Below are 144179 nucleotides of genomic sequence, written 5' to 3' on the forward strand. Positions count from 1 at the left end.
ACAGACCTAGACTCAGATTAGCATGAGTATAGGTTATTGCCTATATAAGGGCAAAAGGAGGGTCTGTGGTACTGAAAATTCTGGACCCCGCTATTGTGTGGTACCGAAGCTCTGCATCCGTGTCATAAATATCATCGTACCATGACGATTTTGGTATCGGCAGACCGGTAATGATTGGGATACTATACATCAACATTTGCGTCATGATCGAGTGACGCAATCACCCTGAAATCGTAGTTTTTGTCTTTGAACCCTCGGGTTCCATTTTGTGAGCGGCATCCATTTTGTGATTGCCCTTACATAGTCAAAACGACCAAAGGCCGAATTCGATCTAAAAGGACACGTACAACGTACACCTTTGCTGACTCCTCTGTGACCTGGGCGAGTTGACTCCACTGCCTCATGCCAAACCTGTTCGGGCAGTTCCTTTCCCAATGGCCGAACAAGATTAGTATCAAGGCATAACATGTCATAAACCGTTCATCGCATACAAGCTATGTTTTATCTCACACACACCTGTCCCTGTTTCTTCTTTATGACCTGTTTTACAAGGAGGAGGTGCCCGATTTTATTAGGGGTCTGTCGATATCTGATGAAAGTTCTGGGCCTTGCCGGGTAATCTATCACAAACTGGACAGACTGAAATGTGGGCTTGTCATCGTGACTCTGCTTTTTCTTTGTAGTGAAAATATGTATATGGTCAAACTGTAAAACAAGGAATTCTTGCCTGAAGCTCAATATTTTGTATAAAAAGAGAAGGCTGGTTCTGTAAAAACAAGCAGTCTCCTGAGAACATACATGCGCTTCATGTTATTGTACTTCTAGGATACCTGTTACTGGTTGCAGCCAATAAATACGATCTTTGCCATCACCTAGAAGACTCTGTGTTTCTGTGGTCCAAAACAGGAGGGACTCGAGGTCTTTGGGTGTTTCCCCCGGCACCGCCGGGTCCATAAAAACCCGGTACCTCACCAGAGGGAATATTTGGCGTTACCCATTACGGTAGAGGAAGTGACTGACGTGATCAAATCACTTCCGAACGGGAAGGCACCTGGCCCAGACGAGTACACAAATGAATTTTATAAACAATACGTAGATGTGCTTGCGCCTTATATGGTAGAAATGTACGGTGCAGCTTTTGACCGGGCAGAATTACCCCCTACACTTCGGAAGCTGTGATAATCGCCCTTTTAAAACCCTCCAAAGACCCGGAATTGTGCAACTCTTACAGACCGCTATCGCTTATCAATACTGATTCCAAAATACTCGCGAAATTACTGCGGTTCGGCTGACTCCACTGATGACGAAATTGGTCCTCCCGGACCAGGCAGGGTTTATCCCTACGCGGGCAACATCCCATAACACTAGGACACTGTTTGCCCTCTCGCACTATCTTCAGCCTTCCACGAAGGCAGTGGCAGTCATGCTCAATGCCGCCAAGGCTTTCGATTCTATTGAATGGAGCTATCTGATTGCTATTCTGCAGAGAATGGGCTTCCCCAAACGTTTCGTACAATGGGTATCGTTGATATACACCAATCTGTGCGCCCGAGTTCGAGTGAATGGTTACGTCTCTGACATCTTTAATATAGAGCGAGGTACCAGGCAAGGGTGCCCGCTTTTACCCTTGCTCTTCACGCTAGCACTGGAGCCATTGGCCTGCCTGATCAGACAGAAATCCAAATCGTCGGCCCTGCAGTTCTCTTCCAGACCACTTCATATCTCGCTGTACGCAGACGATATGTTGTTATACGTTCCCGATCCCAACACACATTTAAATCGGCTGCTGCGAGAGTATATCAAATTCGGGGTACACTCGGGATTGGCCATAAACTGGTCCAAATCCTCCATTATCCCTCTAACGGATACGATGACTCCCTTTGACACTGAATATCCGCTAGAATGGCAGAAAGATCCCATACGGTATCTGGGTGTGATGTATCATAGAGACCCTGAGGTGATTATCAGGTCGAACTATGGGTCAGCGATCTCCAAATTGGAAGACAAGGTACAGCGTTGGATACAATTGCCACTATCTTTGGCGGATCACATAGCGATCGTGAAAATGAATGTGTTACCTAAACTATTATACCTTTTTAATAACATCCCTATCACACCCCCTGGAGAGGTTTTCCGCCGCATAAAATCACTCGTACTAAAGCTCATATGGGCAGGCAAACAGGCTTGCGTGGATCTAACTCTTCCATATATCCGGGGAGGTTTCGGGGTGCCGGACTTTCTATTGTATTATTTATGTGCCCAGGCCCAATATGCTGCTTATTGGTACCACGAGTTACCGTACATCGCTCATACTGCCATTGAGGAAGGGGACGGGGAACCAATCCCATTGACAGCAATCCTGTCTCATGTCAGACAACCCCTTCATGCTCAAGACATCAACACTATCGACACCACAGTCAAAGCCTGGCAGAAACTGGGGCAAATGGCGCATAAGACCCCGCTATATGCACCTGCAATGCCATTACATCACCATCAGGCGTTGTCGGTCACAGGTGAAAAAGTGGGCATGTCACTATTACAACAAGTGGGCATAGAAAGAATGGGTGACCTGTTTCATGAGGGCACATTTCTTGACATTGAGGACCTAACATATATTCAAAACAAGTCGCCCATGTTCCACTTCACGCACCTCAGATTGAAATGCGCACTGAAAGAACTTTATCCTACATTCCCCAACGAACCAGATAGTTTAGACACACTACAGCTGCTCATTGAAACCCAAGACTTATCGCACCTAGTATCAAGACTATACTCCACAGCACAGGCTGAGATACCACACACCACTGAGAAGGCTAAAGCACGATGGGACACGGTATTAGAGGATTCAGTGACAGACCAAGAATGGCAGCAAACTTGCGCATTAACACAAATCCTCACTCCTAATGGCAACCTCAGAATTATCCATTAAAAGTTTGTACATCAGGCGTACTACACGCCTGCGCGTATGTGTAAATTTGGCCTACAAGTAGAAGACAGGTGTAAGAGATGTGGGGTGGAGGGCGCAGATTTCGCACACTTGGCTTGGTCATGCCTAAAGGTCCAAGACTACTGGGCGGAGGTAACCACAACACTCTCTACTATGATAGGGGTAGAGGTAGAATGCACAATACGGTCCTGCCTGCTAGGAATCGTACCACATCTTAAAGCCGCCAAACGCAAATTTTGTGTGATTTCCCTACTGTTGGCCAAAAGACAGATTGCACAATGCTGGCACAGTAGGAAAGTGCCAAAAGCATCCAGATGGCTACACGACATGTCCAGCTGTAGAGATAAGCTGTTAACATACGAGGAAGAGCTACCGGTGAAATCTAGGCCCAAGAACTTTTGGGACTACTTCACGGATTATATGGGTACACTGGATGTGGACGCGCGTGAGTGATCCATATACACGAGTTACAATGTAAGGGTCGATGTTGTGATGGTTGTGTGCCGTACTGTCCCGTCGGATTGTACATGTCATGAATCATACAGATTACACTGTTGTGACAGCTGGATTGTAATGGTCTCATTTTCAGGTTTCTAAGTAATTGTTTTCTGTTTGTCGTTGGACATCTACAAAAGAACCATAAAACTGTAAGACTTCATGTAATGCATTAAGCCGCCGGACCTAGCGTTATCGGCTGAAGGGCTGTGTAACTCCTTCATTGGCTTGTCCTATTTCTTACCTCGCAGCCGGCCCCAGGGTTGTAGGCTCCTGGCTGTGTACGATTATCAAATGACAATAAAGGTCTTGCAAAAAAAAAAAGAATACAGTTTCTACCTTATCTGATAAATACCATCATGTCTGCAAAGGGCTCACCTACCATTATATATCACTCTCCTCCCCTACATTGTAAAGAGCATCAGGAAAGAAATTACTGGTGGGCGTGGCCAAGCAGCCTAAAATGGTGGCCGCGTTTTAAGCAAGCTGGTGTCAGCTCTGAGAATCCTGCTGAATCTGACCCTTAGGCGACCTTTTTCGGTCGCAAGCACACAAACAATGGTCCTTATTTTCACCCCCTTTGACTCACCTGAGCCCATCCAGGGAGTCTGTGATGAGAGAGATAATTTCGGTGATCGACAACATGGGTGTGCATATGACCTGCCGGAAGACTGCCTGCCGGTGGCAAATACCACCTGGAGCTGTGAACCCACAGTGGCGAACACCCCTTTGCATCAACTCCTGGATGAGCGAGGGAGAGAAGACAGCTGATTAGCCGGGGTGTGGGACAAAGCTGTTTTCACTTCCAAGTGGTAGCCCGTAATACCGGAACGGGTACATTAGAGTGGAGGAGATGGGCTGCCTGGACGAGCCGACTATCGGGCAACCTTTTCTCTGATACAAAAATCCATAAGGTGGCCCGAACCCTTGTCCCCTTTGGCTTACCCAAGTCCATGCTGGGAGCCGGGGACAAGAGAAACGCATTAGTCCATACAACGCCCTGCCGTGAGACTGGCATGCCGGCAATGGACACAACCTGGAGCTGCAATCGCACAGTAGAGACCCACCTTTACCTCAGCATTGACTGTTGGGGCACAGCGAGGCTGAGGAGTCAGTCTCAAGAAGAAGAGAGATAAGGAGCCCCTTTCACCTTTAGGCAACCACAAGAGTTTGTGACAGCCCAGCTGAACTGATGGACAAGGGTAGATGAGACAGACTGAGCAGCATGAGACTCCAGGACTACGATTGCAGCCTGGGTGGGTGGAAACCCACACAAGACATCTCGCCCCAAAGCCAGAAGACCTGCACACAGCTTCCCCCTCAGGAGGTGACCATCCCAGGAGCCCAAAGGGCCTGGGACACTACTACAGAAAACACTGGGCTTTGACGGTCACACAAGTACAGCAATACTCCATCTCCCCATGGTGTCTCAGGAGGATAGAGGGGGTGTCCCCTGTCCTGGACCCTCAAGACATGGCATCTCAGAGACAAGCGTAACCAGATGTTCCCTGTATCTGGTGTTAGGGGGGGGACCCTCCTGTGCCCTTATGGCTGATGGGCCTGCCAGAGGACACGTAAGACCATCACCTGGAGAAATTCCTCATGGAATAGTACAGACCCTGGATCCTGGATTGTGAGTATTCCCCCTACTTTGTTGTGCAAAGGGCACACAGGGTGCTTGCCCTAAGGCCTCCACCAGGGGGGACCTCCTAGAGCCATTGTCATCAGGGTACTGAATTTGTGAACTGATAATCTATCCTGTGGCAGGTACACCAACATCTAGACATCCATTGTATCAACTCCAGGGTTATGCTCTTCTCCGATTACACAACTAAAGTGCAGCTGCTTTGTAAATTATTCCTAGAGGTTAAGTAGAAAGTCAGGGCTGTGGACATTCACTATATACTGATGCAACCTGCCAAACTGAAATGAATGTCTCAGTGGAGAACCATTTTCTTTGAGAGCCCGGAAGAGGCATGGGACTGAGCAGCGGAGAGGAAATAACTGCCCATATAAACATAGGAGCCAATGACATCTCGGGAGACCGTAGGGGGTCAACCATCCCACCCTAGAAGGAAATGCAGCAGACTGATAGGAGGGCAACTCTGGTCACAACCAGAGGACAGACATAGGGCATCCTCTTCATAGAGCTCGGGTGATCACCGGGAAGGGGACCCTACTAGTAGATGATGAGAAGTTATTCAGCGTTATAGAGGGGAAGTTTGGTCCCCTTCCTACCTTTCCTCCATGTATAGCTACAGATTTCTTCTCATTCACTGATGGAGAAGAGACACATTGCCTCCTGAGAGAGGGGCTTGCATGCGGTGAAGCTATACAAGACTATGGTGATTACTTTCTGCCGACTTCCCCCCTCCCACCCCGTCCCACCCCACCGCTGTTACCTGTGCCAGCGAACCCTGAAGTTGGGTACTTTAGGGCTGATTTCAGTTGCAACACTATGCCTCACGCAAGACACATTACACGGCCACGGGCCCTAGTCAAACAAGCTCAACGACTCGCCTTTACCTCTGACAACAACACCATTACAATGGGCTTTGCACAATGCATTTCCGTGGCGGCAATGCCACCACGGAAAGGCATGCGGAGACTCCCTGCGGGGGCCCCTTGCGGGCCCCCTCGGAGTCCGTGGCTTGGGGGTGCACATGGGGGGAACCATGTGTGCAACATGGCAGGCACCGTGCGGTGCCTGTCATGTTGCGCTTTGCAAAGTACAACGTGCACTTTTACCATTGCGGTGGGCGGAGATTCCTGCTCCGCCCGCCGCAATGGTAAACATACAGGATGCGCCCGCCTGTGTGGCGGGCGCATCCTAATGCCATTGTTGGGACCCCCGCACTGTGAGCGGGCGGTCCACTTCTCCGTTAGGGTGGCGGGCGGCCAAAGCCCGCCCGCCATCCTAATGGACCCCTAAAGGTTTTCTCCATGTACAACAAGAATAAATCCCATATATAGGGGGATCTATTATCTATTATAAGTTATCTATTACAAGGTCTAGTCTTTTAGCAATCTAATGCTGGGCAAGGTCGTATTACAACCATCATATTACAGCGAGTTCATATGGGGACCTAGGGCAACATCCTTTTGCGGATTAACACTGTTTGTGAACAGACCATAGGTTTTGTATATTGTACAGTTCTCTGTAAAAAAAAAACGTAGCACTATCATATTGTTCTACAATTTGCACACAATCAAATCTCCTTAGGCCTTAAAGACGGGTGCCCCAAGAGGCAGTTATAGGCCTTTAGTGAGGCACTATACTCTATAACATGAGTTTTCATATATCAAGTAAAGACGAAGTAACAAGGTGCATCATGAGGATAGAAATCCCTCCCGAGCGTGCTGTATTAAGCCTGCCATAAAAAGCACCAAACCCTCATTCTGCTCATCAGATCCCATCCCTCCCAATTTTATAAACAACAAGAAAATTCTCTATAAGTGTTGGACTTGGCCCTTTTTGCAGGGTCATCCCTAAACTTTTTGCCTTCCTCCTCTATTTTTTCTGACCTGTTGTTGGTTGTTTTTTGACTCTGGGCACTTTACCACTGCTTATCAGTGCTAAAGTGCATATGCTCTCCCTATTGTAAATTGATGTATGGATTAGTGATTCCATGATTGGCTGATTTGGTTTACTTATCAGACCCTAGTACAGTGCACTGAGTGTGCCCAGGGCTTGTAAACCAAATGCTGTTAATGGGTTTGCAGCACTGGTTGTGCCACCCACAGAAGCAGCCTGTAAAAGTGTGTCTCAGGTCTGCCATTGCAGAGCCTGTGTGCAGTCTGCTACTGCCATGTTGACTGGGCAAGTGCACCCACTTGCCAGTCCCTAAACCTTCCCTTTTCTTCATATCAGACACCCTTATGGTAGGCCCCAGGGCAGGGTGCATTGTAAGTATAAGTTAGGACAAGCCCTGTTGTGTGTGGCATGTCCTAATAGTGAATTACAGCAATTTTCGTTTTTCACTATTGCAAGGATACCTGTTCTCCATGTGCCAGAATGGGCAGTTAGATTAAACCTCTTATAATTCTAACTGACTCAGAGGACATGGTAGAAATTCAAGTTTAGTACGCCTGAACTCAGAATGATAAAATACATATTTTAGCGAAGTTGGTTTTAACATTCTGTGTTTGAAAATACCACTTTTAGAAAGTAGGTATTTTCTTGTCTAACTACCCAAGCCTGCCTCTACTAGTTTGTGTATTCCTTGTCTGGAGTTTGAGTGACAGGGCTGGGGGATTCCAGGAGACAGGATGAGTCAGCCCAGTGGTGAATATAGAGATCTGCATCTAGATGGGTGGGAGGAGTTGCACTTGGGACCTGAATAGGGCTGTGCCTGCCTTCCACAATGCCGGCTCCACCCCCTGTGGTGCGTCTGATGTCTCTACCCTGCACTGTGAAAAGAGAGAAGGAGTCATGCCAACAGATGCTCCAGGGCTGTGCCTTTCCTCCACAATGCTGGCTCCAACTCCTGTGGGGCGTCTGATGTTTCTGCCCTGCACTGTGAAAGGAGAGAAGGAATCATGTCAACAGAGTGCTCCAGGGCTGTTCCTTTCCTCCGCAATGCTGGCTCCACCTCCTGTGGGGCTTCTGATGTTTCTGCCCTGCACTGTGAAAGGAAAGAAGGAGTCATGTAAATAGAATGCTCCAGAACTGGTTTGGACTAGGCAAAACCCCCTCTGCCCTCAGAGGACAAATAATTTTGGGGTATAAATATTGGGACCCTCATCCCAAGAAATTAGATCACTTTTGGACAACAAGAAAAAACCTTTGCTGAGGAGAGGAACCTGACGAAACTGAGGAAAGACTATCCCTAAGCTGAAGTGCTGCTTGGGGGACTGGCCTACAGTGGTTGCCTGACTGCCAAAGAAAGGTGAGAGGAACTTTGTGTGTACTTTCATCAACTTGTGTAAGGCTCTCCAAGGGCTTGCAACAGAGCTTGCCTCCTGCTGAAGTCTCAGGGACGGCAATTGCAAAAACAACAAGTGATGGACCGAATGTGGATCAATGTCACACATTCACCCCAGTCAAAAGATCTGGGCCCAAATCCATCGTTTTTTTGCACTCCACACCACCCTGCGTTAGACAATGGCGATATGCAAATCAGCTCTGACCCTGTTGCCCCATGGGAACAGTCCAGTCCGAACTACAAAAGCCATGTCCTTCCCAGAACGGAATCAAGCATCCGAGGAACGGACCGGTTTCGAGGTAACACCTCTCATCAGCCCGGCTAGCTTGACTCCAAGTGGTGTGGAGTGCCTGGGACCCACGTCTGGGCATCCCCAGCGCACTTAGGGCGGCAATTGCAAAAACAACAAGTGATGGACCGAATGTGGATCAATGTCACACATTCACCCCAGTCAAAAGATCTGGGCCCAAATCCATCGTTTTTTTGCACTCCACACCACCCTGGGTTAGACAATGGCGATATGCAAATCAGCTCTGACCCTGTTGCCCCATGGGAACAGTCCAGTCCGAACTACAAAAGCCATGTCCTTCCCAGAACGGAATCAAGCATCCGAGGACCGGACCGGTTTCGAGGTAACACCTCTCATCAGCCCGGCTAGCTTGACTCCAAGTGGTGTGGAGTGCCTGGGACCCACGTCTGGGCATCCCCAGCGCACTTAGGGCGGCAATTGCAAAAACAACAAGTGATGGTCCGAATGTGGATCAATGTCACACATTCACCCCAGTCAAAAGATCTGGGCCCAAATCCATCGTTTTTTTGCACTCCACACCACCCTGGGTTAGACAATGGTGATATGCAAATCAGCTCTGACCCTGTTGCCCCATGGGAACAGTCCAGTCCGAACTACAAAAGCCATGTCCTTCCCAGAACGGAATCAAGCATCCGAGGACTGTACCGGTTTTGAGGTAACACCTCTCATCAGCCCGGCTAGCTTGACTCCAAGTGGTGTGGAGTGCCTGGGACCCACGTCTGGGCATCCCCAGCGCACTTAGGGCGGCAATTGCAAAAACAACAAGTGATGGACCGAATGTGGATCAATGTCACACATTCACCCCAGTCAAAAGATCTGGGCCCAAATCCATCGTTTTTTTGCACTCCACACCACAGCAGACTTCACCCACTGGCTCCTCAAGAGTTCTCCTGAAGTGCCTGCAGTTGTGTTGGACTTTTTAGGGACTTGCGCGTCGCAAGGAGCTGGTAGCACGACTCAAGATCGAGAAGTGTGTCGCAGAGCTGCCTCTTCACAACATGAGGTGCCTCGGATCGCCAGAGGAGAGTATCGATGTTGCAGCAGACGCCGCCGCCTCACCGGGAAGCGTGTCGTAGGAGTAGAGGATCGACGTTGTATCAGTCGCCGCCGCATCTCCGAGTAGCATGTCGCAGGGCCTGTCGCCGCTCATCGCCGGAGAAGAGGATCGACATTGCAGCAGATGCCGCCGCATTACCGGGAAGCGCGTCGCATCAAGGAGAAAGCACCATGTTTATTTCTTTGCACCGGATCTTAGCTGCATTTCCATCGTTGCAACACTTTCGTTGCCCTTCGTGTCGCATCTTAAGGTACATAGACTCAAAGTGTTGCATTTTAAGAACTAAAGAGAACTAAGCTAAAACGACCATCTTAATTTTAGGATTGTGAATTTTTGTTGGTAGTGGTCTTGTGATAAGCCTATATAAAGAATACTTATTTTTTATATAAAACCTGTGTGGTATCCATGTGTAGTGTTGTCACTTGATTACTGTATGTGTTCACAAATGCTTTACACACTGCCTCTGAGATAAACCTGTCTGCTCGTGCCAAGCTACCAATAGGGTGAGCAGGGGTTATTTTAGGAGTATACCCCCTTACCCAGACTAGAGGCAAGGGGCCCTATTTGTCACAAGTACCTACCTGGGCCAACTACAGACCCCCAAATCTAACAATAAGAAAGGACATTTTGAGACACACAGCTACGGGGTTTGTTTACTGATTACCTTGTCTCTTACTTATGCCAGAGAAGCCATATGATCCTCAGTTACATCTCTTCCTTCTTAGAATGAGTCAGGAGTCGAAAAAATCATTTGGGGTAAAAAGCGAAAAATCTCCTGCGAGTTAGGGGCTTAGATACTCTTTCACTTTTTTTTTACTTTGTTATTTATTTCCTCAAGAAAGATGTATGTGCCCATTACCCTGCTCAAGGACACTACATAATAATTGAAACAGTGAGATTATTTTTGTCCATTGAAACATCCCAAATAACGAAGATGGTTGAAAATAGTTGAAGAAGATTCATAAATGTGATCAGCATGGATTTCGTTTTTTATGGTAATTTGTGTAAATGCGTTTACATAAACAAGGGACAAATTAGTAGGCTTGAGTGACAAAAAATTCCACAGCGCTCCATGGAGGTCCAGAAGCAGCAGAGTGAGATAAGTCATGCTGCTGATTTTTACCACAAGAAGTAAAACAGCGTGAACAGCACCACAAGCAGAGCAAGAGGAGCAAGCTTCTTTCTGCCAATTGAAAACATGTTTAACTTGAGTGGCAGCTTCCTCAATGCAAGTGGCCGGTTTTTCAACATGAGCAGTAACGATCTGCTGTGACCACCCATGTTGAGGATTCTCGCCAGGAGATAGTCAAGCCTTGGTGAGCCAGGAGAGAGGAAATACTCCACTCCATGCCACTTTGCAGAGTTTTTCAGATCTCCGTGCTCTGTGCGGGGCACAGAGTGGGAACTACTCTGCAAACTCCGGAAGTGCAGCAGAGTTTACTGCCCAGCTAATAAACAGAATTCTTTTCTTCATGTTGCTTCTCTTGCACATGTCTGAACCAAGCAAATTCATAGACAAAGACCAGTGTGTCCCTGTGTTTCAAATTTGGGAATGTGATTTAAGAAACATGTTCCACCCAAATCTTAAATTCTGCATTAAAAAACCTTGCTGAGTGTGCCTTTTCAAGAGTGTTGCATTGTGTTGCAATATGCCCCACACCTACTTAGTTTTAAAACTCTATCTTGAAGGATTATGCCAGTCATGTAGCCAAGAATATATGATAGCTCTCATTAAAGGCAAGAGTATGGATTTTCTTTATTTAATTTATTATGTTCCAAGGTCACCTTAAAATGCATAACAAACAAAAAATGGACAATGTTTACCTTCAGTTAAGTGTGGGTAAGAACATTCACATTACACATATTTTTTGTCTTGAAAATTTGTATTGAGTTTTATAATATAATACAAGTTAATAATAAGGCATCAATAAGTGGTTAATAAATACAATACTAAAAAAAGATATCAATGGAGGTATAACATTTGCTGTTGAATAAAACAAATAAATATGGAATACATAAATAGGTATATAATAAATGTAAAGAAAGGAAATGGTGAGGGATCCTCCATAAATGTGATCAGTGATATCAGTCACAGTGGTCAGAATCGAAAGATGGCATTTCGGCTGGAACCTGAAAGTTGAAAGGTACAAGGTCAGATTAGTAAAGTAGGCAATTGCCCATCCTCACAGTCTAGCAAGCAACGTGGAGGCACCATGAGCTCATAAAATATCTTTTGCCTTGCTTTAAATGTTGGCTTGCAAAGAATTTAAATAACTTTAAGCAAGGTAAAGGGGGAGTTAGCTGGGAAGAGATTATGCCTCTTTAAACACTACAAGAGGTAAGACAGTTCATAAAAATGTGCTTCCATACAATATTGTACTCCAGTAGCGGCCTCATCTCTTCTCCAGTGTCACAACCTCTCCCACGCAGGAGCTACTCCACAGAATTCTAGTACTCTTTGAAGTCTCTAAACAGCCAGTATGTGTTTTGTACTCATTCAGATTATTTATAACAATCTGACCGCGACCTGATAAACACCAGTCTTGGACTCTAGGGGGCAGATAATGTTACTTACCCATCCGGGCCCCCCTTGCATCTGAACTAGATTTGCTGAATTATTTTGCTCTTCTGTGGCAATCCCAAAGCATCCATATAGGGATGACAGCCAAGCTCTTGGGGGCTTTATTCTCACATGATGCACGTAATGAATTCATATAAACAAAGTCTTTCTCTTTTAAAAGGTTTTGCACCCAATCTTAATCAGCATAAAATTGTTTCTTTGATGATGAGGACTGCTTTGAATGACCCTACCCCAGAAACGCTCCTTCTACAGCACCATTGGGATGTGAGCCTCAGTCTCTCCATGTAGTATGTTGATTAAACTTTTTCCCAAGACTCTTGAAAACCTATGCATTTACTTCTTTTTCTACACACCCAACTGTAATGTAATTTAAAACATTAATCAAATGTCTTCCATCAGAAGTGGTTCTGGAATTCTAAGACTATGAAGAGCCGATTGTATTCTGGAATATCTAGGACAAGAATTTTGTGGCACAGTAAAACAGTGGACAAAATATAGAGGGACAAAATATCGAATGGTAAATGCACAGAGGGATGTATACATTTGCCATTATTAACGCCACATAAATGAAGATATATGTGTATGTGTTTTTTGGTACACAGATGTGGAATTAGGTACAGAAAATCTATACAAATACCTTTTGACATTTTGTCTCTCGACTTTTTGTCAATGATATTAGTGCCTCACAATATTCATGTTCAGAGACACATTTGAAAGGTCAAATTATGGAACACAGTGAAAATGATGCAACATAATGTAGTGCATTCTGTGATAATATTATTTTGCTGTTTCATCAGATATTAATGCTGTTCTCACAAGACGTTCTGCCTCTCTAGTACCAATATAACACTTGGGTGAAACAATCAGGTGAGTAGTTAACGTTTGCCACCGCGCAGCACCATGTGTTATATTTGATCCTTCTAAACCAGCCAAACATTTATTTGTGGAAAACTGCAAAGTGTGTATCATAGGATGGATTATTTTGCAAGTAAAGCAAACCCATAATTGGATGGAAGAAGCCCCTGGATACTCTCATGGGTGACAAGCACTGCTATACAAATCCACCTTACATTTACATTACATTCCAGAGACCACATTGATTAGTAACGGTTAGTTGTGTGATTCTTTCAATTGGATAGTACTCACACTCTCTCTCACATTGACAGAAAAAAGCATCAAAATCTTACCTCGCCCTCTGTAGATAGTATGAACTCGCACAACCTGAGAGTGCTGTTCATCATTTTGATCATGTTCTCAAGCTGATACATAGAGAGAATGGAAACAAGAAGGCTATTTAGACTTGTAAAACTGTTGATATATTTCTCTCTAAAATGGCAAAACTGGTTGATCCTATACGATAGGATAGTATTTATAAAGCGCACTTATACCAGCTGGTGTCAAGGCGCTAAGTGAACAGGGAGAAGTGACAGCAACAACCTGCTAGGAGGCAAATAACCAGGGGCCAGATGTACGACCGGGGCATTTAGCGACTTGCAAATTACGCTCAATTGCGAGTCGCAATTTGCGAGTCGCTAAATGCCATGTACAACAGTGTCAGAGACACTGTTTGCGATTCCCAATGGGGTTGCACAATACATGCCTCATCAGTATTCATGAGGCACTCGCAGTTTGCGACCCCAGTAAGAATGGCTGGCCTTCAAGGTATGGCGACTTGCTCGACTTAGCAGACCTCCATGTCTGGGACTGCTTTTCAATAAAGCAGTTTTTTTTTCTAAATCCAGCCCCTTTTCCTTAAAGGAAAACTGGATGTGTTTACAAATTAACGTTTTTGTTTTCCCCTGCATTTGCAAAGTGGAAGGGGTCCCCTGGGGACACCTTCTCATTTGAGAGTGCATTATCACCCTCTTGAAGAGGGCGGTAAACTGTGAGTGTTTTGTGACTGCAATTGCAATCGCGAAACATCCTTACATAGGGTAGCAAATCGCAATTAGGAAGGGACACCCTCGGAATGCCCCATCCTAATTGTGATTTGCAAATCCTATTTATCGAATTGCAAATAAATTGCTACTTGCTAAATAGGGTTTGTACATGGCCCTATTAGTTTTTGCATGTGCAAATGGGTCGCTAACCTGTTTGTGCATGCAAAAATGGGTCATGCATCTGGTCCCAAGTCTTCAAGAGCTTCCTAAAGACCGGAAGGGAGTCTGCCTTGGATATCAGAAGGGGCAAAGATTTCCAGAGTTTTACGGCTGCCACAGAAATGGAGCGGCCACCCCACTTGCACCTGCGAAATCTGGGAGTGACCAATTTTTTAAGAGAAGATTTTTTTATTCTTTGCTCAAAGCCAATGCCAGCTGTATCCTTTGTCTAGTTTAGAAGTGAGGCAAAATTTGATCCTAGAGTGAAATGGAATTTTTGAGCCCATAAGTTCTTGCTTGTCCACAAGTAGGATCAACCCAGTGTATTTTTTTCTCATCTCTCACAGAAGAGGTTAGTCTAGTAATGTAATGTGGGATTCTTGTAAAGCGCACTGTTACTCTACCCGAGTGTCCTGGCGCTGTAGACCGCTGGGGAACCCGTCCTGGTTTTCCCTGTGAGATGGTCCCTTTGTGGGTATCTCCAGGGTGAAACCAGGCATCCCCGGCGTCTATAGGGGGCCGTTGTAGAGATGAGGCAAGCTTAATGCCCAGAGTTACCGAGTGTGTTCTCTGATTAGAGTAGGCACTGAGGCGAGAATTATCGAGTCCGTTGACCCCTGGTCCACGACCCTGCCGCGTCGGGAATTGAACCCTGGTCCCGGGCCGTTCTCTGCTTACAGGTCTGCCGCCTCTAACCAGTGATTTACAAAAAGGGGGTGGTGAGCCACACCACTCCACTACAGGTCTGCCGCCTCAGTAGTCAGGACAATTGTTTTAATTAATCCCTGTTACCAGCAGGAGATAGATTCCACCTCTGTCTGTTTATTCTATGCACTAAAACCGTCTTTGAAATTAAGAAATCAGCTCTAGCTTTCTAAGGGTACCAGTGGATGAGAGACTGATTGAGTTGCTACACCATTCACTCCTTGCTAGTATCATGGGAATGGAGTGCATTTTCCACAGGCAGTTATTCCTGTGATATCTTGCAGATTTACTTTGATTTGTGAAGATGGAATGGAAGAAACAGAGTCCGAGAGAGGAGGCACATAAACATGATGTTATGGTATTTTAAAGAAGACTCACATGTTTCTCAGCTGCTAAGGTGGGGATGTTGAAGGCATCCCTGTGTTCCGGTGGTGTTACTTCTTCAAGTAGTTTATATGGATACTGAAAATATAATAAAAAAGATCAGCATTACCAAGACCATTGTCAACAAATGTGGACTGTTATGAGTTTCCAGAGATGGAAGTCATGAAACGCTGCACACCTCAAACAACTAAAAATGGAGAAAAAAAATTGTACAAGTAACTGCATACTATGCTTGCTTCCTATTTTGGCATTTCACATCCATAGCACCTTGTGTTCATCACCTTTTAAAGTAGAAGATATGTGTGAGTGAAATATTTCTATTTGTGAGTAATAGATCAAAGATGCAGAAATAGTGAATAATGGTGAGCTGGCAGTGTACAAGTGTACTGCTACTAGAAGTGCTCACTTTGCTCTTTACTCAAGAAATCTTGTATGACTCCTAAACAATACATTTTCTACCTTATTGATGAATACCATCCTGGCTCCAAAGGGATCATCTACCATTGACATATCACTCTCCTCCACTACATTGTAAAGAGCATCAGGGAAGAAATTACTGGGGGGCGTGGCCAAGCACCCTAGGATTGTGGCCACATTTTTAGCAAACTGGTGTCTGCTCTGAGAATCGTGCTGAATCCGACCCTTAGGCGACCTTTTTCCGGTTGCAAGCACCTGAACAATGGCCCTCATATTCACCCCCTTTGGCCCATCCAGAGAGCCCGGGATGAGAGAGATAATTTTGGTGATCGACAACATGGGTGTGCGTATGGCCTGCCGAGAGATGGCCTGCCGGTGGAAAACTCCACCTGGAGCTGTGAACCCACCGTGGCAAACCCCCCTTTGCATCGATTCCTGGGATGAGCGAGGGAGAGAAGACAGCTGATTAGCCGGGGTGTGGGACAAAGCTGTTTTCACTTCCAAGCGGTCGCTCGTAATAGCGGAACGGGTACCTTAGAGTGGAGGAGATGGGCTGGGCGCTATAAGTAGCCAGGACTGCAACTGCATCCTGGAAGAGCTGACTATGGGGCAACCTTTTCTCTGATGCAAAAATCCATGAGGCGGCCTCCGCGCTTTTCCCCTTCAGCTTACCCAAGCTGGGGACAAGAGAAACGCATTAGGCAAACAACGCCCTGCCGTGAGACTGGCATGACGCTAACGGACACAACCTGGAGCTGCAATCCCACAGCAGCGACCCACGTTTACCTCAGCATTCACTCTTGGGGCACAGCGAGTCAGAGGAAACAGTCACATGGAGAAGAGAGGTAGGGACCCCCTGTAGTATCGGGTTCCCAAGGCCTACATGCTCTGAAGATAACCCACTTACATTCAAGAACTGTTGGCACGGAAACTGAAAAATTCAAAGAACAAGTTTATTAAGACCCCATGGGGTGGTGGTACATTCCTACAGCACCCTTCGGTAATGCAAGAAGTATCACACCGAACATCGGTGTGACCCGTTCTTTTATACAGTTTGGAGGTAATAAAAAGATAGGCGGCTCAAAGTTACAAAGCGTTATGTACATATAAGGTCATCTTTTGGAACACAGCCAGCTCATTGGAGGGTTACAACCCCGCTGGTCAGTTTGGCGGCACATTCCTGAGGGGTGACTGGTCAGTGGGGACTGCGCATGTACGAGTTGACCAGTACTAAAAATAGCCTGTTGCTGGGCAAACTCGAGTGGTCAGTGGCACGGACAACGAACAAAAGGGCATGCTAGCCACGAGGCCGCTTATGATCTAAGATGGCCGTGGTAACATACAAAATGGCGTTTTCAAGTATAGCCAATTTAAGCGGGAAAACGTGTAGCACAGCTAAGCGCTAACTCGGCCATTGTCAAATTACGACAGACGACCCTTTTAGCGTTTGGCTGAAGCTACCTCATAGTGGACATAATCAGGGTGCTCATCTTCTATATCAATTAGCATTATTTGGGCTACTTCTTTATGAAGCATCATTTTGTCATGAGCAAGAGCTCGTCTTGATGGTATACAAGCTGATAAGCACATAGAACATAAAGCTGGGCCACATTGAATACATAAGCATTCAGAGAACAGTATCCCTACAATAATACATAGAATCGTTAACAGTTTCCAACCCCAAGCAGTAAGCATTGACCAAAACCACCCTGAAAGAGTCCACGTTCCATTGTCCGGGTGTATTTCAGCAGCTATCTTATGCAATTTAGAGATAGCATCATAAACGGATGGTGAATTGTCAGGTACGTAAACACAGCAGCTACTTCCGATAATTCTACATGCCCCCCCCCACGGTCAGCTAGAACTACATCTAACACCATTCTATTTTGGAGTGTAACAATTCTAGAAATCTGGAGTTCTTCCGTAATGTTCCCAAGTTCAATGGCAGTGTCATTAGCTACAGCTTCAACAACACGGGTCAATCGTCGTATTTTCCGACTATTCAGTGCGGCCCCCACAAAGGAAAACAGTCCCAAATTAAAGTCCACATATTGCTGTAAGGCAGTATCGGTCTGGTCGATGTCGTCCAGAACAACAGTCCGTTTGACACGATTCAAAACAAAGTCATGGTACAAGATATAATCATTATGTTACATTGGTGGGGCGATGAATACTGGGGGTAGCACAAAAGATACATAACAAGTGCCTAACCATCCCAACGGAAACTGATGATAACCTTTCGTTCCACAAATAAAATAAGTATTGCGAGATGCTACAAATGAGATGCCATTCGGACTATCAAAGGTAAGTGTGGTGTTGCATTCACTTTTCCCCACCGGAATTGACCCTTTATTTCGTATACACAAATCAGCTTTGGTAGCAATGACATTAATAACATGTGAGCTGGATACATTGATATTCCGTTGATTGCTGTACACACGCGGGGCAGACACATTATCGGGGCGGTACTCCTCCCATTCAAATCGAGTACCCTCAGCCCGTGGAAACCCATCCCTGTCGTGATAACAAATTTTATTCAAACGGAAAAGCACCCCCCCTTTTGTTGGCCATCTCAGAGTGAAGAGGAGAGTGTACCAGGCGTTACAGGATCCATTATGTGAAAACGGGAGAGGAATAAGTGGAGTGCCCCCTTTCTTCTGGTGCCCAGGCAACATCCCACACACCCAGCAATTAGACGTATTTGTCATGTTATGCGTATGATGCAGTATCTGAATAAAGCTATTGTTCAAATAAGTCTGTCAGTGCCGTTCTTCATGATAGGGCAATGTAAAGTGAAAATATTCAGATGGAGCCGGGGTAGTCGGCAGTAAATGTTCACGTACAGGCATCACAAGTTCAACTACCCAGGCTATCACAGCTATTACCACAATTGTCAAAACGAAAAGGATGGCACCAAGTATTCTTTTATCTCTTGCTGCAGAAGACGCCATTGTTCGAGAAGTTCTCAATGTCTCAAATAGTTCAAATTGTTCACAAAGTCTCAAATATACATATGTATATACCTAAAAAAGAAAAATACGGTGCTGAGCTCCGAGGTAGCCGTTGTTTTCTTCTCCGGGGTCAAGACGGGTGTCGCTACACTTGGCAGAACTGATCCCCCCCCCTTGAGATTCCCGGTTTCCGTTTCACAAACCCCAGAGCGGTAACCAACCAGTCTCGAAAAAACCAAAAATGTTCTTCCTTATCGTGGCCGCAGATTATAGCGCTCTCGTCCAGAAACAGTGTGGTCCGGGAAGGCTCCCTCAACTTCGGCCGATGTCACAGCTGGGCTCTTTTCTTTCTCCAAAATTTCCTTGTAGTCTGTTAGCACAGCAGGATTCACCAGATCAGGAGAGACACGACGGCAGTGAGTTGAGTGCACCCACCGCTTCCTATTGGTCACTCGTACTGCTGTCCGGGTTGCCAGAAGGACCTGCTCAGGGCCCCGCCACCTCGGTTCCAAGCTGCTCGCCCTCTCAAACGATCTGATCATAACATGATCACCAGGGCGAAGATCATGGCCCTCTCCAGTAGAGTTGTCAGGGAGCGCTTCTCGAACCTGTTGATGAATAGAAAGCAAATCATTTGTTAATTGTGCCAAATAATCGTTCATCATTATACAAGGCACATCATGTATTAATCGTGGCTTGGGCACCCCCCAAATATTCATAGGCCTTCCAAACACCACCTCATACGGTGTGAGGCCCGTTCGCGAGTGGGGCACTGATCTGAGAGAGAGTAATGCTAACGGCAAAGCATCCGGCCAATTCAACGATGTGGATGCCACAATCTTAGCCAGTTTAAGTTTCAACGTGGCATTGTACCGCTCAACAAGACCCGCCGACTGGGGGTGGAACACAGCGTGAAACTTCTGCTGAATCCCTAGCCCCTTCAGCACATACTCCACAATTTTCCCAACAAAATGAGGCCCATTATCGCTCCACAAAAATTTGCAAACTCCGAATCGAGGGAAAAACTCCTTAAGCAACACCTTAACTGTTGTCAGAGCTGTATTGTCTTTCGTGGGGAAAGCCTCTACCCATTTGCTAAAAGCACATACCACCACTAAGACATACTTCAGATTGTTGCAACGCTCAAGCTGGATATAATCCATTTGGAGTACCTCGAATGGTGCAGAAGGTGGAACGAACCCTCCTTTCGGAGTATGGGTCCCCTTTGCAGGATTGTGCTGCAAACAAACCAGGCAGGTCTGCACTACTCTCTTGGCGGTATTAGCAATCTCGGGATGTTCCCAAACTCGTGTTAACAGTCGAGTTATTGCAAGAGCTCCCACATGCGCCAACCCATGTGTCATCTGGACCATTGCTTGCAAGTAAGCCGCAGGCAGCTTCCATTTCTCCATGTCCTTGCTTCTCCAACACCCTTCATCATCTAGCACCCCACCTGCTGCCCATGCCGCAAGTTCTGATTCAGTAGCCGATTTCTGAATATCTAAGATCTCTGCTCTAGCATCGCTCCATCGCTCAGCCTGTGATTGCGTCACGTACATGGGGGAGTCAGTTCGGGACATAGCCGTTTGTCTCGCTATGCTGTCCGCAAAGGCATTTCCCTGACCCACTTTATCAGTGATCTTTTTATGGGCACTACATTTTATTATCGCTACTTTCTTTGGACAAAGCAACGCATTTAGGAGGTCACGCACTAGTTCTCTGTGCATAATGTGTACTCCATGTGAAGTCAAAAACCCGCGTTCTCTCCAGAGTAGCCCGAAGTCATGTGCTACTCCGAAGGCGTACCGGCTGTCTGTGTATATGTTCACACATAGGCCAGCACTCAATTCGCAGGCTCTTGTCAAGGCTATCAGCTCCGCTGCTTGAGCCGATTTTTGTGGTATTCTAGCTGTTTCCACCAATGTCTTAAGTGTCGTGATCGCATAGGCTGCGGAAGTCGTACCATCTGGCAGCCTCAAACACGATCCATCAACCCACAGTTCCCCATCCACATCTGGAAGTGGCATATCCTGTAAGTCGACACGACCCTTTGTCTGTTCCTCGGTCAGAAAAACACAGTCGTGTTGTTTGTCTTCCTGACCCTCCTCAACCGGATAGGGCAATAAAGTGGCAGGGTTCAGGGTAGCGCATCTTTTTAGCGTGATATGTGGCGCCAAAAGTGTAAGCTCATATCCTGTTAACCGTGCACTCGTAAGGTACTGAGTCTTTGTTTGATTTAGCAGGGCGTCTACTGCATGGGGAACTAGCACCAACAATTTGTGCGATAACACTATTCCCTCACTATGCCTTATAGCTACTGCTGTTGCTGCCACCGCTCGAAAACACCCAGGCAACCCTCGTGCTACAGGATCAAGAAGGGCAGAGAAATACGCACATGGCCTCTGCTTATCCCCGTGTGCTTGCACTAACACTGACAACGCGCACCCATCTTTCTCGTGCACGTACAATGTGAAAATCTTCGTGTAATCTGGTGTGCCTAATACAGGGGCAGCGCAAAGGACCTGTCTCAATGGTGTGTCTAAAATCGCCTGAATTCAGTCTGATGTTAATGCACGCCCCTCCTTAGACAAAAGATGACCGAGGTAGGTCACCTTGGGTCTACAGTATTGAAGCTTTTTCTTAGAAACCTTGTGATTGTTCTGTGCCAGAAAAGAAAGCAAAGCAATCGTACTCTCCTCACATTGTGCATAAGAGTCTGCAGCAAGCAGAAGGTCATCCACGTATTGGATAAGGACAACCCCGGACTGTAACTCAAAGGAATCAAGCTGTCTTTTCAGAGCCTGGCTGTAGATACTCGGGCTCTCAGTGTAACCTTGAGGAACATGACAAAATCTATACGATTTATTATTTAACGTGAAGCCAAACAAATATCTGCTATCAGGATGGACAGGGATGGAAAAGAATGCGTTTTTCAAGTCAATTACACTAAAGGTCGTGGCCGTTGGTGGCACCAATGTAAGCAAGGTCGTAATGTCGGACACCACCGGGTATTGGGGAATGACAATTTTGTTAATCTCTCTCAAGTCAATAATAAACCGATAGACTTTGTCGTCAGTATCTCTCTTAAGGATCGGAAGAATAGGGCTGTTACAAACATTATAAGGAACCTCCTCCACCACTCCTGCCGTTATCAAATCTTGGACAATATGTGTCAGGGCAATTTCACCTTCCCTCGAAATCTTATACTGTGGTACCCGTGGCAGAGAGGCCCCCTCCTTAACAGTAATGTGAATAGGTGGAATACGCATCTCTCCGACATCCGTGTCTGAGGTCGCCCACAACGTATGCGGGAGAGAGGCCAAAGCTGGAATGTCTAATATAGTGCAAAACCTGTCTGCGTCAGGATAATTGTCATTCAGGATGACCCGCACTCCCTCAGGAGCGCACCGTATCGTTGCTCGAAAATATTTAAGCAAATCAATGCCCAGGATATTATCTGGTGTATGGGGCGATAGCAAAAATTGACCAAAACTAAAAAATTTGTCAATACAAAGTGCAAGGGGTTTTGACAATGGGCTAGGGGAGGGTGTGCCATCGAACCCTACACATGTTATCATTTCGCCAGACAGGGGAGCCCTCGGAACCAAGTTTTTTGACAAAGCGCTACGAGTAGCTCCTGTGTCGACTAGAAATTGATCAGTAGACCCCAAAATGCCCGCTGTTACATATGGACCCTTCTGATCTACCGGCACTTCAATTGATTCCGCACCCCATCCTACGCAGTCCTATGCATGCACATAATCCTGGTGCTCCACATTCTCTCCCTCCGATATCTGGTATTGGTTTCGTCTATCAAAAGCATTTCGTTCATCCTGGCCACGGCCCCTCTCCTCAGCCTTTCCACGATCACCTCCGCCACCTCTTGCTCCTGTATAACTTCCTCTCGACCTACCACCTCCACGACCACGCTGACTACGTTGTTCACGAAGTACAGGACAATCGTCAGCCCAATGCCCAAACTCTTTACAGTACGCACATTGATCCTCCGCTATATCCGTACGACCATACGACGTAGTGCCTCCACCTCGTCTACCTCTATCATACCCTCTACCCTGTGTTCCACGAACCTGTGCCAACATCACCTTCGTTTTCAATTCTTTCGCTTTTTTATCAATACTTTCTTTAGCCTCCAACTCCTGCCGCTCATAATACTGAGCCATAGTTAACAAAGACGCAGGGGTAGCCGTGGCCCAGGAACTTTCACTTGATTTCAATCGCTTCGCAATCTCCGGTAGGAGATTAGCTACATACTTATCAACAAACAAATGCCTACCCGTATCCTCTGTTAAAGATTGACCACTGTAATCATGAAACGCCTCTTCGAAGCGCGTAAAGAAATCTGAAACCGTTTCATCTGGCTTTTGTTTGCACGAAGCTAACATAGTCCAATCGATCTTTTTAGAAGGCACGAGCGTTTTTAATTTATTCAAAATAGCCACCGGGAGGTCCAAAATCAACTGGCAAGGCTTACATGCCGGTTCCCTGTCTAAATCGGCTGCCGTTATTTCTTTCCAAGTTCCCCCAAGTATCGTTTCATCATTATTTTTACGAATCTGTCTCCACATATCAGGCGGAAGAATTAACCCAAAAAACAGGTCTATGTCAACAAGAGTCATCACACAAGACGAAATAGCCCCTTCCACCCCTTCATAGAATGCCGCTGGATTTTTACGAAGATCAGGTAAAGAATTTTTCAACGCCATAACATCTGCTCTGTTCCAAGGCGTGTACACCCAGTTATATACAAAATATCCCTTGGCATCCTTTGATAATTTATCATCATCTGTACCTTCCCCTTTAGGTGGAACATACAAGGGTGCGGCTTCACGCATAGGCATAACATGCAATGCAGAACTCTTATCTGAACCCCGGAGAGAACACTCCTTAGACTGCCCATTAGACTCCGGCCCGGACTCCTTATTCTTTTTCCGCTCGTCCCGCAATCTGGTAGTCTCATCTCGCAGCTGGATCAGTTGCTTGTAAAGGGCATCAACATCTGCAAGATCAAATAAACCTTTATCCAGATTCTCACGGTGAACTGACACAGCTTTAGATTCTAACGTATCTGAAAATTGACGATATGCGGTAACAACTTCATCTGCCAAATTAGCCTGAAAATACAATAATTCTTGATTTGTCCAATTACCCCTTTCCGCAACAACTTCAGATTGAGAAACAAAATTCGTATTCACTTTACGAGCCCAACTACGTAAATGTGCGGATCTCTCCGCAGAAAACCTGAGACCAGATACACCCTTCTTTCCCGGCTTATCCTGTCCTTCATCCTCCGAATCTGCAGCTGGAGCCGTAGGCGAAACGTACGGAGGCGGCGACCGATCTAGCAATGAAAAATCATCAATTTCATTATTAAGGACAGGATAAAGCGGTCGACGAATAGGGAATTGACCAGTCGTTTGCAATTTACGTTCCCGTTCCTCCCTCTCTTTCTTCTCCTGAGCCTCCTTTTCCTCAAGCTGTAAAGCCTTATCTCGAGCAGCCTTGCGCTGCTCTTTGTCCGCCAAGGCAACTTCACGTTTCATTCGCTCACGCACCGCTTTCTCCCACATTCGTACACAATCAAACATATTTTGTCTAGACCTTCGTTGAAACAAACATTGCTCTACAAACTGTACTTTACGCAAATCGAACGACCCATGTAGAGGCCATTGCAATTCAGGATCCGATTTAGTATACTTATTCCATAATTTGCTGTACATTATAGGGGGAAGGCCAAATTTGACATACATTTCCCGATTTGGTGTACCTTCTGGGGGAGCCGGCTGTGCTTCCGCTAACCTAATTGTGGTACCATTTCCAAGACAGCACATCCCTCGGAGTGTGCTTAAAACAGGCATGTTCAAAAAGTATCACGAAAGCGCGATACCGTATAAAATGGCACTTACAGTACTTCACACAAACGTGCCGCTCAAAGGAAAAAAACAAAATTAGAGAAACATCTCTACATGCCTGCCTATGTGAAGTGCACTACACATATAATTCAAAGTTCACAAATTCACAAATGTTAGCTAACTCAAATCAAAGTCATAGGTCATAGAACTTCGGCAAGCGTCCGAGGACTACCTTACCGATCACAAATCACAGAACTTCAGTAAGCGTCCGTAGACTACCTTACCGATCACAAATCTTACCCAAAATCTCAAAGGTCCAGATTCCAACTGCCAAGGTCTTTTAATCGAATCAGCCAAACGGCACTTTATCCAGCAACGCAGACGATCAAGATCTCAGTCCGAGACCGGCGCCACCTGGAAGGTCAGATCAGAAGGAAAGGAAGAAACACCGCGGGTGCCAAGACTCGGGTCACTCAGTGGCAGCGTACGCGTCCATGGCGAGTTTCCAAACCTTCGTCACGACCTCTCCTTCGGGCATCCGAGTCGCCGATGAGTCCCTTCGTGGTCGCCAATTTGTAGTATCGGGTTCCCAAGGCCTACATGCTCCGAAGATAACCCACTTACATTCAAGAACTGTTGGCACGGAAACTGAAAAATTCAAAGAACAAGTTTATTAAGACCCCATGGGGTGGTGGTACATTCCTACAGCACCCTTCGGTAATGCAAGAAGTATCACACCGAACATCGGTGTGACCCGTTCTTTTATACAGTTTGTAGGTAATAAAAAGATAGGCGGCTCAAAGTTACAAAGCGTTATGTACATATAAGGTCATCTTTTGGAACACAGCCAGCTCATTGGAGGGTTACAACCCCGCTGGTCAGTTTGGCGGCACATTCCTGAGGGGTGACTGGTCAGTGGGGACTGCGCATGTACGAGTTGACCAGTACTAAAAATAGCCTGTTGCTGGGCAAACTCGAGCGGTCAGTGGCACGGACAATGGACAAAAGGGCATGCTAGCCACGAGGCCGCTTATGATCTAAGATGGCCGCCGTAACATACAAAATGGCGTTTTCAAGTATAGCCAATTTAAGCGGGAAAACGTGTAGCACAGCTAAGCGCTAACTCGGCCATTGTCAAATTACGACACCCCTTTCACCTTTAGGCAGCCACATGGGCTTGTGACAGCCCAGCCAAATTGGCGGACAAGGGTAGATGAGACAGACTGAGCAACATGAGAATCCAGGACTACGATTGCAGCCTGGGTGGAAACCCACACATGACGTCTCACCCCAAAGGTAGGAGATGGGCACACAGCTTCCCCCTCAGGAGGTGAACCCCCAGGAGCCCAGAGATCCTGGGAAACTACTACAGCAAACACTGGGCTTGGACGGTCAAACAAGTACAGCAATACTCCACCTCACTGTGGTGTCTCAAGAGGATAGAGGGCGTGGCCCCTGTTCTGGACCAGCGTAGGCAGATGTTCCCTGTATCAGGTGTAGGGGGTGACTCTCCTCTGCCCTTATGGCTTGTGGGCCTCCCAGAGGGCATGTAAAACCAGCACCCAGAGAAATTCCTCATGGAATACTTCAGACCCTGGATCCTGGATTGTGAGTTTTCCCCCTACTTTGTTCTGGAAAGGGCACACAGGGTGGTTGCCCTAAGGCGTCTGCCGGGGGGGACCCACTAGAGCCATTGTCATCAGGGTACTGAACTTTGTGAACTGATAATATATCCTGTGGCAGGTACGCCAACATCTAGACATCCATTGCACCAATTCCAGGGTTATACTCTTCCCGATTACACAACTAAAGTGCAGCTCCTTTGTAAATCTTTCTTAGAGATTAAGTAGAAAGTCAGGGCTGTGGACATTCAATATATGCTGATATAACCTGCCAAATTGAAATTAATGTCACAGTGGAGAACCATTTTCTTTGAGAGCCCGGAAGAGGCCTGGGACTGAGCAGTGGAGAGGAAATAACTGCTCATATAAACAAAGGAGCCAATGACATCTTATGAGACTGTAGGGGGTCAACCATCCCACCCTAAGGAGAAGTGTAGCAGACTGATAGGAGGGCAACTCTGGTCACAACCAGAGGACAGACGTAGAGCATCCTCCTCAGACAGGAGAATTTTGGTACCCTTCCTTCCTTTCCTCCATGTATAGCTACAAATGTTGTCTCATTCACTTATGGAGAAGAGACACATTGCCTCCATATAGAGGGGCTTGCTTGGAGCGAAGCTACACAAAACTATGGTGATTACTTTCTGCCGACTTCATCCCTCCCACCCCTTAACACCCCACCGCTGTTACCTGTGCCAGCCGCGCCTGAAGTTGCGTACTATAGGGCTGATTTCGGTTGCAACACTATGCCTCACGCAAGACACATTACACGGCCACGGACCCTAGTCAAACGGGCTCAACGACTCGCCAAGACCTCTGACAACAAAACCATCCACTAAAAGCTGTTGTCTTGCAATGTCAGTGGGTTGCTGGATAAAATAAAATGCACAACAATTCTCAATAGGTCCACAAGCTGACCCTGGTGGTTCTATTGTTGCAAGAGACATATTTGCTTGGGAGTAGGGGTTCCTTTTTGGTACAGCATGGCTTTAACTGCGTATATCATGCAGGGTTTACTAGGTGCTCAACAAAAGTTACCTTTCCCCTGATGGTCATGCATGCTATCTGAGACACCATGGATAGATATGTGGTGGTTACTCAATTCCTGAATGGCATCCTATGGATGGTAGTGTCTGTGTATATTTCACCGAACCTGCAGGCGACCACGATGAAAGATCTGATGACAGTTATCACCACAGTCTCGCAGTGGGACCTTATTGTAGCGGGCCACTTCAATAATGTCATGCACTTGATGTGAAAAGAGAGGCTCAACCCTGGTGCCATGGGTGGAGTCCCTGATGCTTTGCAATCAATGGAAAGCAAAGAACTAGTCTGTATTTATTATTTTCACTGCTGGACTCCGATTTCTCAGAAGGGTACCATTGGACCACTGACCGATTTAACTAATTGGGGATGCCTAGGTCTAATACGCACTGAAGCCTTCAGGTTGGGTGACTGAAGTAGGTTAGATTTTTGGAACACATGAAGGAAAAGATATAACTCTTCCTCAGAACAAACTCCACAACAGATGTCTCCCCAATCACATTGTGGGAGGAAAGGAAAGCAGTTCTTCAGGGGAACACAATAGCAGACCCTGCATGGGCAGCATTGTCCGATTCTCCAAAACAGCGAGAATATGGGAACATTGCTACACAGGTATGCAACCAACTCTGGTAGACTGGTTTGTCCCATAGACACGGGGCCCGACAGTGAGGTGACACACGATGCTGAGGCAATCGGCAATGACTGCACACATTAATATGAGAAACTTTACCAATCAAACACGTCGGCAAGTGGAGCAACAACACCCCATAGCTGCGGACCTGATCATGCTGCAGGACTTGGATGCACCTCTGTCGAAGGAGGAATTATTTGCAGCCTTGCAGGAGATGCATTCTGGGAAGGTGCCCGGTTCAAGTGTATTACCTATGCAATTCTTAAAAAAGGTTACACCAACACTACTCTCTCACTTCTTTACAATGGTCGAAGCTGCAGGTACAGCTATGATACTTCCCTATCATATCTAGGGGGCCTCAGTTGTAGTTTTCTCCAAACCATATAGGCCACCTACAGACTGTGCATTTTACAGCCTGATTCCCCTAAGTAAAATTTAAGCCAAAATATTTGCAAAGGCCGTAGCACCAGGGTACTGAAACAGGTGAGATTCCTAGTGATGCAACTGGACTTAGAGAAGGCCTTCGACTCAATTGAATGACCTTTCCTCCACGCCATCCTTGAAAAGATTAATTTTGGCCCTAAAGTCCTTCAGTCTGTAAAGATGTTATACACAGTGCCATGTGATAGGGTCAGAGTGAACACCATTTACTCACAACAGTTCCAGCTAGGCAGAGGCCACTGGCAGGGCCACCTGCTGTCTACTCTCCTCTTCGCTCTTGTGATTGAAACACTGGCCAAATAGATCGGGGGATGCGCAGGGGTGGGGCTTGAGGTGGGGTGTAGAATTAGGGTACTGCATCTCTTTGTATGTGGTATGATGTCCTCCTTTATATTCAGCACCTAAACCAACTGATCCTACAGCTGATTTGCATTCTAGAAATCTACAAAGAAGAAACAGGCCTGAGGGTGAACTGGGGGAAATCAGTCATAATCCCTGTGGTGGCCATTCCTCCAGAGTTACTTCCAGGTGATCTGGAGCATTTAAATAGTTGGTGTTTGACCTGTCAGCCCGAGGGTGGTCTTCCCCAATCTTTTTGCCTCCACATTTGGCAGAATCTATTGTTGGTCCTAAGACTCTGAGCGCTTTACCACTCTGAATCAGTGCTAAAGAGCATGTGCTTCTTCCTTAAACATGTGTATAATTGGTGTATACTTAATTGACCTGTTTATTTAACTTGTAAGTCCCTTGTAAGGTGGTATATCATATGCCCAGGGCCTGTAAATGTAGTGCTACTAGTGGGCTGCAGCTCTGATCGTGCCACCAACAGAAGAAGCCTTTCAAACCTCTCTCAGGCCTGCAACTGCAGTGCCTGTGTTTGCAGTTTAATGCTACTTTGATTTGGCATTTAGAACTACTTACTAAGCCTTAAACTCCCCCTTTATTACTTATAAGTCACCCCTAAGGTAGGCCCTATGTAGCCCTAAGGGCACAGTGTATGCAAGTAAAACGTAGGACATGTACTTTTCTGTTTTGCGTGTCCTGATAGTGACAAACAGCATATTTCACTTTTCACTACAATGAGGCTTTTTCGTGTTTCGTATGTTTGGAATGGTAGTGATAAATCCTACTTACTGGTGAAGTTGAATTTAACATTGCTATTTTAGAAATGCCACTATAAGAAAGTACGCAAAAGAAACAATTGCTGGACAGAATGCTGGACAATGCAAACATTCACCCCCGGTCACAAGGATCTGGGTTTAATCTATCATTCTTTTGCTTACCACACCACCCCAGTTTGGACCCAGCCATATGCAAATCAGTCTTGACCCTGTTCCTTATGGGAGCAGTCCAGCCTGAACTGCCAAGCCAGGTTCAAGACTGATTTGCATGTAGCTGGGTCTGAACTGAAGTGGCCAAGTGAGCTAAAGAATGATGATGCATTCACCCCAATCTGTGACAGGGGGTGAGTGTCTGAAAAGTGTCAGCGCTCCGTACATCATTTCCTTGTGTTTGCTTTGTTCACTATAAGAAAGTAGACATTTATCTGCACATACTGCGTTGTGTGCCTGACAGCCCATCTCCAATAATTGGAGTAAGTGACAGCTACACTTTTTGCATTCCCTCTTGACAGCCACAACCCTGAAAAGATAGGTGTGTCTGAGTAGCCATCAACATGCATTTGTATTCTGATGGCCTTACCTGGGCAGAGTGCAACAGAGGGTCTAACACTTTACTTGAATATGCAGTGGCCTGTCCCCACACAAAGGACTGATTATCCCCTATAGATAGCCTGGAAGACAGGACTGGGCTGAAAGGAGAAGCTGTGCACTTCAGAGAGCTGCTTTGAATTCACCAACCAGCATCAAAGGCACTTTTGGCTATAAGTACTGGGTCTCTGGCCAACACGCCCCACTCAAAATCAGGCACTTCTGGATCTTGAACTGAATCTATGTCAGAAGGACTGCTGTTCTGCATAAATTACTTATCTTTGGCTTGCAGGCTTGGAAGGCCTGCTTTTCTCTGGTGTTTCTCTGCTGTCTGCTTTTCCCTGACTGCCCTAAAGGAGAGCTGGGCTCTGCCTTTCCTCCAAGTGATCTCATAGGGCTTGTTGGCTGGCCTCCTATTGCTTGAGACTGAGGGACATCAAAGTCTCTATCCCTGCTCCAGTACCTGAACTCACAGGAAGTGGCCCAGACACTTGCAGCATGAAATTTGATGAATGTTATGTCTGTGTTTAACAGAACTGGCGCATCAACCAGTTGCAGGAGTAAAATGGGCACAGCGCATCAGAACTAGCGCTTTGCCCTCAGAGATCGATACATTAGACTGCGTATCGCCTCGGCGGCAGCTTGGTAAAGTCGATGCATCGCCTCAACTGTGCCGCAGAATCCAATGTGGCACATCACTCAACACATCTACCACCCGTTTTCAGAACTGACGTATCGCCTTAACTACGTGGAGCAGATCAACACATCTCACTGTTTGAGACCAGGAAAGGTACTTTTTTCACTTCTTCCTGCCGGTGTTCTGAAGCTGGCCTGTGCTTCCACACGTTTGGCCTGAACTTTGACCCGATACAGCGCAACCTGAAGTAACCTTTTTAGAGCTGCTTGCTTCTAGGTGCTTTAATGCATTTATTCATTTAAAAATGTTACATATCTCAACTTCTATACATTGGATTTTTGTCATTTTAGGCTTGTTTTGGTTATAATATAATTGTCTATTATTTTCTAAACCTGTCTAGAGTCTTGTTGTGGTATATTCATTGTGTTACTGTGCATGTGTGTGTGTTGCACACATACTTTGCACATTGTCTCTTTGGATACCCCTGACGGTTCTGTGCCAAGCTGAGCACAGGTTATCTTTTAGTGTGTATCTTGCTTATCCTGACCAGGATTATGGCTTCTGCTTGGACAGGGTGTGTACTTGTGCCAACCAGAAAGCCAATTTCAAACACTAGGGCATGCTCTTATCAAGAGACCCAGAGGAACGCTGGGGCAGGAATATAACCCCTTTGACATGCAAAATTAAGGGACATATGGCAAGATGGAACTCTCTCCCTCTGATCATGATAGGGTCTATAGCCCTCTTCAAAATTGTGGCCTGGTCACAGCTGTTGTATGTTTTGCAACACTACCCCCACAAAATCCCTAGCCTTTTGTTTACAACCCTAGAGGCCAACTTCAATAGCTACAAGTAGCGAGGATCGTTGCTGTGAATCTCCCATAAGAACTGCATACAATCCCCTTATGATGGTAGTAGACATCAGACTGTATTACTTTGTTGGGCTGTCCAGCTGGTTGTGGTTATTGATTGGATCTTTGGTGCACGGGGACCCACTACGAGACACACATGGACTTTACCAGGCAAGCACCAGGGTTTTGGCTGTATGGGGAGTCCCTCCTACCCACTCCCCCGGCCATTCCAGCCATTCCAGTGATTAGCTGGAAAGAGGCATTGCAATGGATATGAAAGTGGAGGGTGCCCACCAGGAAGAAGCCATTGTGGAAGGGTACATGGCTATGGAGAACAGTAGGGCTCAAGTACACTGAAATAAGTTGGGGATCTCTAAATTGGGAGACGTCTGGCAGACACACCATATGATGTTCTCTGACCATCTCAAAGCTGAATGCCATTTACACAGAACTTATTCCTGGGTTGGGACAGGTAAGGGGACAAAAACTGATGGTTGGGATCAGTTGTTTTTTGGCTAAACATCACATAGCGGGCCATTGAGGATCCGGGGGGCCCTCCCAATCTCAAAGTGGCTAAGAGGGATGGATTTCTTCTTTTCAGCTGAGGAAGCAGTGAATAGGTCCAGAGGGGGACCACAAAAGTATGATAACATCTGGGGACAGTAAAAAGCGCATCACAAAATACCCAGAGCAGCCCACCCATAGGAAGTTGTTGGGGGAAAAGCACACAGTTGACTGGGGCACAGACCCATCTATAGTGCACCGGACTGGTTGCAGTGGACTTGACTGTGGTCTACTTCATGGTATTTTGGAACTAAATGGGATATTAAGAAAGGGGAGAATCAGGTGGATGGCGAAGCAGTGTCACAGTATTGTGATCTTAAAATTGTTGAAAACTAAGTAAAATAATTTTTTTAAAGAAATAAATTACTATCCAGCTACAGGAAATACAACAAGAATTATCTCTTGTGCAATAGCTACTCTCAAATCAGGGTGAAATGCAGCAATGAATCTCCACCAATCTGTTCACATCACAGTCAAAGCTGACCCTGCTGATGTGCCATCTGAATTTCTTCACAACTTTTGGTATTATTGACCCAAGTCCTACAAACTAGCATGGGAATTTCAGAGGGAAGAAATCCCTCAATATGGTTGGCTGTATGTCTGCCAGGTCAGTAGAGTACATGCCACCACTGTCCTGTCCAAACGGAGTACACTATTTGATGGTCTGGCCCATCCATCAACACTACAATATTTATGAAGTTCAGATTATAGAAATATCTATGCATACATACATGCAATATCAGTGTAGAGTGTTAGGTTACCTAGGAAGAGGTGGAACTGTTGTTGTGACTGATGTATTCTAAGAGAATCAAAATACATGTTTCTAGATTGACAACTATTGGTTAAAGTAGGCACCTCACTTCAGCCTTTGTAGGTGCTGTTGCATTTCTCTAAACTCTTCATCTAGTCTGAGCCTTTCATTGTCTTGCTTTATTAGCCACTGATAATCTACATTATCCCTTTCATAACCCTCAGCCAATGCACAGAGACCTTCACAGTTATTGGATTGCATAATTTAACAAGCATTTGCAATACATTAGGACTCAGATTTTTGATATTTAGAGCAATTGACGTACATGACAATGCCTTTTACCTATATATTTTGGTTTGGAGTGAAGTGGATGTATGTGGTGTAGAGTGGAAATATGTGGGTTGTATTGGACATTGTTAGTTTTGAAATTGTGTTGTGTATTTGTGAAAGGGAATGTTGTGGCATAGTGAATAGATAGGGATGAGAGCTGCACAGAATAGATAGAAAAGAAGATCGAGAGGAATAGGTAGTTTGTGCAGGAAGTGATGATTGATATTGAGATAGGGTAGCAAAAAGAAGGGGACAGCAGGCCACAGATGCATACAGTGGGGCCACATGTGTAAGCAGAAGACACCCAAAGAAGAGGAGGAGAGGATGGGTTTGAGGGATTGAAATTTTGAAAAGGCACGAGAAAGAAACTGTGCTTCAAGACCTGAAGAGAACCATATGAGAGAGGCGGTAAGAGTGTGTGAGGGAGCGAGAGAGAGGGGTGAGAGAGAATACAAGTGAGAGAGAGAGAGAGAAAAAGGCATGAGTGGAAGGGGCACCCATGGGGGAGAAGCGGACCAGTGCAGAGCGTGAGGAGGTACAGGAAGGTAGCGTGTGTGAGCAGGCAGTATAGAGAGGAGACAGTGTATGTGAGGGAGGGATGAGAGGGCAGTGGTATTGCAAGATGAGAGCGGGTACTGTGAGTGTGAGGGAGAGATGAGAGGGGCTGTGGGTATGTGGAAGAGAGATGACAGGTTTGGTGGTAGTGCAAGTGTTGGATTGAAATTGTTTGTTGTGGAATTGTGTGGCGTAGTGTGAAGTTGTGTAGTGGAAATATGTGGCATGGTGTGCTGTGGAATTATGCGGATAGAATTTAAGAGTGACAAAGGTTTCAGCAAATGGGAAGCCCATGGGCAGGCTGAAGCCTATGTAGTAGATGCAGTATATCTTGGTTTGAGACAGCTCATGTGTGCTGTCTAGAGCCAAGACCTAAAAACATGACTTAATCTAACTGTGTAATTTACCATCAGAGAGATACCTGAATAGCGGTGCAAGGCTTTGCCTGTACCAATGCATATATGTTTTCTTCGCATTCTCAGAGTGAGGCATAGAGCAAGATAGACTGACCAAGCAGACACTGTGGTTTATGAGTAAGTGGGAGCAGTATGCCTGACAACAAAAATGGCTGCGTGTGTTTTGGCCACGGTATAGGGGAAGTGGACAAATTTGTAGATGCAGACATAAATGTGCAATATGGCATCCTGTCCTTGGGGGTATGCACACAAAGTAGCACACATGTGTACAAATGTAATCCTAGGAAAATCACATGTACATGCAAATATGGTGTAATCCAATATAATAAAAGAAACATATGTAACAGGTTTCTTCAAATTAGATGAGTGTAAAATGACTCCGATGGTTCTCAAAATGTTCATAGTGTAGTACTTTACAATCTGCCACTCTTTTCGATCACATACCAACCTTTCGACCCACAGTTACGTTCTGAGAAAAGTAGGCGTTGTTCCTATTTTATTGAAGAGGTGGCACACGGATTGAGAGGTTGCTTCAGTGCGGCCCACACTGCAGTGAAAGGCCCCTCCTGCAGAGAGCCCAGGTAGGCAGTGGCAAGGGACACATAAGCTTTTGCATTTTCAAATCCACTGGAGTGTGAGAGGGTACCTAGCCCCAGGAGTTAGAAAGAGAGAGCAATAATAAGGGCACGTTATACAAATGAAAAAGCCCAATAGGGACCCATCTCAGCACCTGTTTTTTAGTACTGCTGGTGCACCGTCAAGACCCAGCCCACTTAAAGCCCTGGGACTACGTGATATTTATTTGTGCCTACCCACCGGATGCCAGTGCACTCATTCCCCTGAGCTGCATACTCCTCAGCATACGCTCCCTGCACAGACATGCAGTAGAAATCTGGGACTTACTCAGCGGAACCTAGGCACCGCTACTACACCTACAACCAGCAATGCCAACCAGCCTACCATCACCGCATGGACCCCTGTCACCACAGAAGACACAGCTAAAACCATGAGAAGCATACACTCAGGAGCCCCCACTGACCCCAGCCCGACGTACATCTACCACAGAGCCACCTCCCCTATAGCACCCTCAAAACAGGCATGTTTCCCGGTGATTGGAAACACACTGATGTCAAGATCCTCCTCAAGAAGCCCTCCGCAGAGCTGACAACCTCCAGAACTATAGATCCATCGTTCTCATCCCCTTTGCAGCCAAAGTCACCGAGAAGATCGTCAACAACCAGCTCACAAACTTATAGAATCCAACTCAATCCTCTACACTTCCCAATTTGTATTACGTATTAACCTAAGCACTGAGACTGCCCTTATAGCCACCACGGGCAACATCCGCACCCTCCTCGACCAGGGACACATGACTGCCCTCATCCTATTAGATCTATCAGCAGCCTTCGACACCGTCTCCCACTGTGCATTAACCGCCAGTCTCTGCGACGCCGGAATTCAGGGGAATGGATCCGTTCCTTTCTCACCTCTCTCCTCCCCTTCACAGCCAAAGTCAAACAGAAGATCGTCGACAACCAGCTTATGAACTTTATTGAATCCAACTCGATCCTCTACACTTCCTAATCTGTATTCCGTAGCAACCTCCGCATGAGACTACCCAACTAGCCGCCACGGGCGACATCCTCACCCTCCTTGACCAAGGACACATGGCTGCCCTCATCCCACTAGACCTATCAGCAGCCTTCGACACCGTCTCCCACCGTGCACTAACCGCCAGACTCTGCGACGCCGGCATTCAGGGGAATGGATCCATTCCTTTCTCACCGGCCGAACTCAAATAATCAGACTCCCGCCCTTCCTCTCTGAACCAACAGAGATTAGCTGCGGAGTACCCCAAGGATCCTCTATCAGCCCCACGCTCCTCAACATCTGCATGGTCCTTCTTGCCACCATTGTCAGAAAACATAGACTCAGGATAGTATTCCACGCTTCCGACACCCAGCTCATTTTCTCATTCACGAACCAGGTACACGAACTGCAAATCCTATGCCTAACGATAACGCTATCCTCATCAATTGCCCATTACTCTTATGCAATGTAACCCAAACACAAAACCCCTAACACTAGCAGCATAATTTACACCTACATTCCATAAACCTAAACCTAGTTCAATCCTGCAAAGTATCCTTAACCTTAAGAAAATCATTTACCAATACCCTGTATCAAACCCATACTTCATCTCTAGCCATAAAGGTATCCCTAAGACTAACATTAAACAAAAACTGTTCCATAATTGCCACAATATACACAACCTGGAGTCTATCACTGCACCTAACTTTAATGTGTCCCATTACTCCTACTGTAGCTCTTATTCACACACACACACACACTCTCTGGTATTAACACTACAGTCAACACTAAGGGGAGCGCCCTAAGTGTTGACTGTAGTGTTTACACTACAGTCAACACTGAGGTAAGCACAAATTGTACCATGATACAGAGGAGCAAACTTATCTGGGTCATGATGCAGTGTCTGGCCATACCCTTTTCCCTGCCAGACTGTTTTAAATGGCCTCCTCTACAATTTATCACATGTTCCTAATGTTCCTTTTTGTAAATTTTGCATTCCAGCCCATTTATTACACTTCATTCGGCCTGAGCTTGAAAGAACGACTCAAAATGGAGAGTAATGCCACAGCTGGAGAGTACGGCCCCAGCCGGAGAGTAAGGCCTGGGTGTGTAGAGTTTGGCACAGAGGCGAAGATTCCGGCCCGACTGCAAACGTATAGATACGACTCATAAATGACCTCTTTGAATACCAAAAGTCATAAATAACTTCTGTGAATACCAAAAGTTGTAAAGTTAGACTTTTGTCTCAGATTGCCTTTGCTATTCGGCCCCAGGATGTCCTGAATGTAGCACAACACACCAGGGCCAGTGAAGGTTGCCTCCTGGCTTAAGCCAGTCACTATTTCAACTGGAGTTATGAACAGAGCCCTTCCCCTTTCCTCAATGTAACTGTATTGTGTATCCTGTGGATACAGAGCCCAGCCTTTAGCCAGGCCTGGTGTTTGATCCTGAGTACTCCGCCACCTCGGAGTGCAGGGACCGGTCTTAGACCCTGTCTTGTATTGATTCCTAAATGCGAGTCGCCTTGGAGGGCAGCCTTTCCCTCTGTGCTCTATCACTTCTGAAGTCATGAGTAATGCAAAGGAGGAAGTAAAGGTTGAATGTTCTTGTTGTTTATAGTGAATTTAAGACATTGTTGCATTCGGTATCATAAGCCCATTCAAAATAAATATTTAAATTTCTTTTGTTTTCGGTATTGTAGACCACCTACGCCTTTAGACATATTTTTGCTTTTCTTTCTTGTAAACTGTTATCTAATTGCAAATTACACTTTTATAGATGTGAATCGCCACTGCTGAGGAAAGTTGGAAATATGAGACAAAAAGAGATGCATGGTTCTTACCAGGTCAATAGCAAAAAGATAGCCTTTGTACTCTTCAATCACCCGACGGCTTTCGAATGGATGAGTCTTGGCACATGTTTGAAATCCAATTATTATATCCTGCAAAGAGTGAAAGACAACTCACAGCATTAGGGAAACATTAACCAAACACAGGCATTTAGGAATAGAGATTCCATATTCGAAAGAAATTATAATGATACGGTTCTTGATTGGACCTTCAGTGTTTACAACTGGCAATTACAAATGGTTCTCCACTAGTAAAGCAAATATATTCAGTTTCCAGAAAGCATGATTTAAGGATACCCCCTATACAACTATGCTGGAGTGTCCTTACCATGCTACTGAAGAAACATCTATGGACAATAAGATGAGAGTTCAGTCACTATTTGTGTTCTGTAACTTGGTTCTTTCTGGTTTTCACCTAAAGAAACTGCAAGGACTTTTTAGTACACAAGCATTTGGGAAGAAGGAGTGCACTTTCTTTAGAAGGAATGCTTATCCTCTCTTCCTCAAGGGTACTGTGCAGGGATTATACCAGATTCTGCTCTGTCCTTCATTCTTTGAGAAATCGCCCCCCTCTGACAACAGGTAGAAAAAGACAGCTCTGTTATCTATTTGGGCCTTTCTGAAAGCTTCACAAAGCTTTAGATCGTCATCCCATTTATCTGCTACATAGATTAAGCTTGATTTATATAAATAATTCACTTGTGTCCATCAAGACGGATCACCTAAAGAGGCAAAAATAATCCCTGATGAAATGCAGCAGTAGTAACCCGAACAAAGGCACTACACTTCTAGTTTCAGCTAGCTTAGTCTTCACCCACTCTGCGGAGGGTTTCCACTCTGATATGATTTGGCTATCCATGGGGTAGATATCACACTTTTGGGTGACAGGATGTGCTAAGTGAGGAAGGTGTTTCCTGTTATCATTAATTTACCATCAAGCTCCTTTAATGAAGTTACAATCCAGAACAATATAACCCAGATGTTCTTCAGTTCCTTAAGACTCCATGTGCTTGTTCTGGTCATACAGGGTCAAATTTTACCTAAGGGGAATAGAAATACACTTGATACTTACTGCATGGTGAGGAGTTGTAATAAACTTAGTAGAATTGAACATCTTTCGAAGGTAACGTAAGATCAGCTCAGTATCATCGCATGCGGCGAGGCACTTCCCGAGGCACCGGAAAATAAAACCCTAATATGGGAGTAAATTAAAGACAGTCTGAGTTAAGAATGAAAAGAAACTCCTGCCCACTCTATGAGAGTAATTCTTATAGAGGAGTATTCATCTTTGATTCACTCTACACATGTCTTCAACTCACACTATGAAACAACTCTTAATGAGTTGAGCGAAATGTTTGTTATGTTATGTCATGTTATATCTTCTGGACATTGTAGAGATTTGGATATGGCCATGAATATGACTCAAAACAATGAAGAGGGAGGACTGGGAGCCAGTAAAGGTCCAGTACCTAAGTGGAGAAGCGTGGCTCAGTGGTTAGAGGCGGCAGACCCGGAAGCTGGGATTGGCCGTGGACCAGGGTTCGATTCCCCGCCTCGGTGGGTCTTGGGCTCAAAAACTCCACGGAGTCGACAATTCTCGCTCCGGTGCCTACTCGACTCACGGGGTCACACTCTGCCACTCTGGGCAATAGCTTGCTTAATCTCCACTACAGCCCCTCGCGGCGGGATGCCTGGCTTTCACCATGTGGATACCCGGCCGAGATATCTCACAGGGGAATACCAGGACGGGTTCCCTAAGCAAGCGCCTTGGGACCCCTGGGTTAAAGTGCGCTATATAAATCGAAACACATTTACATTTACCTATGCTCCGAAACTGCTAATCCAAAAAGCAGTTGAGGTACTGTTCCTTTCAGGAAGCAAAGAAGAAAGAAAGGCTGACAAAGAAGGGAGAATCCCTTTGATTATATCTTGGTGCCATCACACATCCATGAAGATGTACTATATCATCATAGGATGTGCTCCTCATAGGGCTGGTGCTGCAGTGCCCCACGAAGGGTCGCTTTAGCAAAGACCTTTTTAGGTTTGCTATCTGATGACATGTGCCAGTGTGATGGCATTTTGAATGTGTGGGGTGGAGTGAATGGGTATAGTGAAATGAAGGGAGACTAAAACAGTCTAAGAGATACCACGCAGGACTTTAATGTGATGGTTCCCTCTGCAAGATTGAAAAACGTAATTTGGTAGGGGCTACTACAGGGACGTGATGTATCCAAGTAGCCTAAATCTGTAAGTGTGGTCAGGTCAACATGTTTTGCGCATGATGGTCCAAAAAGGATCCAAAGTGCTTCTTCAGAACCTAAATGGGGGGGTAACCCTACCCCACACCTAAGATGTAATATGCAGTGTAGGTATTGTCCTAGAAAAAAACTTCTTGTTCAAAAATTTTAAAATTGATCATCCAACCTAGAAACTAAATTAGAAAATAAAGAAGACACACTGTAAACAAATTTGTTTCATGTATGGCAAGTAACTCATGTAGTCCTGTTAAACTTTTCAGAAGGGAGCAATGGTGTATTTTCTGCCTCTCCATGAACAGCAAAGGTCTGAATGATGAAATCCCTTGGTGCAAGGTGTAATTCCCATGTCAGTCTCCTGCTAAATCAGATACTCCCTTACAATGGATTTATTGACATGCCGTCATACAGGGGATCTGATCTACCATTTCACCATTGAGACCATGTAACATACCTGCTTTAGAGTCTCATATACCACAAAAAGCAGTGCTTATGATAAGCCTTTTGCGACTTGCCATGGGTATCTTCTTCATTACTACAAATGTTTCTGTGGAAACAATGAGGTGGTACCCTTCATAAGAAAACATTTAACTGTGTTAGTCTACTGTTTTAGACGCCGTTTTACTAATATAATTGATGACTTAGGGCCAGCCCACATTTAACCGCACCACAGACTCCAGGATGGCCACCACTGAAGGATGATACTTCTGTTACACCAGCACATGAGGGTCTCACTCCTATGACTTCTAGCACACCCCTACTCTTCTCTCTTATCCTCATTAGCCATTTGCCCAACAGTGCTCTCCAAGCATGCAAATTCATTGGCAGCAGACCACTTAGCCGCCCTTGTTACTTATTAAATGTGACCGCCCATATTTACAACATGAACATAGACACCAATATGCCTAGAATAATCCATGAGGGATGGCAAGCACTTATGTGCACCTGACTTGCTTCCCGTCACTATATATGCGTGAGCACTTAGGTGCCCCATACATTTCTCTTACCATCACCTTCCATTAAGAAAACCTTCAACTGTCTTAGTTTACTGCTTAGATGCCACCTTTCAAAAACCATGGTTGACTTTGGGTCGGCCAGCATTTCAGCACTACACAGTCTGAGATGGCCGCCAATGAGGGATGATACCTCTGTTACACCAGCACGTGAGGGGCTTGCTCCTACTGGCTCAAGGTTACCCCTCCTCTCCTCATTGGCCATTTGGTCATCACTTCTTCCCGCAAATGCACACACCACACCTGTAAAAATCACTCCAATTACCTGCACCTTAAAGCAGAGGAGAATAGACTCTTGTGCTTTTGAACTATGGGGCATAATACATTGTATCAAAGTGTAAGACCCTGCACTCACACCTGAAGACAACCAATCACTCATGAAGCGATGTGTAACACCACCAGAGATTGGTTTTATGTTGTCTGTTCCACGTATGTCCACTTGCTTTATCTGTTATATTGTAAGTACAAGTGTGTTTTTCACATTTTTCACATTGTGGTGACTGATCAGCACCAATATTAGCATGAACATTTGTACCTTTGGAGACAATGTGATACAGTGAGCTGGAAAAGCGATTCCAGTGAATCATTGGACCATATATACAAAACATTTGCTTACTGTGTGTTTTTTTTATATTCTAATTTATTTTCTAGATTGGATGATCAATTTTTAACTTGTTGAACCGGGTATTTTCTTTTGAGGGAATACCTATACTGGATGTCACGCCTTAGGTGTGGGAAAGGGTTATCCACCCGTTTTTTTAGGTACTGAAGAAGCATTGTGGATCCTTTTTAGGCCATTGGGCGTGAAACATAGCGACCTGCCCACACTTTAGGCTACTTGGGTACATCACCCTACTAAATTATGTTTTTTAATCCTTGCAAGGGACCCATCACATTAAGGTCCAGTTTGGTATCTCTTAGATAGTTTTAGTCTCCCTTCCCTTCACTTTAGACTTTCACTCCACCCCTCACATTCAAAATGCCCTCACACAGACACTTTTCATCAGACAGCAAAAATAAAAAGATCCCCGCTAAAGCGACTCTTTGTGGGGCCCATAGAGCATTACAGTGATGGCCTTACAAGGAGCACGCCCACTATGAAGCATGACATCCTCATTGATGTGTGAGGGCACCAAGAAATAATCCTTAGGGTTCCGCCTTCTTGTCTGCCTTTCTTTCATCCTTGCTTTTCAATAGGAACAATAGCTCCACTGATTTTTGCATGAATATGACCTTACATCCACTGAATGGGGAGTGGCTCTAATGAAGAATACCTATTGGCTAAAGAAGATCCATTAGGGCAAGGAGTATAGCCCTGGTATGTGGTGTCTCCTAACGAGCCAGGTGGAGAGGAATTACCTCATGGTGTTTATCTCCATCTGACTCTAAGAAGGTTGGCTTTTCCAGGGAGTTGGAGAACCATACCTGATTTTCCCGACTGACTAATTCCAGTGCTGTGCACCCATAGTATACAAGTGTAGTTTACCAATCACAGTGCGATTGGAATACAAAGTTATATCCTTCTCTGACTTTGTATTAAACTGCCTTTCCAAATGACCCTTGAGAGCACTAACCTCCTCATTCTCATGATTGGCAAAACTGTCAATTTGTGCGGTGAGTTCTTCCATAAAAAAGGCATGCCATTTTCTGTATGGTGCTTGCTTCAGGATAGTCCCCAGGAACTAAAAAGAAAACAGTGAGAGACTTTAATGCAGTAATATAAACATTAATGCATTATCCACAGCTGATGTTTGCAGTGACTTTGAGAAGATATGGGAAAACAAACTTCAGCTGACAACAACCTCAGTAATGATGAAATAATGTGTGGACAGAAGAACCAGAGAACACATAGAGCAGCACGTAAATAGTGTGGTGTGAAATCAGTGGTCAGAAGAAATAGGATGCCTTTACAGTGGCAGTGATTTACACAGAAACATGCACACCAAAAGCATGCTGCCTGCAAATTATTGTGAAAAGAGTTACAGTGCAGCCATCCAGACAGAAAACACATGGGGTTTTTGCAGCTATATCATATACTTAGGAGCAGAATGCAATCCTCTAGGGGCTGATTTACAAGCCCCTTGAGCCACTTTTAACATCGGAAAAGTGGGAAAAGTGACGCAAAAGGGGCGGACAGGGTTGTAAATCTGCTCCATATACTCTTAGATCACCAGAGTTAGGGCTGAATGAAAATTTAGTGTTAATAAGGGTGAAGACTGAACACAAGGAAAAGAAAATTACCTCACAGGAGCACAATAAAAGCAAAGTGAAGTGTGATGACCTGGCAAAGAATACACTGTTACAAGGGAACCAAGTAGGAGTGCGACAACCAAGGATTGAATAGAGACAGTTATAACCTGACCATTACAAGGTTAAACTAGAACAGTGACAGAGTAACAATTCAGATGAATATGGGGAGCACTGATCACATGCCAAACTGATTGCAGAATATAAAAATTCTGATTATGTGAAAAGCAGTTGGCAGACCCGGAAGAGTGATATTGTGACAATCCAGGGAAAGAAGGATGTTGTGCTAGTGTGACTATCCTGGGGACAAAAAGAGTCAGAGGACCTGATTTCCAACACGGGGCTACATTTCTAACCCTGTGTAAAAACAGTCAGATTGGTTTAATGCAATAATCACTGCAGTGCCTGTAATTTATGTAGGTAAAACATGGAGATAAAATCTTATACATGCAGGACTATCTGCAGTAAGCACGTAATTCTAAGGTTCTGAATGTGAATATGGCCAATGAGGTTTTAAATGGTTCTGGTAAATATTGCATTCTAGGAAAAAGTTGTGTACCGAGATTGGCTTCTCCCTCACCGTGCCCATTCACAATCCAGAGAAACAATAGGCATATGGTGAACATATTGCAACCACATAGCAGAACAGCACTATGATGGGGTTAATTTAATATCTGCATTAATTCACTCTAAATGAGTGAATATGAAAGACAATGCGTTAAGAGCCATGTGTGACATTCATTAGCAATTAATCCTTACTGAAACAAGCGCGCATTTCCACTGTTCCAAGTCAAAGTTTCTTTCAGTTGCAGCTGAAATAGCAGTTGGGAAAAAAGAAAATATGTAAGTAAAAGTGAACAGCAGGCAACATTTCAAATGCCATGGGCTTAAATACCAAGCACTAGCAGAAGTAGAGTCACACAATTCAAAGTGTGCAAAATCTGGCTGTTGGCTCAGCCTGTCCTGGGATTTGAATTCAATGTCATCAGTTGTTCATGTGCCCTTGATGTCACTCTTACATCCTTATATCTGGTTGTAATTTTAGGTTTATATATTTTTGTTTCCTTTCTTATATAACCAAAAGGCTGCCACACCACTTGTTTGCAGAAGATCTATTTTTACAGAGCTTTAGCCTGAAAGCATTTGGCTGTCAGATGCAGCCTTGATCACATAGGGGATGGCCGTCGTGGTTCAGAGATAAAAAGTGCATACCTGCTCTAAAATTACATACATATAGAAAAATACTCCTTTATTATAACCAAGACCAAAATGATTATAACACTTCATAGTTCGACCTCCTCATCTGTTGACCTATTGTTTCATATCATTCACATTCTCTTCTGCCCTCCACAGCATTCATCATGGGCCAAATCAGCCTTAAGCTAACTTCACTGTAAGTGATGGCATTCTGCTTTTTCAATCAATCAATCAATACACTTGTAGAGCGCACTACTCACCCGTGAGGGTCACAAGGAGCACATCCACAAAGTATTTTTCTTTAGTTCCAGGGACTACTAAGGGAATGTGGGCTTTTTGAGTACCTGGCATCTCCTCCCACAGTAAAGGCTTACAAAAACTGTGAAAAAAACAAGCGTGGACAAAGCCTAAAAACTAGCAGCCAACACCAGGCTTAATAGCTTTGTCAATGCTTGTTTCAAATACCATTAATGCTTGTTTAAATTGGGTGCTCGATGGCTTGTGCTTTGGGAACTCACCTTCCAAATATGTTATCAATGGGGGGATCTTCATTCTGATGAGCCTCGCTAAAAACGGGTAGTTTGCAGGAATCAGGCGTTCGAGAAGAGCCAAGACAGCGGTTCCCTTTTCGATATCCCAGCGAGGATGTGAAGAAATGACCTGAAAACCCACAACAAAGAATTCAGCAAGAGAATACTCACTGGTCTTTAAAGCATCTGGAAATGCTACCTTGTTTTCTATACAGTACTTAATACCTCATTTTGGCTGTTTCTGTGTGATATAAATAGTATGTCTTACTGATAACCAATTGACTAGAAATAAAACCATCAAGTTCAAAAGGATAAAAGCCGAGTTGAATGCAAGCTCTTCATGGGCAGGTTGCATAGAAATGCCAGCAAAGAACTTGAGGAGAGGGATCTGTTGGAATATGGTGGGGGTGGATACTCACAAGCAATCTTATGAAGAGGCTGTGTATTGGAATTCCTTTAGCTGTTTAGATACAAAAGAAAGAAGACATGTCATACTCAGTCCATAAAATACTGAGCAACACTTGCCAAAGGAAGACATGTGGCTGACAAACACACTTAAGACACTCAGTAGTATCTGCAAAGAAGAGGATGGAGTGATGGGTGGTATTTCAATAACAAATTTTAACAGGAGGGGGGAGAGAGAGAGTCAGTGGATTCAGTCTCCCGAGTCATACGAATAAACAAAGTGGAATCCACTCAAAGTGATAGTGATCCCTAGAGTGATGGGGAACACACAGTGTTGTTTAAATGCCCCTCACACACCAACAGGCCCCTTGGTGTCATGCTTCATCATCGGGGCCTTCGCACCCCTCTACGGGATGCGGCGTGCTACGACTCGCGGATACGCAGGAGCACTTGAAGTGAACTATGTGTGGGGGTGTGTGTTTACAAAAGTGTGAGTGAGGTGAGGTGAAAAGGTGAGTAGTTAAAAAATACCTGGCGCGTGGGAGAAAAAAACTTTATTAAATCCCCGGCTGGTATTATTAAAATAAAAGTGCAGGGCGTGGTTTTAGAAAGATACGTGTTAGGGTATCAAACCACTGTATTAAAAGTCAACATGTTTCGGAGGTCAAAGCCCCCTTCTTCAGGACAAGGGTTAATGCACTTACCCTCCCCTTACTCACATGTAAGATGTAAAAGTGAAAATAAAAATTACCACAATGTGTAATGTTCCTCACAATGTTAAATGTTTTGTGAGTGTCGTTGCGCCCAATTGGCGTAAGAACCTGTGGAGACAAAATCATAGATAAACATACAGGTCTAAATAACACAGGTTGAAGGAGAAGAATGATGCTTCTTCTGAAAAAACATCAGGTAAAACCCAAAAAAATAATTGGAACCTGGAAAGAAAAAAGAAAAAGGACACTACAAACATACATACACGCAACACCAACATTACTCTGTGCTCAGGTGTAAGGAGAGCACAACAGAAAGGAATACAAATCTTACTTAAAGTTCCCAAATACAGGACTTCATGAGCCTTTAGCGTATATTGGGGAATCCTTCCTTTCTAATCAGAAAACCTAAGAAATCAATATCAGGGGTTCAGTAGGAAAACTTTGTCATCAGAGCGCCACAAATACAGTGTAAAACTGCTTCTCTCTGTGGTCTATAACTCACGGTTACTGCAACAGCTAATCGCCTGCCTTCCCTCAACGCGGCTCCGATGAAGTGAGCTACAAAGGAATCGAGGCCCTTTTATATGTTGTGCCTGTGGGTCATTAGCGAAGGTTAATTGAATAATGCAACCCGGTGAATGCCCAAATACGGAGAGAACAACCTCCGCGCGTCCGGTGATGCGCTAGCGCCCTCCGCTACTCTGACGCGCATGCGCACTACCGCTCCGGAGAGACGCATGCGCTGTAGACGTGGCTGAAGCGCATGCGTCAACGGAGACACTCCGCAAGAACACGGAGCACTCGGTATTGCGTTTAAACGCCTACAGGTAAATGGCGCTTTGGATTAAATGCACCGGTGACATAGATGGAAACATAGTATGTGCTAATAAGGCAAGGCATTAAGGCAATTAGATGGCCAAGCAAAGTAAACAACTAATACAGCAGTGGTGAATCAAGTTACTTTACAGGGATGTATTAGGATCGCTTTTACGTGTGGACTTAACATACGGTGATTCTTTAAGGGAAAATGTTGTGAAGAGGGGAAACTCTTGGAACTTGATCCCTAAAGGGTACATCCTCAATCACAACTCGGTGATACCTTGTTATACTAATGTAATAATCCATATGTACCCAGCAAAAAACATTTGTTGTATGTAACCACATGTGTTCATCAACAAAATTATGATGGGTAGTCAGATCGAGTGTTTATCTGGAATGGAATCATTCAGCCCAGTGGTGTCCGTTCCCAACCGAAACACCCACCGTTGTTCTTTTTCTAGGAGACCTATCTCTGAGGGCAGTTGTTCAATTATAGTCCACTGTAGCTCATTCACACAGTGTTGTTGTTCAATATAATGGGTTGACATCTTAGTCGTTAGTTTCTTGCACCTGATGTTGCTTTTGTGTTCATTTAACCTGACCCTGACAGGTCTGGTGGTCATTCCCACATATTCCTTTCCACATGGGCAGGTAATTTGATAGACTACATTTTTACTGTTGCAGTTCGTAAATGCACGTTGTTCCCATGTTGTCCCATTGGTAAAAGTTAGATTCTGGCTCTTTCTCGTGAGGTGGCAGTTATTACAGTTGCCACACGGGTAGTGCCCATGTATGCCTTGTAACCTCGTCTGATCCTTGGTAGGGGGGGGTGGTCTAGTATGAACTAGTATATCTCTTAAGTTCCTACCCCTTCTGTGAGCAAACAGAGGTTTCTCCAATGTTAAGCCACCACTCGTTAGAGTGCGCCAATGTTTGTGGACCAATTTTGTCACTTGGTTGCTGATCGGACTGTATGTGGTAACGCAAACCGTCCTGTTTGCGGCATCCTCACTGCGTGGATTGTCCTCCAAAAGGGCATCCCGGTTATTATTTCGTGCTCTGGTAAAGGCTTTTTTGATCACAGTTTCCGGGTATTTCCTCTGTCTTAGTTTTGCACTAAGATCCTTGGCCTGAGTTTTGTATCTGGCCACATCAGTGCAGTTCCGCCGAAGGCGTAGGAACTGTCCATAAGGAATGTTCTCTCTCAGATGACGAGGATGAAAGCTGTCAAATCTGAGGAGACAGTTCCTTGCCGTAGGTTTGAAATGTGTTTCCGTTTTCAACATGCCGGCTTCGAAATAGATATTCAAATCTAGGAAAACCATGTTGGTATTAGATGCCTGGTGAGTGAATTTCAAAAAGGCATTTTGATTGTTAAGCCAGTCGATGAATTCAGTTATCATGGTTGCATCTCCATCCCAGATGACCAGGATATCATCAATGTACCTTCGCCAGGTGCGAATCCTCGCCCTGTGTGGATTGTCTTGGTGCAGGATTTTCGTAGATTCCAAATGGTGGACATATAGTCCTGCCAGGCTCGGGGCAAAAGTGCTGCCCATGCTGGTCCCATGCTTCTGCCAGAAAAGAGTGCCCTCATATTCGAAAAAGTTTTTCGTGAGTGCCAGGGAAATGCACTCCATCACTACATTCCGTGGAGTGTGGTATTCCCAATTCGTAGAATGCAGTACCTCCTCAATAATTTGGATGGTTTCGTCGTGGGGGAGACTCGTATAGAGGCTCTCCACATCCAGGCTTAGCAACATCTGTGAAGTAGGATCAAAGGTTTGATTATTCAACAGTTGTAGTACTGCTTTGGTGTCCCGTAGATAGGTGTCAGTAGCCTGTACAATTGCCCTCAAGAAAGCATCCGCAAACTTGGATAAAGGTTCCAGGATGGATGAGATTCCGGAAACTATGGGGCGACCAGGGGGGTTATCCAGGTTCTTGTGCACCTTAGGAATGGTGTAAAAATAAGGAATGCGCGGGTTCCTCTGTGTCAGGAATTCGGACTCCTTTTTAGTAATCCAGTCATGTGTGAGTGCCTCTTCCACCATACCACCTATCTGGACTCTCAAAGATTCAGTGGGATCTTCCGTCAGTATCTGATAGTTCCTGTTATCAGAAAGGAGCCGCCTGCATTCCTTGTCATAGGCTATGGTTGTTTGGACAACCACTGCACCACCCTTATCTGCTGGTTTTATAACCAAGTTTTTGTTCATCCTCAATTCTTTGATGGCCTCATTCTCTGTTCTGCTCATATTCTGAAAGACCTTCTGTCTGGTTTCTAGACCTTTCAATTCCTGCATCATGGCTTTTTCGAAAGCCAATACTTCAACAGGAAGCTGGTTGTCTAGTGGAGTAAATGTTGACTTGGGTTTTAGACCAGTATCAGAAGTCTCTGTGGGTAAATCCTTATCTTTGAAGAATGCCCGCAATTTTATAGTTCTTATAAACTCCTGTATTTCCTTATGTAGTAGGAAAATGTCTGGTCTATTGGTAGGGACATAACCCAGGCCTTTATTCAATACCTCCTTTTGCAGATCCGTAAGTGGCCACGGGGTTATGTTTATAACTAAGTCCCCCTGTGGCTTGTTGACGCTTGATTGGCTGCCATACTCCTTGTTACGACACGTGGGTCTGACTCCTCTGTGGGCTGCCAATTCACATTGTTGCCCTTCTTGTTCCGCCCTCTGCGGGATCCCTGGCCCCAGGATAAAAAAGGTTGTTGATTTTGGGGTACATTGGTTTGGTCTGGGACCCACTGGGGGTACATTTGTCCCCTTTGAGGTGGGACAAACTGGTATTGCGGGAATTGAAAAGGAGGTTGATAAGGATTGAATTGAGGGCCTTGAAAACCACGCCAACCTCTTTGACGCGGGAATTGGGCTCTTTGTTGACGAAAGCCGCCTCTCTGCTTTCTCTGTTGAAAACCTCCCGATTTGTTACTGGAGTTACTGCCATCTGAGTTAACACTATCTGTATCGCTCAGGTTATCTTTCATGACATAATCTGCTCGAGTATACGGGTAGGCTCTCTCAGGGGTAAAGCGGTCTTTGTCTTTTTTCAATTTGTTAAATTTGCTTTGTTTCAAGCCCGCCTCAAATTCTTTCATTTGTTGGTTTAGTTCCTCTAAGCCCTTTTTAAGATTCGCTGGTGAAATAAAGGCCTTAAGCTGTACCTCAAGTCTTTGGATCTCTACTTTCAGCTCTACTGACTTTCTAGCTGAAGTCTGGACTATAAGTACCAGCCAATCCCTGGTGCAGTGCCAAGAGATAAGTGACCATGCCTTTTTGAAAACAAGGTCGTCTTGGAAAATAAACGGTTCAGTTTTGACCAATAAACCTTGTGGGGCCATCTTGTTTCTTAAGTACTCCCTCATCAGTAAGCCATGAAGGGCTGTCCTGATTTGGATCTTGCGGGTGTTCATCAGCTCATCCCAATCGGCTACTGCAGGCCCTGGGTCGCTACTACTGAGGCCTTCAAAAGGTTTATCATCTGCTAGAATGCGGTCGATATCATCCTCACTAAAAGTCAGTCCATGTTCATCCTCCATGTTGACAGATGAGGAGAGCAGGAAGGTTTTTCAAAGAAATAAAGTGGTTGCGTGTAAAAAAATGAGTGTAGGTCCAAGGGAAAAGGGAAGGGGACTCCCACAGCTGCACGCTGTCTATAAACAAATTTTAACAGGAGGGGGGAGAGAGAGAGTCAGTGGATTCAGTCTCCTGAGTCATACGAATAAACAAAGTGGAATCCACTCAAAGTGATAGTGATCCCTAGAGTGATGGGGAACACACAGTGTTGTTTAAATGCCCCTCACACACCAACAGGCCCCTTGGTGTCATGCTTCATCATCGGGGCCTTCGCACCCCTCTACGGGATGCGGCGTGCTACGACTCGCGGATACGCAGGAGCACTTGAAGTGAACTATGTGTGGGGGTGTGTGTTTACAAAAGTGTGAATGAGGTGAGGTGAAAAGGTGAGTAGTTAAAAAATACCTGGCGCGTGGGAGAAAAAAACTTTATTAAATCCCCGGCTGGTATTATTAAAATAAAAGTGCAGGGCGTGGTTTTAGAAAGATACGTGTTAGGGTATCAAACCACTGTATTAAAAGTCAACATGTTTCGGAGGTCAAAGCCCCCTTCTTCAGGACAAGGGTTAATGCACTTACCCTCCCCTTACTCACATGTAAGATGTAAAAGTGAAAATAAAAATTACCACAATGTGTAATGTTCCTCACAATGTTAAATGTTTTGTGAGTGTCGTTGCGCCCAATTGGCGTAAGAACCTGTGGAGACAAAACCATAGATAAACATACAGGTCTAAATAACACAGGTTGAAGGAGAAGAATGATGCTTCTTCTGAAAAAACATCAGGTAAAACCCCAAAAAATAATTGGAACCTGGAAAGAAAAAGGACACTACAAACATACATACACGCAACACCAACATTACTCTGTGCTCAGGTGTAAGGAGAGCACAACAGAAAGGAATACAAATCTTACTTAAAGTTCCCAAATACAGGACTTCATGAGCCTTTAGCGTATATTGGGGAATCCTTCCTTTCTAATCAGAAAACCTAAGAAATCAATATCAGGGGTTCAGTAGGAAAACTTTGTCATCAGAGCGCCACAAATACAGTGTAAAACTGCTTCTCTCTGTGGTCTATAACTCACGGTTACTGCAACAGCTAATCGCCTGCCTTCCCTCAACGCGGCTCCGATGAAGTGAGCTACAAAGGAATCGAGGCCCTTTTATATGTTGTGCCTGTGGGTCATTAGCTAAGGTTAATTGAATAATGCAACCCGGTGAATGCCCAAATACGGAGAGAACAACCTCCGCGCGTCCGGTGATGCGCTAGCGCCCTCCGCTACTCTGACGCGCATGCGCACTACCGCTCCGGAGAGACGCATGCGCTGTAGACGTGGCTGAAGCGCATGCGTCTAGAAACCAGACAGAAGGTCTTTCAGAATATGAGCAGAACAGAGAATGAGGCCATCAAAGAATTGAGGATGAACAAAAACTTGGTTATAAAACCAGCAGATAAGGGTGGTGCAGTGGTTGTCCAAACAACCATAGCCTATGACAAGGAATGCAGGCGGCTCCTTTCTGATAACAGGAACTATCAGATACTGACGGAAGATCCCACTGAATCTTTGAGAGTCCAGATAGGTGGTATGGTGGAAGAGGCACTCACACATGACTGGATTACTAAAAAGGAGTCCGAATTCCTGACACAGAGGAACCCGCGCATTCCTTACTTTTACACCATTCCTAAGGTGCACAAGAACCTGGATAACCCCCCTGGTCGCCCCATAGTTTCCGGAATCTCATCCATCCTGGAACCTTTATCCAAGTTTGCGGATGCTTTCTTGAGGCCAATTGTACAGGCTACTGACACCTATCTACGGGACACCAAAGCAGTACTACAACTGTTGAATAATCAAACCTTTGATCCTACTTCACAGATGTTGCTAAGCCTGGATGTGGAGAGCCTCTATACGAGTCTCCCCCACGACGAAACCATCCAAATTATTGAGGAGGTACTGCATTCTACGAATTGGGAATACCACACTCCACGGAATGTAGTGATGGAGTGCATTTCCCTGGCACTCACGAAAAACTTTTTCGAATATGAGGGCACTCTTTTCTGGCAGAAGCATGGGACCAGCATGGGCAGCACTTTTGCCCCGAGCCTGGCTGGACTGTATGTTCACCATTTGGAATCTACGAAAATCCTGCACCAAGACAATCCACACAGGGCGAGGATTCGCACCTGGCGAAGGTACATTGATGATATCCTGGTCATCTGGGTTGGAGATGCAACCATGATAACTGAATTCATCGACTGGCTTAACAATCAAAATGCCTTTTTGAAATTCACTCACCAGGCATCTAATACCAACATGGTTTTCCTAGATTTGAATATCTATTTCGAAGCCGGCATGTTGAAAACGGAAACACATTTCAAACCTACGGCAAGGAACTGTCTCCTCAGATTTGACAGCTTTCATCCTCGCCATCTGAGAGAGAACCTTCCTTATGGACAGTTCCTACGCCTTCGGCGGAACTGCACTGATGTGGCCAGATACAAAACTCAGGCCAAGGATCTTAGTGCAAAACTAAGACAGAGGAAATACCCGGAAACTGTGATCAAAAAAGCCTTTACCAGAGCACGAAATAATAACCGGGATGCCCTTTTGGAGGACAATCCACGCAGTGAGGATGCCGCAAACAGGACGGTTTGCGTTACCACATACAGTCCGGTCAGCAACCAAGTGACAAAATTGGTCCACAAACATTGGCGCACTCTAACGAGTGGTGGCTTAACGTTGGAGAAACCTCTGTTTGCTCACAGAAGGGGTAGGAACTTAAGAGATATACTAGTTCATACTAGACCACCCCCCCCTACCAAGGATCAGACGAGGTTACAAGGCATACATGGGCACTACCCGTGTGGCAACTGTAATAACTGCCACCTCACGAGAAAGAGCCAGAATCTAACTTTTACCAATGGGACAACATGGGAACAACGTGCATTTACGAACTGCAACAGTAAAAATGTAGTCTATCAAATTACCTGCCCATGTGGAAAGGAATATGTGGGAATGACCACCAGACCTGTCAGGGTCAGGTTAAATGAACACAAAAGCAACATCAGGTGCAAGAAACTAACGACTAAGATGTCAACCCATTATATTGAACAACAACACTGTGTGAATGAGCTACAGTGGACTATAATTGAACAACTGCCCTCAGAGATAGGTCTCCTAGAAAAAGAACAACGGTGGGTGTTTCGGTTGGGAACGGACAACACTGGGCTGAATGATTCCATTCCATGGAACCTTCTCAGATAAACACTCGATCTGACTAACCATCATAATTTTGTTGATGAACACATGTGGTTACATACAACAAATGTTTTTTGCTGGGTACATATGGATTATTACATTAGTATAACAAGGTATCACCGAGTTGTGATTGAGGATGTACCCTTTAGGGATCAAGTTCCAAGAGTTTCCCCTCTTCACAACATTTTCCCTTAAAGAATCACCGTATGTTAAGTCCACACGTAAAAGCGATCCTAATACATCCCTGTAAAGTAACTTGATTCACCACTGCTGTATTAGTTGTTTACTTTGCTTGGCCATCTAATTGCCTTAATGCCTTGCCTTATTAGCACATACTATGTTTCCATCTATGTCACCGGTGCATTTAATCCAAAGCGCCATTTACCTGTAGGCGTTTAAACGCAATACCGAGTGCTCCGTGTTCTTGCGGAGTGTCTCCGTTGACGCATGCGCTTCAGCCACGTCTACAGCGCATGCGTCTCTCCGGAGCGGTAGTGCGCATGCGCGTCAGAGTAGCGGAGGGCGCTAGCGCATCACCGGACGCGCGGAGGTTGTTCTCTCCGTATTTGGGCATTCACCGGGTTGCATTATTCAATTAACCTTCGCTAATGACCCACAGGCACAACATATAAAAGGGCCTCGATTCCTTTGTAGCTCACTTCATCGGAGCCGCGTTGAGGGAAGGCAGGCGATTAGCTGTTGCAGTAACCGTGAGTTATAGACCACAGAGAGAAGCAGTTTTACACTGTATTTGTGGCGCTCTGATGACAAAGTTTTCCTACTGAACCCCTGATATTGATTTCTTAGGTTTTCTGATTAGAAAGGAAGGATTCCCCAATATACGCTAAAGGCTCATGAAGTCCTGTATTTGGGAACTTTAAGTAAGATTTGTATTCCTTTCTGTTGTGCTCTCCTTACACCTGAGCACAGAGTAATGTTGGTGTTGCGTGTATGTATGTTTGTAGTGTCCTTTTTCTTTTTTCTTTCCAGGTTCCAATTATTTTTTTGGGTTTTACCTGATGTTTTTTCAGAAGAAGCATCATTCTTCTCCTTCAACCTGTGTTATTTAGACCTGTATGTTTATCTATGATTTTGTCTCCACAGGTTCTTACGCCAATTGGGCGCAACGACACTCACAAAACATTTAACATTGTGAGGAACATTACACATTGTGGTAATTTTTATTTTCACTTTTACATCTTACATGTGAGTAAGGGGAGGGTAAGTGCATTAACCCTTGTCCTGAAGAAGGGGGCTTTGACCTCCGAAACATGTTGACTTTTAATACAGTGGTTTGATACCCTAACACGTATCTTTCTAAAACCACGCCCTGCACTTTTATTTTAATAATACCAGCCGGGGATTTAATAAAGTTTTTTTCTCCCACGCGCCAGGTATTTTTTAACTACTCACCTTTTCACCTCACCTCACTCACACTTTTGTAAACACACACCCCCACACATAGTTCACTTCAAGTGCTCCTGCGTATCCGCGAGTCGTAGCACGCCGCATCCCGTAGAGGGGTGCGAAGGCCCCGATGATGAAGCATGACACCAAGGGGCCTGTTGGTGTGTGAGGGGCATTTAAACAACACTGTGTGTTCCCCATCACTCTAGGGATCACTATCACTTTGAGTGGATTCCACTTTGTTTATTGGTATTTCAATAAGGCACTAGAGGTTATGAGGATGCTTTAATGTCCCTGCAGATACTGACAAAGACAACCCCACCACAAAGGATGCTGCTAGTGGTATACAGTACCTCAATGGTCTGTGCTACAATGCTCCACCTCCCTACCCCAACAATTGCTGTCAAGGAATGACAGCCGCAGAAGATGCTACCTAAGCTGTCACGCAATGGTCCTGCTTCAGCTGTCATTGAGTGACAGAAGACTACAGTGGGATAAGAGAGGATGCAACAGGAGCCGTGGACACGCCCTACATATTGAATGGACCATGCTAAAGAGGAGTCATTCTGAGACAGCGGATATCCCAACAGAAAGAGGACACCAAAACATGTTCTTGCATAACCATTTTCTAATAATGTTAACCACCTGGGGAGCAGGCTATAATGAATACATAATTGCCTGTTCTGTTCTGCTTAGGACCCTTTACATGAGTGACAAAGAAATAGACTATGATACCATCTGCCCAGGTTACTTGTACTTTATCAACATATTCATTGGAAAGTTGAGTGGGGACTGCTAATTGGAGCTCTGGAAATGTAGTTTTCAATTACAGGTTCTCACCACATGATGCTAATCTACTTCTTGACCTTGGAGTCAGTCCAAATAATTATTTTCACTTACCCTCATTGAGTAGGCCTCCCTGTCTATCAGGTTCATATGTCAAGTGAGAGCCAATAACTAGCAATTTAGTCTGGATCTGAAGTCCAAAATAATGAACCAGAAACATTGAAGAGACAAATATCATAACCAAAAGTAACTCCATAGAGAAATAAAATACATCCATTTTGCGGCTGACTAAAGTAAAAGTGTATAAATAGGTACCATACCCAGAAAGGTCTGATCACCATACCAGAGATAGGTAACTCCATGGAGAGCAAGAATACTCCAAGGTTTGAAGAGGACCATTAGAGGCCTGAGAAGTCTCACAGAGTGTGGAAACCTGAGACAGTCAGCACATTGCATTTAAGTGGTGAGGGTAATAACCAGATGAAGAGCTGAAACCAACAGAAAGTAACTTTATGGCTGACAAACTACAATAAGTATATAGAGAACAAGGCGGCGGACCCTCCCATATCACCGGGCACATTCTCTTTAAGCGACCAGGGGAGGCATCTATGCTAGTCACAGATAGAAGTACAAAAGGGGGTGGTAATGGACGGAGCATCTGACCCAATCAAACACTCACACCCAGTCAAAAGATCTGGGTTTAATCCATCACCGTTCTTTAGCCCACTCTGCCACCCCAGTTCAGACATGGCTATATGCAAATCAGTCTGACCCTGTGCCTCATGAGAACAGTCCAGTCCAAACTGCCAAGCCATGCCTTCCCTGGACCGGAAACAAGCTTCCGAGGACCGGTTTCTGGCATTCCAGCCGTCTTCAGCCCCGCTTGCTTGAATCCAGTGGCAAAGTGAGCAAGGGACTCACGTCTGAGCATACCCTGCCACACTTATGGCGGCCAAAAGCAGTACAAAAGGGGGTGGTAATCGACGGAGCATCTAAACCAATCAAACACTCACACCCAGTCAAAAGATCTGGGTTTAATCCATCACCATTCTTTAGCCCACTCTGCCCCCCCCCCCCCAGTTCAGACATGGCTATATGCAAATTAGTCTGACCCTGTGCCTCATGGGAACAGTCCAGCCCAAACTGCCAAGCCATGCCTTCCCTGGACCGGAAACAAGCTTCCGAGGACCGGTTTCTGGCATTCCAGCCGTCTTCAGCCCGGCTTGATTGAATCCAGTGGCAAAGTGAGCAAGGGACTCACGTCTGAGCATACCCTGCCACACTTTTGGCCGCCATAAGTGTGGCAGGGTATGCTCAGATGTGAGTCCCTTGCTCAATTTGCCACTGGATTCAAGCAAGCCGGGCTGAAGGTGTCTGGAATGCCAGAAACCGGTCCTCGGAAGCTTGTTTCCGGTCCAGGGAAGGCATGGCTTGGCAGTTTGGGCTGGACTGTTCCCATGAGGCACAGGGTCAGACTGATTTGCATATAGCCATGTCTGAACTGGGGGGGGCAGAGTGGGCTAAAGAATGGTGATGGATTAAACCCAGATCTTTTGACTGGGTGTGAATGTTTGATTGGTTCAGATGCTCCGTCCATCACCACCCCCTTTTGTACCGCTTTTGGCCGCCATAAGTGTGGCAGGGTATGCTCAGACGTGAGTCCCTTGTTCACTTTGCCACTGGATTCAAGCAAGCCGGGCTGAAGACGGCTGGAATGCCAGGAACCGGTCCTCGGAAGCTTGTTTCCGGTCAAGGGAAGACATGGCTTGGCAGTTCAGGCTGGACTGTTCCCATGAGGCACAGGGTCAGACTGATTTGCATATACCCATGTCTGAACTGGGGTGGCAGAGTGGGCTAAAGAACAGTGGTGGATTAAACCCAGATCTTTTGACTGGGTGTGAGTGTTTGATTGATTCAGATGCTCCGTCCATCACCACCCCCTTTTGTACCGCTATTAGCCGCCATTAGTGTGGCAGGGTATGCTCAGACGTGAGTCCCTTGTTCACTTTGCCACTGGATTCAAGCAAGCCGGGCTGAAGACGGCTGGAATGCCAGAAACCGGTCCTCGGAAGCTTGTTTCCGGTCCAGGGAAGACATGGCTTGGCAGTTCGGGCTGGACTGTTCCCATGAGGCACAGGGTCAGACTGATTTGCATATACCCATGTCTGAACTGGGGTGGCAGAGTGGGCTAAAGAACATTGATGGATTAAACCCAGATCTTTTGACTGGGTGTGAGTGTTTGATTGGTTCAGATGCTCCGTCCATCACCACCCCCTTTTGTACCGCTTTTAGCCGCCATTAGTGTGGCAGGGTATGCTCAGACGTGAGTCCCTTGTTCACTTTGCCACTGGATTCAAGCAAGCCGGGCTGAAGATGGCTGGAATGCCAGAAACCTGTCCTCCGAAGCTTGTTTCCGGTTCAGGGAAGACATGGCTTGGCAGTTCGGGCTGGACTGTTCCCATGAGGCACAGGGTCAGACTGATTTGCATATAGCCATGTCTGAACTGGGGTGGCAGAGTGGGCTAAAGAACAGTGATAGATTAAACCCAGATATTTTGACTGGGTTTGAGTGTTAGAATGATTCAGATGCTCCGTCCATCACCACTCCCTTTTGTACCGCTTTTGGCCGCCATAAGTGTGGCAGGGTATGCTCAGACGTGAGTCCCTTGTTCACTTTGCCACTGGATTCAAGCAAGCCGGGCTGAAGACGGCTGGAATGCCAGAAACCGGTCCTCTGAAGCTTGTTTCCGGTCCAGGGAAGACATGGCTTGGCAGTTCGGGCTGGACTGTTCCCATGAGGCACAGGGTCGGACTGATTTGCATATAGCCATGTTTGAACTGGGATGGCAGAGTGGGCTAAAGAACGGTGATGGATTAAACCCAGATCTTTTGACTGGGTGTGAGTGTTTGATTGATTCAGATGCTCCGTCCATCACCACCCCCTTTTGAGTCACAGATAGAAGCCATGGCTTTTAATTGTACCCTATTTAAAACCTGACGCCAGGAGATATTAACCTCCTTAGACCCCTTAGCCTCTGGTGAAGAGACTCCAAGCTCATTTATTAACATCGCCCAGTCGGTCGCTGACTTGTTTATCGGACCTTATTCAGCACTGCCCCAGAACACCTGAAATGGTTTGATGCTGAGTGTTCATGGGCCCTTGGCCTCCTGAAGAAAGCTCTTAAGCAGTCCTCCATGAAATAGAGTATGGGTGGCAAATTGCTGTAATAATTGCAAGGAGGCATTGAAAGAGCGGAGGCGTCTAATACAAAGACAGGTATGGGACAAATTAGCCCAATTGACTGAGCTGGGTGATAGTAAACTTTTTTGGCCGATCATAAATAGGCCCTGTTTTACGGAGCCATCAAGGCCTGTGCTATGCCCTCACATTACCCCGGAATAATGGGTTGATCACTTTGAAAGGGTGTACTTCTTTGGATATATTGAATTGCCCCTTAATGAGATAGAACCCGGCCTGGGTGATACAACAAGTGCTTTCTCTTTGGAGAAAGTATGCCTGGGCATCAAGAGAATGCCCTGGATAAAGGTGCCTGGACGCGATTTGATCCCTCCAGATCTTTTCGGGGAGAACATAGACATGTGGGCCCTAGTTTTGACCAGGGTGTTAAAAGCAGCAGCAAGTAAAGGGATGCCGCCTTCTTAGCCAACAGCCACCATTATACCGATTTTCAAGAAGGTGAATAAGGATAACCCCTACTGCTATCACCCTATTTTCCTCATTGACTCCACAGTTAAGGGCCTGGGTCGGGTTTTACTGACTAGGCTTTCTTTTCTGGGCCTACACAAACAGAATAATCTCTGAGGTGCAGTTTGGTTTAAGTTCGGGAAACTCAACCACTGCTCAATGTATTAACCTCTATTTAATAGTGTCCAAATACATGGTCGCTCACCCTGGTGCAGGTTTTTAGGCTTCATGGACCTTACGTCCACCTTTGACCGGGTCATTGTGGAATCTACTTAGTTCCTTGGGAGTCAAGCCCACAATCGGAACTTTACTAATAAACCTTCATTCCCACACTACAGCAGCAGTCAGATATTCACAGGGAGCGGGCCTCTCAGGGTACGTAAACTGCAGTAGGGAGGTCCACCAAGGTTGAATTCTTGCCCTCTTTTTTTTTACTATCTATATTAATCATTTATAAGCCTCCCTTTCGTCCTTACAGCCTAATTGCCCGCCAGTGGGCAGGAAAGCAGTCAGTTCTTTTATGCGCTGACAATACGGTGCTGGAGAACCACACACCAATCGGCCTCCAAGTCTTTATCAATGGGTTTGTTTCTTTTATGGATGGGCTGGACCGGTATGCCACCTTCACAAAATCGTACATTTTGGAAGTTGGCTCTCTGGCAACTGGATCTAAAACTTTTAAGGCAGGTGTTCACACCTCAACGAAGGTCCCGGCTTTTCGTTACCTGGGAATTTTATTGGACATAAAACACAACTGGGGACAACTGATGGAGGGAAAGTTGTGCGACATGCACAAAGCTTTGGGAGCTATTGCCAACTATGTCCACAGATTGGGTTCTTGGTCCCCTGATGTGATTTTAAAGGTATAGCAGTCTATATGTGTTTTCAAGGTATTTTACTGTAGTGAGGTTTGGTGGTGTACTGCGGCCAGCAAGTTAGAGGTCGCTCAAAATACGTTTTTGAGACAAATTTTGAAGGTCCCACAGTGCACCCACTCGTTTACATTACATGAACATCTAGAAGTTAATCACATCACGGATTTGGTGGCAGTAAAACCTTTGTTGTGTTGGGTGAAGATATGGTCTAGCAGGGCTCACAAAATCATAAAAATGTTACTAGAACTACAGGTCAAGTAACTTTAATAATCTACTCGACCTAACTGTGATGTACTTGACCCGGGAACTGGTCTCAATTGTGTGATCCTGGGCAACTATTTTGTCTTAAGGAGCCGCCTTTTCCGTTATTATCACATAAGAAAGCACCTTCAAATATGCAAGTTCCCTCTTTCTGATGTACTAAAAAAAGTTTTATTTACTAGACAAAATGTTTTCTCGATGTATAATAAAAAGCAAGGCCATTAATAGGGTGCACATGATGCCTGGCTTGCCTCTTAGTTCACTAAAAGCATTGTCATTAGGGCAGGAGCAGTAATAATTCCCAGTTTATGTTTAAAAACGCACTTTTCATGAATAGGGTCTTCATAACTAGTGAAATATATTTTTCAAGCAACATCTAGGGTTGAGGCCGAGTTTAACCCCTTGATTATTTTATACTGTTTGTCACTAGATCATACACTTGAAATTCCCTTGCTACAGTATGTAAAAAAGTCCTTTCTGGCTCTTGGCAGGGCGGATATTTTTCTGAAATGTAATGCAGTGTGGCCAAAGGACCTGAGAATAGTCAAGGAGCTTTTTTTAAACACACCGCTGCTCATCGCGAAAATACTGAGTTTATGCAACCAACCGTGAGAGGACATGTTTTGCTAAGTCAGTGCAGGGAAGGGAGAACTATCTATTTACCCTCATAAACCCCTTAGATAGATTTTTAGTAACCCGTTTTAGATTCAATCTGCTCCACCATCTACTGGTGTCCCTGTCTGGTTATTTACCTGAAAATGTAGGAGGGTTCTGTGGCTGCAATGACAGGTCTCCACAGGACACCTTACACTTTGTCTTCTTATATAAATATTTTCCCCACCCCAGGAGATTGATTCTTAGGCTCCTTTTAAAAGCCATGAAATTTAGACAAGCCTGGGTTGTAGTAATGCATTTGCAGCTTTTGCCTAACAACCATACCCTTTTTGTTGCCACAAATTTCCTGAGGGATTCTTTTAGATCAAGAAGCTCAAGATGCGACTGACGTCAGCTTGGACCATGCAAATTTGCACAGTATCTCTTTTAATGTAATGAAGTTCTTCTTATAGTTATATTTTATATTTTTTTGAATCTTTTATGGATGTGACTACTTCCGAATGAAGATTTATTATTATATAGAAAGCAGCAACATCAACACAGATACATATATCACTAAAGTGAGAGCAAACACTGTTATTGCAAGAATGACACCCACATACTATAGTAAATTAACCAAACTCCTGAGCTAATGGACTGGTTCTTCACCTCATGCCAGATCATTACTAAATATGAGGGAATCTGGGGAGAGGAGGAGGAAGCATTAACCACCTTCAATGGTAGATCCCACGGCATCAATGAGTAGGATGTTTAAGACTCACCACATTCCTTAAAGTTGATGCTTGCTTTCTTATCTACAACAAGTACCATCTGGCACAGTGCTGGCACAGATGAAGTATAGCCCTCTTCCAGCATGTAGAGCAAAATCTCTTTCCAAAATTCCTGCAAGAAAGAGTGGTGAACGTGTTATTTGTATCATTAGCATTTAATAAGGCTTTATTCCCACAGATAAACAATCATGGCTGGTGGGAGGGTTTTTGGCATTTTATTTAGTTCATAGGGCATTTTGCAAGCTCCCATATCCAAGAGATGGGGCTATATTTGATTCATCCCCTTGCTGATACAATTCCTCGCTGATGGGGTCCAAGGCAGATGCCTAGTATTACACTGATGTAGCACTAACCGTGTTTAATGCTACAATCTGGGATTCTGCATCCAATCAAAATGAACCCATTATGTGCAGAGAATGTGTGAAACATGTTACTTTCCAAAAACCCTACAAGTGAGCTGAAGTTTGCAAATTAGCTCATTATCTGTTGGAATCTTCATAGAATCATCTTTAGGAATGTGCCAGAATACGAAAAGCAATGGCTGGGAATGAACAACCATGTTGATATGAAATATTGGTGCCTGATGTATCATGGGACAGGTAGCAAATAGGAGATGCAAATTGAGAAGCAAAGTTATGCAATATAACCGATGTACCATTAAGTCTCATTTCAGCCTATTTAGAAGAAGCTGCAAACCCTTCTGCCTCATTCAAATGAATGAGGTAGGATTCAATTGGTGCTCTTGTACAAATGCTCCAAACCCTGGGAAGTTCTGCATGGGACAGCAGACCTCCATTCCTCCATCAGAGGACACAACTTTTACATCGTATCTCGAACCACTGTGTGCATTAACAATGTGATCCAACTCACTAATGCATCTTTACAATGTATTCCTTTACCACACAGGTAGTTGCGATGCCTCGCCTAAAGGAAAGCGTTGTTGGACTAATTTTGGACTTTAAGGCCAACACTTTCCCTACTGTTGCACATAATGGAGTTGGAATAGTACATTTTACTATTCCAAAGTCCAGCGCTTTCCCTAAGGCAATTCATTGTAACGACTTCTCTGGTAAAGGAATGCGTTTCAAACATGCAATCGTGGTTCAGAACACGTTGTTAAGGCAGGTGTGATAAATGCCTGCATGGTTCCAACATACAACCCTGCAGCAGAGGGAGCTTTACAAAAATGTGCTTGTATGTGAGCCGGAGGATAATGAAGATCACCCGGGAATTTAGGAGTCTTTGGACATTCTGCAAGTTATATTTTCTATACACCTAGTTAAATAACCCACCTTGTTTCACATCCTCCTCGCTTACCTCATCAGTATTTCTATGGTGTAATGCAATTGTATTGAGGAGCTGAGAGATTTGGATGAGGATGGTCTCTTCCTCAACATCAGATTCATCATCCAGGTGACTAGCGATCTGTGGAAATGTGGAAAAGAAAGCAAAGTAAAATACGATGTATTTGCACATAATTTTAATTGTGTTTTCTTTCCTTATGGAGGGACAAGAGATTTGAGAGTTAAAACATCACAACTTTCTAATCAAGGTTGTCAAGCACAAAGAGAACCTCTTGACAAATCCAAATGTGAAAGCAAAACTACTAGCCTCAAACATGTAAATAGAAATGTACAAATGCGGTTATGCTCTCATGCTCCGCTCTGTTGAGTATAAAAGTACCCATCCATTAGGCGTGGGAGGGTATAGCATTCATATACTTTCAAAATACCGGTGGACTCACTTATAATATATAAGGTTCTGATACATGGGACACTACCCCTGAGAAATTGCGCCTCTGGCACCACACAGTAGTATCTCGTGCTCACCACACAGATTTGCCCTTCCCCTATGACTTGATGAGGAAGTATGTGATACCTTATGGGACTTAATACACTCAATAAAGACTAAAGAATACCAGGAACCACGTTTATGGTAGGCAGTTTTGATATGAAATACTGATTTGAAGTATACTCATGCTACTTTGCGCTGGATTTGTTGGTTTGCCCTGTTAGGCATTTAAACTGTAAAGTGGGGTATGCAACAGAGAATAACCCACTAGATAATGCACTGTCAGTGAAAATCCCAGCTTATCAGTGCAGTAGCTGAATGCCCATGTGCCTTCCCCAATCACCCCAGAAATAGCCCAGTTAGCCTTGGTAAAGTCTAAGGGGCAGTTGGATCTCATAGGCTGGATTGTGTGGTTGGCCTCTGTACTGCCTGTGAGCACTGCTGTTGAGCCAGTCCCATTCCCAAAGTGTCTGAGCATTTTATTTCTTTGCGCTTAAGCCAGTCAACATGTGCATCAGGTTAACTAAGATGGGCTCTAGGTGTACAAGCATCATTCTTACAGTGCGATGCAACACAAGGACAGGCATCTGAATTGTCCCCAGCATCAGACCTTGTTAGAATAAAATTGTTTTTGCTGTTTTGATTATGCACTTATTCATGTAAAAATTTGCATTTGCGGCACCATTTTATCTTTGGCCACCATTTTGAATCATGACCAAAACTGACCCTTGCCTTTCCGAAAAATGGCTTTTCATAGGTTTTGTTTTTTTAAGGTTGGGCCTTGCTTAACTGTCAGTCAACATGAGCTTTATTCGACAGATGTCACAAAAGCAATTCACATAAAAACGATTTTTCAAGTTATAAAAAAAATACAATAAATTGAAAATTTCAATAAAAAGAGAGAATCAAACACATTAAAAGAACATATACTATATGTTGATAGACAAAATTAATGCTACTAATTGATAGATAGTTTAAAAAAGTGTCCAAGCATTAAAATATAGCATATTATTATTATTATCGGTAGGAGACTTCATTTACAGAGGTACAAAAGGAGCCTAGATCTAATTGTCCACATCCATCTCAAAAACGTTTCCACTGATACTGCGCACTGGACTGATGGATCAGAACACAATATTCTCATTGCTACACTTAACAAGTGAGTACCCATGTTCCTACAAATGGGTGTCAGCCAGGCTTTGCGGGGAGCAGCGTACGCCGGACAGACAAACAGCACATGCGCGTATGATTCTTCAGTGTCAGTGCAGTTTAGACATTTGTCATCGGCCGCAGTGGACCATGCAGCTGTAAAGGACTTCAAAGGTAAGCAGCCTGCTCTAAACTGAAAACACAGTTTGCGATCTAGCGGCTTAGTACTAATTATGTCACAGTAAAACATGGATTTGGTTTAATTTGTTAGAACTTCCCTGTTAGAGAGGTGGCATCGCTCATTCTATTTGCTTGTTGCACCATCGGTTCCCAGTACTTTTGCTTAATTAAATGTTTTGGTGGGAACCCAGTAGCACTAGGATCATCCCACAGTGATGGCATACCCATGCTAATTAGTAATGATCTGATGTTGCATAGCCAGCCAATCTTGTGGAAGTGATCTGCCTCCATTATATCTTTAAGACCGTCTGCAAAGATGGCCAATTCTGGGGTATGCCAGATTTTACGCCAGAAGAGAATAGGGCATAGCCTTGCAAGGTCTACTATGGCTTTTCTGCCTAAATCATAGGGGTACTTTGATGTAGGCTTGTTATCCCACTCAGGAACTTATTCTCGGAGAAAGCTAGAGGATGCATTTTCTCTAAGCCCCATAATATAGATGTGCAGTGCCAGGGTAAAGGGGCTTAGTCAGTGATGTCTCATGTTCCTTTTTTCATGGCTCCGGCCAACTGCATGTGCTTTAAGGCCATGGTGTCAATATGCGGCCTCCAGCTAAGTCGTTTATGCAGGGTGATGCCTAGATAAGTAATGCATCAACCTGATCCACGGGTTGCCCATCCATTACCCCCCATTAAATGACCTATGTGGTTTAAAGGTCATGAATTTTTATTTGAACTATTGACTGTTAGGCCAGGCAATAAGCAAAATTCTTCAAAATGCAACAGCGAATGCTGTAGCCCACTCATTGTTTTAGACAGTATAAGCGTATCGTCCGCAAACATTATTATGGGAATTTTTGTGCCTGCTAAAACTGGAGCATCTGTGGAAAAGGAAGCTAAAAAGCTAATAATACCATTAATAAGGAGTGAGAATAACGTAGGTGCTAAAACGCAACCCTGACGTACTCCCATCTTTACCGGGAACTGGTCAGTCTTGTTTCCTGGCGCCCCCCAACAAATGTGGTCATAGTTGTATTCGTAGAGGCGCACAATTAGGAAAAGTAGGTCGGGGGCAAGCCGAGTTCCTGCAGTACCCTCCACAGTTTGGGCCGTGATATCAAGTCAAAAGCAGACTTAAGATCAACAAAGGCTGCATAAAGGCTTCCTTTTCCAAGTGTTACTGTCCACCGATAAATTTTAATTAATCGGAATACTTTATAAATAGTTCTCATATTAGCCCAGAAGAGGACTCAAAATGTCATTATCATCAATCCAGGTTTTAATTTTTGCCAAGATAAGTTGAGCTACGACTTTCTGGATTGAGTTTAACAGGCTTATTTGCCTGTAGTTCCCAGGTAAGGATGTATCCCCTTTTTTTATAAATCGGGATGATTTCCGCCCCTCGCCAGGTATCCGGGATCAGAGCTCCATGAGCAATTGCATTTGCTAAAAACATTATGTTTTGATTCCATTGTCTTTATCCTGGAGAAAAATATCTGCGGGGACCTTGACTATGCCTGGCGCTCTCCCAATGGTAACAGTGCTCAGCGCCATTGTCACATCAGCTAAGTTGAAGACAGTATCCGATGATTTAAAATAAACCCAAGGGTCATAATCCATTTTATTACTAGATGCATATTGATCTGAAAAAACCTAACCTACAGAGCAGGCTCCACATGATTTTGCAGTGATTACATGTGCTTCCTGCACCCCATTTTATCAGGCTCCAAAAGTGGTGCATGTTCCTCTCCTTACAAGCTTCAATAAGGTCCCGCCAACTTTCACAGTGATCAAAAAGGACATGGTACGTTTGCTGTTCTGGAGGGATTGGGGAGAGCATAAGCAACTGTGGACTACTCTCACAGGGACACTGACAAAGCCAAGTGTGCTGCAGCCTTCAGGCACCATGCCACCTCCCATTGCCCATGCTTTCACACCATCACCTGCAGCCCCACAAACACTGGTGAAGGGCACTGATCAAAAACTCATTCCTGTCCCCTAGTCAGATGACAGGTGTTTCTACAGCGACTAGAGATATGATCAAAGTGTAAGCGTCCATAGGACTTGAGAAGGTCCAAGAAAAGAGAAGAGGCAGAAGACGTGCCCAATACAAAATCACACATTGGATCTGTGGAGGAAGAGGAGGGCAAATAATTAGAATGAGAATAACTAAAGGATATTATTGGACCCTTTTCTGATGTGCGTTGTTCACAACATTGAACAATTTTTCACACCACAAGAGCTTGATGAAAGCCATCAAAGGATCAGAAGGGCCACAGCCCTACTCAAACCAGTGGCAATGACTCTTATTTGGGGACACTGACTGCACTTGTGTTTGACATCAAAACTCGGACCCCACAATAGTAAGGGTACACTGTGTTAATCGTTTCGCAATAATTGAAAAACCATGGATAGGGTATACTTTGACTGTCTTAGTTTTAAACCTATAATAACTGATAAACCCTCACCAGTTTAAACTTATAAACACTGAAAAAACACCTGCGTACCACTAATTAAATGCCATTCAAAGAAAGGAAAAGGAGAGTGAAAGAGTCATTTTTTCCTGAGGGGGCCTATACAATATAACTTTGTTATATAAGGTGGCAGCAAGAAAGACTGGGCTAACATTATTCTGCTTGAGTTTTGCTGTTGAGGGATGTCACTGAAATAATGTTTTTTCTTCCTTTTGCTTTTTGAAGTTTTGTGGTCTTTGGTCTAAAGATGCAGAGTTTAGAAGCATGTTTTAGGTCGTGTTTAATAATTTGATAAACTGTAGAGAATCAGGAAATATCAAAATCATATTTGATATTTTGGCTGTGTTTGATTCTTTTACTGATAGGTAAAATGGCTGGTTTCATACAAATCTGTCCCAAAATGTGCCATCACATTTATCCACAGAGAATGGGTAAAAGCCCTTGATAGATCAGCCCCAAGTTTCTAGTGAGTCAGTATTGATAGTAGGTGAATTGACAACACCACAGGCTTTAAACATTCAATGCAATGTATAATGACAAGTATATGTGAAAAAAGTGCTATCGCCAAGCATCTGGGATAGTGGTGAAAACATGACAGGATGAAACATGGATCGCAGTGTCACTCGGTATGCCGCTGCAAAATGTTACTTTCTAAATTCAACAAAGATTGGAGTGATTTTGATTGTACTTGCAGTGATTCAGCTACATATATAAAAAAGCTGTGTAATGACCTTTCAAAATTGATACCTGTGAGAGATCCTTTCCACTTGTTAGATGGTATGCTAAAAGCATCTTTACAATCTTCAGAGTTAATGAAGAATGCTATTGACTTTTTAGTCCATCCTAGTGCACTGTTTTGTTGTGCGAGGGGACTAAAACACAAATATTTCTCATTTTGTGCTTTGTGTGGCATCAAAGAAAAAGTCATCCCACTGTGAACTGTGTCACTTAGCTGATGGTTCTTGGACCAAGGGGCTGTGAAATGCTATAGTACCCATGTGGAAACCGTTTACAACATGTTTGCTGAATGATGATGCCAAAGGCAAGAAATGTGAGGATATTTGTTCGCAAATTACTAGTGATGTGAAAAGAAGTACACTACTAAAGTCTTAGATGTTTACAGGAAAACATAACTGCTGTAGTGGACATAAAAAAAACTAGAGTCGGAAAACACCCTGGTCTGCCAAGTGTTCTGCATACTTGGTGTAAATATGAAACATCATCTTGAGAGTTGTCTGGGTGACACCTTAAATTGACTTTGGCACTGCAACATGTTCCATGTTAGAGTGCTTGCCATATGGTAAACAAATCAGTGTTGAAGAGCAATTCAGGAACTTTTATTTTACAATGTACGAGAAACGGCTTGACATAGAAATGTCCCTTCATCAACCATGGCATTTGAAGTCAATGAATCCTCACTGTGGTACACTGTGCAAGTTCTAGTTCCCTTCAGTAAAGGGGAATTTTCTCAGTAGTTTCAAAAGTGCTGCTTTATTTTTGACCACTTCAATAACTCGGAGGGCAGAATCGCCCAGTTCAAAGCAAATGCTGCAGAACCTGTCCAGAGAATTGCAATCTTCAAGGGCACAGTGTAGGTATAGAAAGCTATGTCAGTGGCCAGCGTTAGCAAATAGTGTACTGGCTGTCTTGTCATTGCCCATTTCAAGTGCCAATGTTGAGAGGGCCTTTTCACAGAAAAAAGGGACATGGGAAGGAAAAAGCGAGCGCACATGACCAAAGACTCATTGAAGAAGTATTGTATGGTGTACTACAATACGTTTGATTTGCAAAAATGTATTTGGACCTCATATACACTGTACATACACTGTCTATATACCATGCATTATCAGTGTAGAAAGCAAGCAATAATAAAAGCAAAATGTTCCATACACACCAGAAAAACACTGATTCTGTTGCTTTTCATGGCGCGAAAAAGTTGTAATCCCTGACATCACTGATTAGGTCTCGATGAGTCAGCGCGCATGCGCTGTGCATATAGTAGCGGCTTTGGGAAGTGCTCCCAAAGCAGCCACCAGCTTGCTAGAATGCGCACAAGCATGCGGCCTGCTGCGCGCGCATCCCTTACGTGTTTTGGCACGTCATCGCAATCACTTTCATTTTCACAACGATCGCGATGACCCACATTAGGTTGCTGTGCTTCATGTTTAGACATCATTTGCACCTACAATGCTGTTTCGGCCACCACCTACGTGCTTTTTTCAAAATGTCCTTTAGATGTTTAGCATGCGCGCGGGCACTCTCCCACCCCTCCCTCTCGTTTACTTCTTGCCTCGTGCGCGCACCACTCGTGTGCTGCTGAAGCTTGTATTTTTTTCTGTTTCTTTCACTATTATACTTTCAATGTTCATCTATAATGAAACCAAGTGAGATACATGTGGCGTCTCTGTTTCTTCCAGCATGCAGCTGTATGCTCTCTGTTATGTGCCGGGCAGATTCTAAAGCAAATGGTAGAATACAAATGCATGGTTTTGTTTAGTTCCGGTTGTTTCTAGTTTTCTTACATTCTTTGGCGAGAAGGCCCTGTGGGAGTCCATGCTCAGTCTGAACCACAAGGAAGCTGTGATGGAGGTTAGGCTCCACCTAGTGGAGGTAGCGAGCAGAGAGAACCTGCCTATCAATTCGAGCATTGGTATGTTTGGATTATTCAGTGCTGCAGTTGACTGGGTAAACGTGGTCGCTCGTCGCTTAACGTATGTCTTGTAAAAGACTGGCAATAGATATTTACTCTAGCTGTGCAGGATGTGTGACTGTAGATTTGTAATGTGTTTGCTAGGCTGGTAAGCCCTGGAAGTAATTAAATATTGGATCCCACAGAGCTTCCAAACAAGCCGAAGCAAATGAGTACTGGGGTACCTGTCTGTCAAATCGCGTCTTTGCACCTTTCTAGGATTTTGAAGTGCTTTATAGGTGCAACGCCAACTTCTGATCTACAAAAGTTTAACAGATAAACCATATTGTTTTCCGTATCCCCATAGTCTCTATTTTTCCCCTTATTGTTAAAAGTAAACAAAAGCATTGTTAAAGCAGTGCAGCTCACAAGCCACTGTTGTTCCTCACTAGTAGTCCATTTTGTTTAGCATACTCGGTGCTCCAGGCAAAGAAGGAAAGCCGTCTATTTTAATGGCCTTTCCTTGATTTATTGCGCCACCTAGTCCTAATACCCTGACATTGCTGCCTCATTTCGCCTTATGCGAGTCATGGTCCTGCTGCATGGAACTTTATGTAATATTAAAACCGCACTATCTGCCCATTTATCATGAACAACTGATGAAAAGTGTGGGCACACATCTTCTTTTACATGGAAGTGCGAGATAGTTGTTTCGGAGCTGGGCCGGTGCTGCTACCCTGCTGCAGGACTCCATAAATCATAATAATTCCGACACATTTGCCCAGTCCTATCTCGTCAACAGCCTGTGGAGATATGAGATTTTCTAGGAAAGCTGTAATTTTGATCATTGTATAAACCGTTGAGAAGGGATTTTAAAACAAGCATTGGCATAGCCAATAGGTATTTCCTTTGGGACCTTATAAGTGTTTAGCCATGCACACGAGAATGGACCACAAATAGAAACTGAAAACAGGAAAGCCTAGGTATACTGAAAGGATGACTGTCCAAGTGAAGCTACAAGTAAATATACTGGAAAGCACTTGAGTGGCTTGGTTCACGTCATGGGCACCCTGAAAGAACAAGACATAAAGAAAAGGCATATACAGTGTTGACACTGGTAGTCAGCAGCTCAATTTCAGGTTCAAATGTAATCAGCCTGATGGAGCAAGGGAGACCCATACGGTTGAGGGAGGGTGAAAGACGCACTGGAATGCAAGTGGGGAACATCAGGCTCAAATGGAGAACATGGAATGTTAAGTGGGCCTATGTGAACTAAATAGAGGTACATAAGGTCTATATTCCACCACCAGGGGCAAATATGGAACACTGCAGATCTGTATTACGTGGCAAACAAGCTACATTGGGGCACAAGGGGGCTAAAAGGTCCACTTATTTCTTTTGGGCTGACTACGGTTGCTGTTCCCCTAACACATTCACCCACACAAATATGTACATCTGCCACTTACCTGTTCTTCAATGATGAGACTGTTTTTCCTAAGCACATATTCCATCAAAGCTCTTCCATTCATATCATAATATCCTTTGGTTGTTAAATTGGATATTAAACTTAAAGTGGCAAGAATAACCTGTGATGAAGCAAAAAATGGTTAGTGAGAAACCCTTTTGATGTATAAATAAAACCAAATCCCACATTCTGGTGAGAGAGCAGCACGGGAGTGTGAGAAAACCATACAATCTCTCCTTCCTTTTTGTTCATAGAGGAAATAGAAATACACTTGTATGTGTGGAAAGCTAGTACCTGGATATAGCCTTTGAAATAATATTGGAAAATGGTTATTAAGACACTCTGAGAATAAAACTTGAATCAATTTAATTAAACTGTTTTTACAGAATGTCTGACCAAAGCGTGATTGAGGGAATATTCAAACATTCCAGGTGGTGTACTCCTTCTATAGGTGATTGAAACTTGGTAAAAGATTGAAAGATACATTGCAAAAGATGTCTAGGTAGGTTACAACTAGCAAAGAAGCTCTCAGGACCTTGTATTGATTACAAAAATGCAAATGAAAAATCAGTAGGCTGTAGATTCCAATAATGTGGAAATGAAAAAAACCTAGAGTAGTCTGTGGGAAGAATGATGGCCACTGTCTAACTCAACCTGCAGGATTTAGCAGACCTACACTATCCCAACACGGCCAGCAGATAACAAATGGGTTAAAGTACTCAGTGTCCATTGTCCCACACCTTGTTGTTTGGTTGATCCATGTCACTTTCAAGAAATCATTTTGGCTCAAGACCGTATATAGTCACAGTCTCCTCTAGTAGCCGGGTTAAAATTCACATCCCTAACATGACTCTGTTCGCTGCATATTTGCACAGGCTGGACCCAATGGCTTCAACCTCCAAAGAATACGTCCATGTTTTATTTCTTTGATTCTTATATTTCTGGTAGAGTTCTGTGTCTGATGTTTCTGGTTTAGTCTACCAAGAATTTAAGGTTTATATCATGCCCTGAGGTTAAAAAATGGTCAACTCAATAAACCTCTCAAAGAGAATACACTAGAGACCCAGTCATGGAAATACAAGTTTTTGTTGGTTATCCAAAGAAAATGACTTTGTTGATTTTCCTTCATGCCTATATCCTGTGCTTGCTTACATGCTGAAAACGGTGATGCTGATGCTGAAGTTGCCTGCTTTCTCAATTGCACTGACATTGGGCACATTGTGGACATACATGGAGTCAACAGAGTTACATATATTCCAATTTCTACACAAAATACATCTTTTATATCACAATCAGACTTTTCAAATGTGCACATTGAATATTATCCTGTATTATTGAACCATGTTTGGTGAGAATTGTTTCTTAACACACACTTATTCAGCAATTAGGGAACAGGGACTTTCTATGGGATTGGGTCTGAAAATGAGTTGACACAGAGAAGGACAGGAAAACTTGGATATGTCCACTTGAACAGGGAAACAGCAGACACAAGACACTGAGGAGACACACATGGATGGAGGTTGCATGACCCAACACCTGCATGAAAGACCAGCCTTAGAAAAATACAACAGACTGTGGTATACGCACCACTGCAATGAGTCCACGTAAGTAGAGAATACTGCACTATTCAAAAAGTGCATAACTTAAATTAGATTGCGTTGCTAATTATGAAACTGCTTGACCACAGAATGATGCACACATAATAACTTGATGGTACCTTGTGATTGTCATCCTCAAGCACGTGACGGACAGCATCCAGATAAGAGGCACCTTCTGAATCTATGAAATGAAGCCATACATCAAATGTTCATAACACATAGATATTGTCTTTGTCTAGTACGATCAGGAATAATAGATAAGTAGATGAAGCTTCCACTATTACATGTGCCTACCTACCTGAGGGTCCTGTCAAGTCTTGGTGTGTGTGTCTGTGACTGTGAGCCTCATGGGCCTATCAATGTCGTCCTGTTCTACTGTGCATGTCTGTGTCATCATGTACCACTGAGTGGGTCTGTGTCTTCCTGCCCCATATTTTATGTCCCTTTTTGTTCCTCACCGAAGTCTATGTCAGGATCTCTTTCCACAGTGTCCCTGTCCCATTATTGGCTCACAGTGGGAACAATTTATCAAAAGACAGATGTGGAAATGTTTGACCACTACTTTATTTCTTCACCACGACTCATGTTAACAATGGGAGGATTTATTCTTAAATTACAGTGCTCTACCAGGAACTGTTGGCAGTCAGTGTAGCTGAGGAATATGAAATTGAGGCGATTTGCTCATAGCTGCACCATGTTGGTTAAGTAAGAGGGTAAGTTGGAATTATAACTTAGGGCTCCACATTCCATGAAAAGCATTCAGTCCTTTAACTATCTTCCATGTCTATCGAAATCACATGCTGCCACCCACCCACTGAGAGGCTTACCAGTTTCAGCAAGAAGCTTGCAGAGCAGCTTTATTGTTGTGGCACGGGACTCTGCACCCATATGGATCAAGCTACTTCCAAAATATTTAAGGACCTCACTAGAGCTAGAATGGGCTGCAAAAGTAAAGTGAAGAGAAAAATAGACATACATGAAAAATGGCATACAATAAAATCATGCACTGAGGAACTAAACGCAGGGGAGCAGGTCATCAAGGCCAAATGTAAGGAAATTTTCAACGCATATCCAGGAGATACAATATCAATAGTTTACAACATTTAATGATGATCGGTGGAGCACATGGTACTCATGTGACTACTATAGCTGTATATAGTAAATTGGACAACGTGTTCTAATAGAAAGCTAACAAATGCACTGGGAAGGGAGGTAATTACTGAAGCAACATTAGCTTTTAAGAAGATCAAGTGATGTGCAGAGCAGTGGACAGAAATTAATGTTTCTGAGGACCCGATCACTGGTAAAGACCGTCATATACTTGCAGTATCACACATATATACATAAATACATTTATGACCAACTCACCCAGTGACAGGATAATGGCCGTGGACACCTTGACTGACTCTTCCCTTTCATCTGAACCTCCACGGTAGGGTGCGCAGATCTGTCAATAACAAAGCCATATTAAACAATAATGGAAGCTAGGCTATTTGAAAGCCAACCCTATACATCTGGAAAGCAAATTCCATTCAGTGGGGAAATGACGGCATAAGAGTTTGTCAGGATTTGTGGGGCCATGATGGTGGAATTGCAAATTCTCAGTTGCCATTCTAAGATTAACGCCTTAGTTTCCTATGGTTTCTGCATGGTTTGGAGACTGAAGTCTCACAACATTGCAGCAGGCAGTCGTACTGAATGCTATTTAACACAGTTGGCACTAGTGACAGCGTCTGCTGTTCAAGGAAATCAAGACAGAGGCTGTTGTTGCACTTCAACTTAGTTTATCTCCAGGGACTGTAAGTGCGTTCCCCCTTTGCATCTCACAGTGTCTGGCTAGCAAGGTGGGTTGCATGCTTTTCAGAGCGGGCCTCTTTTGTGCACTTTTCCTCCCTTTTGTGTCCCCAGTTTCTGGTTGGCAGAGTAGTGAGCGAGTGTTTCTGTTGGTGCCTGCATTAGGGTCTTTTTCAGGTCTCACCGCCACTCGCTGCTTCTGCCGTACCGCTAGCAATAATTTCTTTTTTTTGTTCTTTGCTTGCATTCAGTTCTCGCAGATTGGTCCCCATCAGAGCTGCATGTCTTTTTGGTTCCTGTTCATTGCAAACTCCACACACCAGCATTGCTATGTAGAATTTCATGCCATGGTCGTCAAGTTGTGTACTTCCTTTTTTAGGTCTTGTGACATAGGCAGCGCATGTGCTGCTCTCGTCTTACGAATCTTCTTGGAATTGATACAATTCCAAAAGCCTCGTCTTAGCTCCACCTTCAGCTTTGATTTGTGCGCGACGTTTGGCATCAAAATTATGCCGATAGCAGTGCAATGATTGCATTCAAGGCATGTAAATCGCTGCTTGTTGCCATCCTGTCTCCTTTTAGCCATGCCTAGCGGGATTGGATCTCTTACCCGTGGCGTGACACAGTAGGTATATTATCAGCTTGCCACACTTTTTTTGTAAGCTTCTTTATTCTCTGCCGCCATGACGGTAAGCGTATGCTTCTCATAATTATTTATTTTGTTCATTGCAGCACTTTTTTTTGTAAGCTTGTTTTATGTAGTAGCTATTAAGTGACACATACTTTTGTAGAAGGGAATACTGAATATTACTTTAAGGGTGATTTGTCATCAATTATTCTGGCTGAACGTGCCACACCTGAACCGGTCATTTAAGGAGTTGTGACACTGGTCTTCGACTCCAGCCATTCTGATGACTGGTTGGTGCCATAATTGCGGGTGAGCAGCCGCACGGAAGATGACTATGTAGGTCTGTTAGTAGGGAAGAGCATGATAATGGGAGACAACAGTTACAACGCGATATGTTTACAACGCGGTCATTACAACGCAAGTCGTTACAACGTCTTGCGCTGGATGGCGCTATATAGTAAGGAATAGTATGATTTACTATTCCAATACCTTCCCTACTGTTACGTAGCTGGAGTTGGAATAGTAAATCATACTATTCCTAAGTCCCTCGCCTCTAGCGCAAGTCGTTCTAACAACTTGCATTGTAATGACCGCGTTGTGAACGTATCGCGGTGTAAAGACCGCGTTGTAAGGTCATACATTCCATGATAACAGCAGGTATGTTTTGACATGAGCACGACATCTTTGTAAGTCATCTTTGAACACGTGTGAAACCTAAAGCAGCATCTTGTAGGTGATTGGATGAAACCGAAACAGTAATGGATAGAGCGACTCCACTGAACAGTGGCATTTCCTTCTAGAGACAATTGGTAAAACCCTATGATACTCGTGGTTCGAGGTTCATTGCAGGGAACTTGATTCTAGGAGTTTGACATCATGGAATTTTGACAACTTGGCTTGTAGGTATGCTGCTTGCAGGTTAAAGTCCGAGACGGGGACAAGGATTGTGACACAATAGGAGATATAGAGAATGACAAGACAGGTACATGCATTGAAAGTTGGTATGTCTGGGACGCATGAAGATGCTCTTTAAGCCTGAAGGATATTTCACAATAGCCTTGGCTATTCGTCTGAAAAGGCGAGACCTGTGACTTCAGATGTTAGAAGCAAAACCCAGCTCAGATGCGCTCTACCCCGATTGAAGCCTGACACCATCCGGGTATGGTGTGCGACAAGGTGGGTTATGAAGAATGACAGGCAGTGTATGAGGGTTATATGTATTGTTATGGGTGGAGGAAGAGAGACTAGGGCATGAGGACTTTGACATGGCGTAAGGGAGACGGCTTGATGCATGATGACAACTGCTAGTAGCGGAACACCTGCACATTGAGGCTTGCTACCGGGAAGACACAGCGTGACACATGAAAATACTGAACAACTTTAAGTGGGTGATAAGCATGACACTAGTAGGAAGGGGTTAGGAACATTTCATATGTTGAAGTGAGGCGGAATTGCCACTACAATTAAGTGGTGTTTAAACTTTTGACATCTGTAAACAGACACCGACTGAATCACTACTAGAAGCTGGACCCTACCTTTGCACAATTGCTTCGATTCAAACATCTAAACAATACAGGAAAATAAAGAAACAAGTGTACATCAAACAAAATACACAACATATGCAATTCTTTCACTCACAAATAAAAAACTATGAAAAAGTTGACATTTTAATTGGAAGGTTGGAACTTTTCAAAATGTGTTTTTATTTCTCAGATTCAAAACAATATGCTAGACTGTTGCAAATCACTTTCTTTTTTGTTCCTACTGCTGGTGTTTTTCGTGTCTAGCAGTGCACCAGTTGAGGCCACCATTTGTCCAACTGGATTCTAGTTGCTGTTCTTGTGCTGCTCCCTCGAACCGTGCTAACAGTACCAACTTAATTTGTAGACTCCCAGTTGCAAATTCCTACTAATTTATAGAACATTAATACATTTTCGATGTTTAGCTAGGTTTGCTTAATTTATTTGCTATTTGATTTGATTTTCTAATTTGGGCAGCCTGAGTAGGTGTTGCAGAATCCAGGTTAAGAACCACTGCACTAGATGGTAGAATCTATATTACCAGGCTGGAGGCATGGCTTTGAAGAGCAATTTTCATGTAACATGAGCCAGGCTGCCACCACGTCGATAGTTACTCCGGAGACCGAGCACATATAATTAATTAATAGATGTGAAGACCTATAAAATAGGTCCAGACAGGCAATCTAAGAGGCTGTAATATGGAAAAGGAAAGGGAGAAGAAGGAGAATATGTGGTGGAGTGCTTGAACAGCTCTTTAGACTTCCCTATAGGGGTTGAAAGAGACCACAAAGGGGGAGAAAGAGCTCTATGACAAAGCTAGACCTCAGGACATTGTGGCAAAGATCTCCTTGTGTTTGCCAAGATACCACATACCATCTGAATATATTAATTCTTGCAGAGAGGAGCAAACAGAAGACCATTCAAAGAGGAACCTGTAAAGGGATGGTTTTCCAAGACTTGATACACGACTCTCGGAACAAGTAGACTGTTTATGGGATAGCATGGTTTTGTCTAAATATAAATATATCTAAAACACTTGCACTGATGCCTGCACAAACAGAAGTGAAGGGATTTAAAAATAACTTCTATTACACTAAATATTAAAGACTTTGCATCACCCCATCACTGCCAAAGATGGTCCCTGATAAATGGTTAGCATTAGTAAACGATATTAAGCAGGATCTGAGTAAATGTAGTATGCTCCCAGTCTCTTGGAAAGTACTCATAGCAGGAATAAAAAAACAAGCATTGAAAATGCATAGGTCTTGCTTTTGATTAAGTTAAAGGCATTAGCTTTGCTAATGCTATTGTATAGCAAAGCGAATGGCTTTAACTTGATTTTGAATTATGCATTTGGATTGTTTGAACTTATTTGTAGGGTAGTTTCTGTACATATTGACTTTAGGAATCCCAGCTGGATAAATAATGAATTTACTTTGATCGATGACATTAATCAGATGTATATGATATATACTATTTATCATTATCTATATAAGTATATGTTATATAGTAAAGCCTAGATGGACAATTGACCCTCAGAGATAATCATTGTTAGTGATTATATATTTGTTTGTAAACCATTGTTATTGGGCAAATCTTTTCTTTTTCATGTCTCCATCCTTGGTGTACCTCCCTGTGTCCCTTCCCTTGTCAGGCCACTCTGTTGCTACCTATTATCAGAGCCAGAGTTGCTGAGAGGTAGACTTATGGGTGGTTCCTGCTGATGACCTCTCAACGCTCAAAGATCTGACAGAGGTATTTGCATTGTATTCTTTCTTTGCATCCTTGAAGCAAATTGGTTCATGTAGGCTCTTTATGGGTGATCATTTAATATTTTATACAAGCGAGTTCCCAAATGTTCCCCTCTAAAAATACTCTTACTATAAATTGGATTAATGCAGGACCCTCTTTGTTAGGAAATGTCAGTTGTCTCCTGCTGAAATACTTTGCATGTCCTCATGTATATACTTACCAGGTGATGCAGAGCCGTAAGCACGGTTGGCACAGTTTCCTTCAGTGCTCTGCAACTCTTGGTAACAGCTGCCTTCATGCATAACTCAAGGGTCTGCAAGGAGATAAGTCAATTGAGATGAGGCCAAAGGGCAAAATTGAGGACATGGTGAGGGTCAATGGTAAATGACAAACATCAAATTATACATTCTGTATGAATGCTAGAGTGAGTTTGTGTGTGAACAAGCTCTCTTATGTACTAATTCTAAATACACATGACCACAAGTATTTTTTGAAAGGTGACCATTAATATGTCTAATTGTTTCTTCATTGATGGCTCTGTTTTTTTGACTCACAGTGCCTCACACAGGAGTACCCTTTTATAATTAATGCCTGTCAGCAATCAAGATCTCTAATGTCCATAGGGATTTCTGTAGAGGTTACCTAATGGAGTCAGATTTTGGATTATAGACCTTCAAGGAACCACAAGAGGACACATGCAGCATTTAACTGGTGTAACTGTAATAAATGATGGATGGAATGCTGAATGATTCAAACATTCGCCCCCAGTCAAGAGATATGGTTTAAATCCATCATTCTTTTGCCCACTATGCCACCAGAGTTTGGACGCAGCCTTATGCAAATCAGTCTTGACACTGTGTCTCATGGGAACAGTCCAGAGAAAATCGCCAAACCAGGTCCTCCCTGGACCAGAAACAAGCATCCTGGGACCGGTTTCAGGTTATGTCACCCTTTATCAGCCAGGATAGCTTCAATACAGTGGCACAGTGAGCAAGGGACCCATGTCTGTGAATGTCCTTCCCACTTAGGGTGAAAAGTGTAACTGCAACAAATGATGGACGGAATGCTGAATGATTCAAACATACTCCCCAAGTCAAGAGATCTGGGTTAAATCCATTGTTCTTTTGCCCACTGCTGCACCCCAGTTTGGACCCACCCATATGCAATCAGCCTTGACCTTGTGCCTCATGGGAACAGTCCAGAACGAACTGCCAAGCCAGGTCTCCCTGGACAGGAAACAAGCATCCTGGGACCGGTTTTATTTCACCCTTCATCAGCCAGGCTAGCTTGAATCCAGTGGCACACTGAGCAAGGGGCCCACGTCTGGCGCATACTCATCCCACTTAGGGCAATAAGTGTAACTGCAACAAATGATGGACGGAATGCTGAATGATTCAAACATTCTCCCCCAGTCAAGAGATCTGGGTTTCCTTTGCGTATGTCACCCCAAGTTGTAAGGGTATGCCCAGACGTTGGTCCCTAACTCACTACACCACTGGATTCAAGCTAGCTTGGCTGATGAAGGGTGATGCCCTGAAACCGGTCCCAGGATGCTTGTTTCCGGTCCACGGAGGACCTGGCTTGGCAGTTTGAGCTGGATGGTTCTCACAAGGAACAGGGTCAAGACTGATTTGCATATGGCTGTGTCGCAACTGGGGTGGTGCGGTGAGCAAAAGAATGATAGATTTAACCCAAATCCTTGTGACAGGGGGTGAATGTTTGCATTGTCCAGCATTTCGTCCATCAATTGTTCCTTTACATATGTCGCCCTAAGTGGGTGGGTCCCATGCTCACTACTCCACTGGATTCAAGCTAGCCTGGCTGATGCAGGGTGATGCTCTGAAACCAGTCCCAGGATGATTGTTTCCAGTCCATGGAGGACCTGGCATGGCAGTTTGGGCTGGAAGTTCCCACAAGGAACTGGGTCAAGACTGATTTGCATATGGATGGGTCCAAACTGGGGTAGTTTGTTAGCAAAAGAATGATGGATTTGACACAGATTGTTGTGACTTGGGGTGAATGTATGCATTGTCCACCATTCTATCCATCAATTGTTCCTTTTGCATATGTCGTCCTGAGTAGTACCGGTATGCCCAGATGTGGGTCCCATGTGCACTACACCACTGGATTCAAGCTAGCCTGGAGGATGAAGGGAGATGCCCTGAAACCGGTCCCAGGATGCTTGTTTCTGGTCCAGGGAAGACCTGGCTTGGCAGTTCGTGTTGGACTGTTCCCTCAAGGAACTTGGTCAAGACTGATTTGCATATGGCTGGGTCCAAATTGAGGTGGTGTGGTGAGCAAAGGAATGATGGATTTAACCCAGATCTTTGTGACTTGGGGTTACTGTTTGCATTGTCCAGCATTCCGTCCATCAATTGCTCCTTTGCATATGTCACCCCAAGTGGGAAGGTTATGCCCAGACGTGGGTCTGGTGCTCATTACACCACTGGATTAAAGCTAGCCTGGCTGATGAAGGGTGATGTCCTGAAACGGGTCCCAGGATGCTTGTTTCTAGTCCATGGGAAGAAAGGCTTTGCAGTTCAGGCTGGATGGTTACCATAAGGAACAGGGTGAAGACTGATTTGCTTAAGGCTGGGTCCACACTGGGGTGGTGTGGTGAGCAATAGAATGATGGATTTAACCCAGATCCCTGTAACTGGGCTTGAAGGTTTCCATTGCCCAGCAGCCCGCTCATCAATTGTTCCTTTGCAAATGTCGCCCTAAGTGGGAAGGGTATGCCCAGACGTGGGCGCCGTGCTCAATTCACCACTGGATTCAAGCTAGCCTGGCTGATGAAGGGTGATGCCCTGAAACTGGTCCTAGGATGCTTGCTTCCAGTCCAGGGAGGACCTGGCTTGGTAGCTCAGGCTGGACTGTTCCCACAAGGAACAGGTCTAAGACTGAATTGCATATGGCTGGGTCCAAACTGTGGTGGTGTGGTGAACAAAAGAATGATGGATTTAACCCAGGTCTTTGTGACTGTGGGTGAATGTTTGGATTGTCCAGAATTCTGTCCATCAATTGTTTCTTTTGCATTTAACTGGGGCATGCCCTAACGCATGTAGCCTAGAATCACTTCTTGTCATTGTGGGCCCTGTATTCCTAACCACAGTTGCTGAAGGCCCTCGTTTTGGTTGTCCTAGTTCTCTTGGTGATTCTAGTTCTCTGGGTTGTCTGCTATGCCTGCTTCTTATGGCACTCTTGTCTAGATCCTCTTGGCCATTTTAGTCCCTCCCCCCAGTCATGGTCTTCTTGTTCCTCATCCTCCTGCTGGTCTTGATGGTACTAACTAGTTTTGTTGCTCTCCTTTTCCTTTTTCAAATCCTTATTCTGCATTTGCTACACCCATCCCTAGTCCTCCTAATGCTTGTTCTCACGATTCTCTTGTTGCTTGTATCCTGGTCCTCCAGGTCATGGTCCACCGATTCTCTTGGTGGACCTGGTAACCCTAGTGCTCCTAGTCTTCTCGGCTGCCCTGGTCCCTCTGCTCCTCCTGGTCATTCTCCTCATCCTGGTCTTCCACCAGCAGGTTTTCCTCTTCATGCTCCTGGTTTACCAGCTCTTCCTTTTCCTAGTTCTCCTAATTTCATGTTGGTTTTCAAGCTATCCTTTTTTCTAGATCTCTTCCTCCTGATTATCTTCTTAATCTTCTTTACCCTGCCCCACCTCGTAGTTTTCCTCAAACTCATACTTCTGGTCTTCATCCACATATTCTTGGTCTTGATCTTCTGGGTATTGATAATTGGTCATAAGTGGCCCTCATCCTCCTGAGACCCTTGTCCTGTTGGTAAATATTATCTTTACCATGGTGCTTCTTGCTGTGTCCCTCCTTGTTGTTCTTCTGGTGATCTTGCCCTGGTGTTCTTGGAACTTTTCATCCTTCTGTTCCCAGTCCTGCTGGTCCTCATGATCTTGCTTGTCCTTGTGCTTATGGTCCAGCTAGTCTTGGTCATCCTCTTCCTAGTCCTCTGGATCCTCTAGTGCCATTCCTCCTAGCGGTCCTGATGTTGACCCTCATGGTGATCATGGCGGTGACTGCTGTTCTGTTCCTCCTGGCCTCCTCTTTCTCCTTCTCTTCCTAATTCTCCTCCTTTTTCTGTTCCTGCTCCTCCTGATTTTCCTCCTTATTCTCCTAGTCCTCATGGAAGTCCTTTTCCCAGTCCTCCTGATCTTGATCCTCTTGGTTTCCCTAGTACTTGGACAAGGTATTGGCCCCCTGTTGGTCAAGTGACCCAAATCCTTCTGGTGGTCCTGGAGTTCATAAACTTCTTAGTGGTCCTGGACCCCCTTCAACTCCTCTAGTCATCCTCATGGCCATCTTCCTTCTCCTCATCCTGTGTGTGGTCTTTGTAGTGGTCTAAGTCCTCATTGTGGATCTGGCCGTCTTCTTCCTTCTTGTTCTTGTGTCCTAGTCCTCCTGATGCCCCTCGTTTTCCACTTGCCAATCATTCTCCTCCTCTTTGGCCTCCTGGTTCTGGTATTCCTCATTCTAATTCTCCTCCTGGTTTTACTGATCCTTCCCTTTGTCTTGGGCATGCTGGTCCTCATGTCCTTGTGGCCTCAGTCATTCTAGCAGACTTGGTCTTTGGTGCCTGATCCTCCAGGTCTTTTTCATGGCCCTACTGATATTGCTTTCTCTTCCTTCTTTTGGACATCCAGTTCCTAACCCTACTGGTGGACCTGGCCATTCGCCTCCTCCTCCATTCAGTTGTACTGGCCCTTTTTCTGGTCCTTTGTGAGATTCTTGTACCCTTGTCCTCCTCGCCTGTGTAACCTCTTCACCCCTTAGTTCTCCCTCTTCATCCCACAGGTCCTCTGGGTATCTGCCTGATTCTGCAAGTGCTTCACCAATATATCCTGATCCAAAGTCAACCAGATACAGCCTCCAGTCAGAGGACACACTGAGATTGAGAATGTTTAGATGGACACAATTGAAAGGAAATTAGCCCCTTGTTTGCATTTAGACAGTAAAATACAGTCATAATTTGGATGTTCCCCTAAACCCTGGACCTAGGTGCCACTACACCTGTTTCAGTATTAGCATTAGTGGATAAGGGATTTTTCAATGTCCCTCTTGCAGCCCTGCACATTGTGAACCAAGGGAGTGCAGATGTGCCTAATAGGGGGAGGGGTTGCTTAGAAGAGACACCGAGGTGACTTAGAGGCAGTAGCTGCAGCACATAAGATGGGTGACTGAAAGCAGATTTAGGAACACATTTAGGTTCACAGATGTTAATGAGGAGAATGATCACCTGCAGTGAAGGCTCAGAAGACTCATCAGGGGAACAGCCTCAAATGTGCATGGCCAGTAGGGTTTACACCAAAATGTGGTCATTTGTTTTTGGTTTGTAGCTGGCTTTCAATTTTTTATTCTAAGTGGAGGCTTTCAAAAGAAGGCCCATAAGGGAATCGTAACACCCTGTCCTTTGAACTGTAAGAGCTCAGACCAGGCAGAAACTGAATCACTTTGGACCTCAACATTAATCTTCTAGTCTCAAGGCTCATAAAAGTATATTTCTGTGCAAATGAAAATTGGCAGATTCAAGAAGTAATGGTTCCAATAGCGAATCCACCAAGGCCTGTCTCTCTTGCTTTTCCAGCAAATACAATTCACACCCCAGTAACTGTAGACTATTTAATTTGCAAAAATATTTTTTAAGTTCACACCGCAACCACAAATAGTATTCAATAATGCAAACACATTATTGATTTCCAACATGGTACATTTCAAGGGCTCCTCTCTGTTTGGTCACCAGGAGTGTAATGCAAAGTCATTTTGATCTTTAGTGAAGGTCATTTATACATTTACTTGGACTGTCTAACTTTTATTTCAAAGGGTGTATGCAGCCCCTCAGACTAGAGAAGATACAATGGCACACAGTTTGTTCTAAGAGGTCTTCTTCTTCAACCAACTTTATTTCGTTTCAAGAAACCATAAAAGTGCACAGGACAAAAGCAATATAAATACATAAAAGCACAATAGATACGAATTACAGGTCATAGCAGTGTAATATATAAAACAATTACATTAATAATACATTGATTGTGAAAATGCTAAAACAATACTAAGACGAAAGCCGAAGGGACAAAAACCTCAGAAAAAAGTTCTAGGAAGTGGGCTCATTAGGGGTCGCCAATGTTACCTGTGTTATCTATTTTATTGTCTAGTATGGGGAGGTCAAAAATATTCACTAAAATAGGTGGGGTACTAATGAGCCCTGCAATGATTGAAATAATATAATTTTCAAGCAATAAAACATAAATGGATGTCATTATACTGATACATTTCACCTAGCTGCTCGTCCTAATATAATGATAGGAGACTTATATTCGATTTTGCGATACAATCATACAAGTACATAAGAGAATCCATCACAGTAAAAATAAGTATATGAATAGATTCATATGGCATACAATACAAGTGGTATTGTCCCCTATCGTACCACTTTATGAAACCCTCATATGAAACATTGATACTTTAAAATATATTAATTGCGAATTTAGAAGTTGTAAAACAAAAAAGTTGCCCTGTCCCAATCAAAGGAACCAATTAAAAGAAGTGGATTTGAAAATTTGCGATGGAGATGTTCAAACATAGGACATATCATCACGATGTGCAAAATATCACTTTTAAAAGACAAATTACAGGAACAAAATGGAGAATCGGTATACTTAAACCATTTTTCCTCTGGATTTAACAACTGATGAAACAGACCCAGCCTAAAAAAGTTAAAAGACAGTACTGGTGAACAGGCATCCCATAGAGTAAGTATGACTGGAACTGTCTTAAACATGATAATTTTTTTAAATAATGGTTTGGCCAGTGATAGAGCTTCTCTCTCAGGAGCCTGGAACTAACTGTCTGTTGGACTCCTCCCTGCGGTCATGTGCATTCTTGTCAGCAAGCGAGTGAGGCTGCGGTGTTGGAGAGTGGAACGGCCGTTTGGAAGTGACATTGCTGGATTTGCCTCATTGTAGCCGTAGCCGTAACCGTAACTCCTCTGCCACTCCTCTGAGGGCTGTATTGGGCGCTCCCACTGCTGGTGCTGCTCCTTCAAGAACCAGGCGGTGTGTGCCACGGTTGCTCACGGCCTTTTGCAGCCTCTTGCAGCAGCAATTGCAGTTGCAGCTGAAGTGATATGAGCCAAGAGCCCTTGTGCCGGCAAAGAACACGGAGCATCAATGTCATCTGGAGGTGAGGAGAAGAGAGAGGGGTGAGCTAAGCTGAGGGGAGAGCCGTGGTCAAGTACTTACTTTCGCTTAGTTGCGGCCCCCTCTTGAATCCCACTTGACCCTCTTGGCTCTGCCCAGCCCCTCTTCAAACCCTGATGGCCATAAGGCCCTATTGCTCTTTCTCGTCCTGCTGCCTCAACTCTTAACGAATTCCTGCCTGGGGACCCGTGCAGAGGAGTAAACGGTAGTCAGGAGGACTAAGCCCCCTGAAATCCAGAGATGCAGCATCAGCCACAGTAGAGCAGCCGTCAGGCTAATTAGACGGGTCGCGGGACCAGCAGGTTGGGAAGCCAAGCACAAGCGCAGCCACCATTAGTAGGTGGCTGCTAAGTGAGAGACCCGGTAGCCAGCAGAAGCGGCCAGAACAGGACCGGGTGCAGCTTGCAAGCGAACTGCATTGTCCCCACTTGTTGGCCCCGATTGCCTCCCACTTCTCCTCTTGCATTCAGGAGCAGCATCGCAGAAACAGAAAGGAGAGCAGATTAGCAGCAGAGAATAAAACAAGGGCAAAGCGGTGTACAAAGACAACCAGAGATGGTAGCAGCCCTGTGGGGTTAAGAGTTCTTTCTTGTCCTGTCGCTGGGGGTTGAGAGACTCGGGCCCCCGGCTTCTTACTGCACCTAGTCCAAGAGGGGTTCCAGTAGGTGTTTCTCAGTGCACTTAGTGGTGGCTGACCAGCTGTCCTCTGCTCTCAGCGTCTATTCCTCCTTGCTGGTGAAACTGTCTGGTACACTAAGATGCAACTAGAGCCAACAAGCAGATCCACTGGAAGTGAAACTGTGAGAAGTTGGCCTGGCATATGCTGTCCACTATTCTAGTGGGCACCTTGCACCAGTCCAAACGACCCTTATTGATGGTAGGTTTAAAGATAATCTATATAGAAAGCTATCCTAGTGGTAGCTGTGGAGAGCAACCTTCAGGCTAAGTCTTGAAGGTATGTAAAGCAGCTTGTTTTGCCAGTCTATAATCTCATGAATGACCAATTGAAAGGAGAACCACGCTAGGTATATATATAACATATATGTATTTATTCTAAACACATCCCCCTAGTCTCTTTATGAGGCTAGAGGTGAAAGTACATTTGGTAAACATATTTAGCACACAGTAAATTAGCACAATATATGATTAGCCCTAGGGGCGTAATAAACCATATACTAAGAAAGTAGTATAAGAACTACAATAGACATAGAGACAAGGCCTAGGGCCTGTAAAACCGCTGGGGCAACCAGGAACCACCCAAGGAAGTGACAGAGATGACCCACGGGGCACACGTGCAGTGTCTAAACACAGCCGAGAATCACCATTGACTTCTATGGAGATAGTTGAGGTTAGAATTTTAAAGATTAGGGACACTTAGAAGTGGACTTGGAGCAAACCCATTTAGAACTAGGCAGCTCTAGAGTCAATACCCAAGGGAGCACCGGAGTACTCGAGTTACATCACCCGTGGAAGCCGGGTGCATAGGTGTCTTTTTGTGTCAGGTTTCGTCGTCGTTTTCTATGGTGAGCTGCGGAAAAGAGCTGCAGCGACCAAGTAGAAAGTGTCCGGATGGATCCAAGAGTGGATCAGAGAGATGAAGAACCTGAAAGCAGAGAGGACAGAGTCTGGGTTACTAGCCAGTGACCAGGAAGGCGATGAGCAGACGCCCACCGATGTCCGGTGATTACAGGTACACAAGGTGAAGCTTGACTCTTCAGCAATGAGGACCAGGATGCCTCAACAACAATAAGGAGCTGGATTTGAGCAGTGCCATGAGGGATGTCGAGTGCTGTGGTGTCGGTATCTGGATTGGACCCAACAAGCCTTGGCAACAGCAACCCATGTAGAAAGCAAATAAATTGGCGTTGGTGCAGACCAGAAAGGTCTGAGGGACTCACATTTTGGAGGGGAGTCAGGGCACATCTGGAGCAATCAGGGAAGCCCAAGAAACAAAAGAGTTACCTTCATGGGGACCCACCAGTCAACGGCCCAGGGACTATAATTAGCCCAATGCACAACTTCGGGAAAGCTTGGTAAGTTGATGCACTAGCAAATGTGCATAGTGTCCAGAAGTTCCGATTTCAAGTCACTTGTGAGGGCTGCGGGTCTCAGCTTTGCTGGGATCTCATGTCGGCCTCGGGGAAGTCTGGAAGTCTGTGTCCTGTGTTGCAAATCTGTCGGGATCCGGCGGGAGCCTTGGAAGATGCTTCTTTGGTGCCGGTTTGAACAGGGAAGTCACTCCTTGACCACAAGGGAGATCCTTCTGTCTTCTAGTCGAAATAGAATGTCAAAGTTCCAGGATATATGTTGTAGAGTTTCGTCCAGGTATAATCCAAAGTATTAAGGACTGGGTTCCTATACTTATTCTAAGTTTAGTGGTTGGACTTACTCTAGGGTCCCAACTACTGGAGGACCCAGGGAGGGGGTGGTTACACCCCTTTCCCCTTGTCCAGTTTCGCGCCAGAGCAGGGGCTGAGTGCCCCTGCAACCGGTTTGAACTTGGCTATGCACAGGGACACCAAGTGTGTCCGCAGCACTGTCTGAAAAGCATTCTATAAATGCACCCACCCAGCCCCAATACACTAAAGCCTACCTGGGAGGTGGTTACACCTCCCTGTGACAGGAAACCTATTGCCCAGTCCTTCCCTGCTGGAGTTTGGTCCAGCAGCAGGAGGTCAGGCCCGTGTCTGTGGCTGCAGCATCCATTTTGTGATGCTGGGGTTCTTTTAAACTATTACCGGTTAGATAAGTGTGTACATGTCTTCTCCCTCTAGAAGGGTGGAATTCTACCCCCGCCGCCAGGACTGGTGGGGTGTAGGATTCCAAAGTGTTTGACACCAAACACATGTTTCCATACAGCCATTCCAAAGTTAGCATTTATCGCGAGGTTATAATGCACTTAAGAGTATATGGTCTGGCTGCATCACAGAACAGCATCAGAGAATAGATTCCGAAAGCTGCAGAGTGGCTCAGCTCATACTTGGGCACCCTCTCACACAAAACCAAGCACTCTGCCTTCAGTATTGATAAGGCCTGCCAAGGAGTGACTTATAGGTTTATAGGTGGCAGTGTAGTAGTAGTAGTAGAAAAGCTTTATTCGATTTCACAAAATATAAAATCATAAAAGCGACAATTCATTTGTTAAGTCAAACATTCCAATGAATTACAGATGAGAACAGTAAATAGGTTCATAAAAGTTTTAAGAGCTAATTAAACTTTTCCTTTTCCTCAAGATACTTTTTAAAAAACCTGTCATTATTCCAACACAGTATGTATCATTTAAGGATTGTAGAAACAATAGAGCCGGGCGACATTGATGCCATGAACCTTGTTTTTTTTTAAATGGTTTGATCCATCTTGTCCTTTCTGTTGAATAAAATTTACCAAAACATATTACATGCAGAGTAGATTGGTCTGATATATTATCGCACGGGCATTTGCAGAGCATTCTGGACCAATCGTTTACTTTAGAAAATGTAGTTAAGCGAAAAACCAAGTGGGAGCACATTTATGCCCGCCGTCCGCCTTCTATTATCCCCGTCCCGATCCAAGATTTCTTTGACTAAGGGTGGGGAGGCAAATGATAAAACTAAGCAATCCCCAACAAAGGACTTATTATTTGGGGCAAGCCACCTTACTCGCTTTGCCATTTTAAATGAATGTAACATATCTCGTGTTAATCCCGTTTTCTGACCCAGGAAATGAATAGCTTTGTTTCTCAGTGTTTCCCAGTTTTCCCTCACCCCGTCCTCCACTATGGGAACGTTGGCCAAAACCAACGTATAGGGAGCTGCCGCGGGTGGGAGGTTCAGATTTGGCAAAAAATAGCCGTCATCTTGGTAAGGAAGTGTACTACTCCCTGTTTTTCCAGGTCCATCTACCGTGGGCATGGAAGAACGATGCCCACTATTATTTTGACTGGCAGAAGTGGGGGGCCTAACTTTGTGCGGACTGCAAGGCCGGCTAGGCTGAGTGTTGCTAGTACTACTAGGAGCAACCTGTTTACTGTGTACCTCTTTCCCTTGCACTGCGAGTATTGTCAAAGTGGACTCTATCTGTCCCAATCTGTTCCCCATTAAAGTTATAGCTTCTTTCACGAATATGGTGAGATCAACTATTGACTTCATGATGTCTCCATAATCAGTGTAGTTTTGGCCCTTGCTTAAGCGTTCATCGTTAGTGGATTTTGGACACATTTTTCTTTTGTTCCTTTCTGCTTTTTCTTACCTCTTTCCCTATATGTGATTTACTTTTACTCTTTAGGACATTTGGGGTTGCTGGAAATTCATGGATCTGAGGTACTAAAATAGTGTGGGGAGGATTCTTGGACATGCATACTCTTTTTTGGCAGGGGAGATCAGAGCCTCTAGGTCAATTACAGAAATCTCGTCGCTACCCTGCTGTAAACACACATTGTGGTGATCCAGGGGAGATACATTTGCTATAAAAATTGCAGGTACATCACTCAACTTGTTTCTAACAGGTTCAATGATGCTTGTTGCGGACAGCTCTATATTGAGTTTTTCCTCTACGTTAGAAATTCGCTTCTCTATGGCTCCTACTGCATCCGTCAAATATTTCATTAGGGTCGTACTCGACTCTTTAACAATAGACGTTTTCTTGCCCGGTGGGCTAGTGTGTAGCTTTCTTTTCCCCATTTAACAAAAGGCCAGTTAGTAACTGCTATACCCTGATCGGTTGATGGAACTATACCCTTGCTGTTGTTTCACAAAGTTGGTACGTACTTATGAGTAAACAGCCCTGCACGCCCTCGCCACTTACATGTACAAACTAGACACAATAGACAGAGTGCAAAAGTAAATATCCGGGTATTTAACTTACAGTGCGGTTGATAATTATCACCAGCTTTCTTTCCTGGTCCCCCTGTTGGCCCTCTAGGTTGATTAGCAGACCCAATAAGAATATGGGGTTGCAGACCCCGAGTCGATTATGGGTTATTGCAGACAGCAAGGATTACACACAATAAAGTCTATAGTGTCATTTACCCGTGGTTCAGTATTTCAATCCGCTCCAAAGCTAGTGATGAAACCAAAAGACCTGGTCCAGCCCAGCCCAGCCTCCTCCGGCCTTTGACGGGCGCGGACGGGCCCGCCCTTGGCCCGGGCTTTGCCCGGGCACGCCCGTGCACGTCCCGCACCGCGGGAGGCGCCCTGATCTTTTAAGCGCCTCCGGGTGCTTAGAGGTGATGTCAATCAGGTGCGCGGCCCCCAAAGCACCCTGGGAGGTGTAGTCTGCTGGTTCCGGTGCTGCGTGGGCGGCAGTTCACTCCGGCAGGCGAGCCGGACCAGCAGCGATACTGCTGATGTCCCCAAACAAGTAGGTTTATCCAGAGAATGCAAGTAAAAGTGTCCCGCGTCGCAGGAGGCGCCCTGATCTATTAAACGCCTCCGGGCGCTTAGAGGTGGTGTCAATCAGGTGCGCGGCCCCCAAAGCACCCTGGGAGGTGTAGTCTGCGGGTCCCGGTGGTGCGTGGGCGGCAGTTCACTTCAGCAGGCGAGCCGGACCAGCGGCGATACTGCTGATGTCCCCAAACAGGTAGGATTATCCAGAGAATGCAAGTAAAAGTTTCCCGCACCACGGGAGGCGCCCTGATCTTTTAAGCGCCTCCGGGCGCTTAGAGGTGATGTCAATCAGTTGCGCGGCCCCCAAAGCACCCTGGGAGGTGTAGTCTGTGAGTCACGGTGCTGCGTGGGCGGCGGTTCACTCCGGCAGGTGAGCCGGACCAGCGGCGATACTGCTGATGTACCCAAAAAGGCAGGATTATCCAGAGAATGCAAGTAAAAGTTTCTCGCGCTGCGGGAGGCGCCCTGATCTTTTAAGTGCCTCCGGGTCAGGATCGGACGTGGAGGGAGGCCCTCGCCTGCTCAGCTCTGACGATGAGGGCAGTGACGCACCTGCGTCTTGAGAAGGCTCAATGACGCCTCCAATAGTGACTCCTCAAACAGCTAACACATTGATATAACAGTCTAGTGGGCGCCCAGGACACACAGTGAGAGTTGCATGACCCGGAACTGAACCGCGTGCATGCACAATGGCATCCAGTCACCGGGATGTAGAGCGGCGACCGTTAGGACTTATTATGATGAATATAAGACAAAGTCACTCTAATCCAGTGAAAACAATCAACACTCACTGTGATGCAAGGGGGCACATTCCCGCAGTCTTTTATGAATGTGCAGCCGCACCGGCAGAAGTCAGGGAGAGGAACCGCCACTACCCCACAACAATGAACTAAAGTCTACCTATGATGACCAGTTTGAACGTATTGCCTCCATCAGTAGGTCCCCCAAGTTGGGACTGTTCCCCAGAGTTGCAGTTTGTCCCCCTTTCTTTCCTAAATTTCCCAGATATCCTTAAGCGGGTGAGATGTGAAGAGACTGGACAATACAGAGTTCTCAGAGACGGTGAGCGGTGGGGGGCGGGTGGGGTGGGTAGGGGGAAGGGGACAATACAGCTAGAGAAGAACGCAGATTGTTCATGGGACACGACACATAAAACACCAAACACAGACATAAAATTCGTCACACTGAACCTCAGTGGTATGCATACAGCTACGAAACGTTACTCTGTCTACGCCTATGTTAAGAGGCAACAGACCCAAGTGGCCCTCCTACAGGAGACACATCTGCCAGAACAGGAAGTAGGCCGCCTGCACAAAAAATGGCGGGCATACTCTTGTGCCACTGTGTACTCCACCTTCACCAGAGGTACACTTATATGGATAAGACCAGGGGTGCCCTTTAAGGAACAAACTCGACACATAGATAGGGAAGGGCGATATGTAATCATGACAGGGCTATTAGAGGGTCAACCTATACTCATATGATGTATATACGCCCCCAATGTGAAACAAGACCAGTATTGGGAAAAACTTACAAACGTGCTAGCTCACTACACAGCCATCCCATGGCTCCTAGGGGGAGACTACAACTGCGTACTAGATTTACACCTAGATAGATCACATTCCCCACCACTATACTCGCCTGCGCATAAACAAACTGACCGCTTCCGTAGATGGGTAGAGCACTGGGCACTAGTGGATGCCTGGAGGGCGCGGAACCCAGACTCCAGGATGTACTCCTTTCACTCCATCCCTCACAACTTGCGAGTTAGACATAATAGGTTCCTGTGCTCCACAGACCTCTTACCCAAGATGCAATACGCTTACTATATGGGAAGGATAGTGTCGGACCATGATGCACACATAGGGACCCTTAGATGGAGACCGCCCCAACCCCCAGTCCCAACATGGAAACTGCCCCAAGACTGTCTCACTGATCAGGCCTTTCGCCACATCCATGGGGAATATATCCAGGAACATTTTCTACGGAACGCTGGCTCGGCCTCCTCCAGGGCAATAGAGTGGGATGCATATAAGGTCAGCGCCAGAGGACAATGTATCCAACAGGTGGTGGGGGTACGGAGAACACTAAAACAGACACTAAACGGAGCAGAGAAAAGATTGGCAGACATGTCCCGAGACACGGACCAGGGGATGGCCACACTAGCGCAGCTCTCAGTGGCAAAACTCTTACACGCAGAGGCGCCACGAGACCTACGCAAATACAACTTCGGCGCATATGCAACCAGGGCACACAGGGAGGGCAATAGAACGGGAGCGTTACTGGCATGGGTAGTCAAACAGGAAACGGCGTCACATCCCATCACAGAGCTCACAGTCAGGAATGGGCACCTAAAACACTCCCAAATCGACATCTTGCACATATTTCAGGACTATTATACAGAAGTATACCGTGCCCCGACACCGGAGACACCAAGTGAGCTGGCACAATTTATGGACCCATCGCCTATGCCCACAATCTCCCTGGCAGATAGGAATGATTTAGACAGCAAAATTACACCCTCCGACATAAAGCATGCAATCGGGCCGTTAGCAAAGAAAAAAGCGCCGGGTATGGACGGATTCCCACTAGAGTACTACAGCACGTTCGCTGCCCAGATAGTGCCCCACCTAGCATCCACATATGACGACACCCTAACCAGAGGCATTTTACCGGAGTCGTTCTGCGAATCGGTGTTTGTGACATTTCCGAAACCCCATAGAGACCCAACACTCCCGGCCTCTTACAGGCCGATAACACTTCTGAACGCAGACTGCAAGATCCTGGGAAATCTATTGGCCAATCGCTACAGTCAAATTCTCCCAGCCTTGGTACATCCTGACCAATGCGGCTTCGTGCCACGATTTAATACTTCGCATAATTTACGTAGACTGTTTCATATACAGGACAGGGTAAAAGACAGATTCCCACTTGCGGCGTGCCTGATCCTTGATTTAGAAAAGGCATTTAACACACTGACATGGCCCCCTCTGTTTGAAGTCCCTTGGAAAATAAATATTGGCCAAACACTGATGGCATACACAAAGCTCCTATACAGAGGCGTCACCTCTAGGGTGAGAGTCAGCAAACTTATCTCAGCCCCATTCCCGGTGGAGAGGGGGACTAGACAGGGGTGCCCCCTCTCCCCCCTCCTTTTTGCACTGGCAGTGGAACCCCTGGCCATACGATTACGACGAGAGAGGGAAGCATGGGGTATCCCGATAGCGGAAACACTACACTGCGTATCGCTATATGCAGATGGTCTGCTGATATACGTTCGGGACGTAACAGGTAGCTTCACCTCAATATGGGCAGCTTTACAGGAATTTGGAGAGACCTCCGGTCTCAAAGTCAACTGGGGAAAATCAACAGTTTACCCACTCGGTCCCCAATTGGCGCCACAGAACATAGAGATAGGCACACAGACATTGAAGTGGAGCGAAGCGACCCCAGATATCTGGGAGTACGCCTATATCACTCCCCGGAGGACCTCTACGAAGGTAACCATTGCAAAGTGTTAGCAGGCCTACGATCAGCGGTGGGCTTCTGGAAGACACTACCCCTGACACCTATTGGGTGGGTAGCTATAGCTAAAATGATTATGGTTCCCAGAATGCTATATTACTTCACAAATCTTCCAGTGATCCCACCTCGTTCCTCCCATGATGCGAGTGCACAGAATGTTGAAAGGGCGGCTGCTATACTCCCCACTGCTTCCCTTGGTGGGCCTCCCCCGAAAGGAAGACTACTACACCGCGAGAGCCCTGCAGGTATGGACCGATCACAACGTGACGGAAGCAGAAGCTCTGTTCCACGAAGGGCAACTAAAAACATATGAGGACATGGTTGAATGGTACGACCTCCCGCAGGGGCAATTCTTAACAGATAGGCAACTCTTGGATAGCGGTCGCCAATGCTGGGACCTACGAGATGGGGAACCCCCAATACACCCGGTACTGCACACGATATTACGAATGGGGGCAGGCAGACACCTGGTAACATGGCGCTACAAAGCGATCGGGGAATTGACCAATGTCTCCCTGGACGGATTGAGACATTCGTGGGAGGACGAAGTGGGTCGAGCCCTCCACGACAAAGAATGGTCCCTGGCCTCAGAATACCCTAAAAAGGTTTACAGGAATGGACGTTTCAAAAACATACAGTTTAATATCCTGACACTAGAGGCGAACTTCAAACACATGTTCTGGGACTGCCCATCCATACAAGGCTATTGGGACAAAATACATCGTACACTACAAACAATAGTCAACCTGCCACACATTACCACATAGGAGGAGTGTGCCTTTGGAATTTACCGAAAAAAAGTCTGATAAGCTGCAGTGGCGATTCACATCCCTAGCTATCCTCCTAGCAAAAAGAAACATAGCCATGCACTGGAGAGCCCCTACAGGACCCCCAAAAGCAGCTTGGGTGGGAGCGGTGAGCAAATGGGGGGCAGCGGAGGAAGAGACCCTGAGAGAGGAAGAGGTGAAAGGCACACTTAAACACCCAATCTCTATGGAGTGGGCGCAACTATTAATACAATTTAAACACGGACCGCGGTAGGCGCCCTGATCTTTTAAGCGCCTCCGGGTGCTTAGAGGTGATGTCAATCAGGTGCGCGGCCCCCAAAGCACCCTGGGAGGTTTAGTCTGCTGGTTCCGGTGCTGCGTGGGCGGCAGTTCACTCCGGCAGGCGAGCCGGACCAGCAGCGATACTGCTGATGTCCCCAAACAAGTAGGATTATCCAGAGAATGCAAGTAAAAGTGTCCCGCGTCGCAGGAGGCGCCCTGATCTTTTAAACGCCTCCGGGCGCTTAGAGGTGATGTCAATCAGGTGCGCGGCCCCCAAAGCACCCTGGGAGGTGTAGTCTGCGGGTCCCGGTGGTGAGTGGGCGGCAGTTCACTCTAGCAGGCGAGCCGGACCAGCGGCGATACTGCTGATGTCCCCAAACAGGTAGGGTTATCCAGAGAATGCAAGTAAAAGTTTCCCGCACCACGGGAGGCGCCCTGATCTTTTAAGCGCCTCCGGGCGCTTAGAGGTGATGTCAATCAGGTGCGCAGCCCCCAAAGCACCCTGGGAGGTGTAGTCTGTGAGTCACGGTGCTGCATGGGCGGCGGTTCACTCCGGCAGGTGAGCCGGACCAGCGGCGATACTGCTGATGTACCCCAAAAGGTAGGATTTTCCAGAGAATGCAAGTAAAAGTTTCTCGCGCTGCGGGAGGCGCCCTGATCTTTTAAGTGCCTCCGGGTCAGGGTCGGAAGTGGAGGAAGGCCCTCGCCTGTTCAGCTCTGACGATGAGGGCAGTGACGCACCTGCGTCTTGAGAAGGCTCAATGACGCCTCCAATAGTGACTCCTCAAACAGCTGACACATTGATATAACAGTCTAGTGGGCGCCCAGGATACACAGTGAGAGTTGCATGACCCGGAACTGAACCGGGTGCATGCGCAATGGCATCCAGTCACCGGGATGTAGAGCGGCGACCGTCAGGACTTATTATGATGATTATAACACAAAGTCACTCTAATCCAGTGAAAACAATCAACACTCACTGTGATGCAAGGGGGCACATTCCCGCAGTCTTTTATGAATGTGCGGCCGCACCGGCAGAAGTCAGGGAGAGGAACCGCCACTACCCCACAACAATGAACTAAAGTCTACCTATGATGACCAGTTTGAACGTATTGCCTCCAGCAGTAGGTCCCCCAAGTTGGGACTGTTCCCCAGAGTTGCAGTTTGTCCCCCTTTCTTTCCTAAATTTCCCAGATATCCTTAAGCGGGTGAGATGTGAAGAGACTGGACAATACAGAGTTCTCAGAGACGGTGAGCGGTGGGGGGCGGGTGGGGTGGGTAGGGGGAAGGGGACAATACAGCTAGAGAAGAACGCGGATTGTTCGTAAGACACGACACATAAAACACCAACCACAAACATAAAATTCGTCACACTGAACGTCAGGGGTATGCATACAGCTATGAAACATTACTCTGTCTACGCCTATGTTAAGAGGCAACAGACCCAAGTGGCCCTCCTACAGGAGACACATCTGACAGAACAGGTAGTAGGCCGCCTGCACAAAAAATGGCGGGCATACTCTTGTGCCACTGTGTACTCCGCCTTCATCAGAGGTACACTTATATGGATAAGACCAGGGGTGCCCTTTAAGGAACAAACTCGACACATAGATAGGGAAGGGCGATATGTAAGCATGACAGGGCTATTAGAGGGTCAACCTATACTCATAGGATGTATATACGCCCCCAATGTGGAACAAGACCAGTATTGGGAAAAACTACAAACGTGCTAGCTCACTACACAGCCATCCCGTGGCTCCTAGGGGGAGACTACAACTGCGTACTAGATTTACACCTAGATAGATCACATTCCCCACCACTATACTCGCCTGCGCATAAACAAACTGACCGCTTCCGTAGATGGGTAGAGCACTGGGCACTAGTGGATGCCTGGAGGCGCGGAACCCAGACGCCAGGATGTACTCCTTTCACTCCATCCCTCACAACTTGCGAGTTATACATAATAGGTTCCTGTGCTCCACAGACCTCTTACCCAAGATGCAATACGCTTACTCTATGGGAAGGATAGTGTCGGACCATGATGCACACATAGGGACCCTTAGATGGAGACCGCCCCAACCCCCAGTCCCAACATGGAAACTGCCCCAAGACTGTCTCACTGATCAGGCCTTTCGCCACATCCATGGGGAATATATCCAGGAACATTTTCTACGGAACGCTGGCTCGGCCTCCTCCAGGGCAATAGAGTGGGATACATATAAGGTCAGCGCCAGAGGACAATGTATCCAACAGGTGGTGGGGGTACGGAGAACACTATAACAGACACTAAACGGAGCAGAGAAAAGATTGGCAGACATGTCCTGAGACACGGACCAGGGGATGGCCACACTAGCGCAGCTCTCAGTGGCAAAACTCTTACACGCAGAGGCGCTACGAGACCTACGCAAATACAACTTCGGCGCATATGCAACCAGGGCACACAGGGAGGGCAATAGAACGGGAGCGTTACTGGCATGGGTAGTCAAACAGAAAACAGCGTCACATCCCATCACAGAGCTCACAGTCAGGAATGGGCACCTAAAACACTCCCAAATCGACATCTTGCACATATTTCAGGACTATTACACAGAAGTATACCGTGCCCCGACACCGGAGACACCAAGTGAGCTGGCACAATTTATGGACCCATCGCCTATGCCCACAATCTCCCTGGCAGATAGGAATGATTTAGACAGCAAAATTACACCCTCCGACATAAAGCATGCAATCGGGCCGTTAGCAAAGAAAAAAGCGCTGGGTATGGACGGATTCACACTAGAGTACTACAGCACGTTCGCTGCCCAGATAGTGCCCCACCTAGCATCCACATATGACGACACCCTAACCAGAGGCATTTTACCGGAGTCGTTCTGCGAATCGGTGTTGGTGACATTTCCGAAACCCCATAGAGACCCAACACTCCCGGCCTCTTACAGGCCGATAACACTTCTGAACGCAGACTGCAAGATCCTGGGAAATCTATTGGCCAATCGCTACAGTCAAATTCTCCCAGCCTTGGTACATCCTGACCAATGCGGCTTCGTGCCACGATTTAATACTTCGCATAATTTACGTAGACTGTTTCATATACAGGACAGGGTAAAAGACAGATTCCCACTTGCGGCGTGCCTGATCCTTGATTTAGAAAAGGCATTTAACACACTGACATGGCCCCCTCTGTTTGAAGTCCCTTGGAAAATAAATATTGGCCCAACACTGATGGCATACACAAAGCTCCTATACAGAGGCGTCACCTCTAGGGTGAGAGTCAGCAAACTTATCTCAGCCCCATTCCCGGTGGAGAGGGGGACTAGACAGGGGTGCCCCCTCTCCCCCCTCCTTTTTGCACTGGCAGTGGAACCCCTGGCCATACGATTACGACGAGAGGGGGAAGCATGGGGTATCCCGATAGCGGAAACACTACACTGCGTATCGCTATATGCAGATGGTCTGCTGATATACGTTCGGGACCTAACAGGCAGCTTCACCTCAATATGGGCAGCTTTACAGGAATTTGGAGAGACCTCCGGTCTCAAAGTCAACTGGGGAAAATCAACAGTTTACCCACTCGGTCCCCAATTGGCGCCACAGAACATAGAGATAGGCACACAGACATTGAAGTGGAGCGAAGCGACCCCAGATATCTGGGAGTACGCCTATATCACTCCCCGGAGGACCTCTACGAAGGTAACCATTGCAAAGTGTTAGCAGGCCTACGATCAGCGGTGGGCTTCTGGAAGACACTACCCCTGACACCTATTGGGTGGGTAGCTATAGCTAAAATGATTATGGTTCCCAGAATGCTATATTACTTCACAAATCTTCCAGTGATCCCACCTCGTTCCTCCCATGATGCGAGTGCCCAGAATGTTGAAAGGGCGGCTGCTATACTCCCCACTGCTTCCCTTGGTGGGCCTCCCCCGAAAGGAAGACTACTACACCGCGAGAGCCCTGCAGGTATGGACCGATCACAACGTGACGGAAGCAGAAGCTCTGTTCCACGAAGGGCAACTAAAAACATATGAGGACATGGTTGAATGGTACGACCTCCCGCAGGGGCAATTCTTAACAGATAGGCAACTCTTGGATAGCGGTCGCCAATGCTGGGACCTACGAGATGGGGAACCCCCAATACACCCGGTACTGCACACGATATTACGAATGGGGGCAGGCAGACACCTGGTAACATGGCACTACAAAGCGATCGGGGAATTGACCAATGTCTCCCTGGACGGATTGAGACATTCGTGGGAGGACGAAGTGGGTCGAGCCCTCCACGACAAAGAATGGTCCCTGGCCTCAGAATACCCTAAAAAGGTTTACAGGAATGGACGTTTCAAAAACATACAGTTTAATATCCTGACACTAGAGGCGAACTTCAGACACATGTTCTGGGACTGCCCATCCATACAAGGCTATTGGGACAAAATACATCGTACACTACAAACAATAGTCAACCTGCCACACATTACCACATAGGAGGAGTGTGCCTTTGGAATTTACCGAAAAAAAGTCTGATAAGCTGCAGCGGCGATTTGTATCCCTAGCTATCCTCCTAGAAAAAAGAAACATAGCCATGCACTGGAGAGCCCCTACAGGACCCCCAAAAGCAGCTTGGGTGGGAGCGGTGAGCAAATGGGGGGCAGCGGAGGAAGAGACCCTGAGAGAGGAAGAGGTGAAAGGCACACTTAAACACCCAATCTCTATGGAGTGGACGCAACTATTAATACAATTAAACAAGAGACAACAGTAGAGAAGGCACCGGAGCCGACACAACCCCCACACCGCAATTCTTCCCAACACCCCAGGTCACAGGTCTCAATGCCAGCCGAGTGAAGCCCCCGCTGAGAGGATAGAATAGGACAGGCAGTCAATACTACTGAGACTATCGTCTGCTCCCATGACAGATCACTCATTCCCCATCACGGGTGGCACGCGACCCCACCCCCTAGGCCAGTACCAGGCTCACATACCGCCCGCCACGGCCACCTGTCCTCACTCGCCCCTTGTACTCCCCCTCCCCTCTCTTTTGTGAGAGGTTTCTTCCCACAGTTTCCAGTTAAGTTCCAGGCGGCGATTCAGAAGCCGACCTATTCACAGAGCACTACCGATTGAACACGCAGTAAAGGATGATCATACACAGGTAGAGGGGAGGAAGTTACACCAGTCCTCGCCATTATACAACACAAGGGACCGGACGCAATACTGCACAGCATCATGTAACAAGACGATTTATTAACAGATACCTGAGAGATGATGTGTTACCATATTTGTAGGAATGGAACCAGAATGATAATGATGTGCTATAACTGTAGCTGATGTGTAATCAATAACTTATGTGATGATTGACCTGTGACCTGTCTGACGTCCCACATGGGAATCTGTAAAGTAAAACCCTAATAAAAAGATTTAAACAAAAGTCATTCAGGGGTGTCACAATGGAACTATACCCCTTGACAAATCTTCTGTAGTACCCAGTCAGGCCCAGGAAAGCTCTGACCTGAGTCTGGGTAGTTGGAGCAACCCATTCCATGATGGTTTGGATTTTGCTCTGCAATGGTTGAACCTGGCCTCCACCTACAAGGTGGCCCAAGTACACAACCTGACTATACCCTATCTGGCACTAAGTAGCCTTGATAGTTAGGCCTGCCTTTTGCAGGGCCTAGAAAACATTTCACAGGTAGACCAGGTGATCTTCTCAGGTGGAGCTAAAGACAGCAATATCATCTAGATATCCTGCACTATAGTCTTCCAGGTCTGTTAGGACTTTATTCACCAACATTTGAAAAGTGGCAGGTGCATTCCTCAGACCAAAGGGCATTACCACAAATTGATAGTGCCCACAGGGGTTGAGAATGCTGTCTTTGGCTTCACATCATCAGCTGATCTGATCTGCCAGTAGCCTGCTGTAAGATCAAATGTGCTCAGAAATTTGGCTGAGGCCAACATATCTATAAACTCATCTGTTTTTGGGATTGGATGGGCATCAGTCCTAGTGACTGCATTGAGACCTCTGTAGTCAACACACAACCTCATCTCTCTCTTACCACCTTGGGTGTGAGGTTTAGGTACCAAGTTTACTGACTAGCCCAAGGGCTATCTGCGGGTTCAATAACTCCCAAATCCAACATTTTCTGGACTTCAGTCCTGATACAGTCCCTGACATGATCAGGTTGCCTGTAAATCTTTTTTTTAACAGGCAGACTGTCCTCAGTGTCCACTTCATGAGTGCACCAGGTGGTCTGACTTGGAGTCAGAGAAAACATATGTCTGAACTGATTGAGAACTTGTCTGCAATCAGTTTGCTGCTGGTCAGTGAGGCTGCATGCCAAGGTTACACCATCAACTGACCCATCATCAGGGTTCTGGGAGAGCAAATCTCGGAGAGGGTCACTCTCTTCCTCCTGTCCCTCATCAGTAGCCATGATTCTGACCCATTTGTCTGCCACCTTTCCCAATTCTTGGGGAGAGGTCAGATCAGAGTTTACCAGGTGCTGATGCAACAGCTGATATTGACAGTTATTAAGGATCTGCTCCCTCATGATCAAGTTATACAATCCTGTATAATCACACACGTTACTGCCCAGTAACAAGTCCTCCAGAGCCTTAGTAGCACAATCAACGACGTCAACCCAGTCCTGTGTCTGTGTCTTCTGGGTATCTCTGAACTGTATTCTATACTGCTCAGTGGTTAAGCCAAACCCATCTATTGGAGCACTCTTCATGACTTTGTAATCATCAGCATCCTCTTCTCCTTAGCGAGGACCGTGTCTCTACCTTTGTCTGCAAAGGAGAGCAACAAAATTGCTGCCCACTGCTCCTCGGGGACCTTTTCTACTTTGCAGGCCTTTTCCAGTGCAGTTATCCATTTGTGGATGTCATCCCCACTCTGGTAGGGAGGGAGAATCTATTTAAGTGTCTATTTTCATAGGACCTTTCCCTACTACTAGGGAAGTTGCTGTCACCCTGGGACTCTAGTCCCATCTTTTTTCTAGCTTTTTCAAGCTCTAGAGACTCCCTTTCTAAGGCTAACTTTTGTCTCCTTATTCTCAGATGAGCTTCTTTAAGCCTCAGCTGTCTCTCTCTTCTCCTGGGAGGTGTCCCTCCTATGAGAAGAGACAGAAGTCCCTACAGAGTCGTCAGAATGGTCAGATTCCACTGAAAGTGACCTGGGTCTTCTAGGCACACCCTCAACTCTTCCTGGGGGGACACAGAGAGGGCCACCATGGCCTTCTTCATCTCCAGTTAGAGCTGGATTGTCCAGGTCTAGGTCCTGTTTACCTGCCTGGTCAGCATCAGAGTCTAGGTCCTGTTGGTTTGCCCCACTGGGCCCTTCTTCCTCTGCTGTCCCCATCCCACTGCCTACCCTTTCAGGCTCTGAGGCCTGTCTAAAGTCTTCAAGCAGCAATGCCTCAATGAGGCTTTGGGTATTGGGATTTTGTCCTAGCTTCAATTTCCTCATAGCACACAGAGCCCTTAACTCTTGAATAGGGAATGTGTCATATTTGGATGTCTAGACTTGACTGACATCTGGCAGAGACCCATTGGGCCCTGTCCTTGAAGTCATGACTAGTGAGGTGTGGTGTATGCACTACCTACTCTAGTTGTTTACCTACTAAACCTCTCTTGAGTTGTAGAAAGGGTGTACTTAAGACCTTGAGAGACAACCCTAAGTTCAGTAAAACTTACTGTATTTAAGCTTGCATTATATGTACCTCTGGTACCTTTAGTGGTTTTCAAATGATTATGATTTTCTGGTAAAACAATGGCAAGCTGGAATCCCACACACTGCACATCAATGTGAGAAGTTGGCCTGTCATATGCTGTCCACTATTCTATTGGGCACCTTGCACTAGTCCAAACGACCCTTATTGATGGTAGATTTAAAGACAACCTATATAGAAAGCTATCTTAGTGGTAGCTGTGGGGAGCAGCCTTCAGGCTAAGTCGTGAAGGAATGTAAAGCAGCTTGTTTTACCAGTCTATATTCTCATGAATGACAAAATAAAAGGAGAACCACTCTAGGCATATGTATATAAAATATATGCATTTATTCTAAACACATCCCTCTCCTTATGAGGCTAGAGGCAAAAGTACATTCGGTAAATTTATTTAGCACAGAGTAAATTAGCACAATATTTGACTAGCCCTAGGGGGCGTAACAGACCATATACTAAGAAAGTGGTATAAGAACCAAGATAGACATAGGGACAAGGCCTCAGGCCTGTAGAACCGCTGGGGCAACCCGGAACTACCCAAGGTAGTGACACAGGAGAGAATCACCATTGATTTCTATGGAGAAAGTTGCAATTAGAATTTTAAAGATTATGGACACTTAGAAGTGGACTTGGAGCAAACCCCTTTAGAACTAGACATTTCTAGAGTCAATACCCATGGGAGCACCAGAGTACTCAAGTTATCTCACCCAGGGAAGCCGGGTGCATAGGTGTCTTTTCGTGTCGGGTTTTGTCGTCGTTTTCGATGGCGAGCTACAGAAAAGTGCTGCAGGCAACCAAGTAGAGAGTGTCCGAATGGATCCAAGGGTGGATTGGAGATCTGAAGAACCTAAAAGCAGAGGAGACAGAGTCTGGTTCACTAGCCATTGACCAGAAAGGCGATGAGCAGATGCCCACCCATGTCGGGTGATTTCAGGTACAGAAGGTGAAGCTTGACTCTTCAGCCACGAGGACCAGGAGAAGTCAACAACAACCCGGAGCTGGATCGGAGCTGTCCCACGAAGGATGTCAAGTACTGCGGCGTCGGTATCCGGATTGGACCCAACAAGCCTTGGCAACAGCATCCCACGCAGAAAGCAAAGATTGGCTTTGGTGCAGACCAGCAAGGTCTAAGGGACTCACCCTTTGGAGGGGAGTCAGGGCACATCTAGAGCAAATAGCGAAGCTAAAGAAACAAAAGAGCTACCTTTGGGGGGACCCACCAGTCGATGGACCAGGGATCGCGAAGGGGCCCGAGCAGAAATGCTAGAAGCGGGCTCTCTGAACAATTGTGGAGTGTAGGCACACAATCTTTGGTGCAGATGGTCTCGGTATTGTACTATATTTAGCCCAATGCGCAACTTCGGGAAAGCTCGAGAAGTTGATGCATTAGCAAATGCGCATGGTGTCCAGGAGTTCCGGTTCCACGTCACATGTGAGGGCTGCGGGTCTCAGCTTTGCTGTGATCTCGTGTTGGCTTTGGAGAAGTCTGCAACTCTATGTCTTGTGTCGCAAATCCATCGGGATCCAGCGGAAGCCTAGGAAATGCAGACTGGCAAGATGCTTCTTTGGTGCCTGATTGAACAGGGTAGTCACTCCTTGACCCCCAAGGGAGATCTGTCTGTCTTCTAGTTGAAATAGAATGTTGAATTTCCAGGATGTATGTTGCAGAATTTCGTCCAGATATAATCTAAAGTCTTAAGGACTGGTTTCCTAATCTCATACTATGTTTAGGGGTTGGACTTACTCTAGGGGCCCACCTATGGGAGGGCCCAGGGAGGGGGTGGTAACACCCCTTTCCCTTTGTCCAGTTGCGCACCAGAGCAGGGGCTGAGTGCCCCTGCAACCGGTTTGAACTGGGGTATGCACAGGGACACCAAGTGTGCCCCCAGCACTGTCTGAAAAGCATTCTATGAATGCACCCATCCAGCCCCAATACTCTACAGCCTGTCTGGATGGTGGTTACACCTCCCTGTGACAGGAAACCTATTGTCTAGGCCTCCCCTGCCGGGGTTTCATCCAGCAGCAGGAGGTTAGACCTGTGTCTGTGGCTGCAGCATCCGTTTTGTGATACTGGGGCTCTTTTAAACTATTACCGGTTAGGTAAGTGTGTACATGTCTTCTCCCTCTAGAAGGGTGGAATTCTACCCCCGCCACCAGGACTGGTGGGGGTGGGGGGGGGGGGTAGGATTCCAAAGTGTTTGACACATGTTTCCATGCAGCCATTTCAAAGTTAGCATTTACCGCAAGGATATAATGAGCTTAAGAATATATGGTCATGCTGCATCACAGAACAGCCTCAGAGAATAGATTCAGAAAGCTGCAGAGTGGCTCAGCTCATGATTGGGCACCCTTTCACACAAAACCAAGCACTATGCCTTCAGGATTGATAAGGCCTGCCATAGGAGTGACTTATAGCTTTATATGTGTCAGTGATTGAAGGTAGATATAGGTAACCTATATCCTAGTAAGGGGTGCAAGCACCACCTTACCCAGGCTGCAGTAGTAGACTTGTGGTGCCATTTTGGAAGGCTTCCCAGGAGTGGCATAGTACATGCTTCAGCCCCTGGTAGGCCTCTTGGGTACATATGCCCTTGGTGCCTAGGTACCACATACTAGGGACTCACAAGGGTAAACAAGTAACCAATCTGGAGTGTACCTAAATTACATGAAATCAAGTTAGAGAGGAAGCAGCTGGGCTGGGGTCCTGAATAGCAGGGTCCCAGCTAGACTTAAGTTGAAAAACAGTGAAACACCAGCAAAAAGTGCCATAGTAAGCAGATCCTACTCTCCTACAGAAACGAGTAAACATAACCTGATTAAGGCAAATACGAAAACTCAACAGGAACTCAAGGAAGGTAACAACCTTAAATAAATATGTGATCTGGCAAGGTCAGGAAGGACCAGGCGACAAACCAGGAGCCCACAAAAAAGGAACTAAAGGAAAACAAAACACTAGGGAAGCGTCCAAAACAACCGGCGCTAGTACTACATGAAGGAGTCCATTGATCTCACCAATGGCCACTATGTTTGGAAGATCAACTAAGAGCACTCAGGCAATACGAAACACCTCATATTTCAATTGCTCAAGGACCCGGGTTTAGTAATCTTTGCAGCAACAGGAGATACTCCAGGGTTGGTGACTCCCCATTTGCTGCCACTCAGTCCAATTATAACAAGAGATAACATCTCAACAACAACAGCTCTTGTACACACAGACTGCAAAGAAAACAATATAAGGGGAACCCATGTGCAGCCACTTAGGCTAATAAAAACTGAAGGAGACAATATCCCAGTAAGTCTAGTCACTAAACAAGAGAAACAAGCACCAGACATCCCACCTGGGGCACTCTCTAGGACTCAAGACCAAGGTCACATATTTATCTCCCAAACGTCTCAATTGAGTAACGAGGACCTAGATCTTTTGATTGATTGCTTTATTTCGATATGCACATATCATAAAAGCAGTACAAAAAGATAAAAACAGCATGTCGAAATAAGTAAGACTGTACAGATTGAATGGAAATTAAAAACACGTTAAGTCAGCATAAATAGGATAAAAGGGAATTAAATTGATATGGTCAGTCTTCTAAGTCTAATCAACCAAGCCCATTTTAAAAATTTAGCAACAGCACAGACAATAGGAGGGGCTGTATTAGTTAAAAGAATCCGAAGGGCAACAGAGTACTGACGAGTCCCCAGTTCTCTGCAAATGGGACCAAGCCAACGTGATCTGGGGCGACCATAGTCCGGGCATTCGAAAAGGAAGTGTGGCACCGTCTCTGGTTTGTCCTGGCAGAAGGCACAGAAGCGTGATGTGGACTGGGCTTTATTCCACCTTGAACAAAGGTCGGCCAAGGGCAAAGTTCCTAGCCGAAATTTAATGTACAAGGACCTATCCATAGCAACTGATATAATATCCATGTATGGCTCATACAAAACATCGTCTTTGAACAGCAGGAAAGCTGCGGTGGTTTTGCAGTGCTGCTGGCTTCTAGAGCGCTTCACACTAACCCACTCCCAGAAAAGATCTTTTATGGCTAAACCTACATATCCCAGAAATTGACAAGGTTTACTCGCACACTAATAAGTTCAAACAAAACTCGCAAGATGGTTTGCCTGAGGTGTGGCGAAGAGAGGACATGGAAGAACTCCTACATAGCAATAACAATGTGCCAGTTCAACAAATAATGTTGCCTCAAAAATGCGCTATTAAGTCTTGCCCACCCCGAGAGCTCACTGTAATTGCCAGTTTAGGTACAAATTTTCCACTCGGACCTAAGGAAAATGCCAGACAAATTCCCCTAACAGACAGCGGGGCAAGGACCACGACACAGATTCTAATGGAACTCATACCCCTGTTGCTGCAAGCATCAACAGAAACTCTGATTATGCAGTCAAACAGGCTTGACATTCAAATAGACCTAATAAACTTTATTGCATCTTACATTACAGGTATAAAGTCAAAACCATCCATTGACTCCACCCAGCCCACTTCATGTGCATGCGGCCCAATACTAGATAAGCTAAGTTTTCTACCAACTTTAATGGAACAGATTCTTTGTCTTAACAAACACATGGTTCACTTTAACCCCCATCCGGAGAGTATCATTACAGATCATACCGATTCAACTTCAAACAAGCAGCCTCATAAGTATTGCCAGTCTCCGCACTTGGAATTAATAGCACAACCCAATCTTCTACCGCAGAGACGGGTGAATATGCAAATGCGGAGCAATTAACAAAACCATTGCTATATCCAGGTCAACCAAACACACTGTTGCAATCCAGAACGCAAAAAAAAGAGAGTAAGGAAAGCAAGAAATAGAATAAAGGAACATCCTACTGAAAGCTTCACCGAACTATACCCAATCTTTACTACATCATGTCAAAATAAAAACTTAGATGAGAGTCTATCGTCATCAACACTTGCAAATCCCCCGCTAATACAAACCATTTCAATACAAGAGACCGGAGGAATGAATACAGAAGGCTCTGGGTCTCCTAAAAACAAAACTACTGATACCACTGTCTCGGTTTATGCTATAACCCCAGGAGGAAATGGAAATACACAAGTCAGTTGACAGAGCTGGTTTGTGTGCATCAGAACTCAAGAGGCGAACAGACAGAGAAGGGTCCAAAAAAAGGGGAAACCAAGCTCCTTTAAACTCACATCTCTGATCAACCGCACACTCACTGCCTCCAGTTCGGAATCTTTTACCCAGAATAACAGTAGGTCCTAAACCTGTCAACTAATCAACGACGATACACTGGGCTCCCAGCAGCAGGAAATAAATAATAATACAGACCCACCAGAGATTTCCGGAATCATTGCCGTAAGCCAAGAAACGATAAAGGGAACCCAGCTATCACAAGTACCACTACGATATCATATTGCAAGCCAGATAAACCCTGTGTCAGAGGAGAGTACACTTAAGGAAAGCTTAAGGGACATAACTAAGCTCAACAGCACAACTCAGCAGATAATATAATTTACAAGGCAGCCATGATATCTTGAACAGAAGTAAGATACTAAGACTCATGGCTGTAATCCCGGAACCTAAAACTGATACATACAACCAAAATTCTGGCAGTCCAGTTCCTTACAGCAGACCGAAAAGACTCTAGGGAACAAACATTAACTACATGGCAATCAGCAGAAATTTCTCAGCTAATAATAAACAGCTCCCAACAATATGCGGACTGCGGTATAAAACTATCTATACCAACAAGCCCTTGCTACCCGTCTCCACTGATTAATAATCACTTACATCAACCTAAACAAGATCTCAACAATCTTCTGGTTACTAAACAAGTTTATTCCATACTGCAGAGCGCTAAGGGAAGCAGCAGTTCACATGCGAAATTGGACAGAATAGCCATAGATCGTCATCCAGTAAACAACTGAAGCTTAAATGAATGACACTGGCTTCCGGGTACACTAGCCCCCCAGTAAAAGAGAATGACAAAGAACAAACAAAACTAGAAATCCTTATGAGGACGAGATTCACATTCTATCCTGGAATATAGCTGGAGCAAATACATTTCTTGAAGAAGGTCTTCCACTACAAGAGTGGGTCTTCTGTGACATAATTAACCTTACAGGGGACATGGGCATTGGAAGACCTTCCGATAGTTGGATTTGCTCATTACACAGTGGCGGCAGAAAGAAATGCAAACAACATGGCTGGACAATGGGGGGAGGAGCCAAGATGGCGACCTGATCGGACGTGTAGTCCCTCGGCTCCGGAGATCACCTCCTTCTTTGTGTCTATCCGGCCAGTGATCCTGTTTTTAGAAGGCACATTGAGGAAGCTGATGTGCTCAGGCGGCCCGCGGTGAAATCCTGAGGCTTGCGATTCCTTGCAAGCGGGTGTAATGTCCGACTGAAGTTTGCGGCCCACAGCGGACCCGAGACCGGGGCCTCGAGTGGACGCTGGGGCCGGCTGCCGGATGAACAACACCGGGCGTCAGCAGCTGCTTTGACCCGGTCGGACCATTTCCATTAGACGCGGCCGAATTTGGAACGTGCGCCCCATTGGACTGCAGGTACTGTGTTGGATGTGCCTGGCGAGTTATCCGGAGAGATTGCACGAGTGCAGAAACCCACACTGCGACTGTGGAAGACATCCCATGAACACAGCCCCGCTAGCGGCGGGAGGCTCCCGAACTTTCTACTCCCTCAATATCGAGCGGGGCGGCTTGTTTCAGGGACAATGCTTACGGCCACTCTCCGGACCTGCTTAACGCCTTTCCTTGAGCTGTAAACCTGTGGCCCATTGCCAGCAGCCCTGCATCACTCGAGGTGTTTCCATTGGTGATCGCGAAGCGCACAATGGAGGGCAGCTTTGGAGAGCCTGTGTCATAGAGTGATCGTGGACGTGTGGTGCAAGAGGACTTGACCGGAAGGGAGCGTGGAACTGCTCGGGGCTATGGAGACCTATTGGCGGCTATTGACTCCCTTCATTACGAAGTGCTACACTCTGCAAGAACCCTGATCTACAAGGTGGACATTATAATAAGTGCTCGTGGATGCTCCAAAATGGCCGCCTCGCCGGACTGTAGCGGTGTTCTTTGTTCCACGTCTGACTGCGACAAGATGGCAGCGTTGCGTAGCGGTGATGGCCCAGAGACCCCAGGCCCCGGGGTGCCTCTTGCTACTGCTGATTATTGCCCTGGCCGAAGTGGAAAGCACGGACTGCAATCACGACGGGAGTTCTCTCCCTGCACCGTGTCTCCCTCTACCCGGAGATCGCTCCAGAAGGGGCCGGACATTGAGACTTTCTTCCTTGGATCGGTTTCGCTCTGTGCCACAGGTGTGGTGTACTTTTGGCCCAGCTTGTTATCAGTGGCCCTGTATATACGCGACATGGTTGAGTGCTCAAGTCAATGTTCCCCGTTTGGACTATCGTGCACATCTCCCTTGACTATCTGGGTTTCCATGGTTAGCAGTGGTGGAGGAGAGAGAACGGGCCAGGGGTGAACATTTATGCTTATGGTTTGGTGGTTTCCTGTTGCTGACCTGGGCATGTGGGTGGTGTGTCGCTGCCTTTGACTGCGCTGTGTGTCGATTCTGTACCTCTAATTTATCCCGATTGTACTGCTTAATATCACCGGGCTTTTTACTTTGCGTTGTTGCTGAACTTGCGGGATGGTGTGGCCGGGGGACGGGTGGTAGGCTCCTCCCTGCCTTTCTTTATTTGCTGAGAGTTATAGATTAGGACTCTTTTCTTACTCTCTATATTTCGGGACTCCTTTTACTGGGCGACAGGCACACTGCTAGGGGGGGGTTAGGCCGTAGCCAGCTGCAGGGGTGCAGGGTGGGGGTGGACGGGGGGATTTTTTGTTTTTTTCCTTTTGGTTCTATGGGCCTTCTATTCTTTTTCTTTTACTTTCTTTTCTGGGTTTAGACGTTCTACATGTGTGGTAAGCAGCGATTCTGGCATTTTATTACGTTTTGTATTTGTCTATCCTGTTCCTACGAAGCCGGAACCAACTCGTTGTTCTTCGATATCCTGCTCCTGTCTATCCTTCAGAAAAAATCTTTAAAAATTAGACCTCAGTATCTCTGTAACATATCCTTTGCGCCTTCTCTGTTGCAATGTACTGTATTTGCGATCCCTCGGGCTCATTGCTGGATTGTATGTGCGATTTTTGTCAATAAAGGTCTTCCAAAAATTAAAAAAAAAAAAAAAACATGGCTGGACAATGGGGTCCTGGCTGAACAATGGGGTCCTGACAGTTTGCATTAGCTCTAAACTTTACCTCTGAATAGTTAAATTCTCCAGATTAGAGTATTCAACATATTAAACTTACATACCATTGCTTGGGAAAAAGACATCAGTAATATTGATCAACTACTACACGCAGCCGAATGCCCCCCCCAAAAAGAACAACAACGCACTTTTACTTAAAACCATCTCAGAATAACATTGGGCTGAACCAGCATGGGATATAGTTCTAACTGGGGATTTCAACTAAACTTGTTCCACACACCTGAAGAAGATGAAATTCTGGGATCTGACAATATTTTCTGGAGCGTACTGCAACAGCTCTCAAATAGACCGACTCAACAGCACAAAATCAGCCGACAGCTGGTAAAAGCTCTAGAATACCAGGGAATGTGTGTGATTAATGGAAGATCGGAAGAAGATATCCCACCCAAATACACATACAACGGCCCAATGTCACAGCCGACACTTGATTACACGATCATAACGCTACCATTAACGCCACTTCTTACTCATTATTATATTGAATACACCACACTGAGCGACCATTCAATTCAGCACATTGTTTTTAACTTGAACTTCACACGATTTCAAGCCTCTACATCTCAGTAAGGCAACCTGAACACAATAAAACTAAAATGCCTCACCTCGTCAAGTGGAAGCAATCAGCTGCAATTTACAACAACGAAAGTGCAACTTGGTTAGTCTACTCAAGCAACTGTAAGGATTAAACCTTGTCACTAGATACCATGCTTCAACCCACATAAAGGATTAACAAGTGAGGTACAACAATTAAGAAGAGATTTAAATAAAACACTAAGGAAGCTACAAACAAAAAACAGTAATGCCCTGCATGGGAAGCATTATGAGAGCAGAGAAAACATTATTAAAAAAGCTATGGAGGAACAAAAGATCAAAAGCGGATAACTTCTGGGTAAAACTATTACACAACACAAGAAATCATAACTCAAACAAATGTTGGCAAACAATAACTGAATTGAATCGGCCAAGGAACACTCTAACATTAAATATGCAGGAACAGGAATGGACAAACTATATAAATCAGAAATTTGGAATACAGCACCATATTTCCCAACGGACACAGACAGTGCAGGTTCACATAAGTCATCCACAGCAACCAGGTGCTGACAACCAACCACCTTTGCATATGCCACAAACAAGATCTTTGGCAAAATAACGGAATCTAATACAAACAAGTCCCCTTACACAGCAGATGCAATAAAAAGTATAAAAAAACAAAGCAAAAGAGATGAAGCAACGGGGCACAATGGTGTCCTGCAAGCCTTTGTTAAACATGACCCAGCTTTCTGGAGCTCAACACTAGAGAACCTTTTTTTTAGGCTGAGCTCCTAAACCAAATTCCAGAGAGCTGGCAAGGATCTATTTTTACACCAATATACAAAGAAGGAGAACAAACAAACCCATCCAACTATAGGCTAATAGTACTGCTGGAAGTCGAATTAAATTACCTTGCCTCCCTGATCCTGGGAGATCTGGTTAATTGGTCTAACAAACTCAATCTGATTCCTGCAAATCAACCGGGCTTTAGAGAAGGGATAGGAACTATATCTAACATTTTATCCATCTCCCTAATTGCAGAGAAATGCAAGACAAAACAAACAGAATCGCCATCTCGTTTTTATTGATCTAAAAGCTGCATTTGATAGCATTGACCGGAATCTTCTGTGGACTAAACTGCGAGCATGGAACATTCTAGAAAGAATTCTAAACGGACTAAATGTTATTTTATACTGATACATGGGTAAGAGTATAACTCGGGGACAGTTCAAGAGCCTCAAGAAAAATATATATGAACAAAGGCCTGATGCAGGGATATGTGCTGGCCCCACATCTATTTAATCTTTTCATATCTGATCTGTCAATAAACCTTAATGCAATTAACTCTCATTCCCCATATCTTGGCACCTTAGCCCTATCACACCTTGCTCACGCTGATGATATTGTGTTAGTCAGCTTAACCAAGATTGGCCTAACCAGAATATTAACTGAACTTGCACAATTTCTTTTTTTTTTTTAAATTTTCAAACAACCTTTATTGTTTTCTTTCAATGGATGTACACAGCCTGTAGCCTAAAACCCAGGGGGGCCGGCGGCAGAGTATCTCGAATCCGAAACAAGAAATTTTACAGTAGCATGACACAGCCATTTAGCCGACAACCCTGGGGTTCGGCGGCAAACTGTTCATTCAGAAATCAAGTCTCTGCTGCCATTGCAAAAGTAATGGGGCATCCCTACCCCTCTGTTAACACCTTGGCTGCTATGGATTTTCCCCTAATGTGCTGTTACTCCAGATTTACCATTGTTCATGACGAGCTCAGCTCGTCATAAGCACAGCTCCACTGTGCCTCATGATGAGCTGAGCTCGTCATGAGCAGGGAAGGGGTTAATCTTGTGTCACACTGAACTTATCCCCCAGTGCGTATAAATCTAGCCCACTAGGTGCTATTGCATTCATGTTATGTTCCCGTCTAGAGAAAACCATGTAGCATGTATTAACTATCCCCTCCCCCCAACTGCCCTGCGCTAACCTACTCCCTCCCTGTGGACTTTCCATCTAGGATTGGAGTCCAAGTGCCCCCAGATATCCCTGTGTTGGCTGTGTAATCAAGTAGCATTCTCACTTATGTCTGCAGCCGGACAGTGCCGCACAGTGTAGCACGAGCCAACTAATTTCTCTTAAATGTGATCATGACCTGTTGGTCTCTGTCTGCCTCTCCGAGTTGCTGAAAACCGCCACCCCCTATCTGAGAATTGCTCCCATGTGTCGCCTCAAGTACGTTACCCCGTAGCGTTGGTGTGTTGTGCATCCCCTGTGTGTGTAAGTACATCAGGACTCTGTCCTTCCCCGTTCTGGGCTATACCCGCATCATCGTTTGTATCCCCAGCCTTAAAGTGCATCAGATACAAGCCCCAGAAGTTCTTGGGTCGGGACGTGGGGGGGAGAAGGTCGCTATAAAGCTCAGATTGTGAACAGCAATACAGCATGTCATTAGCCCATCTTTTGGCTGTTGGTAGTGGCCCCCTCATCCAGCACCTCGCCACAACTCTCCTGGCTATTAACATAGCCATATCTGTGAGTCGTCTGACTGCTACCGGCAAGCCTCTGGAATATCCTAGCAGCGCAAGCGCCGGGTCTGGGGTCAGCTGAAGGTCCAGGATCGTGTTTATGGCTGTGAAGATATTGACCCAATATTGCAGTACCCCTGGGCAATACCACGCTAGGTGCATAAAATTTGCAACCGGCTCATGGCATCTTTCACATTCAGCAGATTGTCTCAGGCCAGATGCTCCGGGGTGTAATAAACCCTCTGGAGAAACTTGAAATGCACCAACCTATGCCTACCATTCAGCGACACCTTCTTAGTGTTCGCACAGCAGTACCTCCACATGTCATCATTGATTTCGACTTGCAGGTCAGTTTGCCATGCCGTTTTCGCTTTCGTGAATTGAGACCCTTTGTGCTCCAGAGCAAGTTTATAGAGCTTAGTGATCAAATTCCTGGGGGTCTCCGCTCTGATCACACATGTGAGTTCCGGGACCTCCGGCGGTTCCGCCATGTCAGGGCCTAACAGGTCCGTTAATGCACTATGCACCCTATGGTATTGGAAGCGGTATAGCAGGGGTACTTCACCTCCCTCCATTGCTATTTGCTCGCTTATTTTCACTGTCCCATCCACAAATAAGTCTCCCGCCATCTTGATGTGCAGTTTGCTTAACGCTTGCACCACGCCTTTTTCTCTCCTGGGCGCTATCCACAAGGCACACTCAATGGGCATGCTAGGAGAATATAAGAGCGCGCCCCTCCGAGCCTGCAAAAGAGAGTAAAATGCATGATTGGTAGCTGCAATGGAGTCCAAGACACCCGCTCTTTGATCTACTGGTCTGAAGACCGTGGCTGTGAGTGGCAGAGGGTCCGCCAAGAGCCTTTCCATGCAGAGGTGGGGGATCCTTGCATCTCCGTGGATCCACGTGTGAAGGTGGGATGCCTGTGCCACTCTGTAATATAGTTCTAGATCAGGGGCACACAGTCCGCCATGTCGCACGGCAGCGTAAGCAGAATCCACTTCGCTCTGGGTTGTTTGTCTCCCCACGCTAGCTTAATCATGAGTTGTGTCATGGTCTGGAAGAAGGTTTTAGAGAGTACCATTGGAATGGCGCTAAACAAGAAGAGGAATCTGGGGAGGACCACCATTTTCATGATGGCTATACGTCCTGGGAGGGAGAGCGGGAGCTTGCACCACGCTTCTACATCGTCCTCCAGCCTACCATATGCCACCCCATAGTTTTCTCGTAGTAATATTTCCGAATCTATGTGCAGCTTGACTCCTAAGTATCGAACCGGGTCTGTGGACCACTGCAATGGATATTCCATGTCAACCCTATAGGTCACTGGGGTGAGGGGAAATGCTACTGATTTCGTCCAATTGACTCTAAGACTCGATAGAGCTCCAAAACGTACCACGTCTCTCAACATTGATGACAAATTATTTTCTGGGTCACGAACATACAGCTGTGTGTCATCTGCGTATGTCGACACAACTTTCTTATATGTTGGAAAGCTGACTCCTTAATTCCCATGGTATTCCCGGAGCGCACAGGCAAGAGGCTCTGCCACCAGCGCGTGTAACAGGGGAGACAATGGGCAGCCCTGCCTAGTACCCCTGCTAATAGGGAGCGAGTCTGTCGCCAGATCCCCCAGTCGGAGCCTGGCCGTTGGTTTGTGATATAGAGCGCCTAGCATTTGAAGAAATGGCTCGCCCAGTCCCATTCGTCGCAGTACTCTACTTAAGAATGGCCACTCGACGGAGTCGAAGGCCTTCTCCATGTCGAGAAAGACCGCGATGGCCTCAGTGTCCTGCCTGATGTGTTGCATAGTATCTAGCACTGTTCGAATATTATAGGTCAAATTTCTCTCCGGTATGAAACCCGCCTGCTCCGGTGCGACCAGCTCGGGGGCCAGAAGTGCGAGGCGAGTATCCAATACCTTCGCATATAGCTTAGCTTCAACATTTAATAACGAAAGTGGCCTATAGGAGCTGCACTCATTGGGAGCTTTTCCGGGTTAAAGAATTGTGACTATTAGAGCTTCTCTCATTGATCGTGGCATGCTCCCCTCCACGCAGATGTCGTCAAACAGTGTGGACAAGTGCAGGATTAGTTTCTCCTGGAATGCTTTATAAAATCCCACTTTGAGTCCATCCGCTCCCGGAGCACTGCCAGAGCGCATACCCGACAGGGCCTCAACTATTTCATCTTTGTCTATGGGCTGCATGAGGAACTCCAGGTGCGCGTTAGTAAGCATGGGCAACGATATGTGTTCAAGATAGTCTGAGATTTCATCCAATAGGTCTCAGCCTCTGGAGGAGTACAGGTCAGTATAATAGTTCCTAAACTCAGTAACTATCTCCCTCTCGTCTGTAATTACTTTACCATCTGTCGTCTTCAACTCCGAAATCTGAGACCTCCCCCTGTTGCTCTTCTGTATTCTGGGTAGGAGTGAGCTAGGTCGGTCTCCCTCTCCATACGTTCGTGCAGTGGCATATTTGCCCATGTGTTGTACCTCTCTGTCCACCTCCTTGTAGTATTCGATTATAAGTGCTTTAATTTCCTCAACTATCGCTAAGTCTGTGGTGTTCCTTTGTCGTTCCTCCAATATAGATAGTTTCTTTTCTAACAATGACAGTCTTTGCCGGATGGATTTAAGGACGCTCGAGTGCTTGGACATAGCTATGCCCCTAATGTATACTTTAAAGGCCTCCCAGATTGATTGGAAATTGTCTACAGACCCTATGTTAGCTTAAAAAAAGACATCGATTTCTTCTGCAAGCTCACCTCGGAACTGTGGGTCTAGAAGCGAAAACGGGGGAAGCGACATGTGAACGGGGGAATCGCCTTTTTAGGGGACTCCAACTCCAGTAGAAGCGGAGAGTGTTCTCAGAGAGTGCGCGCCATCACAGTGCAAGCACTGACGCGCCGCAGCAAACAGGAACTTGCCAGCCAGTAGTCTATTCACGTGTGAATGTCATGGTAGGCAGAGTAGTGCGTAAATCCACCCTGTGCTTTGTCTTTATACCTCCATACATCTTCCACGTCATGGCTAATCATTTCAGCTTGCAGCGCCTGCGCTGCAGCAGAAGGTCTACGTGGTGGGCCAGTTGATCTATCCAGAGCCGGGTCTAGTATTAAGTTTAAATATCCCCCCCACAGCGACTGCGACGTGGGAAAGGTGCGAGCCACACCGGCCAAGTTACGGTAGAACTCCGTAGTTAGGGCCATACACATTAATGACTAGTAAATCCAGTCCCATCCCTGTACACCGTGTGATCCCATACCGGCCCTCCCTGTCTGCTTGTAGTGGCTTCAGTGTCAGCTTCGATCAAGGGTTGACCCAGGTTAACACTCCCCTGGAGTGCGACGTGAATCCTGCCGCCGCTATACAACCCACCAGACCTTTGCTCTGTAACATCTTGCTTGTGAGTGGTAGGTGTGTCTCTTGCAAGAGTGCTAAGTCTATCCTCTGTCGCTGCAAGTAGCTGACTACCTTCCTAAGCTTCCGATAGTCATTGAGGCCACGTACGTTCCACGTAAGAGCCCGAAGCCTAGTAGGTGAGTCGTGTGTGTTCGAGTTAAATGCACCCAACATCAGGTCATTTGAAGTGTGAGTTGAGTGGCAGACAGTGTCGTGAGACCCCAACAATGAATTTGCTATCTGTCAGGAGCACGTGTAACATAGGCGGCAGAGAGATGCTTAAGCCCAGGGCAGGCAGTGTGCGCAAACAATAAATTCCCCCTCAAAATAACAATAACCAGCAGTAACCTCCCCCCTCCCACAGCAGACCTCCCAAAACCTGATCTTGCCGAACCCTATCCCATCCCCCCTCCCTCTCTTTCCCTCCCCAACTGGTTCCAACTCCTGAGAGTCAAATAAGAGCATTAAGCGCTGGGGCCGAGGTTGCCATGTTGTCAGCAAACAGTGCTAAGTCGCCCTACGCCGGAGACATGAAACCCACCTCCCGCAATGGTGTTAATCACACATCAGCAGTTCTAGGGGGGAACTGGTCACTCACACTCAGAGTAGGTGAGTGCAAAGAAAAATCTGCAAGCATAGTGCAACAACCCCCATCCTTGTGAGTAATCATAGCAAAACTACAGCATAATATTGCATTTCAGACCCCATATCAACAGTGCGTAACCTGTGCGCATAGAGCACTTCCCGGACCCTTAATCTCTTGTGACTGCTGCTGTAAATTCACTTGTAACGTTAGTCTCTCCACAGCAGCTTTGAAATCTGCGCAGTCCTTCAGGCGAAATCCCCCCTCCCCTCAATCCCCGGCAGTCTGGAATTGCTCATCCATGAGGCACTACCCCTGTACCTCACCGTAAAACAGGAACAGTCGTAGGCGGCGAATCACTCCTGCTCGTCCAGTTGACTGCTCCCTCCAGCCTTGCTGCTAGGTACGTCAGCGGCCTTGCAATTTTCCCTCGACCAACCTTTTAGAGCCTGCTGCAGGGCGCGTGGGTCCGTAAACAGGTGAGAGTGCTATTACTATTGACCCTTAGCTTCGCCGGGTACAACATCGCGTAGTCCAAGCCTAAGTCTCGCAACTGTTTCTTATACGGAGCAAAATGTTTGGGAGCTTCCTGTACTCTGGCGGTGTAATCCGGGTACAACGAGATCTCCGATCCCTCATATTGGAGCGTTTTCTTGTCACTGGCTTGTCGTAGAGCCGCGTCCCTGTCCCTGTAATTCAGCACTTTAGCAATAATTGGGCGTGGGGGGGCACCCGGCTTTGGTCGCGGTCCCAAGGATAGATGGGCGCGCTCGATCACAAACAGCGGAGAAAAAGTTTCCTCTCCAAGCAGAGTGATGAGTAGCTAGTCCACAAATCTCTCCATGTTTCCCGTCTGTGTTGTTTCCGGAAGACCCGTGATCCGTAGGTTACAGCGTCGAGACCACGCCTCCAAGTCCTCGGTCTTGTCCTGCAGGGCCTTCATCAATGATTCAATTTTTTGATGCCCGGTGTTCAGCTCCATGTGCGCTTCCTCCACTTCAGTTAGCCTCCGCTCCGACATATCAAGTCTTTCTGCATGCTTGTCTATTCTTTCAGCCATCCGGTCCATTCGGTATGTAAGGGCGTCAATTTTAGACCCCAATGCCGCTATGCTATTTTGAAGGCCCTTGTCCATCGCTAGCAGCATAGATTTTATGTCAGCATCTCCGTCGGCGCCTTCGCCCTCCTGTGAAGCGCCATTTTTCGTGTGAACTGCGTCCTGTGACTTAGACCGCCGTTGATCAAAGGAAAGTTTAGTCTGAGACTTGTCTCCTCGACCCATCATGTATGGCACCTGCAGGGGTAGCCCTCCCTGCGATGCAAAATGTGTACCTTTGATGAACGCACAATAGCCGTGCAGCACTCTGGGCTAGGGCGGTGTTTATCTGGTGCTGTCGTGCCCTCGCCTTGATGTTGGCCCCAACTCTGCCGGGCGGCTCCGTCTTCCGGATAACGATCCGGGTTCGTTACAGCCTAGTATCGGGCTATCAGCGGGATTAGGTCGCAACTACTGCCCTAGTGCTTGGCAACTATCCAGCAGGGCCCCACACCTCCGTTGTTTCGGCTATCGAGGAGTGGAAGGCTCGGGTCAGGCACCCCATGCGCATTCCAGAGCACGCACCCGCTAGATCCGTCCTTAGTGCCCGACTTTCACCTCCAGCCAAATTATGCCCAATTTATTATGTATAAGCTCCAGAAGTTCAGTCCCAAAGCACAGTAAGGCTGTCAATTTGGGCTCACCCGCTGGCGTCCGCCGTCCTGTCTTAGCAGGTGCCCAGCAATCTCCAAGTTATGGGTTACTACCCCTGGGCATTTTCGAGGGTGCACACTGCCAGCGCCGACCGCCTTAGTTGACTCGGGGCCCCACAGTCAAACCCCTCAATGTGGCGCCCAAACCAGACAGCAGCAAGCGCCGTGCTACGCTCCCCCTTTTGCCAGGCCTCCTTTGTTCTTGAATCGCCACAGCCGCCAAACGCGGTCTATCTCGCGGTGGGAGGGGGGGGCGAAAAAGCTAAAATTAAGTCCTCCGGCTTCGCGGCAGCGAGGCGCCGTCACAAGGCAGTCTCAGCCATTGTCCCTCAGCACCCGTTTCGGGCAGTTGGTTAGGGTCCGCAACACTCCCGGGTGGACGTCACTCCTCGGCCGCACGCACTGCTACAGCGTGCGGATCACCTCAGCACTCGAGGCTGCTGCTTCTCGGGCCAACGCAGCTCGTCCCGCCTACTTCTTGTTCGCAGGGATCCAGGGTCGGCGCAGAGTCGGGATTCCCACTCGGCACAGCACAGCTCTCCTCCGGGCAGGAGGTCAGAATTTGCACGCTATATTTACAGCTAATGTAGGATTAGTGCAGGATTATTGATATCACCGAGTGGAGCTCGGGGCTTATGCGGCCATTTTCTTCGCCGCAAGCTCCGCCCCCCGAACTTCCACAATTTCTAACAGCAAACAAGTTAGAACCCAACACAACAAAAACAAAAACCATGCTTATTAGTCATCGGGTAGCCCGCCTGTATAACATCTGTCTGAAAGAAAAATCCTTAGAAAATATGTCTAGCTACAAATATCTAGGATATTACATTGGCAATAAACTGACTCATTGCGAACAGCAGAATTATATGGCTCAACAGGAAAGTGCACTAACTTTTGCTTATAATTCACTTGCAAAAAACTGGAGGGCCAATCATTCAGACCACTGATTTCAGTAATGGCAGCCAAAACACTCCCAACTTTAATGTATGCCAGTGCTGCCCATTACGAAAAGACTCAACTTTTCTGAATAACTTAATAACTATTATTTTTAAAAAGGTCTTCCAACTCCCTTAAACCGCTTCGCCAGCTCAAATGCCCTTACAATTTGGCCTAATTAATGAAACACGGGGCCGACTTTACTCATCAATAAAAGTTTGGTATTGGATAAAACAATATGTGGAGAACGCTAGCCTTAATGAGGCATTGTGGCAAGAACTCGAGAAAGGGAATAAATCACCATACACTGTTTTTTTGCACAACGCACTTAAATCCTCTTGCACTTTGGGCCTTTGGAATAAAAATCTTTCCTTTTTAACAATTAAGTTAGCACCAAACAAAGCCGCAAAACTCCATTCTTTATGATTGAACAAAAGTACTTTTAGTCAAAGATCTCATTCCTGGACAGTACTCAACAACTATAACGTCCTCAAACCAGCGGCCTATTTAGACCTCACTTTTTCAGTCCACAAAAAAAGGCTGATGGCACTACGGTTTGGAAATTATCCCTCACTATCAGGCGCTCCCAGGTGGAAAAACATTGGCTTAAAAATGTGTTGCTTGTGTGGTAGTCATCAGGAAGATCTTACACACCTGATATGTACCTGTCAGAAACTTCATCCAAAATGTGTCACTTTACTAAAGGAAGCCTTCTGGATTAGAGGAATATGATCCCGCAGGGCTGCTGTTATTACAGGGCTTGATCCATCTGACCCTCAGATGAACTGAAAACTGGTTAAGTTTCTTCATATACATGATCAGGCTCTGAAGTCTAAGCCACCATGTGAGGGTTCATCCACTGAAGAAACAATGCCTACAGCAACCGGTCCTAATGACTAATATAATAGACCTACAACATTTAATTTATAAATTACTCCTATCATAAATGAAACTAATACTTTTGTCACCCATTATTTGATGGTTTTCCATGTCAGTGCCAAACAAATCAATAGTCTTACATCATTTAGATACCAATTTTGAGAGTTTCTGCCAACACTGATAATTGAGGATCTTTGTTTTATGACTGTGTGATATTATATTGTGACATATTGGCTTGATGAAATAATTTCAATGTATGTTTTTAATCAAAGTTGATACATGTAGAAAATATTGGTATGGTTTTAATTAACTAAACAATAAAGAGATTACATGCTTCTCGCTCAGTAGCCATTCTTACATTAAAAGCTTCCTTTAACCAGGTCCTGTCTTGTTTGGTAATATTGGATGGATTAGAAAATAACCCTGGTCTTTCTAAGTTTATAAAATTATCTCTGATGTAAGCTAGCCATGGTATATTGCATATATTGCCTAATTTCATGCAATCAAGTATGATTAATCTGTTCAGGCGTAGAACTTCTTTTAACCAAATGCTACACCAGAGCTGTTAGAGCTGTGACCTAATATAATCCATAATGCAACTGATACTTAATTCCTCATGTATAATTTCAGTGGAGATATATTGTCCCAATGCCAAAAGTCCTCTGAGATTGTTATTCTCTGCTATCATTAGTTGTTTTATATTCGATTACCCCATATTTCAGTGCCAAAGGTTGCAATTGGTATGCATTTGCCTTTGTATATATCCAGAATAATTTTCAGAGGTTTGTGGCACAAACAGGAGGAGAATTCATTAACACCTGCACATGCTCTCATAAAGGAACATATGTTCTTTTTAACTAATGGTTGCCAGCTAATACGATACTTAAATACGGAAAGTTGTCCGCCTTACTTAAATATGGCCCTGGGGCAAAAAGTGGCACTTTTTATGTACTTTAGTGTCAGGTTCATAACATGTGAATTAATAAAATTGGTCGCAGGTCCAAGCTATTCATAAAATCAACAACAACAACAAGGGTTAAATGCTGCTGTAATGATCTTGCTGTATGCACAATTAAAACAGCATACTTTCAAGAGCACACTGAGGCTTCAGTAAGCCTCCCAACTGCTCAGGATCTATCACAGGGCTCTAGTGTCTGAAGATTTGCTGTTTCGTTATGATCAACGCACCAATATGGAGCGTCAGTATGCTTGATTTCACTTCCATAACCACATTTTACTTACTCAGTATCACAACAACAGGTGGAGAAAAATACTGCAATGCTAATGTTTATTTAAATTTCAACACCACTGTTTGGTTCATATTTTTTTTTTATTTATCCCAATTTCATATGTAACAAATAAAAATGTTAGTTTTGCTTCTCAGGCTGCCTTCACGTATTGTGTACAAATCAAAATGTATTTAGTTCAGTATTTAGACTGAATGCTGGAAAACTATATTCCCCCTAATCCCTTAATCTCCCCAAACAATACACCAGATCAATGCTTAAGAAACTACCATGCTTGAATGTGTCAAATAGTGGGGTACTACAGTCTGAATTGTATAGTATTTCTATTTCTCACGGGTACCTAAGGAGCAAGCTTGGAATCATGCATTTTTCTTACATCTCAAAATTATTGATACCCGCAACATTTGTACTGTCAGGTGTGGAATACCAATGTGATGACCTAATAGTCACATGATGGAGGCCTGAACCATCTCGGACTCTAAATGTGGTGTAACTGACTCACCAATAGAACCCTTTAGTTCTGTATTCAGCCCTCATTTCTCAATAATGTATTGTTTCATTGCAGCTAATCACTCACTATAGGATACGGTGTTCATTATGAGTGGATCACTTGGGATTGGTTGCAGTGACATGCATGGACAGCAAATAGAGGTCACACTCACCGTGAGCAAACGAACTGCCATATCAGCAGGCAGTTGGGGCTGGAGCCTTTTAACCTCATTGACCAACCATGGAAGCTCTTTATCTAGTTGCTCCTCTGGCAGGACGGAGGCCAAATGTCCCAGAGTGGTGATGACCTGTCCCCAGACCTGTTAAGATAAATCACAGCAGGTTTTCAGTTCCACACACTAGACATTAACTACTAAGAAAACATGAGCCACATGTGGAAGGTGGGGGTTCCCTGGAGAGGCAGCTGCACTAGACATCTGTTACCTAGGAGGTGATTCTGCCATGCAAAGGCAGTGGTTTGTTTTTACTGGCAGCATAATCTACAAGACAAATTTGAAATGTTATCCAAGAATTTGTTTCCACAAATATTTCAAATAAATTATAGTACCAAGTTGTTATATTTATAATAATTATTGAATGTAATATCAGAGTAATTGCCTCATATTCCTTTGCTAAAATTGCATTGATCCTTTTGTTCGCCACCATACCTTCCTATGCTGCACCCCTCACAACCCTCTCTTGTTTTACTTGGATGAGGGTCCCCACCCACCCTCTTTGTTTTCTCCCCCTCATCCATTCTTTAAATGTATGTATTTCCCCTGCCACTCCACCACGTCTCTCAGCTGTTTTTAACAATTTCTACTCCCCTACTTAAGTCATCTCTTCCCAGAAGCTCCTCATTACAACTCCTGCCATTAACCCTCACAACCACTTTTCAGCTGTGCCATCATTTTATCCCAATGTCCTCTCTGACTCCTCTTCATGTACAGGCTGTGGTAGACATAAAAAAGAGACTACTGTAACACTTATTTTATTAAATTGCCATAGAATCTCTCTATGGCACTTTCGTTTTTCAAAAATGCTTATTAGACTTAAAAGTGTTGCTTAATACTTTAGTATTATAACATGGTTTAGCTTTGATTTTGTCTGATATAGCGGACCTGATATTCTTTTGATACTTGGTGTGGTACAATAAAGGTTTTTACACATTTTAGTTATCTACAATAATGGAGATCACAAATGTGGGTCAAGAGAATGAATTTCCTTTTTTTGTATTTCATCAAATGAAGTACATATGCAAAGGTAGAGGAAGGGGCAGTCAATGTGTATGCATCAGTCATCTCACAAAACGTAACAGCTCTCAACCTTCATCCACTGCGCTCTGTTCTTTTCCCACTTTCCCAACTTACCTCCTGGAGATTGGGGATGGTTTCTAGAAGAAATGCCTTACAGGTTGAGTAGGCTTCAAAGAAAAGTGTGACTACAGGAGTGTCTACACTGGCAGCAAACTGGCCTGATAACATCTCAATGACTTGCAGAAAAACAGAAAATCACAGTTAAAGCTCAAAGGCTTAAGTGTTGCATTTATCTACATATTTCCCACCTTGCCTGGTAGTGCATAGGACATACTGAGCAAACACAGTGCAATGTGTCTGCTGATATTAAACGATTATTCACAGGTAATAGTCTCAATACACATAGCTTTTCTCTGACTCTCATGGGTCATGTAATGGTTTCCATTTCGCTTCTGCATCCTATTGCACTTTTGTAGCATTCTAGACAATACATGGTAATAATTCCACATTAATGTAACTCATTGTTTTGAACTCAAAGGAAATGAAAGGCCGAATTCGTGTCACCAGGTTGCTTTCTACTTAAAATTTGTTGCAACGCAATTCCATTTTGCACAGTATTGTTGTTTTTGAAATAAGAGTGGATAAATCAGATTTGCACAAGTTCATAGTGTATGAAGATATTGGCCCTCTGGGCAAAATAAAAAAAGTGCATGTAAAAATATAAAAGATGATGCATTAAAACATTCCTTATTAGTAATTTTGTGAATCATTTTATGTGGTTAACAAAGAAGTGCTGATTCAGAGTAAAAATGTGGTATAGTGGTTATACACTATTTTACTGCTCAGGCAGGAAGAAACTGGACTGATTTAATATCACATATCTGAAAAAACACTAATTCACTCAATTTCCTATTTTAAACATAGCAAAAAGTGTGAAATTACATTTCTCCTTTTTATGTCCTATTATTGCACATGTTTTTTGGGTGCAGATCTTGCTTCCTGCATTCTTTATTTTTCCTGTGGGAAAAATGGTTAAAATATGTGTACTCCCTGATTTGCACCAGTCTAAACCTTTACTTAATATGGTGCCGAGTTTGCAATTGTGCGAGCTGTAGGTTGCAACTAGATGTCTGTGCCATGGAAATGAGCAATGACCTCTTGAAATTTATGTACAATTTCTACAGGCTTTAATTCTCCTCTTTCCATGGATGTGATTTCACAACATAAGGCCTGTATTTTTTTAGTGTTATATAGCGCATACTAGACCCGAAGATATCAGGTATCAGAGTGCTGTACATGAGCACCAGTTTCATTACACAAGGACATATTCATTTTGTTAGGCACAGGGAGATTAAGTGATTTGCCCAGAATCACAGGATGTTCAGAGTCGTTGCCGAGACTTGAACCCTATTCCCCAGCTTCGAGATCATCTGATCTAGCCATAAGGATACATCCTCTACAGATGGGTATCCCATCAAAAGCATGACGGGATAGCCCCTTCCGTCTTATTACAAATACAATATGTTATAAAGAACTTATAATAAATCAGTTGATGGAACATACGTCACGTTTGTGATGGAGCAACATGTCCCCCAAAACTTTAAATCAGACCCTTAGATTTTTGGTACGGAAATTAATAGGGTGTCTCTCAGAGGTGTACTCTTCAGACAAGAGATGTGTTCCAGTCATGACATAGCAAACTTGACACAGCAGCTCAGCATGCCAGTTCAATATGCAGATGTACTAGAAAGTAGGGGAGTTACACTTTATGCAGACCAATGTTGCAGTTGAATTCTGATTTGGGCAACAAATAAGAGTTCAATGTAGATTAAAAAAAAGATGAATATGGACTGGTATTCGCTGCATCAAACAGAAATTGCATCTCTTTGCATGAAGGGTGTTCTCAGGTAATGTTACAAAAGAGAACTTAATAAAGGTGTACTCTCCCCACACTCCCCAAGCATCAAACAGAGCCCCACCATTACACCATTGCAAGTACACACCAAGGCTAAACCAAAATTTCTGGTTGACTGTAGAAGCAGTCTTCATTACAGGACAGAATGTTCTGAGAATAAGACTGAGGCATTGTTCCATTTCTGGTTCTAAAAGAGAAAATAGAAAAAACATCAATAATAAAATAAAAGATGAATAAAAACTTGAAATGAAGAGTGTGCTGTAAAGCTTATGTTTTTTTATAATACATTTTGTAAAATAACTTGATGTATTGCTTTCTAAATATTCTACTCAGCAGACCATAAAACTTCAAACCCTCCAGGTATATGGGAACCAGGTTTCACCATTTTTGATACAGAGAAATGAGGACCTTTCTTTTCTGACAAAATGACTGCAACTCTTCCTTAACATGACTCACACAAGTAAGACTTTACTACAATTTTTGCATCTTGGTGTAGTCGACACTTTTCTGCATGTACAGCAACGTTTATACTAACAGTTCTGGAGAAAGCAAGTAGGGAGTCTAGCCAAGGGAGCCTCTGTTGCCTAAGCCAAGCCAAAACAATGTTCCCAAAATGCATCTTTTCACAACGCACGTTACGCAATCGACCTTTATCAGTAGGCAGAAAAGAAAGTTTCACATTGTTTTTTCCCTGGATTCACTTGCACCTTTTTATGACGGTGATTAAGGAGTTCAGAATTATAGCAGAGTTGCTGCATTTCCTTGTACAAATAAAGGCTTAATAATAATAGTTAAGTAGCTAGTTGGTGTAGAGCTGTTTTACTTTTTAACTGTTTTTTAGCAAGCGACATAATGAAATAACACTTGTAAGGAACATCTTCTGCTGGTATGTGGTGCTGAAATGTGTATCTGCAATTTGAAATGACCACAAACGTCAACAAATCTAAAACAATATTCATCATTTTAACATAATACCCAAAATAGCAGCAATACATTTTGTCCTTCAAAAGTGGCTGTCAGTGGACCTGTATTTAGCTAAAGTTACAACCATACACTTCTAAGGCCTCTTGCTGGAGTTGCATATTTTGAAGCTTCCTGATGGCATGCTTGTTTCTTTCATGAGCACTGTCTAAAAAGGAATCATTTTAGAGTTTATGTGTATACCCATTATGACACTTGGTAGAAAAGCATAGTAGTGATGTTTTATTTCCTTCATTTCAGTTGTCACATTCCTCAAAAATGAAGTGTTTTAAATATGCAGGTTAAAATGACAAAAATGCACGGGCCTCTATTCTCAATGCCGCCATTGTTTGAAATATTTGTAGGAGAGAACTTAAAATTACTGTGTATGGTTTTTTTCTGCTTTCAATTTGTATTGTATATGCAATGCTAGTGATTGACCCATTTTCAATCACCACTATAAAATGTATAAATCCACAATACTGTCATTGGTTTATTCAATATGTGAAAAACCTTTCACAAGCAATGTATTAAGGGACCTAAATGAACAAGCCAACATCTGTTGGAACATGTTTCAAAGCCCACTCTCTGTGTATTTGAGTGTGGTGATGGCATGAGCCATAGTAAGATAACACTATTTGCAGCCAGACCTAAAAGTAATGTAGATTCCAGTAGATTCAACAAACAAAGAGAACAAGATCAAAGCTAAGTTTCAATCAAGCCAGTCATCATGGTCATCAGAAAAAGTCTGCCTTGCAGGGAACCGATTTGGTTTATCGAAGAAACCTCACCCACCAAACTAGTTGGTGGCATGCTTCATCATACGGTTCCCACCCAGGGGGCAAGTGCCTCCTAGGTGTGCTTTGACGCCTCATTACAGCTGAGCTGTTTTTATTGTTGTGTTTCTTTTTGGTGAGGAGTAAATACCATGAGAGTGAAAAATTAAGGTTAAAACTATCTCCGGGGTACCAAATTCTTTATTATGTGGTCCCTGGGGTAGGGTTCAAAGCAAGTTATTTGGATGTGAGTGAGAGAGTGTGATCTTGCACGTCTCTGAAAGGGTGTGAAATGGTCTACATGTTTCAGCCAATGCGTTTCCAATTAATTGTCTTTCTTCAGGGCCTGTGGTTCAGAGTAAAAATAGCCCTGAACCTACATGAACTAAGCATACATGCTAATGTGTGCATAGGTGTGTAAGGTACATAACTTACAGTTACGGTTCACCGTCAGATTTGATCATTTATGCATGAGAAAAGGAGACACAACATAATTACAAACAATTAAAAGGTCCCCCATGGTAGGGACCTGTCATCCATGCATGTGTCCCGGGTAGTTAATTATCCTCTACTGATAGGTGTGCCTGTGAGAGTAGTGGTGGCATCGTCTGGCATGCAGCACTGAATGCAGGAGGGCTCTACTAGGCCTATGGCCTAGTAAATAGGGGCTATCAGATGGTAATTCAGATTTTTGAGAAAATCCGAATCACACCTCGTGTGCCATCGGATTATAAATTAGCCTGTTATTACCATTTATTACCATTTAAAATTAAAACATCAAAATGCCCCAGCACGTCAATTAATAAGGCAGGGTGAGTCAAATAGACTGAGTACCTGGGCTGAGGAGAATAAGACAATCTTGGATATCCAGTACGGGTTCCTCCCAGGTCACTCGACAATGGCCCAGTGCCTCAACCTTTATCTGATCCTGGGTAAATACACCATCGCCCGCCCTGGGACGATCTACATGGCCTTCATGGATCTTTCCTCGGCCTTTGACTGTGTCAACCGAGGAAGGTTGTGGCAGTCCATGGAGGCCATGGGGGTGGAGCGATCTCTGGTGAATTTCCTAAGGGACCTTCACAGAGATACCAAGGCCAACATCCGATACTCAATAGAACTGAAGGTATACAGGAATTTTAACACCGAACGGGGGGTACAACAAGGGTGCATTTTAGCGCCCTTTCTTTTTAATCTATATATTAACAACCTAGAAGGAGTTTTGCTGGACACGGGGGATGATTAGCCTTATGTAGGACAGAGAGGACTGCCTGTCGTGCTCTATGCAGGCGATGCAGTCCTCCGCACACGCACCCCTAAGGGTTTACAAACCCTACTTGACGCCTTTAATGGATTCATGACCAAGCGAGATCTGGCCATGAACAACACCAAATCCTACATGATGCAGGTGGGGTCTAGTTCCAAAAGTAAGTACATTTTTGCTGTGAATGGAACCAGAGTGCCCACCTGTTCAACCTTCTCCTATTTGGGTGTTCTTTTAGATCACCGGCTTAACTGGGTAGCACTCCTAAATAAAAAAAGGCGCGAATTTACAAGGGAAAATGCCGCTTTATTCGGATTTGCCAACAAAATGGGCAGTCGACCAGTGGCAGCTTTGTTAAAAATATATTGAGCCAAAAGTCTATCGATAGCCAGCTACGGGAGTGACACATGGGGTACACTGGCCTTGTAGGCCTACAGGTGACTGAAAATAACTTTTTTAAACAACTACTGAGCGTCCCAAAAGGGACAGCGAATCTGTCAGTCCGCGAAGAAACTGGTTTACCCTATGTAAGTGACACGCTGGCCTTACGCCCGTTGACCTTTTGGCCTCAATGTTGGCTCAACAAGCACCTAGGTCTTACACATAACCTTATGAGGGACATTTTAAACTTAGATCACAGGACCAAAATGCCCTGGATCAAGTATTCAAAATCTTGGGGCATATTATCAAGGGGGTTTATCTCCGCTTTTTTGGCTTTAAAAGCCAAGAAAGAGGAGTTAAATTATCTCCCTATTACCTAGCTGTCGCTAACACCAGTTAGTGATCAGCAAGTAGGAGATAGCGACCATCTTGGGCCCCGCTTTGCATGTCAGTGATATTTATCACTAATGACATGCACAGTGGGCGTGCCAAGATGCTAGCGACTGGAAACAGTCGCTAACATCACTATCTCCTATTACCAACTTTTGGAGATATTCGCGCTAAGCGCGAATATCTCAAAAAGCTAACACCTGCCCCTGAGCAGTTCTTAGCCATGTTATCCAATGGTAGGTGGATAACATGGCTAAGAGCATTAGCTCGGTAATGCATGAATATCGCTGACTTTTCAGCGATATTCATGCATTTCGGCCGATTTTTATCGCTTAGAAGATAAACCTTGATAATAGCAAGGTTCCTTAGCGATACAAATCGCCGCAGCTCGGCGATAAAAATATCGCTGCTAAACCAACATACCGATAATTATTGCTAGTTGTTGGTAATATGCCCCTAGTTTTAACGATCTGGGACGTCTGGACTTATTCACAAAACCTGAAGGTATAACTAGAAAGGATATAACGTTCGTAAAACACTCCTTTATTCTCAACAAAACCTGACGCTTAAAACCTCCCCAGATATGGAACCATATCTGTCCTTGCCAATATCTGCATATGATCGTTTTCTACTTACTAGGTTTAGACTAAATCTTTTCCACCTGTTATTAGCAGTACCAAGGGAAAGTCACAAAGGGAAAGTGTTAGCATCCTGTGGCTGCGACAACAAGTCTCCACAGGATCTGCTCCACTTTACGTTCCTCTGTAAATACTATGAAATGCCCATATCCCTTTTTTTAAAACCCATTTCAAAAAAGTTAAATTTCCGGCATATACGTCCAGCTCTTTTTTACCTGCAGTTGCTGAATCCCAAATGTGTCCCTTTAGTGGCCGTTTTTTTAAAAAGTGCAATGAAATGTAGAAAAAGTCTAGATTTTTAATTGGATATTGTATTTTTAAGGTTCTTTTTAATATGAAAATGTTTTTATGTCACCAACATCTCTACAACGAAGTAATCAATTTCCTGTTAATGTCTTGCCGTAGGGTAACGAAAATGTATTATGTGTTTGTACTGTATCTTGGATTATTTACCTTTTATGGTTTCTGAAAATGAAAACCGAATAAAGTACTTTTGAATTTGAATTTGAGTCAAGGAAGGTGCATAAGGATATTATAGCAGACTGTCAGAATAAAATGCAAGTGTCAGCAAATGGTTTTTAAGTACAAACTACTTAATGCACTAAACTTTTTCACAACATAGTTCCCGGTGGGAGGCGGTGCCTATTGTCACACTCTGTACATGGTAGTAAGGGTAAAAAAAACAGGGAAAAAAATGGTTTTAACACAGGCTGTACCTGTCATGTGACATCTCAAGTGAGTGGTATTGTGCTTTAGTTACTCACTGCATCAAGGTCAGCCGCCTGCATACTTACCTACTCATTCGTCTCTTCTGGGATCTCGGTGAAGCAGTGTTCCCGGGAGGTTTAAAAGACTACATCATCCTTCCTACAGTAATGAGCGGTGCACATTGACAAGGGGATGAGGCTTTCTGATCAGTTGGGGTGAGCCCCTCTGGTGAATTAACCTTTACCTCTCAAGGACAGTGGAAAATCACAAGCCATCTAAAAGCACTTTTGTCATCCTTTGGGACATAGAACCAAAGCGGTTCAGGGTAAGTTATGCACCCTAAACACCTATGCACACCTTAGCGTGTATGCATAGTTCATGCAGGTTCAGGGCTATATTTACTCTGAAGCATAGATCCTTAAGAAAGCCAATCACTTGCAAAATTAATTGGCTGAAACATGTAGACTATTGAACACCCTTTAAGAGACGTGTGAGATCACAATCTCTCACTCATGTCCAAAGAACTTGCGTTTAACACTACCCCTTAGACCACATAATAAATAATTTGGTACCGCGGAGGTAGTTTTAACCTTAATTTTTCTCTCTCACGGTATTCACTCCTCACCAAAAAGAAACTCAACAAAAAAAGATATCCGCTGTAATCAGGCATCGAAGCACACCTAGGAGATACTCGGCCCCCTGGGTGGGAACCCTATGATGGAACATGACACCAACTAGGTTGGTGGGTGAGGGTTCTTCCATAAACGAAATGGGTTCCCTGCACTGGAGAGTTTTTCTGGTGACCCTGATGACTGGTATAATTGAAGCTTAGCTTTGAGTTTGTTCTCTTTCTTAGTCTAATTCAAGGTTAGTGGAGACGAACGAGCGCCTATGTTCCCTCCTCACTTTTCTTCTTTTGTTAAGTAATTCCAGTAGATTGCCACAGATCACAGTGTTCCACAACTAAATAGCATTATTTCAAATTACCGTATAGAATTGCCATTTGATGGATGGCCCAAAATACAATCTCCTCTGGAATAGAAGGCACCGTAAATAGATTTACAATCCTAGAGGATATTGAACGTGGTATCCCCTTGGTAAGCGCAATTTGACACATTAATGCCATCCTTTCAAGTTCAGCTGCATTCTCCTAAATATGCAGAAAAAGGAAATATTGGTAATTTGAATGATTTATGACAAACAAGAAGAGACAAACAAACCCAAAACAAGAATTAAGTAAAACGTATCAGGCATTGAGCAGTTATTGTGACACAGGAGAGGCTTAAACCCATCATTAAGGGCCTGATTATGAGTTTGGTGGCTGGGATACTTAGTCACAAACATGATGGATATCCCGTCCACCTAATTAGATCCATGGATATAATGAAGTTGTAATATTGCAGACAGGCTATCCCTCAAGTTTGCGGCACACTAACCCTTTCCGGCAAACTCGGAATCAGGCCCTACGACTCAATCAACAATAAGACAGAACCGGAGCAGATAAGAGAAATATATTCACTCCTTGAAATACACCAAGTAGAACCATGAGTTGCCAAAACAGATTGAAAATAAGGATGTAGCCTAAGATTTCTTGAGCACTAGCAGCAAGAAAGTGTTTAGGATAAAGATGGGTCATATATAGAATAAATATAGTGGTGCACCCGTTAACAATATCAGAAATTCTTGCCTCTATTTCACATCCAAGATAGTTTTATTTTTTATAAATGTATGTCTTTCTGCACTGCAGAGAATACCAAAAGCGATTGATACCATTTAGAGTGTGCACCAAATGTATTTCTAGGGACTGGCTGGGAGGTGTGAACTATTTTCATAGCCACTTTCTGTACTTGAAATGGGCATTACAATCAAAAGTAATTAATTGCATTTGGCTATTCTCTAGACTTGTATTAACTTACAGGTACATGCATCATTGTTGGCTTTTGCGATTTCTTAATTGCGATTTTTAAGGAATCGCAATTAAGAAATCGCAAAAGCCTATGCATGAAGAAATCACTGAAAAATTAGCGATTTCTTAAAATTCCTTAATTGCAACTCGCAAATTGCGAATCCCAATTAAGGAATACCTTCCCATTCATTCCTATGGGCCTAGTGGCCCACAGGAATGAATGGGAAGATATTCTCAATTTGCGATTAGCAATTAGCGAATCGCAAATTGAGAATGCGATTTCAAGGGTGCAGGGGTGTCCAAAGCACACCCTGTTGCACCCCTGAAATCAATCTATGCACATATGTTGTGTACACACATGCCCTTAGGGCATGTGTCCGTACAACATGAAACTTTGAAAAATGCACAAAAGTGCATTTTTCAAAGTTTTGGCAAATTACCATGAGGTTCAACCTCATGGTAATTTGCTCCCCCTAATTGCGAATTTGCAATGTTTTTTAAGTTTCATGCATTGCATTTAAGGAATCGCAAAATGCGATTCGTTAAATGCAATCGCAATTTGAGAATTTGCAAATATTTGCGAATTCTTTAATTGCAAGGGCCTTCACCCTTCATGCATTCCAAAAGCAGATTTTGCGATCGCAAACGGCCGATTTTTGCGAATCGCACCGTTTGCGATTGCAAAATCCTTTGATGCATGTGACTGTTAGTGTTTTCTACCTATAAAATAGCTGTACTTTAATGTGTGATTTTGTGAAATATTTAACTTCTTTTCAAACACAATATATGACATAGAGACTGCAATATCTTTTTTATCAGAACAAATAGTAAACAGGCTTTAAAAACACTGAATAATTATTTTAACAAACATTTATCTTATTTTAGGACTAACACTCTAAAAATGATGGACTGTTTTAGGTAGCAATAACGGGAAATACATGATAAAGCATCATGCCAATAAATCAAAAGTACTATAATAATAACATACATAAACTGCATCTTAATGACCATGCGATGTATTACAAAATAGGTCTACAACTGCTTAGTCTCTTTGTATATTTTGTTTAAAAGTTGACCTCTCCAGTGAAGTTCTGAACTCTCAGAGGCCAAAGAGTTGAGGATGTGTGGCACTTCCATGCTGTTCTGTTTTGTACTGCCAGCATATCGGACTGCATGTTGAAGTGGATACATTGCTTAACTTCATCTTTCTTTATGGGAATGACTGGGTCCCTGAGACTCCTCATGGCTCCTCCCAAAGTGTGCCTGGGTAGGTGTGCTAGCTTTGCACCGCTTCCCAAAGACATCTTCTGGGATCCAGTTTGCCTTTGTCAGTGCTTAGTAATTTGACAGAAAAACCTGGACAAAAGTGGTCCCTCATTTGTATGGGGCTAAACCTAACAAGTGGTTTAATGCATCTTGACACACTGAGGGGGTGAAATGGGTGTAAGTACAAACCTTGTTAAAAAAGGACCCGCACATGCCTTGGCAGCATCTGCTGCAAAACAGAAGGCTCAATGGGGTGCAAAAAAAGGAGCTAGCACCACCTATTTCCTGTGCACTTTGCTGATCTAGGGCCCGATGTAGGTAAATCCCATTTACCGATTTTGAAATACCGAATTTTACCGATTCAGTATTTCAAAATCGGTAAATGGGATGTAGGTCCCAACATCTGGATTCGTTACCGAATCCTTAAAGGGTGCAGGGGGTGTCACTTTGACACCCTCTAGCACCCCCAAAACGGGCATGTGTGCAATGTGGCACACAGACTTGCCCTAAGGGCACGTCTGTCTGTCACATGGCACATGTGTACATGCACAGATGTGCATGTACACAGGAATCGGTATTTTACCATGGATTTGTATTCCATGGTAAAATACCGATTCTGTAAGCCATGTGCCAATAGAAAATTGGCTACCCACATAGCATTTTCGGTAATTTTACCGAATCGGTAAATATTACCGAATTGGTAAATATTACCGATTCGGTAATTATTACCGAATCGGTACTTATTACCGATTCGGTAATAATAAAGATTCGGTAAAATTACCGAATATGTGCACCTACATCTCCCTAGCCCTTTACCGATCGGAAACGGCCGAAAATCGGTATTTTCGGCCGATTCCGATCGGTAAAGGTCTACCTACATCTGGCCCCTAGTCCATGAGGTGAAAATGACTGGTCAGGTCTAAACTGGGGTGGCATGGTGAGCAAAAGCTTGATGGATTTAACCCAGATCCCTTGACTGGGGTGAATGTTTTGATTTTTTTCTGCATTCCGTCCAGCAATAATTGTGTGTTTTGTGAAAAGAAATGCGGTTTCATCTCTCTCTCCCTTTCTTTCTCTCTCCTTTCTCTGTTTCTCACACACATACACAACTACACAAACAAACACATACGGACATGAACACACATTTCTGTGTGCACGTCAGGCACTAAAATAGGCAAGTAATTCTACAAAACACAAATCAAAATCTACAAGACAGCTTTGCTTTTGAATCTATAAGTCTGTTACATACAGATTGAATATATTTTGTGTTCTCAGCTCTTGCCTACATGTGGAATCTGGGCTCGCATATGATACTTGCTTGTCAACAGGCTTGTGAAAAGGCAGGTGCCCACCTGATAACACAGCTATTAAAAACACTGTGCCTGTTTCTATGATTTAGGCAAAAGCTGACAGTACTAGATGATGCAGACTATCCTTTTCTGAAAAATAATTTCTTTTTTTTCTACTTTATTTCCACCTTCTTTCCTTGTCTTTCTTTTTTCTTGCTTTCCTGTCTCTCTTTCCATTTCCATTCTCACTGTATTTTATTCCCTCTTTCTTGCTTTCTCTTGTTCTCTCTCGTTCTCTATCTTTCTCACTTTCTTCCTATTTGTTTGCACTATTTCTTTCTTTAACACTTTTTGTGCAACCTTTTTCAGTTCTACCTCTTTTATCTTCTAAGCTTAATTTTTATTCTTGCTCTTTTCCCTTTTTTTCTCATTTCCATCTCTATTTGGTCCTTTTCCTCCATTTTCCCATTCTTTGTCTCTTTCTTACTTTTTTTCCCCTCTTTAAATCTCTTTATTTTTTCTCTTTTTCTTGGCATATTTCTTTTTTCCAACTAATTCCTTCTTCTCCACCTTTCTTTCTCTCCCTGTTTCTCTCAGTGATTCTTTCCTTTGTTCTTTCATTCTTTCTTTTTCTCCCATTTCTGTGTTTCTTTTTTCCATTTTTATTTTTATTTCTTTCACCTTTACTTGATTTCTCTCCTCTCCTTCTTTTCTTTTGTCCTATCTCTGTCTTTCTCAATGTCTTTCTTTCTCTGTATTTTTCTCTTGTTGTTTCCTTCTATCCCTCCTTTTGTTCAATCTGTTTTCTCTGCCTTCACTTTTCCTCCTCTGTTATTCTTTTTCTGTCTTCCTCCTTTTGTTGTATTTACCTGTTGTTCTTTTTTCTTTCTTTTTCTCCTTTCTTCATCCCCTAGTGACCTGATCTCCTTCATTCTTTTTTTTTCTACTTTCGTTCTCTTATTTTTTCCTTTCTTTCCTTTCTATTTTTTTCTCGTTGTCTTTTTCTTTCTCTTACCTTCTTTCGCTACTCTTTCTCTGTTGTGCTCTTTATTCTTTCTCCTTCTACCTCTTCCTTTGTCATGCCTTCTTTATTCTTACCCTCTTTTCATTCATACCTTCACAGTTTGATTCTTCGTTTTTCGTTTCTTCTTAATTTCTTTCTTCCTTCATTTCCTGTATTGTGCTCTTTTCTCCAGTAATGTAGATATTCACCTTTATTTTGCGGTCTTTCTGAATATCGCTTCCTCTTTCCTATTTAATTTGTTTTCTTTGTTTCTTGCCGTTTCCCCCTAATTCTTTCATTCTTTCCTTTTATTTTCTTTCTCTTCTCACTTCCTCTCTTTTTTCTCTCAGATCATTGTCTGTTTCTCTTTCTCTCACTCTCTCTAATTCACTCTCTTTTGTTCTTTCAAGGGCAAAGGGACACAGCTGATCCCCAAGGATCCCAAAAGTAAACCTTTGCAATGCATCTCCTGTTCTATTAATACTTTATGTTCCCTGTATCTGGAATGAGGTACTCTAGGGGAAGTATTTAAGTTATTTGGGGGCAGATGTATCAACCGTTTTGCGACTCGCAAAGGCCGAAATTCGCAGAATTTTGGCCTTTGCGACTTAGCAAATAGTCATTTTGCATGATTTAGAATGTATCAAGAATTTGCAAATTAAGAAATCGCAAAGATTTGCGATTCCTTAATTTGCCACAGCATTTAAGGAATCCCAAATTTTGTGATTCCTTAAATGCTATGTATGAAGCATTTTTCTGTTGCGAATTTTGGTTAAGGAATCGCAAATTACCACCAACTTGTAGTTGATGGTAATTTGCGAAGTCCTCAACAAATGCACAATTTAAACATTTTTAAGGTGGCATGTGACGCGCACACATGCCCATGGGGCATGTATGTGCGCCATATGCACACATATGTACATTTCAGTGGTGCAGCAGGGTGTCTTTCAGACACCCCAGCACCCTTGAATTAATTCTCAAATTGCGATTAGAAAATTGCGAATTCGCAATTTGAGAATTAGTTCAAAATCATTCCTATGGGCCTCCTGGCCCATAGGAATGCATTGGAAATTATTCGCGAATTTGCAAATAAAGAATAATAAGGAATCGCTAAAAAATAGCGATTTTGTACATACATTCCATTTTGCGAATTCTAAATAGCGATTCCCAAAAAATCGCTATTAGAATTCGCAAATTGGAATCTTGATACATCCGCCCCTTGGTATCTATGTACATGTATAAACTCCCTATATTAGATAGTAGCTCAGGAAAGGTTGAAGACACCTGTTTTAAAGAGTGCTGACGGCAGTGTAGGCTGCATGTGGTGCTGAAGGATGTACATGTTAGCTAGTCGTACCTGATGTAGTTGCAAGAGTGTAGAACAGCAAACATTAGGAAGTAGGTTTCATGTATGATGTAGGTAGTGAAGGTGTGGTGTGTAAGTGCAGTGTAGGTGCAGGTTAGAGTTTAGCTGGTGATGTCAGATGTCCCTAAACATGTATCAGAGTGGCATGTTTACACTAGTTTGTATTGCAACCTGATGTTCACTGCACTCATTCTATAGAGGCAGACCATTTGAGGCACACTATTACTTCCTTCCTCAGGACACGCCTCATTATCAATATAATAATTCATCCCTATCAACTCTAAATTACCACTACACCAGAATAAAGGACCTAGAAGGATCACAGAAAATAACATGCAAATACTAGGTAACAAAATGATTAACTGTTGTCTTGTGAGTGCTTTCTGTAGAGAGATTCTCTACTAAAACTCTTAAATGGGAATAATAGAATATTGCACCCACAATAGTATCAGCAATGGCAACAAAAAAGGCAGCACTTTGTATTTTACTCCTCCTTAAAGGCTTCTTAATGGAAATAAATGAGAAACTGGTGTGTAAAAATGACAAAACTGTTTGGAAAATGCCATATTTTATAGTTAATTACTTTTCTGATTTTATTATCCATGTAATGGTTTTGAATAACCATGCACTTTACAAATAAAACTTACATACTTAAACTTACTCAGTTGAAAAGGTCATTGTTAAAAATAATGTGTGTGCACACAGTGATACGTTAAGCGTTTGCATTTTAATTGAAATAGAAATACTATGACTGCATTTTACACTATGTGAAACCAAATATACCTTTTTACTGCAAGTACTACTGGACTAGCATCTAATATATTGTATAGGTCCACCTGACATAATCTGATGATGCAGAAGCATCTGGTGTCAATGCATAGTTATTCTACTCTGCCTTCAATGCACATGCCCATGCACAAGATCAAAGTATGGCCATACAAACTGGATTTTCATATGGTGTACCTGCCTGTCTGAGTGCTACGGATTTACCCGCTATCACCCCTTATAATTTTTAATCTATCATCCTATGCCACATTCTATTGAAGGTGTGGTACCAGAATATCTTCGTCAGTATATTGTCTGAAATACATTTTTTTAACAAACATTGTACAAAAAAGTTTTTGCCACATTTAGGACATGATGGTGATGTCAAATGATATTCTATATATAATATTCTGATATATAGTCCTATTGATTATTACATTCCCACCCACTGTAAAACTAAGTCTGTGCTGTCTTTCAAAGAGCTGCCACATTTCTTGCAGCTCAATGAGATCTCCAATCTAACATCCTGTGGTACATCCTACAAAATCCCTCCAATTCCCATTGGGTAAAAAATGTGACTTTTTCATGTCAAGAAGATCTTGCTATTTTGTATGCCTCATTGTATCTCCCATGTACTACTTTTGCTGGGCTCTTAACTCACATCTATTGCAGAGACAAGTTAATCTTCCAGTGCTAATTATTGCAGATACTCTAAGAGAGCCATCTGTATAACCCTGTTAACCATCCAATCACACCTTTGCTGGTTTCTATACTGGCTGCAAACCATGACGGAACTATCTGGGATACCAAAGGTCTGACTGAATGATCAGCAGTAATTCTGCTTTGCCGTGTCAGGAAAGATGCAGTGCTTTGCAGCCCCTGCCCGAAGGTCCTGAGGTTTTCCATGACTGAGTGAATGAGCACCATCTGTCAGTGAGACCCTGTGCTTACCGAGCCTGTCAGGATGCGATCCAGAGTGTCAGCTGTCACAAACATGGTCCTCTTTGTCACCTCCCTTTGAGTGATGGTAGTATACATACAACGTACAATGGCTAGTTCCTGCAGGGGTGTTAACTGGGAGAAAAAGCACATTTCATACATGTGAACAACAGGATGAATCAGGGACTTATTCACAAAGTGCAACATACTACAAAATGTTTCCCCAAAACCTATATCTGAAGACCTCTCTTATCTTTTTTACAAGGAGATATCTGCCCCACATGTACACCTACCGTTTTGTTCTACCTGTGGGAAGAACAGGGGTTCCTGGCTGGAAAATGGGAACTCTTATTACAAAATGATAGAGGTTTAGGAAAAGGTAAGGAGGGGAAAAGGAAGAATTATTGATGTGTTTAGGAAGAGACAAACATCCACCGCCAAAGGTTTAAGCTTCTTGCTATTTACAAACTGTACAAATGTTATTACTTCAGCCATACAGGTCATAAAGTAGTTACAAATGTTTTTCGGGCCATATCTGGATAAAGTGCAGTCACACAAGGCAAACTATTGAAATTGCAACACTATTCCATTGCAAATAATGGAGATATAAATGAATGTTAAAATACATGAACTTATTTTGACTTTTAAAACCTACGTATATACACATATAATTGTGTGTGTGTGTATATATATATATTACCAACTGGTGGTCGCCAGTAGGTAGTTATAGTTAGGACCTATTTCCCATAGGAAATCCGCAACATTCTATTTGTGGGCTCCATATCTATGTGTAGGCTCCATATCTATTGTGTGGGCTCCATATCTATTATTACTTTTTAATGCAATTCTTCATGGCCTCCCAGCACCGTGCACGTGGGCTGGTGCAGAGATCATTCCGATCTATAAAAAAGGGTCCCCCATTGAACCTGCAAATTATAGGCCAATTAGCCTCATTGATGTTACTCAAAAAATCTTTGCAGGGGTGTTATTAGAAAGACTACAGGATTGGATGGAAGACTGTGATGTTCTAACTCCGTTGCAAGCAGGCTTTAGAGCTAAAACTTCAACTGTAGATCAGCTGTTTAGCCTTCAGTTGATCTATTGGAAGCATGCGGTTCGGGAAGGTGGGAGCCTGTATCTTACTTTCGTGGATTTGAAATCAGCGTTTGATATGGTGAACCGTGACCATCTGTGGAGCATCCTGCTGGACATGGGAATTCCACCATATCTTTGTTTCCAACTTAAACGTCTCCACGCGGGCACATACGCTAGAGTAAGATAAGACAAGAATGGCCAACTAACAGCCCCCTTCCCTGTCGGTAAGGGGGTGAGGCAGGGATGCGTGCTTGCGCAGACCCTCTTCCTAAACGGTTTAATTGAAGATCTACTTGCCGCCAAGGATTTGGATTCCCCTAAAATATCATTCCGCAAATTTCCCGCACTAATGTTTGCGGATGACACCCTGCTCCTCTCGAAATCTCCGATGGGGATGTAGAGAGTGTTAAAGGAGTTTAGCCAGTTTTGCAAAAAGAGGAACCTTGTAGTAAATATCAATAAAACAAAATATATGGTCTTCAATGTCAATTCCACTAACTGCCCACACCCAATGATGGATGACAGGCCGCTCGAGCGGGTCCATATCTTTGATTATTTGGGCCTTTCCCTAAATGATAAAATGGGTTGGGGTCCCCAAATCAACAAGGCCAATCTGAAGCTAACCCAGGCAATTGGGGGAATCCTAAAAGTCCAGAAGAGTTGTGCCTTAAAGGTCATAAGCCCACCGCTAGAAATATACAGAGTCCAATGGGTCAGAATTGTGGGGGCACAGTCCATCTAATGCCCTGACCCTCACTGAAAATAGGTTCATTAGACAAATCCTGGCTTTGCCAACAAACACACCCCTAGTACCACTAAGGATGGATTTGGGTATCCTCCCAATGGTGGATTTAATCTCGTCCCGACCGTTGCTTTATTGGCAACGGCTGTGGAGTACACCAGAGTTGAGACACTATCGGGAAGAACTAAAAGCGGTAATGTCATCACTGGGGCTGTGTTTAGTATACCTTGGTTGTCCTTTATTTAGGGATTCTTTTCGAGCTATGGGCATGGAGGACTTATAGATCACTACCGAAGAATCTTGTCTAGCCATCCCTAAAAAAACTTTAGCTAAAGTAGTGAAAGAGTTTAAATTGACTAGCCTTATACAGGCAGTCAAAATTATGAGTTTAACACATGGGTTCTTGGATTTTAAGTCACATTATCAATTTAAGCAGGTGCTAGATTTAATACAGCCCCCATTAGCAAGGAAGTTGTTTCTGCAATTTAGATATGGGACGCTCCCGCTCTATGCAATAACTAATAAGTGGGCAGGCTCAACCCATTGCCTCTGTCCTGGATGCCTAGTGGAGGAGGAAACAGTAATTCATGTATTGTTCTTATGCTCGGCATACAAACAGGCCAGGTCTAAATGGGTTATACTATTGTGCAGAAAACTGGGCATTAGGAACCACCGTGAATTCTTTAGGATCCTAAAATCTGACACTGACCCAGTTTATGTTGCTTTACTTTCGAAATTGCTCCTTGCTATGTGGTCTAAACGAAGGTATTTGTTAAAGACTGGCACTTAGTTTTGCTTTTTTGTTACCTGTGATTCTCCACTCTGTTATAGTTAACCCTGCAGCAAGGCATCTGGAGTTAAATCTATGTGAGAGA

At 44.7% G+C, this 144179-nt stretch overlaps 1 protein-coding gene across 1 annotated transcript; it reads right to left on the reverse strand.

Annotated features, from left to right (window-relative positions):
* Positions 1-11819: 11819 nt before the first annotated feature.
* LOC147662924 (maestro heat-like repeat-containing protein family member 1) lies at positions 11820-74350 on the reverse strand. The gene is made up of 14 exons (XM_086950794.1): positions 74290-74350; positions 73582-73643; positions 71866-71985; positions 63495-63602; positions 62169-62289; positions 45393-45433; positions 44962-45103; positions 44006-44058; positions 42574-42681; positions 38804-38923; positions 37726-37824; positions 15498-15581; positions 13503-13574; positions 11820-11864 (listed from the first exon to the last, which is right to left on the reverse strand). Exons 1-14 carry the CDS (start codon positions 74348-74350, stop codon positions 11820-11822), a joined length of 1236 nt encoding a protein of 411 aa, XP_086806920.1.
* Positions 74351-144179: the final 69829 nt, after the last annotated feature.

Source organism: Lissotriton vulgaris, unplaced genomic scaffold, assembly GCF_964263255.1.
Source record: "Lissotriton vulgaris unplaced genomic scaffold, aLisVul1.2 SCAFFOLD_1381, whole genome shotgun sequence".
NCBI lineage: Eukaryota > Metazoa > Chordata > Amphibia > Caudata > Salamandridae > Lissotriton > Lissotriton vulgaris.

Bases quoted from the DNA above. Each gene is read 5' to 3' on its own strand.
- LOC147662924 (XM_086950794.1), bottom strand. From the start codon at position 74,350: ATGGGTGCAGAGTCCCGTGCCACAACAATAAAGCTGCTCTGCAAGCTT. The intron at 44,059-44,961 runs GTGAGTTCCCAA...CTGCTATTTCAG, and splicing joins ATTGATAACATATTTGGAAG to CTGCAACTGAAAGAAACTTT. The intron at 11,865-13,502 runs GTAAGATTTTGA...TTCAACTTTCAG, and splicing joins TACTATCTACAGAGGGCGAG to GTTCCAGCCGAAATGCCATC.